This window comes from Scyliorhinus torazame, chromosome 9 (assembly GCF_047496885.1).
Source record: "Scyliorhinus torazame isolate Kashiwa2021f chromosome 9, sScyTor2.1, whole genome shotgun sequence".
Lineage (NCBI taxonomy): Eukaryota > Metazoa > Chordata > Chondrichthyes > Carcharhiniformes > Scyliorhinidae > Scyliorhinus > Scyliorhinus torazame.
The window spans coordinates 269,675,516-269,819,694 of record NC_092715.1 but is presented as its reverse complement, the minus strand read 5'-3'; the positions used below and the strand labels follow the sequence as shown (position 1 = coordinate 269,819,694).

The window sequence follows — 144,179 nt, the reverse complement described above, 5'->3', positions numbered from 1 at the left end:
GGATGGAGAGCAACCTCTCCACCCTGTGCCCTGGTGTGGCGAGGGACTTGCTGGAATTCTTGACTCTTGAGAAGGTTAAGTTTGAACTGAGGGGAAGGATGGAGGGATTCTACAATTCATGGGCATTATTCATCATGCACTTTCAAGAACTGGACAACATCGAACATTAGTTTGGGGGGCGGGGGCGGTGTGTGTTGATGGTGACTATGGGTGATCCCAAATTCCTTTATGTCATTTGTTTGTGTGAACATGCGGGCTAATGTTTGGGGTTTGGTGGGAGGATGGGATCGTTGTTATTGAAATGGGGATTGACATATTTGTTCCTGATTATTGTGTAAATTTGGGAGAAAATGTGAAAAAGGAGGAGAATAAAAAATATTTTTTTTTTAAGTTTCAGGTGAGGAAATACAAAGGGATCACTAAATTAACATTCATCCTGACAGCTGGTTTAAATATGTGGCACGTTTCAACAATTATCATATACAAATTTCTGTGGGGACGTTAATATGTTATCCACATTATTGTATTAATCGGTTGTGGCATAGCTGATGGCAAACAATATAAAGGATGCCAATTTTCCATGCTGTTCATTCCATCCTTCCGGTTTACAGATGTAAGTAATATAACTACATGACAGCTGGTATCAAAGAATTACAGCATCCCTCATGACTCTTGCAAATAATTGATAGACTTTCTGAAGGTAAAGAGGGAGAGTTTACATAACTCTCTGAGGTTAATAATTCAAAAATATTCCACACTGTCTTAACCCCAATGAGGACCACGGGAAAACCATTATCGACCTCCCCGTGGGACTCAGGTATGGGGTGGAGGCCACCCAATTGGAGCTCAATAGACCTACATATAAAGCCGGCCCAAGCAGGTCCAGAGCTATTGGTTGGCCCAATGGGGGCTGAATTGGGAGAGAGTTACTGCCATGGACAGAGTAGTGTACGCAGCTCAATAAATCCTTGTGTCACTACCGCTAGCTTTCTCAGTGACTAAACTGGCAATGAGGACAAAGGAGACTCCGGACTCGCTTGTGGAACCGCCCAGCCTCCCCGGACAATTACTATCCCGGAATGTGTGGACATAAAAGTTCAAGATGCCACTGTTCAGTAAGCTAGAAGCCTTCAATGCAGGGTTGGAGGACTGGAGCCAGTATGCTGAATGCATGAGGTATGTCTTCCAGGTATTATAGGGGAATCAGAAACTCATCCTCCTGACCGCCAGCGGGAATGCAACTTTTGGAATTATAAAGAGTCTCCCTTACCGGCCGCACCAGACTCCAAATTGTTTAACAAGCTGGTGGCACAAGTGGCTGAACATTATGACCCTAAAACTGCTGTGATCATGCAGCAGTACAGATTCAACATGGGGCTGCGGTCTCCAGCTAAATCAGTCACTGACTTCTTCACCCGCCTTTGTCGACTGGTGGAGCATTGCGAGTGTGGGCCGTCCCTCTCCGAACTGTTGAGGGATAGGCTGCTTTGTGGGATAAACAACACGGCCACTCAAAGGAAGCTATTGGCAGATCCCGCCTTAGATTTAAAATGGACCATTGAGGTATCACTGTCCCATGAGCACGCAGAGAAAGGGTGCAAAAGCTGAAGGTGTCCATTGGTTATGTCTTCCATTGTTTTGCCCACCCTCCATCTCAAACTCCCACTGCATCACAGGGCAATATCATGATATTTAGATCAGCATATCATGGTGCAATCACACACACACTGATGGACATGCAGTAGGACCAACCAACACACACACACAACATCGCAGCCAATCACCAGTGAGCTGCACACGCACTATAAAGACAGGGGACACTACAGTTCCTGCTCATTCCAGCAGCAGCCAGCTCAGAGCATCGAGCTCAGAGCCTGCCACTCAGACATTCACCATGTGCTGAGTGCCTCACCCAGATAGTGATAGGACAGAGTTCACTGATTAGCTGGTAATGCACGTACCCAAGTTAGCAGTGTGCTGTTACAGTTGAGTAGTTAATGAAATTGAGTTACACCATCTCCAGCCGTGTTGGATCGTTTGTACATCAGAACACCCAACACGACATGATACCAGAAGTGGACGCAAACCAGCGCCTGTGAGACCTACCTGCAACGTATCAGCAATCCGCCGTCCTGCACCATGGAGAACATCAACCCGCCGCCACCGCTCCGAATCGCTGGCAATCTCGGGGTCAATTGGAAACTGTTCAAGCAACGCTTCCAGCTCTTCCTCGAGGCCATAGACAGGGAGAATGCATCGGACACCAGGAAGATTGCCCTTCTCTCCACGGCGGGGCAACACGCCAGCCACATCTTTAACTCCCTTACATTTGCGGACGGCAAGGACAAAACCAAATACAAGATGGTGCTCCTGAAGTTCGACGAACACTTCAGCATTGAAGTAAACAAAAGCTTCGAAAGGTACCTGTTCCAGCAGCGCCTGCAGGGTAAGGATGAACCTTTCCAGTCTTATTTAACACACCTCCGCATCGTCGCGCAGTCCTGCGGCTATGGGACCACCTCTGACTCCATGATACACGACCAGATAGTTTTCGGAGTCATGTCGGACACCCTGCACCAGCAGCTCCTTCGGGTCAAGCAACTCACCCAGGCGACTGCCGTCGAGACCTGCGTCCTGCATGAGAACGCCACCAACCGGTACTCACACATCCAGGCGGCCGAAACGGCGCGGCACGGGCCCCAGTAGGCGGAGCGGGTCCAGACAATAGAGTACCTCCCGGGCCGCGGCCTGGAGGAGGCCGGCATTTTGCGCGCTTTCCGAGGCCTCCCGCGCTTGTATGCGCCAAAAGAGGGGACGCTGATGCAGAGGAACGCGATGCGCAGGCGCGCACTACGCAAGACCGCACTGCGCATGCGTGGTGGCGCAACGAATGCACTGACGTCACGACGTGCGGCAACTGTGGCTCTGCCCATTTAAAGCGGCAATGTCCTGCCAAAGTGTGACAATGCCTACGCTGTGGCAGGTTGGGCCACTATGCTGCCTGCTGTCGAGCAGCTCAGCCTGCCAACTCGTACCCATTTAACCAGCCTCGCAGAAATGTTCGGGCAATTCAACCCACGTTCACCGAGACCGATCCCAACATCACACAGACCAGTGGCACTGAGGACAGGGAGCCCTTCCGCGTTGCTGTCATCAACAAGAACAAGCTGTCCCCAAGTTGAAAGCACCAGCCGCCGTCAGTGCACAGCATTGGTCCGGACGACGAGTGGTGTGCCACCCTGACGGTCAACCGATCCCAGATCAGATTCTGCCTGGACACTGGTGCCTCCGCCAATCTCCTCGCATTGTCAGCATTCCAGACCCTGACCCTGAAGGTTAAACCCCCTATTCTGCCATCCAACTATCAACTTGTTGACTATAATGGCAACGTCATCCCCGCCACGGGGTCATGCCAGCTCGAAGTGACACACAACTCACGTAAAGCCATACTCCCATTTGAAATCGTGGGCTCCTCAAAGGACTCTCTGCTAGGCACACAGGCGTGCAAAATCCTCCACCTCGTTCGGCGTGTACACTCTCTCTCCAGAAGGCACGTCCGATTTCCCAGATGCAGACTTTAGGGCGCAGCTCAACTCAATCCTCACGCACAACCAGGATGTTTTCGAGGGCATGGGCACACTGCCCTACACATACAAAATCCGGCTTAAACAGGATGCCACCCCGGTATTTCATGCAGGACCCCTCAAGGACCGCCTCAAGGAGCAGCTGCAGGACCTTCAGGACCAAGGAGTGCTTTCCCGGGTAACGGAGCCGAGTCCATGGGTCAGCTCCATGGTGTGCGTCAAGAAGCCTTCCGGCGAGCTCCAGATCTGTACAGACCCGAAAGACTTAAATCGCAACATAATGAGGGAACACTACCCCATACCCAAACGTGAGGAGATCACGTGCGAGATGGCTCGGGCAAAAATATTCACCAAGCTTGATGCCTCAAAGGGCTTCTGGCAGATTCAATTGGATCAGTCCAGCAGGAAGCTGTGCACTTTCAACACTCCATTTGGCAGATACTGCACAATAGGATGCCATTTGGCATCATATCGATCTCTGAAGTGTTCCATCGCATCATGGAACAGATGATGGAGGGCATTGAAGGGGTGCGCGTCTATGTAGACGACATTATTATTTGGTCCACCACACCGCAGGAGCACATCAGTCGCCTCCAGCACGTCTTTAAACGGATATGGGACCAGGGACTACGTCATCATCATCGACTACTTTTCCAGCTATCCAGAGGTCATATGCCTGCACGACACCACGTCATCGGCTGTTATCCGGGCCTGCAAAGAGACCTTTGCTCGCCACGGCATTCCGCTCACCGGGATGTCAGACAATGGCCCCTGCTTTGCGAGTCAGGAATGGCCTTCATTCGCCAGCTCATACAACATCACACACGTGACATCCAGTCCTCTGCATCCTCAGTCGAATGGCAAAGTGGAAAAGGGCATCTACATCGTTAAAAGGCTCCTCTGCAAGGCTGCTGATGCAGGATCTGACTTCTGCCTCGCCTTGCTGGCCTATCGCTCGGCCCCACTGTCCACGGGCCTGTCGCCAGCCCAGCTGCTTATGGGTCACACCCTCAGGACCACTGTGCCATCCATTCACGTCCCAGACCTCGACCATGCTCCGGTACTTCGGCGGATACAGCAACTGCGTGAGCAACAAAAGGTGACACATGATGCCCGGGCGACTGATCTTCCTGCCCTGGCACCTGGAGATAATGTCCGCATACACCTTCCGGAGGGCAGCTGGTCGGCAACCGCTGAGGTTCTCCGACAGATAGCTCCCCGCTCGTTCCTGGTTCGTCTGCCTGATGGCTCCATTCGCCGCCGCAATCGGCATGCCCTTCGTCTGGTTCCGCGCTCGCTACGTGATCCTGCACCGGTGCCACGCCCTCCTGTTGTCCCTGCAATGGACTTTGTTGACCTTCCGGACACCCTGCATCCTCCTCACTCAACCGTGGCACGGCCCGTTCCTCAGCCGGTGGATCCTGACCCACCCTTGAGGCAGCCAACCCGGATTCGTCACCCACCTGAGAGACTTAATTTATGAACCTTTTCATATTGGACTCACTGACTTGTTCTGACATACTGTTTCAGACTTTTTGCCATATTGTTTAAGATTTTGTTATTGTTTGTTAATAACATTGGTTTCGTTCTTGGTGTAACATAGTTAGTTTCTGCACCTAGCACCTTCCTGTGTACATAGTATAGCCACATGTACATATTGTTGTAAATATTGCACACACATGATTAGATGCACTCACTACACTTTTTTATTTATTATCATGGAGGCACATATTCTTTGCGAAAAGGGGGGGATGTCATGATATTTAGATCAGCATATCATGGTGCAATCACACACACACTGATGGACATGCAGTATAACCAACCAACACACACACAACATCGCAGCCAATCACCAGTGAGAGCACACGCACTATAAAAACAGGGGACACCACAGTTCCCGCTCATTCCAGCAGCAGCCAGCTCAGAGCACCGAGCTCAGAGCCTCCCACTCAAGACATTCACCATGTGCTGAGTGCCTCACCCAGATAGTGATAGGACAGGGTCCACAGATTAGCTGGTAATGCACGTACCCAAGTTAGCAATGTGCTGTTACAGTTGAGTAGTGTGGTAATACCAGGTATTGCAGTACCTGAGAGGTGGATGACCATTGGCTAGACCTAGGAGTCTACCATTGGCTAACGTACATAGCTCCGCCCTGAGAGGCGGACTATAAGAACCAATGCCGTCCCAGCAGCCTTCACTTTCTGTATCGAAGCTGCTGGGTAAAGTTCTAGCTGATTAAAGCCTATTAGTTATGACTCACCTTGTCTCGAGAGTAATTGATTGTGCATCAATTTAATCAGCTAGTACTTCTGAAAGGATGGATCTCCGCATCAAGCCGGAGTGCCTTCAGCTCAGCCCCCACGCAGACAACTCCGCTGCTATTTTCAAGTATTGGCTAGCGTGTTTTAAGGGCTACCTCGACACGGCCGCCGACACCCCCACGGAAAGGCAGAAAATGCACCTTTTACGCTTGCGGGTCAGCCCTGGGATCTACCCTCTGATGGGGCCTCAGGCCCCCAGCACAGTCGACTACACGCTGCCCGACCAGAACTCCTCCTTACTGCAGCTGGCCTCCGTTACCCTGGACCAGAGTCGGCCCCGGACGCTAGCGAAAGCCACTACAATGATCGCCATCAACGGCCACGTGACGTCGTGCCTGATCGACTCCGGGAGCACGTAAAGCTTTGTCCACCCCGACACGGTAAGGCGCTGTTCTCTTGTCACCCATCCCGTAAACCAACGGATCTCCCTGGCCTCCGGGTCACATGCAGTGGAGATAAAGGGGTTCTGCCTAGCGAACCTCACTGTCCAAGGCAGGGAATTCCGCAATTTCCGCCTGTAAGTTCTGCCGCACCTCTGCGCAGCCACCCTTCTTGGGCTGGATTTCCAGTGCCACCTGCAAAGCCTGACCTTTAAATTTGGCGGCCCTATACCCCCCTTACTGTCTGCGGCCTCGCGACCCTTAAGGTCGACCCGCCTGTTTGCGAACCTTACCCCGGATTGCAAACCCGTCGCCACCAGGAGCAGACGGTACAGTGCCCAGGACCGGACCTTCATCAGGTCCGAGGTCCAAAGGCTGCTGAAGGAAGGGGTCATCGAAGCAAGCAACAGCCCCTGGAGGACTCAAGTAGTGGTGGTAAAGACCGGGGAGAAACATAGGATGGTCATCGACTATATCCAGACCATCAACAGGTTTACGCAACTGGACGCGTACCGTCTCCCCCGTATAGCCGACCTGGTAAACAGGATTGCGCAATACAAGGTTTCTCCACGGTGGATCTCAAGTCTGCCTACCACCAGCTACCCCTCCGTAATGGTGACCGCCACTACACTGCCTTCGAAGCAGATGGGCGGCTCTATCACTTTTTAAGGGTTCCCTTCGGTGTCACGAACGGGGTCTCGGTCTTCCAACGTGAGATGGACCGAATGGTTGACCGGTACGGCTTACGCGCAACGTTCCCGTATCTTGATAACGTCACCATCTGCGGCCATGACCAGCAGGACCACAACACCAACCTCCGAAAATTTCTCCAGATCGCAAATATCCTTAATCTGACCTATAATAAGGATAAATGCGTGTTTAGCACCGACCGTCAAGCCATCCTAGGCTACGTAGAGCGAAGTGGAGTCATAGGCCCCGACCCTGAACGCATGCGCCCCCTCATGGAGTTCCCCCTCCCTCACTGCCCCAAGGCCCTAAAGCGCTGCCTCGGCTTCTTCAGCTATTAAGCACAATGGGTCCCTAATTACGCCGAAAAGGCTTGACCCTTGATCCAGTCCACAACCTTCCCCCTGTCGACGGAGGCCCGCCAGGCCTGCCGCATCAAAGTGGACATCGCAAAAGCCACGACGCGCGGCATCGACGAGTCCCTCCCCTTCCAGGTCGAGAGCGATGCGTCCGACGTAGCTCTGGCGGCCACCCTCAACCAGGCGGGCAGGCCCGTGGCTTTCTTCTCCCGCACTCTCCATGCTTCCGAAATTCGCCACTCCTCGGTCGAAAAGGAGGCCCAGGCCATAGTAGAAGCTGTGCAACACTGGAGGCATTACCTGGCCGGCAGGAGATTCACTCTCCTCACGGACCAACCGTCGGTGGCCTTCATGTTCGATAATGCGCAGCGGGGCAAGATTAAGAACGACAAAGAACGACAAGATCTTGCGGTGGAGGATAGAACTCTCCACCTACAATTACGAGATCTTGTACCGTCCCGGGAAGCTGAACGAGCCTCCTGATGCTCTGTCCCGCGGCACTTGTGCCAACGCACAAGTGGACCATCTCGGAGCCCTCCACGAGGACCTCTGCCACCCAGGGTCACTCGTTTCTTTAATTTCATCAAGACCCGCAACCTGCCCTACTCCATCGAGAAGGTCAGGACAGTCTCCAGGGACTGCCAAATCTGCGCGGAGTGCAAACCGCACTTCTACCGGCCAGAGAGAGTGCATCTGATAAAGGCTTCCCGTCCCTTTGAACGCCCCAGCATGGATTTCAAAGGCCCCCTCCCCTCCACCGACTGCAACACGTACTTCCTGAACGTGATTGACGAGTACTCCCGGTTCCCATTCGCCATCCCCTGCCCGGACATGACCACAACCACTGTCATCAAGGCTCTCCAGGGTATTTTTACACTGTTCGGTTTCCCCGCATACATTCACAGTGATAGGGGGTCCTCCTTTATGAGCGACGAACTGCGTCAATTCCTGCTCAGCAAAGGCATCGCCTCCAACAGGACGACCAGTTACAACCCCCTGGGAAACGGGCAGGTAGAAAGGGAGAACGGAACGGTCTGGAAGACCATCCTGCTGGCCCTATGGTCCAGGAATCTCCCAGTCTCCCGCTGGCAAGAAGACCTCCCGGTGGCCCTTCACTCCATCCGGTCGCTGCTCTGTACTACCACAAACCAGACACCTCACGAACGTCTCCTTGTTTTCCCCAGGAAGTCCTCCTCCGGGACCTCGCTCCCAACCTGGCTAGCGACACCCGGACCTGTCCTGCTGCGGAAACATGTGAGGGTGCACAAGTTGGACCCGTTGGTCGAGAGGGTCCACCTGCTGCATGCCAACCCCCAGTACGCCTACGTAACGTTCCCCGATGGCCGCCAAGACACGGTCTCCCTTTGGGAACTGGCGCCCACCGGAGCCCCACGCGCACCCGCACCATTGCCCCCACCCCCACCCTCCCCGCAGCACCTGACCGGAGGGTCAGTACTGCCGCCACCCCTACCCAGCGCCGAACAGGCACCGACACCCCCTACAGGTGCCCCTCCCCCCTGCCCACTTTTCGCCCCAACAGCGCCGCCTAGGGATGACGAAGCTGCCTGGGAGGAAGACACCACGTTCCCGGAGTCGCAACCGGTGGGGCCCCCACCAGGATCATCGCCGAAGCCCAGACGCTCCAGAAGGACGACCAGGCCACCCGATCATCTGATTGCTGCACCATAAACACTTTTCCGTTACCCTTGACATCACGGTACCTCCACACCTGGTCCTACCATGCAAAAGGCGACAGTAACGCTGGCCACCACCCCACTGGGTTCCTAGACCTAGGAGTCTACCATTGGCTAACGTACATAGCTCCGCCCTGAGAGGCGGGGTATAAGAACCAATGCCATCCCAGCAGCCTTCACTTTCTGTGTCGAAGCTGCTGGGTACAGTTCTAGCTGATTAAAGCCTATTAGTTATGACTCACCTTGTATCGAGAGTAATTGATTGTGCATCAAGTAGTTAATAAAATTGAGTTACACCATCTCCAGCCGTGTTGGATCGTTTGTACATCAGAACACCCAACACGACAGGCAATGGCCGTCAGGCCAGATCACCTCCCAAACGGCAACCCCAGAGACAATTCCATAGACGGGCCAAGCACCCGGCAGCCGCCGCTGACCTGCGGGACACCTGCCCTGAAAACAAAGGGCAGAACCAACCACATTGCAAATGTGTGGTCAGGGGTACGTCGTGGCCAGAGCTGCTACATTCAGTGCAGAGAACGGCATCCAAAGCAGCCGCTGAGATCAGTACAAGCCAGGGCCTTGTACGTGCCCGCCCCCCATCCCCCATCCCTGGAAGATGCAGCTGAACCGTGTCACGGCGTCGAAGATAGCGCCGATTTGGGTCGTCCTGTATGATGGAAGTGAACACGAGCTGCCGTCTCCATTGTGGACCATCAGACGTTTTGACGACTTCGCACAGGGATCACTTCGCGTATGTTGCGCAACACCAAGGCGAGGTTGGTGATCTATACTGGTGAGCCATGAGCATCATGGGGATTACATTAACTCCGGATTGGTGTTGAAGGGTGTTTAAATGGCAATGAAGAGATAGTTCTTCAGGTCAAAGATAAAGCTTTGGATGATAAATTAGTCAGGAATTAGAGACTTCTGTAATGCTGTTAATCAGAAAGCATATCGTGGACTGTTTACATTATACTGGAAAAAAAGGAGGTAAGAATTCTAAAGGCTAGACAAGTAGACATAGTGTGGGATTCTCTGACCATCCGCGCCGAAATCACGCTTAGCGCGGGGGCGGAAAATTACCCAAAATAGCTCCCACGCTGGCACGCGATTATCCGGCGACCAGAGAATCGCTGCCAGTCGTGCGCACGATTGCCGCGGCGCCGGTCGGGGCGCAGTGAGTCTCCGCGCTCGACAGGCCGAGTTCCGCCGGCGTGGTTCACATTTCACATGTGGTCCCACCCAATGACGTTCTGGCTGCGGAGGCTGTCCTGGTGGGGGTCGGGGGGATCCGACTCCGGTGGGGGGGGGGGCGGGGGGGGGCATATGTTCCTCCGCGCCGGGCCTCTGTAGGGCGCCATGTTGGGGGGCACAAAGATGGCCGCCATGCACCTGCGTGGCCGCGCGGGTGTAACTGCAGGGCCCGCCGGCAGCTTTATAGCTTTATAGAACATACAGTGCAGAAGGAGGCCATTTGGCCCATCGCGTTTGCACCAACCCACTTAAGCTCTCACTTCCACCCAATCCCCGTAACCCAATACCCCTCCTAACCTTTATTGGTCACTAAGGGAAATTTATCATGGCCAATCCACCTAACTGCACGCCTTTGGACTGTGGGAGGAAACCGGAGCACCCAGAGGAAACCCACGCAGACACAGGGAGAACGTGCAGACTCCCCACAGACAGTGACCCAAGCCGGGAATATAACCTGGGACCCTGGCGCTGTGAGGCAGCAGTGCTAACCATTGTACTACCATGCTGGAGCTGCGGGATGCACGTCTAGGCCCTGCTAGCCCCCTTGAAGACGGAGAATCACTTCGGACTTTCTAGGAAAAGGTCCCGAGTAATTCCCGCCTGTTTTCCAGCGGGCGTGGGGACTTAGTCCCCAGAAGGGAGAATCCCGGCCCATAACTTGTGTTCCCAATGGTACTAAAATTGACAGCATATAATGGGCGCAATTCTCTCAAAATATTTCTCAGGGCCAGATTCTCCCAAAAAATTTCCAACATAATTTGTGGTTGGTTTCTCAGTGTGTTTCCCGCCAGTTCTGTTGGCATATTCCCCACCACTATTCAAAGACACTTAGTCACTTTTCTGGGCCTTGGGGGAGTTTCTCACCGGTTTAGGCCAGTTAGAATTTTTTTTAGCACTGGGGAGCTGAACTCAGAGATCAGGCCGTCATTTTGAAAAGGTGCCCCAATCTCGGAGTGAGCTTGTGGGTGCCCCACACCCCTCACCCAATGGCAATGTCACCCCCCACACACATGGACACTACTCCACATCTCCCAAGTGAGGACACCCCACAATGGGGTCTCTGGGGGTCCCCCCTCTTCAGGCCTCCCCTTAGGGCACCCCATTCCTTCTAGGACCCCCATTCATCACCCCCCCTCAACCTCCCAGAGGCTCCTACTTACCTGCCCTGCACTCCCCCACCCTTCAAACCCCCCTCCACCTTCATTTTATGGGCATGGTTTCCCTTGCCCTCTGGCCCTTGGCAGTGCCAGCCTGGCACCCTTGCACTGATACCCGTCCCTATTTACAGAAAGACAGCAGAACTGTACTGTTCGAGTGAAAAAATATATTTTGGCTGCATTCTCCGCTTCGCAATGCCGGAAACACGAATTGCGATCTGGTGGACAATTCTCCTGTTGCCTGTTGTCTTCAATACAAATCTGCAGTTTAAATGCTTGACCTTAATGGGCGTTCCCATAGCTTCTGCATCACAAGAGGGTGTGGCTACATTCAAACTGCGCCGTGCTGGATTCTGGCCCCACCAAAGTCCCGTGGCTGCTACGCCTTTTGAACGAAGGTAAATGCGCACTTTTCTCACTCAGTATCGGTGGGCCATAGCTTCACGCCAAAACTGAGAAGTTACGGACAAACGTTTCAGATCAATAGTTCATGAATTAGTGTGATCCCAGACCAGACAGACCCCAACAGTGGCTAGGATACTGAACCAAAGCCCCAACATATTAGTTTAATTTGTAAGACTGTGTGGAAAGAACACTTCACTTCAGAACTGATTGCACAAAGAAATAGGGATTTGGTATTTTAGAACAAAACTTAATTATTAACACAATATTAAACTCTTTAACATCACACCCAAAAAAGCTTACATTACCCCTTAAACAATACTAATCAATTCCCAATTAAACAACAAGAAAGGAAAACATACAGCTCTCAATCCATCCTACAACCCAATGGCACAGAGTAATACTTGCTTTCCAGAACAGATTTGGCTCTTGTTAGAACCCCTGTAGAGTCTGGCTGGATGTCTTCAAAAAGCTGTTTCAACTGGCTTGTTTCAGCTTCTTCCTTGTCCTCAGACAAGTCTGCACTGCTTTAAATACTATTAATCTTTGCTTTAACTATCGTACTGTGAGAGAAAAAGACTTTACTTGTGGTCTAAAAGGTAGCGAGATCCGAACACAACTCAAAAGCTTTCTCTGAATACCTTTGCTGCACCCAGCAATGACATCATCTTCCCACGCTGTAAACAAATGAACTCCCCAGGCTGAAAACACATCAACTCTCCAGGGACTATCCCTTGTCAAGGAACAGTGCGGCTTATTACTCTGGTCAATTTAACCTCTGACACCTAAAAGGTTATATTGCAACTGTATAAGGTGTTAGTGAGGCCACACCTGGTGTATTGTGTTCAGTTTTGGTCTCCTTACCTGAGAAAGGACGTACTGGTGCTGGAGGGTGTGCAGAGGAGATTCACTAGGTTAATCCCAGATCTGAGGGGGTTGGATTACGAGGAGAGGTTGGCTAGACTGGGACTGTACTCGTTGGAATTTAGAAGGATGCGGGGGGGATCTTATAGAAACATAAAATTATGAAGGGAATAGATAGGATAGATGCGGGCAGGTTGTTTCCACTGGCGGGTGAAAGCAGAACTAGGGGGCATAGCCTCAAAATAAGGGTAAGCAGATTTAGGACTGAGTTTAGGAGGAACTTCTTCACCCAAAGGGTTGTGAATCTAAGGAATTTGGTGCCCAGTGAAGCAGTTGAGGCTCCTTTATTAAATGTTTTCAAGATAAAGATAGTTTTTTGAAGAATAAAGGAATAAAGGGTTTTGGTGTTCAGGCGGGAAAGTGGAGCTGAGTCCACAAAAGATCAGCCATGATCTCATTGAATGGTGGGGCAGGCTCGAGGGGCCAGATGGCCGACTCCTGCTCCTAGTTCTTATGTTCTTTCTGGAATTGCAAAACACATGACCACTCAGTCAAACACTCTCTAACCCAGGCTCTTAGCCCTTTAATTTCCAAATGTTTATAATCCAATATATATAAACTCCTGCATGCTTCACAGAACATTAACTTAGTTTCCCTCTCCACAGAGGCTGCCTGACCTGATGAATATTTCCAAAAAATGTCTGCTTTCATTTCAGATTTCCAATCTGAAGCATTTGTGATAGTTAATTAGTGATTAGCTGAGTTGACTAGATGGCTACCACGTGATTCAGAATAATGGCAACATGTCAGGTTCCACTCCCATTCTGGCTGGGGTAGACTCGTGACAAGACTCCTTGCCCTGCCTCGGAGAGTAGAAGTAAACAACCACGGATAAAAACGGCCGAGAATATGGCTCAGATGAATCATCAGCAGATAATGAGCCAAGGATCTTCTTTTGAGCAGACTACAAAGGAATGAATGGTTAGTCTAATACAAAAGCAAAATACTGCGAACATTGTAAATCTGAAATGGTAACTGAAAATGCTTGAAAAACACAACAGGCCCGGCAGCATCTGTGGAGCGAGAAACAGACTGAACGTTTTGAGTCTGTTTAACTCTTCTCCAGAGCTGAGTGGTTGGTCTAGTTTCGCAACTCATTTCTGAGACGAAGAGTAGAATTCTTCAAAGTTGAACCAGCTGGATTTCTAGGAATGATAGACTCAGCGTCTTCATATGCCTTTTGACAGACTACTTCCAAAATAAAGCCACCAATGTAAACTTGCAAAGTAGACGATTGAAGGCGCTCTGTACCTCAGCACAGAGGTATATACTGAATAGTCAACATCTGTTTCAACACACTTGGCATAATATAGAAATAGTTTAAACTTTTTAAATGTGCATACAAGCCATAAATTTGTGTTGCAGATTTCCTGAGGGCTTTTTGCTGAATCCCCATGTTACTCCAGCTGCTTTTAAAACATCATCAGCCTCATCGCTTAGGAAGTTTTAACATCTGCAGATTAATTTAATCTCCCTTAAATTACCCTCTAGAAATCTAACGAGGCCATATGTCCACAGTACCCCCAGATGTTTTCGAAAGACTGTGGAATAGGATGATTCTAATATGCGAGCACTTTTCCTGAGAGGAAGATATTCCACCTTTCCTTCACAGCTTGTTGGATACTTGCACATCATTCATCAGGAAAGATCTGCTCAGTTAGTGAATGCAGTTGATCCATGTTGAATAGCACTCCACCGCAATTAAAAAGCTGGATATTAGCTAAAGTCTTCAATGCCATCTTGGCTTTTTGAGGGAGTAACAAAAGTTTTCATGTGGGGTCAGTTTTCAAACCATTGAAATTTCTTCAAATAGAATGTTGAATGAAAACTACTACTGTATATTTCTTCTTTGCAACTGTAACTTGGATGCGCCAAAGAGACTTGCAGAGTTATACTTGTATTTGCCTTACGACCATGAAGACCTCAGTTCCATACATGTTGGATAGGATTGAGTTACTGATCCGGGATTCTGATTTTTATTGCTGTAAACGATGCATCAGCTGCAGATAGGTATGATAAGAGATGTATTGTTTTTATAACTTTGGGGATTACGTTGGTATGCTGTGTAAGCAAAGAAAGCTGAGCGTGGGTGTGTGTCCAGTGTTAATTAAGGTTACTAAAGACAGGTTATCTGTGAGGTCTAAGAGATGAAAGGTTAAAGTTGTTAGGGTGATGATTTATTATGAGAGGCGACGATGAGTATGAGTTACAATCGGACTCCGCGTCGGGCGCAAAAACCTCATGCGAGTCACCTGACTAGCTCTGCCCGGCATGATCTGGATCTCATCCTTGCTGGGCGTGATCCAGACAATGATATTTAAATGAACCTTACCGGCTGAGCCAGGTAAATAAAATGATAGATCAATGAACATTTCAGGAATTGAGAGAAGGCAACGTTACCGCTAAAAACATCTGCTAATAAGGTCATTTAGGGGCTGTGGTGTCATTTAGTATTGGTCCGCACAAACATGGACAAGGTGTAAAGGCACCAGAGGGGGTGCCCCAAGCCATTGTAGACCCTTGGGTGGTCGGGGCAGAGAAGAGTGGCACCCTGGCACTACCCTGATACCCAGGCACTGCCATCCGGGCAGCACTGCTCGCGGATGGGCACAGGGGGTCCTTGCCAAGTAGAGGGAGGTACTCAAGGGACTTCCTGAAGTTTGGGGGGGGGGGGGGGTCAAAAAAGCATTGGGGCCTGAATGGGGAGGGATGATCGGGCCAACCTTCCAAAATGGTGCCCTGATCTTCGAGGAGCCTTTCCTGCTGACGTGTTGAAGCTTGTTAGCAGGAAATCCCTCTAAGTGATGCCTTGATGGAGATAGGTGGATTGGCCATGCTACATTGCCCTTAGTGTCCAAAAAGGTTACGGGAATAGGGTGGAAGTGAGGGCTTAAGTGGATCAGTGCAGACTCGATGGGCCGAATGTTCTATGTTCTAATAAGTGGCATGTGACCTGGGCACGTGGGGTTTTGCTTAATTTAAAGTTTAGTAGCAAGGAAATTAAGCTTAACGACATTTTTGTAAAAAATATTTAACTGTTACTTGCAAATCACTTGGATGTTAATGAAATGAATCCTGTGTTAATAATAGTTTGTTTTAATATAAAAAATCCCTAGTTGTCAGTTGAATCACCCGTGGAGCAAAGTATCCTTTCCTCGCAGTTTACATATTGAAAAATTGTTGGGAGTCTCGTTTCCGAATATAATTGACGTCTGGTTTGGGTACCGTAACAAAGAAATTACATTTTAGTGACCCAACATAGAGGTAAAATAGAAAACATCGAAGATTAAGTTTTTTTTATTCTTTTCAATAAATCTTTTAATTTTTACAGTTCTAGAGGTGTTTCTGAAATTCTATGCTTTGGGGTCAGTAGTTCTTCCTCCTCATTTTCGCAATTTAAAAAATGTTTACAATCAGCGAGACAGTCTTTGTTCTGGTTTGCTGAGCAATAACATTTGCTATGGTTGTAATATATATCAGTTAGCAGAGGTTGATGGTTTTCCCTTAATATTTTATGAGTGTTATAAAGATTTTATAGTCATATGTATGGCGTAATGTTCCAATTTAATATAAACTTTCAGTCAATGCTTTACATTGCTAAAAGCTGAACTGCAAAAAGATGGCTGCCTGAGGGACATCTGACTTCATTGTGGATTGAAAGCACTCCCCTGTTTCAAAAGGGAACAAAAGAAACATTATAGACTGTTGATGCATCAATGTCCTTTCCTGAAACTAATTCAGAAGAGTAACTTCAAATTGAATGGGTCATTCAAACACTAAGTCACTGGCTGCCTCATACATTCAAGGTGTTAAAACTCACAACAGAGGATGTGTACTCAGCATAACTGCCAACCTTTATTTGGGAAAAGGACTTTGAACTTGTGGAAGTCACATGATCATGAAAAGTATTTTGACTGTCTCCTCTTAAAAGCAGAGAAGCTGCTTGCAGAGAGCAAGAGAAAAATTCCACAGAAAGCCATCGAGCCGAAGCAGCCATGGTAATGGAAGAGCAATACCTTGAATGCAGGAGAAGGACACTCTCCAAATGTTCTATTTTTTATAAATTTAGAGTGCCCAATTCATTTTTTCCAATTAAGGGGCAATTTAGTATGGCCAATCCACCTACCCTGCACATTTTTGGGTTGTGGGGGCTGATATGTTGGGTGTTCTGGATCACATACAGGTCACCAACACTTGAAATAGTGCAACACTATTTTATGGATTCATTAACTGTTTAAACATACTAGACTGTGGGTCAATACGATACTAGCTTTAACTAAAGACCTTTGCCTTGTCCTAACCAGTCGATGCACTCAGCATATGGTGAATGTCTGTGTTGCAGGCTGTGAGCTCTGTCCTCCTAGCTAGCTGCAACTCCGAATGAGCGGGAACTCTGATGCCCCCTGTCTTTATAGTGCGTGTGCTCTCACTGGTGATTGGCTGCGGTGTTGTGTGTGTTGATTGGTCCCACTGTGTGTCCATCAGTGTGTGTCTGCACCATGATATACTGGTGTATATTATGACATCCCTTTTATAAAAAATGTACCTGCGTGGCAATAAATAGTGTATGGTGAATGTTCCTGACTAAGTGTGCGTGAAATATTTATAGGACTATGTACATAAAAACTAAGCTATTTACATGGGAAGGTGCCTGGTGCAGAAAAACAGTATGTCACAAGAATAACGAGATGAACACTATATACAAACCACTTGAACGATTAAACGGAAGAACAGAACAAATCAGAAAGTCCATAAGTCCACAAAGTTCACAAATTAAGTCTCTGAGGTGGGCGACGAATTCTGGTTGACCGCCTCGAGGGTGGGTCGGGAGCCGCCGGCTGAGGAGCGGGCTTGACTGCGTCAGAGTGAGGAGGATGCAGAGTGACCGGAATCTCTGCATAGTCCAGGTCAAGGTCAACAGGAGGGCGTGGCAATGGTGGAGGATCACGTAGCCAGCGCAGAACAAGACGAAGGGCACGTCGATTGCGGCGCAGAATGGAGCCATCCGGTAGACGAACCAGGAACGAGCGGGGAGCCACCTGCCGAAGAACCACAGCAGTTGCAGACCAGCCACCATCCAGAAGATGGATACAGATGTTGTCATCTGGTGCCACAGCAGGGAGATCAGCTGCACGGGAGTCATGAGCCGCCTTGTGCTATGCATGAGACAGTTGCATTCGTTGAAGCACCGGAATGTGGTCGAGGTCTGGGACATGAATGGACGGCACCGTCGTCCTCAGGGTGCGACCCATGAGCAGCTGGGCTGGCGACAGGCCAGTGGACAGTGGGGCCGACTGAGGGAGAGGTAAAAATCGGACCCAGCATCGGCAGCCTTGCAGAGGAGCCGTTTGACTATGTGGACGCCTTTCTCCGCTTTGCCGTTGGATTGGGGGTACAGGGGACTGGATGTCACGTGCACAAAGTTGTACCTCCTGGCAAAGTTGTACCATTCCTGGCTTGCGAAGCAGGGACCATTGTCCGACATCACAGTGAGTGGGATACCGTGTCGAGCAAAGGTGTCCTTGCAGACACGGATGACTGCAGACGATGTGATGTCGTGTAAAAAGTACCACCTCCGGGTAGTTGGAAAAGTAGTCTACAATCAAGACATAGTCCCTGCCCAGCGTGTGGAACACGTCGATGCCGACCTTGGACCAAGGGGACGTGACCAACTCATGGGGCTGTAGGGTCTCACATGGTTGGGCCGGCTGGAAGCGCTGACAAGTGGGGCAGTTGAGCACTGTGTTGGCGATGTCGTCATTGATGCTGGGCCAGTACACTGCCTCTCGGGCCCGTCGGCGGCACTTTTCCACGCCAAGATAGCCCTCGTGTAGCTGTTCCAAGACGAGCTGGCGCATGCTGTGCAGGATGACAATGCGGTCCAGTTTCAGGAGAACACCATCGACTACCACCAGATCATCTCTGATGTTGTAGAACTGCGGACATTGGCCCTTGAGCCACCCGTCTGTTAGGTGGCGCATGACACGCTGTAGCAAAGGGTCAGCCGCTGTCTCGTGGCAAATTTGGACGAGGCGTTCATCCGTGGCAGGTAGATTGGAGGCCACGAAGGCCAGATGGGTGTCAACCTGACAGACGAATCCCGCTGGGTCACACACGGAGGGTTGACTGCCCTGAAGAGAGCGTCGGCAATGGTTAGGTCTTTGCCCGGGGTGTATACCAGCTGGAAGTTGTATCGCCGGACCTTGAGCAGAATATGCTGGAGGCGAGGCGTCATGTCGTTCAAGTCTTTCTGTATTACATTGACCAGCGGGCGATGGTCGGTCTCGACGGCGAATTGGGGAAGGCCATACACACAGTCATGAAACTTGACGACACCGGTCAAAAGGCCCTGGTATGCACAAAAAGTCCCCAAATACTTTTATACTCCGCAGACATTTTAAATTCTACCTTTACTATGGATTATGTGATCATTTACTAACCCCTGAATTGTCTGTAGCTGTAGATTTTTACACATAGTAGAATATTGATTACTGATTATAACTTTGTACCAGTTAGTGTAGTTTAAAGTTTACTTGCCAGGAAAGTAACATTTAACTGAGTGTATTAAGTGTACTCACAGGTATTGTTCATTTCATTTTCAAGATGCGAGAAGTGACATCACAACTCTCGTGGATGCAGCCTCACTTGTCAAAAAGCACTGAACAAATTGAAAATTAACCCAAGTACAAGAGGTCTTAAAGCACATCACCCTGCCATTATCCAACATGTCGGGCTGAGAGTGAGGACATATTGTACCAAAAGCCACATCACCAATTCAAACTGGAACTAAAACAAAAGGATTAATTAAGTATGCGGTCAACTGTTGGGACACTTTGCAGACCATCCTGGCCCCATACAGTGATTTGCAATTTGTTTTCTGTGTGGATCACAATGTATTTACTGATTTCCCCATTGGTTAGGCTATATAATTAACATAAAATATTGATATATTTTTGCTAAGGAACATAATAATCACATCAAACAGAGTTCTGTAAGACACATACTGATTACTGTATGTTTATCACAAATGAACACCACATTATTCATACCATTTCCTGAATGTTATTCGCAGGGGATGAAACTGTTCACAGCAGGTGAGTCACAGATAGGAATACTAATAAGGAATTAATTTAAAATAAGTCTGCACAGGCCCCAACAGTTTAGCATTGCAGCCATACATGGAGAGATGAAGTGGCTATGGCATAAAAAAGTAAAGATTTTTTTCATGTGAAACTACCATCACAGAAATACCCAGAGTGTATAATCTAAAGTTTAGAGGTAAGGAGCTAGCCATAAATGGTATAATTTTAACCGAGTACTCTTTTGAGGGGGAAGTTAATGCTTCATCTCCACTCTTTTATAGACATAAAAAAGAATCAGTTGTCTACATTTTTGTGATCAGTGTGCTTTGGGGAGGGAGTAAACAATAAAATATTCTTGCGGGAAAAAAAAATGAAAATTATAGTTAGTCCTTAAGAGACAGTGATTTGCAGCATTTACATATATTAGATAAATCAGCATGTATTTCATGTCACTATATCTTCACAGTAGCAAGTTTCCACAATGAGATTTTGTTACACTCAGTAAAATGTCTTTCAAGCATATAAACATTTTAACGTACTCTTTTCGCCATGCAGGCGAACTTAAAGTCAGCTTGCATGATACTTCTGATGTACGGTGAGACTATGACCACTTTAAAATATTTGTCAGCTAACTTGTGTTGCAATGGACTTATCTTTGACTGTAGGCTTCATGTATGCAACCATACAAGAAAACTGACAAACTGTGCAAAACCCTACATTATACACAAACTAACATTCTGCATGGTTGGTTAAGAGCTTCACTCCAATTTCCTATTTAAATAATACCACTGCCAGATTCAAAGCAGCGTGAAAGAGTATTTGACTTTTAAAATGTCCCACTGCATTATGCCTTCCAATGCAGAGTAACCCTCAAAGTCTCCATTTACTAACTGTAGCTAGAATGCAATATCATTCTTGAATTGCAGGAGTACTTCAGCAACCAGCATTAGTTGTCTTATTTTAAATTAACTTTAAACTTTTTGGGGGGCGGCACGGTGGTTAACCCTGCTGCCTCACAGTGCTGAGGACTCGGGTTAGATCCCAGCCCGGGTCACTGTCCGTGTGGAGTTTGCACATTCTCCCCGTGTGACTACGTGGGTCTCACCCCCACAACCTAGAGATGTGCAGGGTAGGTGGATTGGCCACACTAAATTGCCCCTTAATTGCAAAAAAAAATTGGGCACTCTAAATTTATTTTAAAATGTTCACCATGTGAGACATGATCCTTGATTTTATCCATGTCTCCTCATCTGCTTTACATTGCTGGGCATTAGAAATTCACAACAAATAATTTTACAGGATTTTAAATGAGAAAAGCTTTCACTGGAAAAGGTCAGAAGGTTAATACAAAATAATTAAATTTTGAAATATATTAAAATATCAAAAGAAATTAGGAAAATTGAATTAAAAATATGAAGGGCCACATACCTTATTTTCTAAATGCTAGTATAACTTATCATTTTGGGATATGTTACTTTAATGGAACAAAATCCCTGAGCTTTAAGCAAAACAAAAGTGGGCAAGACCACATCTTTCTTCAGACTTTAAATGTGAAATTACATCATTAACATGTTACAACAAAGATTATCATTTATATAGTACTTCAACATTCTAAGGCACATCACAGGAGTGTAATAATAATATAATAATCTTTATTGTCACAAGTAGGCTTACATTAACACTGCAATGAAGTTACTGTGAAAATCCCCTGATCGCCACACTCCGGCACCTGTTCGGGTTCACAGAGGGAGGTATCAGAATTTCCACTTCACCTAACAGCACGTCTTTCGGGACTTGTGGGAGGAAACCCACAGAGACTAGGGGAGAACGTGCAGACTCCACACAGACAGTGACCCAAACCAAACCTGGGACCCTGGAGCAGTGAAGCAACAGTGGTACACTGTGCTACCCATTGTAAGTTGATACTATAACTAATAAATTTATATGAATTTGGTATGTCTGTGACACATATATGGATGCAATTTTTTACTCTTAATTTTAGTTCCAATGTTTCAACACCTTTAAAACTAATAAATAGTTTGCAGAATGACACATTTAATTGTCAATACCAAGAGATATGGATTGTGCATTCAATTAATGAGATTATTTATGAAGGCTCCGCCTTCTCAAGCTTGCTCCTTGCCTGAGGTGTGGCGATCCTCAGGTTAAATCACCACTAGTCAGCTCTCTGCCTCGATGGGGAAAGCAGCCCATGGTCATCTGGGACTATGGCTTCTTTACCTTTAATGAGGATATGCTGAGTGGAGACCAGGAGCCCCCTCATCAGGGTAGAGAGATTGAAAGTGCAGTAGACCTACTAGAACAGTCACCACTGAGACTTGCACGCCCCTGCCAGCTACAGTGGGAACATTGGAAATTAATCTTAAATTAAACATGATATTGCCCAGGGAATCCTAAAAAGAGAGGGAACTGGCAAAACTTGGAAAAATGAGAGCTGTGTATCCCATTTAGAGAAGAGGGTTTTTGAGCAAACGGTAGCTATAAGCTGAAGGAACAACAGACAGCCTAGAAGGTCTCAGCTAGTTAGGAAGGGATAGTCCCGGAACAAGATTGAGTCAGTTGCTTCAAGGTGGAAACTAAAGAGTCATTTCAGTGACATTTTTTATTTCAAATACATTTTTATTTTTCTATCACCAAATCACCTTCAGAACTTTCTTTTATTCCCAAATGTTTAAAAGATACTATCAAGTATTGATAGACTTGTTTTTAAAATATGTTTAATCTCAGTGTATCCACAATGGTAAGACCATTCCATAGTAAAAAAAACATACTCTTTGCATTAAAAAGCCCGGAGTGTAATATTTAGTTAAACAGATGATACATTTTTTTCTGCAAATTATTTTTTAGTTTTAGTTATGCTTCAGTTGTGCACAACCTTTGTCAGACATCCATCTGGACAAATGCATTCTGTTTGGGTACCTCGGGAAGTATATTGGTTTTGGAACGAGTACAGCACAGATTCACCAGACTGATACTGGGGCTAAAAGGGTTAAATCATAAGGCAATGTTGCCTAAATGTGACTTGGATTTCTTCAAGTTTAGGGGATGATCTGATCGGGTGTTTTAAATAACAACAATAATAATCTTTATTGTCACAAGTAGGCTTCCATTAACACTGCAATGAAGTTACTGTGAAAATCCCCTAGTCGCCACATTCCGGCGACTGTTCGGGTACACGGAGGGAGAATTCAGAATGTCCAATTCACCTCACAGCACGTCTTTCGGGACTTGTGGGAGGAAACCGGAGCACCCGGAGGAAACCCACGCAGACATGGGGAGAACGTGCAGACTCTGCACAGACAGTGACCCAAGCCGGAATCGAACCTGGGACCATGGAGCTGTGAAGCAACAGTGCTAACCACTGTGCTACCGTGCCACCTATCAACGATTGGATAGGGCAGATAGAATGTTTTGTTTTTGGCCGTGTAATTCAAAACAAGGGAGCACAACCTTCAATGTAAAGCTACGCCACTGACAGCTAATATCAGGAACCGCCTCTTCATGTAAAGGGAAATCCCAAACTTTCTTCCCTCTAAAGTTATGGATTGTGGATTAGCTGAAGCTTCCAAGAATGAGGTTGCTGGATTATGTTAGGTAGGAATAGTCAGGGATTTGCGACAAAGAAGGTAAATGGAGTTGAGGTACAATCAGCCATGAGCTAATTGAGTGGGGTCTCGAGGGATTGGAACCCACCACATGGAAAAAAAGAGAAAGAAAATGAAATGGGAAAATTAAAAGGAATGGCTTTCTTTTGAAAATGAAACATCAAAAGGAAAAGAAAAAATACAACAAATTAACATTGAAAACATTAAAATAGGCTGGAGGTACACAAGAAAAATTAAGAAAACTGGAACTATGACAACATCTGCTAACAGATTTAAAACTCACATAGAATTATAAAGACACGCTTGGTAAATACAGAATTAGGACACTAGTTGGGTAATACTGATAGAATTCCTCAAGGCAACAAACTTGGCTTCACGACTATTTTGGGTAGTGAACAATGCCTAAAATGTGTTCAAAGATAGCACCTGTGAGTATACTACTTAAGAAGAATGCAGACCAACTTGAAGTTTTCGCAGATGAAATGTCACTGAGATCAGCCATGTAAAAAACAAATCTCATTAATTTTAGATGTGGACAGTCTTGCTCTCTTTACGTTGGGAGACTTGGATGGAATACATCAATAATATTCACCGTAACTCATTTCTGTAAAGTAATCTTAGGATTTTTAAAGCAAAAAGCCCAGATATCTTATTCATGTACCAAACAGAATTCCCATTCATGACAGATCTGAGATCTAACCAGTTCCAGATCTTAAGACACTGCGATATTATATATTTTAAAATTAATTTTTAACTACCTCAACACTTTGGTGTTTTCTAAAAGATATTTCCAACTATTTCCTAGGGGAAGCTATTGTCCCTGTAGCTTGATGTGCAGTCAGGGATGAGAAGTGCCATATGCCTGGCTAGAATATAGATGTTGTTTCAAAGGGAGCTGTCTGACCTCTTTATGTGGCGTGTTTAACAAAAGCTGGAATAGAGTCCACCCACATCATAGGAGTGGTTAGTTTTTAGCCCCATTCTATCAATTGCTTATTCCCTGATTTTTGCAATGATTTTTACTACATTTATTCTTGGGATGTGGGCATTGCTGGCTTGGTCAGAATTTATTACCCATCCTGAATTGCCCCTGAGAAAGTAGCAATGGGATGCCTTTTGAACCTCTGCAATATATATTATCAATGTACTTCCACAGTGCTGTAGGTAAGAATTTTGACACAACACCAATGAAGAAGTGAAACATATGTCCAAGACAGGATGGCATGTCACTTGTTGTTCAACATGGAGGTGTACTGATTACATAGCTGAGGGAGAGCAATAGGTTTTAATCAGCAAGCTTCCTTGCCCATGTTTGACCTGGAATCATACTTCATGGTGTCTCAAATCAATGTTGAATACACCCAAGACCTCCCCCACTGTATAATCTGTCTTGTCTGTGGGCAGGGTGTACCCAGGGAAGGCGATGGAGGACTCTAGAATTCGACTTGATAGATATGACATGTGTGAATATATCACATAGGGTGGCACGGTAGCATAGTGGTTAGCACAGTTGCTTCACAGCGGCAGGGTTCCAGGTTCGATTCCCGGCTTGGGTCACTGTCTGTGCGGAGTCTGCATGTTCTCGCCGTGTGTGCGTGGGTTTCCTCCGGGTTCTCCGGTTTCCTCCCACAGTCCAAAGATGTGCAGTTTAGGTGGATTGGCCATGCTAAATTGCCCTTAAGTGTCCAAAAAGGTTAGGTGGAGGTTACTGGGTTAAGGGGATGGGGTGAAGGTGTGGGCTTAGGTAGGGTGCTCTTTCCAAGAGCTGATGCAGACTTGACGGGCCGAATGATCTCCTTCTGCACTGTAAATTCTATGATTCTATCAAACTGTTGCTTGACTGGCATATCAGGACAACTGATAATTTGACACCAGTCTCCAGGATTTAGTGAGGAGCTATTAAAATGTATTTATACAGTGCCTTTAATAAAATAAAATATCCCAAGGCACTTTACAGATACATTAGCGACCTTTAAGACTTATCTGGATATGCATATAAACAGATGGGGTATAGAAGGATACGGGCAGCACGGTAGCACAAGTGATTAGCACTGTGGCTTCACAGCGCCAGGGTCCCAGGTTCGATTCCCCGCTGGGTCACTGTCTGTGCGGAGTTTGCACGTTCTCCCCGTGTCCGCGTGGGTTTCCTCCGGGTGCTCCGGTTTCCTCCCACAGTCCAAAGACGTGCAGGTTAGGTGGATTGGCCATGCTAAATTACCCGTAGTGTCCATAAGGGTTGGGAGGGGTTATTGGGTTGCGGGGATAAGGTGGAAGTGAGGGATTAATTGGGTCGGTGCAGACTCGATGGGCCGAATGGCCTCCTTCTGCACTGTATGTTCTATGTAATCTATGTAATCTATGGGCGGTTGGTCTAGATAGGACACGTGATCGGCGCAGGCTTGGAGGGCCGAAGGGCCTGTTCCTGTGCTGTATTGTTCTTTGTTCTATGACACCAAGCCACATAAGGAGATATTAGGGCTTGGTCGAAGTTGTTAGTATCAGAATTTTAGATAGCTTCAAGATGATGAAGGATAGAATGGGGGAAACAGGCTAAAAGTGTGTTAGAATAGTCATGTCTGGAGGTAGCAAAGGTGTAGTATAAGGATCTGGCATAGAGAGGGTGAACATGGGACTGGGTACAGTTCCACCCACACTGGGATGTAAAGGCCAACATGACCCAAGTCGAAAGAATGGTCCTGTACTGGACACAGACACGTGCACAGGCAAGCATGGAGACGCTTAGCTTAGACCTTATACTGTATAGATGTACATAGCTATGAGTAGTTAATAAACACTTACTGTTAAACTTTACAAGACTCAGAACCTCTTTTTGAGACCTACCAAACCACACATATCTTACAACATGGTGGCAGTGATGAGAACAACCCAGAGCTCACAGGAGCCGGAGAAGAAATCTAAAAGATGGAAGATTGAAAAGAGCAGCATTCCAAGACGTAGCAAAGGTAGTTTTTAAAATGTATGTTCTTAGCTAGAACAAGTTTAAAAAAAGCTTTTAGGCCAGCAGTCTTAAAATGCATCATGAACAACTCGAATCAGAGCCTAATCACATGGTGGCTCAGCTATATTGGAATTTTTAAAACAAAAATGTAATCAGCAGTTTAAAAACCCAGCAAAAGTCAGGAATTGACAGTTTCACTACCTTGGACGCTGAGGACACAGAAATGTTGATCCACGTAATCGTTGCTGAAAATTTTCAAACACAGAAACTATGAACACTATTACTGCGGGAGCCTGCCAAAACCAATAAGCAAGAAGCCTTGTGAATAAGCATACTGCAGCACCCTCTTAGATTTCCTAACAGCATTCATAGCTAGACACATTTTTTATTTTAAATGGATCAAATATCTACCTTACGAGACCTGTTTGGACTCAGCCAAGCCCCAGACCATTCCCAAAATTGTGGATGTTGAAGAGATTCCTTAGATACATGATTGCTTCAGGTTTAGACAAAAAGATAGAAGCTGGACAGGTTAAAATGCTGCTTTATTTAGTAGGTCCAGTAGCCGATGATATAGTAACTAAATAAGGAATCCTCTGCCAAAGTTGATGAAGCCTTAAAATCATGAGACACATTTTAATTTATCAATAACATGTGTAGGTTACTGGCCAGGAGCCTGTTAATTAATAGTTCACCATAGCCAAGCTCGTGTGACAGATTAAACATGAAGATCAAAGCAAATTCCTGCGGATACTGGAATCTGAAACAAAAATAGAAAATACTGGAGAATCTCTGCAGGTCTTCGTGACGATGATGGGAAATTGGTCAACCCAATGAGATATGTGACGATAGAAAGAGGTAGTAGGGGGGAATAGCATAGAAGGTTCAAGCAGAAAAAAGACACAAAGGCGGTTGACGCAAGAGATATGATAAGGTTATAATGGGATCGACTAGTTGAGACAAGATTATAATAGAATCAATCAGTTGAGGCTAGTCTGAGGAGCATGCAGTTAGTCATGTAGGCAAAGGGTATAAAAATTGAGCTCTCCCGAGTGCTCGGTAATGAGAACTCGGGACCAATACCGAAAGCAGAGTCTTGAGTCATGGACCCAGAGAGAGCGCCTGTAGTCTAAGATTGATCAATTTGCTGGAGACAGGTAGTATATTGTGCAAATAGTGAGGTTTGTATGTTATATTGTTCGTAAAGTTTGTGTTTTATTGCCTTAAATAAACTCTCAGACATGCTTCAAGCTAAGGAAGATCTGACCCTTAAAAGGGCCATTCAGATTTTCAGGCAACTCAAAATCCATTTACAGCACAGGTCCATCTTAAGGGGCGAAGGCAAGCCATGGTACAGAGCAATCCCCACAGTCTAGCTACTGAAACAGCAGAAGAGCAGGGACACTCCAGGCCAAGGGAAGCAATACCCTAACCGACCACTATCGGGCGGGCAGCCATGCCAGCATTGTGGAGTCAAGCATCCCCACAGACGTGATCAATGTTCAGCAATCTCAGCACAATGTTTTAATAGTAACTGAGTCAGACACTTCAAAAAGTCATGCAAAGCTAACACAACCAGACGCACTGATGATCCCAGGATGATTTATGATGGCGAGGTACCACACCTCTCGGACAAGGAATCTATAGCTGAGAGACCTTTGGCTACAAATGGCAGGCACATCACTCTGTTTGGGCGGGGCCTGCACATTCTCCCCGTGTCTCCCTGGGTTTCCTCCGGCTGCTCCGGTTTCCTCCCTCAAGTCCAGAAAACGTGCTGTTAGGCGAATTGGACATTCTGAATTCTCCCTCTACTGGAACAGGCACCGGAATGTGGCGACATGGGGATTTTCACAGTAACTTCATTGCAGTGTTAATGTAAGTCTACTTGTGACAATAATATAGCTTATTATTATTAGGTCAATTAAGTGATTGGGAAACAGAGGTGGCAGGTGGAATATAATGTGGGGAAATGTGAAATTACCACTTTGGTAGGAAGACTGGAAAAGCACATTTTTTAAAAAGTGTAGCTAATAAATGTTGGGATTCAGAGGGATTTTGTGGGGGGTCGGCTCCTTCTACATAAATTACAAAGCTAACTTGCAGGTACAGCAAAGAATTAGGAAAACAAGTATATATTAGCATTTATTGCAAGGGGTTTGTAAAATAAGATAAAGGAAATCCTGCTGCAATATGCAGGGTTTTGGTGAGACCATGCCTGGAGTAATATTTTTGGTTTCCTTATTGAAGGAAGGATATACTGCCTTTACAGGTTATGCAACGATTCATGGGAAAAGAGGCTTATTCTATGAGGAGCTAATTGAGTACAGTGGGTCTATAGTAAATGGAGTTAGAAAAATGAGGGATGATCTAATTGAAACACAATTCTTCAGGGGCTTGTCAGGGTAGGTGCTGAGAGGCGGTCAAGAGAAATAGGGATAGGGCAAGATGTATCATTTCAGCCATGATGGTTTTGAACAGAGCAGACTCAATGGGCTGTGTAGCCTACTCCTCCTTTTTGTATGTTATGTTCTAAAAATATTGGAAAAATACATGTATAAAATGTCCAATAACTTCCTGGCGTTATATTATTAGATTGGGTTGGTGTTATACTGAGCTAGGTATAAATTCAAATAGCTGCAAGGTGGTGTTATAGATGGGATCGCATAGCTTTAATGTACTGGAGAGAAAGATCAGGACAAGTTATATTGCCAAATTGCACGTTGACATGTATCCAAATCATCTCATACAGATGTGGAAGTGACACCATAAAGGAGGTATTAAAATAAACAATGCCAACTGACCCCAAGGTCAGGCATCCTGTAACAAATTCGAACACAGACCCGTGTGTTGTGCTGAGAAGAAATACGACCCCTGAGTGAGTCACGATTCTTTGGACATTTATGACCTGTGAAAGATATTGATTGATTAGTGCTGCTCTGTGAGCACGTGACTAGAAGCATGAGATCTGTGCCAGCAAGATCTGTATAAGAAAGAGAGACAAAGAGATTTCATCAGCGTAACCTCAATGAACAACAGTGCAGAAGGAAGAAACCTCAAGCTCTGAGCTTGACGAAGTCTGATCATTCTCTACGCCCAGCCAACGAGAGTGGGTAATGACATCCCTACAGGTCCATTCAATAAGTATTAGCAGTTGAAATCTATGCTTGTAAATTTATAGTGGTAGACTTCGAAGTGAATAGAAGCATTTAGGTGTGTGATACAGTGTAAGAGAATCATTCTTGTAGCAGTCATAAATAATTACGTTTTCTTATATTTTCCGAACAAAGACGTGATTTGATTTAAAGATAACGTTGTTTTGTCTATCAATTGACTGGAGCAAAGGTCTCGGTCAACATAGGATTATTGCAGTTACATCCTCGACTTGCAATAAAAACCCTTTAAGTATGGTGGCTGCTTTGAGCCAAATGGATTTATTGAAGTGTTATTGAAAGCAAAACCTGAAAGAATGTTTTGTGAGAAAACAATCTTTGTGAAAAACAAGAACAACACCAACATTACAAGATGACAAGGTTCAATGGTAGTAGGTTTTATTTGTATTGTTAGCAATGAATCAACAAATCTATTTACTGACTTGCTTGTTCATGGTTGTGTGAAGTACAAATTGTGTACCCCATTTGCTGTTGCGACACGGATTTCAACACATGCACCTTCATGTTAATTAGCTATTTGCAATAAGCAAGCACACAATTATTCACATTAATGTAAAATACAATTCAAATAATTTGTTTCTAAAGTGACATTAATACATCACGTTCTTGTACGCTTGTGTAGAAAGATTTCCCAAAAATAAATGAATGGAGGCCAGGCTTCAATTTCTCAGCCATAGCCATGACAATACTCAAGTCACCTTCCACTGCAAGGTCAAGGTCAGTCTTCAGATTGCGTAAGGATTTGAAAAGCTTCTTTCCCTTCTGGCTAAAGAAAAGTAAACAAAACACACAGTTAGCATTAAAATTAACGCAATCAGATTTTTATAGGTGGCAATTCTATGCCCGTTAAATGTAAATTTTGTAAATATTTTTTACATTCTATTGTATAATTTATTATGCATTATGCCTTCACTAATGTTTCTGGAAGGACAATTCAAGTCCTAACAACCCACTTTAAAAATAAAATTTGGACCCAGCACCCCCTTCATTTTCTCAGCAACAACTGCAAATTTATACCTTCTGGTCACCAAGCGAAAATATATTTTGCCGAAATACCTTATCAAAACCCCAATAATTTCAAGCACTACTAACTGATCTACTTTTGACTATTACTTTAATGAAAACAAATGTAGCTTTAGTCTAATTAATTTGTTGCATTGGCGTAGAATTATTTGTTTTGTACTCTGTGCCTCTGTAAACCACAGTAATATGTTGGCTTTATCCACCAGCTTTCAAAGATCTGAATGTCTGACTTCTTAAGTATCTCTGCTCTTTTCCTGCTTTAAAAGTTTTACGATTTGGCATATATCTCCTCATTATTCTCTGTGTAACATCTTTGGAAGCTGCTGGATGAGATCAGAATGATCTCAGCATCTGTTTATTAACTTCCACAGCAAATGATACGATATACGTCACCTGTGATTGAAAGTTATTTATCTTCATCAAGGGCATTCTTAAAGAGTATCCAAACACTCTCTCAATATAAAAGCAAATGACTGCCTGCACAGTTAAGGTACCAGATACTCAATGGTACGATTTTAAATTCTTGATTTAAAAGTGGAACAGCAAAATTCAATTACACATGGGAATTTTAGTGATACTCAACATTATTTCAATCAGTATGCGCGTAGTCACTACAACCAACAGAAAAGTTGTTTTAATGGTAATAACCTGATGTACTTCTAATATCACTATCTGAGACAGTTCAAATTGTTTTATTATCTAATTATTCAAATATAGAAAATTCCAGGAAAGCACCAATAAGCCAAAGATGATTCAAGATAGCGATACAGAGATATAATCTCAAGAACATCAATAAACACATATCTGCTAAGTATACGTTTACTGATTTAAGATTTGATTTTTGGCAATGGTTGCTGAATGGGGACACCTGCTGGAGATAATTGTTACACAATACAACTGCAGTAAAATCAAATTTTATTGTCATCATTTAAATTGTGGACATTTATTTATTTATTCATAGATTTAGAGCACCCAATTCATCTTTTCCAATTAAGGGGCAATTTAGTGTGGCCAACCCACCTAGCCTGCACATCTTTTGGGTTGTGGGGGTGAAACCGACGCAAACACAGGGAGAATGTGCAAACTCCACACGGACAGTGACCCAGAGCCGGGATCGAACCTGGTACCTCGGCGCCTTAAGGCAGCAGGGCTAATCCACTGCACCAACGTGCTGCCCTAACTGTGGACATTTATAATAGACTAGTGTTCAACATATAGTCAATTAAAACCACTGTTCATCACTATTACTTATGGAACCAAAAAATTAACTTAACCATTTTAAGTTTAGAACAATGGAAAGAGCAAGCACATAAAGACTGCGATCCATCTGGCAAGCTCCAAAATCAAGCACCCCATTCACTCAAATATACAATTTTCTATTAACATTTTCCATGCTGTTTTCCTGATTAAACAATACAATAAGATATGCAAGTATTATTTATGCATAATTTTGAATTTACGTGATTTCTCACACCATTACAAAAATAAAACTATACCCCACCCCATGAACTGTATTTCAAGTTGGGCTACTCTCGCAGATTCCATCAGTGTGGTTCGTGACACTATCCCTGATCAAAACTTGCCTCTCCAAGAGGAGATTAATTTTCTCCAATAGCTGCCTTACCACTGATGTGAGACTCACTGGTCTGTAATTCCCTGGTTTCTCGCTATCACCCTTCTTGAAAAGTAGAACCACATTAGCTGTCCTCCAGCTATGGCCTGAGAGGAATTAAAAATTTGGGTTATTTCCTCCCTTGCCTCCGACAGCAGCCTGGGATACAACTCACCCGGACATGAGAATTTGTCCATTTTTAAGTCCACAAAAACCTCCATAACCTCCTCACTCCCTGGGCAAGATTCTCTGACCCCCCGCCGGGTCGGAGAATCGCCGGGGGCTGGCGTGAATTCCGCCCCCGCCGGTTGCCGAAGTCTCCGGGTCTCCGGCACCGGAGATTCGGCGGGGGCAAGAATCGCGCCGGTTGGCGGGCCCCCCGCGCTCGATTCTCCAGCCCGGATGGACCGAAGTCCCACCGCTAAAATGCCTGTCCAGCCGGCATAAATTAAACCACCTACCTTACCGGCGGGACAAGGTGGCGCGGGCGGGCTCCGGGGTCCTGGGAGGGGTTGGGGGGGGCGATCTGGCCCCGGGGGGTGCCCCCACGGTGGCCTGGCCCGCGATTGGGGCCCACCGATCCGCGGGCGGGTCTGTGCCGTGGGGGCAATCTTTTCCTTCCGCCTTCGCCACGGTCTCCACCATGGCGGAGGCGGAAGAGACTCCCTCCACTGCGCATGCGCGGGAATGCTGTCAGCGGCCGCTGACGCTCCCACGCATGCGCCGCCCGGCAATGCCATTTCCGCGCCAGCTGGCGGGGCACCAAAGGCCTTTTCCGCCAGCTGGCGGGGCGGAAATCCGTCCGGCGCCGACCTAGCCCCTCAATGTTGGGGCTCGGCCCCCAAAGATGCGGAGCATTCCGCACCTTTGGGGCGGCGCGATGCCCGTCTGATTTGCGCCGTTTTGGGCGCCAGTCGGTGGACATCGCGCCGTTTCCGGAGAATTTCGCCCCCTATGTCAAACTGTTCAAGAACCTCACGGTCACTATCCCTGAATTCTGTACCTACATCCTCCTTCTCCTTTGTTGGATTCTAAATTTCTTCCAACCCTTGGGTTCACCACTTTTCCTGACAACCTTATAAATCACTTCCTTTGATCTAATGCAATCTTGAACTTCTTTTGTTAACACGGTTGATTGACCTTTCCTATTGGGCTTTTGTGTCTGACAGGAATGTCTAGTTGTTGTGAACCATGTAATACTTCTTTAAATACTAGCCATTGCCTGTCTACTCTCAAATCTTTTTATTTCTTTTCCCAAATCACAATAGCCAACCTGCCCCTCACGTCGTTAGAATTTCTTTTATCCAGATTTAGGACCCTAACTTCAGAATGAACTATAACTCTTTCAAAATCTATCATATCATGGTCACAATAAAGTAATGATGTCGCAAATGAGATTAGAAAGTGGATGTATTTATATAAACCTGTAGGATACTGCAATTTTAAAATAACATTGAAAACAGAAAATAAATCCTGCGTACGTTTCATCCTCTATGTATTTTATCACGGTTTGGGCTTTTCTGTGGAGGAGGAGTAGAAACTGTGCTAGGAAAATGCTCCTGAGGGACAAACCAGATTGGAGTTGAAAAATCTGCAAAAGAGAAGTTTTCGTTCACAATTTTACTAAACTGTTAAATTTTACAGCAAGGTAGCAGATTTACATAAATGCTTTGAAAATGTTATTTCTACAAAGTTTATTCTTTTCCAGCAAATATTTCAAACTACATCATAAATCAAGATGCTGGAATCATAGAGCTTTTCAGCACAGAAAGAGACCTCATACTGTACCGATATAGTTCCATTATCAAATAGGAGAAGAAATTATCCACAAAAATACTGCTCACAACCGACATCTTAGCTCTAATATCTCATACCTGATCTAAAAACGACTTCACCAATGTGTCTCGATGCATCACATCCTGGAAGATATTCCTGAGAGAGTTGATTGAAATGTAATTTAATACAAACATAAACAAGTTAAGGAAACAAAATTACAGTAGAAAATTCTATTTATAAAAGCATCTGGTTCATGCAATGGGTTACAATATTGACTTTTCACTTCTGAAACTTGAATTGAATCTAACCTGGGATTAAATTACTTGAAGTTGCAGTATTCCACAAGTATGCCAAGAAATACACTGGGAAACCTTAAAATGTAATTTAGGAATGGAAAAGATTGTTGACATTTATATTCATCAAACAACCAGGAGAGTATGAGGTAGTGCATAGACTATAATAGAGCCCACCATGCTAGTCCGATCCATAAGGATGGCTGACTGATCAACAGTATGTTCCAACACTACTATATTTATATTACTCATGGGAAAAAACTGTGGAGTGAGAACTGTAGAAATGTGTGATGTTAAGTAGAATGTGTTGTAAAATCTCTAGCCAGGAACATTTCTGGGGTGCTGCAACATGTCTTCTTGCACTTAATTAAGAGGAGGGGGAAGTGTCAGTTCTTATCCAAGTCAGAATGATTGGAGAAGTATTTAATAATAAGCATTAAAAGGATGATGTGGAAGAACAACATGCTTTGACCCAGAATACAGCAAAATTCTAAACTAGTGAATTATGCCCACATTTCTCCACACATGTTCCTATATTGACCAATATGATAAGTGGGAGACAGCAAACAGAAGCAGGACTGCTTTTAAGAATTTTAAATAACCAGCTAAAGAGCAGCATTGACACGGAGCCATGGGCAGGCTGCGAAAGAAATCCTCAGACAAGGAAATTTTTTGTTTCAAACCTTCTTAAAAAGGACGTTGGTGACAGGTTTGAAATCTAAAGACTTTCTACAAACTGAGGTTTGACCCTCTTTGTTATACTTTAAAAAGTCGCAGCGTAAATCACTCCTAACTAGGCAAGTCTCCACAATAGGCTTCACTCACACTTTACAATACATCAGAAACTGTGGGTTATCAGTGCAGTCAGGTTGATGTGAAGGGGATTCTGCATCGTGCGTCAACTCGATGGACATAGAATCCTTGATTTCAGGAGCGGCATTGGCTCGTGTCAGCAGAATACAACCCAAAGACTCAATTTCTGTAATGTTGCAAGATCGCATTCCAGAAATTAAACCTTTTCACCCAGATTTGACGAGCAACTTGGAAAATGAACATTAAAAAAATGGGTTTCATTCCCAAACTGTACAGTAGAAATAAAACCAGAACATGCAAGTTTCAGTATTTGTATAAACCACAATATATTGAGAGTTCTAAAACAAGACCATTCAAAAATTATTGGAAATCTTTCTTTCCAAGGTGTCCAGATAATAGAATCTACTGTATCGGACCTCGAACTACTGTACCAGAATCTACTGTACCTGACCTCAAACTACTGTACCAGAATCTACTGTACCTGACCTAGGGCTCGATCTCATCAGGAAATGACAGAAGCAAATTTCTACTTTCCCTCATCATGAAGACCACAGAAAAAAGTAATGATAATGTAAGTTAAGGTCTCAACAAAAAATGTACAGCATAATATTTCCTGAACCAGCCCACAGCTACATGCCTTTTTGAACAGTGACAGAATCTTGCTTCACTCTCAGTATTTGATCTGACAAGGTGACATAAAGGCATGATTGAAGAGTGCAGATGGATTTTGCCTTTGATAACTATATTAACAATAATTACAATTTGCCTTCCCCTGAAATTACTTCCAAGTGGCATTTTAAAACGTTTACAAAAATGTTGAAATTTCAGACTAATATTGAGAAAACTAAATTGTTACATATCTTGGTAGAAAATACAATTTCTACATGTAATATATAACAAAAAATGCTTTATAAACTGCGCAGCAGACACGAGGTATGGCTCCAACACCTCGACCTGTTAGTATGTCTACAAGCTTATATATTTCACACAAGTGAACACAATGTGTGTGTCTCTATACTGTTAAAGAAATTAATTTTTAAAACCCTTTCTGAAAACAGATAAATGCGATCAAAGCTTTTCATCTTGTCGCCACCAGGATAACTCGGGGGGGGGGGGGGGGGGGGGGGGGAGAGGAGAGGCCGGGGGGGGGGGGGGGGAACAATTTATACTGCATGAGAGAGTGCTGATTGTTTGGCAAATGGCCTATGATTGACGGAGGTGTTGCCATGGAAAATGCAACATGGAACAGTTAACTGCCCAGGTTTGTTCAAGTTCAAACTGGGCATGCTGACTCTGGTTGATCAAGGCATTGCTCTGGGGAATGAACCAGGGAATGACTGTTCCCCAAGCTTCTATTTAGTTGAAAAGGTGCAATGTGTGGACATGTTCCTTTTGTCTGCAAAGGGCTGAGCCCCGTGTGTGTATATGTGCATAAGTGAGCCATATGCAAGCCTGACTAACAATTTTAAGTTTGTTTCCAGTCTAATTCTTAGCATAATCAGGATTATTTGTCAGATGTTGTCCACTCACAGAATCGCATCTACTTTTGTACACCAGATCTTGATTTTTACCAGTAGGGGCGGTTTGTGTATGGTCAGTACTTTGCCTGCAGCTGTATATATCATGGTGATCTAGACCTGCCACCATTGTGTGACGAAGTATTAATTCGACTTAGGAATTCAGCAACTCAAGCAGTGGAGTTCAGTTTTAACGACATCATGTACGCCCAAATAGATGCTGTTGCCATAGGATTCCCTCTAGGACAAGCTCTCTCAAGCCTATTTGTAGGTTTTGTAATGAATGCAAGAAATCAATATATATTATATTTCATATTTGTGGCAGTAATGTTATTAAAGACTCTGATTTAAATTACGCACAGGCAGTATTTCTGCTAAAGCTGTAATTGAAGAGTTGTAAAAGGTGAGGTAATCATTCATTCCAACCACTTGTTGCAGATGAAAGGCTAATGGAATATTAACAAAGAACAAAAAAATGTACAGCACAGGAACAGGCCTTTCGGCCCTCCAAGCCCTTGCCGACCATGCTGCCCGACTAAACTACAATCTTCTACACTTCCTGGGTCCGTATCCCTCTGTTCCCATCCTATTCATGTATTTGTCAAGATGCCCCTTAAATGTCACTATCGTCCCTGCTTCCACCACCTCCTCCGGTAGCGAGTTCCAGGCACCCACTACCCTCTGCGTAAAAAAACTTGCCTCGTACATCTACTCTAAACCTTGCCCCTCTCACCTTAAACCTATGCCCCCTAATAATTGACCCCTCTACCCCGGGGAAAAGCCTCTGACTATCCACTCTGTCTATGCCTCTCATAATTTTGTAGACCTCTATCAGGTCGCCCCTCACCCTCCTTCATTCCAGTGAAAACAAACCGAGTTTATTCAACCGCTCCTCATAGCTAATGCCCTCCATACCAGGCAACATTCTGGTAAATCTCTTCTGCACCCTCTCTAAAGCCTCCACATCCTTCTGGTAGTGTGGCGACCAGAATTGAACACTATACTCCAAGTGTGGCCTAACTAAGGTTCTATACAGCTGCAACATGACTTGCCAATTCTTATACTCAATGCCCCGGCCAATGAAGGCAAGCATGCCGTATGCTTTCTTGACTACCTTCTCCACCTGTGTTGCCCCTTTCAGTGACCTGTGGACCTGTACTCCTAGATCTCTTTGACTTTCAATACTCTTGAGGGTTCTACCATTCACTGTATATTCCCTACCTGCATTAGACCTTCCAAAATGCATTACCTCACATTTGTCCGGATTAAACTCCATCTGCCATCTCTCCGCCCAAGTCTCCAAACGGTCTAAATCCTGCTGTATCCTCTGACAGTCCTCATCGCTATCCGCAATTCCACCAACCTTTGTGTCGTCTGCAAACTTACTAATCAGACCAGTTACATTTTCCTCCAAATCATTTATATATACTACAAACAGCAAAGGTCCCAGCACTGATCCCTGTGGAACACCACTGGTCACAGCCCTCCAATTAGAAAAGCATCCTTCCATTGCTACTCTCTGCCTTCTATGACCTAGCCAGTTCTGAATCCACCTTGCCAGCTCACCCCTGATCCCGTGTGACGTCACCTTTTGTACTAGTCTACCATGAGGGACCTTGTCAAAGGCCTTACTGAAGTCCATATAGACAACATCCACTGCCCTATCTGCATCAATCATCTTAGTGACCTCCTCGAAAAACTCTATCAAGTTAGTGAGACACGACCTCCCCTTCACAAAACCATGCTGCCTCTCACTAATACGTCCATTTGCTTCCAAATGGGAGTAGATCCTGTCTCGAAGAATTCTCTCCAGTAATTTCCCTACCACTGAAATAAGGCTCACCGGCCTGTATTTCCGTGGATTATCCTTGCTACCCTTCTTAAACAGAGGAACAACATTGGCTATTCTCCAGTCCTCCGGGACATCCCCTGAAGACAGTGAGGATCCAAAGATTTCTGTCAAGGCCTCAGCAATTTCCTCTCCAGCCTCCTTCAGTATTCTGGGGTAGATCCCATCAGGCCCTGGGGACTTATCTACCTTAATATTTTTTAAGACACCCAACACCTCGTCTTTTTGGATCTCAATGTGACCCAGGCTATCTACACACCCTTCTCCAGACTCAACATCTACCAATTTCTTCTCTTTGGTGAATACTGATGCAAAGTATTAATTTAGTACCTCGCCCATTTCCTCTGGCTCCACACATAGATTCCCTTGCCTATCCTTCAGTGGGCCAACCCTTTCCCTGGCTACCCTCTTGCTTTTTATGTACGTGTAAAAAGCCTTGGGATTTTCCTTAACCCTATTTGCCAATGACTTTTCGTGGCCCCTTCTAGCCCTCCTGGAATGCTAATGGAATATTATTTTTATTTCAGATGGTTCCCTGGAGTGTAGATAATTTATGACGGGTTGCATTTATTCCTACCTGAACAGGTCATGGAACTTTGTGTATACAGATGATGTAATTAATGGGAGGAGCCAGGTCTGTCTGTAATTTTGCAGCCTGTTATAGGATTTTAAGTTGAACAGCAATTTTGCCAAATGTTGTTAGGGTGAGCAGAAGTATACTGGATCTGCAAGGACCGATACAGATAAGCAAGTAATCTGCTTGATTAACTGTATTTATAAGTGGCATTTAAACTGTATTGGGTTGCTTACTTGGAATTAGTGGCAGGTGTAGATAGTAAGTTCAAGTTTTTTCCTTTCTTTCCTTTTTATTTAAGAATTGTTTAACTTTTAATTGTAAAGCTATTTCTTTGATGTTAATGTGGTCAATTCTGTGTTTAAATTAAAGTTTGTTTTAACATAAAAGATTTCTATTGGTCAGCGTCATCACTCGTGGGGTGAAGTATCCTTTCCTCGCAGTTTTACAAATTGAACAATGTCAGGGATACGTGTCCGGTATCCACAGTTTCCATTAGAAATGTATTTTTTGCCCCTGAATTGGAAAAAAATAATAATTGGGTACTTTAAATTTATATTTAAAAAAAGAAATGTATTTTTGATGAAATCACACCTAACCTCCTATCCCTTGCATATTTCCGATATACAGATGATATGTTTGCTATTTGAATCTGCCACTGCATGGAAGAACTTCCTTACACACCTTAATGGGCTTGATCCTCCTCTCAAATTAACCTTCAAAATGGAGCAGTCAAAAGAGCTCTCTTTCCTCGAGCTGCTAGTTGAAAAATCTGCCAATGGGTTCTCTACACAAGTGTAGCCTACCTTCACTAGTTAATATATACGTTAGGATTCTTACAGTTCCATGCACTATAACACTGGCCTTATTGGCAACAGTGCAAATAGGGTCCAAGCCATTTGCTCACCGTGCAAGCTTGGTGCTGAAGTAGGGCACAAAGCTAGTATACAGTACAATGGCTACCCTGATCAGATCATCGCTCACTGCATATCATGCAACTCATGAATGGCCTTAAGGCTGCCACTTTCAGTTGTGAAGTGTCCAGTCTATCTCAGCTTACCATGGAAGGGTAAGATATCACAAAACTTTAAGCAATGGGTGAAGCTAACAGTTTCACTCTGCTAGTATGCAGTGGCAAGACGAGCGGTATTCTCCACTAACAGAATTCTACCATTCTCAGCCAAAAAGATGTTGTGCCGATCACACAATGAGCAATGTGATATCTGAATTTCAGTGCCGATGTGATGCCAGCCATCTAGGTCATACATCTCGATGATTGGTGGATCATATCAAACAGCACGTCTCTTTGACTGTTCGCAACGGGCAGAGAGCTGACTGTACCCAACCATCCTGTGCTTGCAAAACCCAAAACAGTGTCCAAGGTTAGATGTGATTTTGCAATTGGACAACATCTGCTAAATAATCCAGAGTTACACTGCCTCTTTTTTCAGCAATACTCTAGTTCTGTACTACCAAACAACTATTTGTTTTAAAATACTTACAGATCAGGGGTAAAACTTTCATCCATATGAATTACAGTCTCAGGAATCATATCTTCTTCTGATGCAGTCTTCTGAAGTGTGTAAAGTTCCTGGCTCATGTAACTCTGCTGGTTATAAATGTGTTCATGACATGGTGCCATCTGTTTCACTGTATTCACATCGACATCAATGTGTGTGGTTGGGTATGGAGCATACATAATCTGACGGAAAGGCAGCACAAAGCTACCAGTAGCATCCTAAGAAAGTAAAAATTCACATTGGTTGTAATCAGAAGCATCAATTCTAAATAATTACTTTCAGTAATGATTGAAGATACATTTTAAATTTACTGAGTTCTTAACTCCACAACTCCATTTAATCTTTGTCAAAATTGCAAACATAGGGCAGGGTTTTCCGTTTGGGAGACTATGTTCTCCCGCCGGAGCTGAATTGCACCTGATTTGCGCTCCCGATTCCCAATCCTTTGCCATACAAATTTTTTGCATGGTGAGCGCGCTATCGGGCCGCCAGTTTGAGCAGTGGCCTAATAGCGAGGTCCTGCGACTGCTCTTCCCACCCCCCCCTCTCCCTAGGATTTTCTGGGTGTAACCCCCCCCCCCCCCACCAGAGGCCCCCTAAATAAAGGGACCGCCCCACAGAGAGCTGTAAATAATGTTATGGACCAGGGTTTAGAGAACCCCAAAGTGCATCATGGAGTTCACCTGACCCACAACGTTTAATAGATTGTGGTATGGGGAACACACGGCCCACTCTACAGGTGTGGTACAGCAGAAATCGAGAAGTATTTTTTAAAGCAAAACAATGTTTATTCTATGAACTCAAGTTAACCTTTTTAAAACACAGTGAACATCTTAGCAACCATTAATTCAAATCTAACCCCCAAAGAATACAACACCAAGTAATCCTTAATAAATTCCCAAACAACATCCAGAAGACAAAAGAAACACCTTTTAACAGAAGCACATCCAGTTTAAATTCACGACTAAGAACATTTATAATTCTGAATTCACCAAATGATCAAGAGATAGTCTTTTCATGGCAGAGAGAACAGTACACCTGCTTTGTCTGGCTTCAGCTCCAACACTGAAACGAAACCAAAAAAAACACAGACATACCCAAGCTTTTTGCAAAGTGAAACTAAAAGCAGAGCCAGAGGGGAGTTCCACCCACACTCTGACATCACTGCAGTAACATGAGCAGCCAAACATTGTCATGACACCTCCCCTAAGAAAAAAAACCCCATCAACTTCAAGATGGTTTCATTTTTCACCTTCTCACTATCCTTTAAGAAATGCACACAGTAAATATACTTTATCGTTTCAAAAAACACACGCAAACAGGTATAATATTATAGTCCTTTTTTTTTGTTCTTTTCCTCCAACTGGAATCCTTCTCGATTGACAGATCTTTGGACAAGAAGGTCTCTGCACAATCCATCCATTTCTCTACGCCACGGCTTTTCTCTTTAAAGTCAAATACTTTCGTTCAATCTGATCACAGAGTCCCTTGTAATTCCCCAACGCATGAGCATTGGTTATCACAGCTTTCAGGCAGTCAAATGCCTTTTGAAACTCCGCTGTCCACTGAAATTATTGACGTGTCTTCAGCAAGTCCATCAGTGGAGTAACTACACTACAAACATTTTTCACAAATGTTCGATCAAATCCACTCATGCCCAGAAATTTCATTATTTCCCTTTGTGATGATGGTATTGGAAACTCCTGAATAACTGTTGTCTTCACATCCCGTGTGACCATTCAACCCTGTCCGTTTGTATGGCCAAGGAAAGTGACTTGGGTTTTTCCAAATTCACTTTTGGCTAGGTTTATCACCAAACCCGCCTCTTGAAGTCGATCGAATAATTCCATCAGATGTTTTAAATGACTTTGTTAGTTAACAACTGTGGCTGGGGCGTTTTTCATGCCAAATGGCATAACTTTGAATTGGTATATACCATCCGGAGTCACAAAAGCTGAAATCTCCTTCGCCCTTTCAGATAAAGGTACCTGCCAGTAACCTTTAAGTAAATCCAGTTTGGAAATAAAAGCTGATTGTCCCACTTTCTCAATGCAATCCGCCAAACGTGGGATAGGCTAAGAGTCCGTTCTTGTAACTGCATTAACCTTTCCATAGTCCACACACAACCGTTGGGTACCATCTGGTTTAGGTACCATCACTATGGGTGAGCACCCACTTCAATTATGCCATTTTTAAGCATATCTCGATCTCTTTGTTAACCTGTGCCAATTTTAAAGGGTTAAGTCTATATGGTTGTTGTTTGATTGGAACAGCATTTCTCACATCTACATCATGTATAGTCATTTTAGTACTTCCCAATTTATCTCCACAAACTTGCCCACGTGAGATCAATAACTCTTTCAGTGTCAGTCCGTTTTTCCTCTGGACGATAACTCAACAATTTATCCCAATTTTTAAGAACATTCTCATTTTCCAATTTAATTTGAGGTATGTCAAATGCAGTCATCTGGATCTGGTTCGTCACTTTGAGTTAGAATCATTAAAACCTCCTTTTTCTCTCCTTCCCTTTCAAAGTATCTTTTAAGCATATTCACATGACACACTCGGTAGTCTTCCTTCTATCTGGCGTTTTTAACCACATAATTCACCTCATTTAATTTCCTTTCAATCTGATATGGCCCACAAAATCTTGCTTTTAAAGGTTCACCTACCACTGGTAACAATACTAAAACTTTATCTCCACTGGCAAAACTACGAACTTTGAATTTCTTGTTCGCTACCTGTTTCATCACATTTTGTGAAACTTTTAAATTATGTCTTGCCAATTCACTTTGGGTAGGGTGCTCTTTCCAAGAGCCTGTGCAGACTCAATGGGCCGAATGGCCTCCTTCTGCACTGTAAATTCAATGATAATCTATGATTAATCTAGGACAAAGGTTCGGCACAACATCGTGGGCCGAAGGGCCTGTTCTGTGCTGTATTTTTCTATGTTTTTTTGTTCTATGTTCACCTGCTCTATTTAATCGTTCCCTAAAATTTGACACGTAATCCAATAATGTAATTTCCAATTTCTCACTCACCAATTTTTCCTGAATCAATTTAAGTGGTCCTCTTAGCTCATGACCAAAAATTAGTTCAAAAAGACTGAAGTTGGTAGACTCATTAGGTGCATCCCTAATTGCAAACAGTACGACTGGAATTCCTTTATCCCAATCCTCTGGATAATCGTGAAAATAAGCCCTCAACATTGTCTTTAATGTCTGATGCCACCTTTCTAACGCTCCCTGCAATTCTGGATGGTACGCAGTTGATTTAAATTGTTTCACTCCTAAGCTATCCATAACTTCTTTAAATAACCTTGAGGTAAAATTTGATCCTTGATCCGATTGTATTTCTGTGGGTCGTCCATATCTTGTAAAGAATTTAAGCAACTCCTCTACAATCTTTTGAGCTGTAATATTACGTACTGGAATGGCCTCTGGAAACCTAGTAGACACATCCATTACAGTCAAAAGATATTGATTCCCACTTTTCGTTTTAGGAAGCAGTCCTACGCAATCAATTGGAACCCTTGTAAAAGGTTCCTCAAATGCTGGAATGGGTATTAAGGCCGCTGGTTTTATCACTGCTTGAGGTTTCCCTATCACTTGACATGTGTGACATGATTGACAAAATTTAACTACATCTTTATGTAGTCCAGGCCAATAAAAATGTTTTTGTATTTCAGCTTGAGTTTTCCTTATTTCCAAATGACCTCCCACTGGTACCTCATGTGCAACTCGCAACACCTCCTTTCTATACCCTACCGGCAATACTACTTGATGAACTTCTGCCCACTTTTCATCCGCCTGCATATGTAAAGGTCTCCATTTTCTCATCAAGACATCACTTTTATGGTAATAACACTCTGATATACACTCAGATTCCTCTTCCGTGTATGATTTCTGATACATCCATTTTATTTCTACATCTTTCTGTTGTAACTCCGCCAATTTTCCTGAACTAAAAATATCCGCCTCATCCTCCACCTGTTCTTTTCCAACCATCTGATCAAAAAGCGTTTCTGATAATTGCACTTCAACCTTTATCTTCACTCTCTGATTTCTCCTCTTGTCTTAACCTGTGATTTTGCGACCTTGTTACTACACAATCCGGAAAAATCCTAGGATATTCGTCCTTCAACACTTCAGTTGTCTGATTTTCCACTGGCTTATCAACCACACTAGGCATCACTCCCACCTGCGATCCAGCTATATCATTACCCAAGATAAACTGTATTCCTGGACAAGATAGTTTATCTATTACTCCTACTACCACTTCACCACTCTTCACTGGACTTTCCAATCTTACCTTATATAATGGAACACTACTCCTCTCACCCTGAATTCCACATGTTACCACCTTTTGTGGCAATATTCTTCCCAAACTACATAATTCCTCATCTCTTACCATTAAAGATGGACTAGCTCCCGTATCTTTTACAATTGTGACTTCTTTACCTGCTCCTCCTGATACACATGAGTAAACTTTACCCACACAAGTAAGTTCTTTAAAGGCACCTTAATATCAATCACCTCTTGATCAGACTGTACAATCTTTTGCACCTCCTTCGCTTCACTTGGGCTTTCCTTTATCACTTTAACAAACCCCACTGTCTTTTCCTGTTTTACCACATCAGCCTTCCCAGTGCTTTTCTCCAACCACCAACACTGTGACTTTACATGGCCTAGTTTATTACAGTGAAAACATTTGAAACTTTTCATTTCTTTTCCACCCTCCTGGATTTCTTTTTTAGTCTGAGGTACAGTCCCCTTATTATCTCCCATCAGATCACCTTTGCCTTGAGTATTTCTCATGTCCCCAGTTTCTATCACTCACCAGCTGAAACTGATGTCGGAAACCAAGCTTTCATTTATGAACTAATTCCTAATCATCTGCCATTTCTGCTGCAAATCTCACAGTTTTAACCCTATGCTCTTCCACATGAGTTCTCACTACATCAGGAATTTAATTTTTAAACTCCTCCAAATGCATAATTTCACTGAGAGCTTCATACGTTTGGTCTATTTTCAAAGCCCTTATCCATCTATCAAAATTACTCTGTTTGATCCTTTCAAACTCCATGTATGTTTGACCAGGTTCTTTCCTTAAATTTCTAAACCTTTGTCTGTATGCTTCAAGCACTAGTTCATATGCACCTAAGATGGGGTTTTTTCAACTCCTCATACGTCCCAGATGCCTCCTCCGGTAGTGATGCAAACACTTCACTAGCTCTACCTATCAGCTTTGTTTGAATCAGTAATACGCACATGTCCGGTGGCCATTTCATTTGTTTAGCTACCTTCTCAAATGAAATGAAAAAGGCTTCCACCTCCTTCTCGTCAAACCTTGGCAATGCTTGGACATATTTTAATAGATCCCCACCAAGCCTTCCGACTATGACGCTCTTTCTCACTATCCTCATCACTATCATCCAACTGTACATTTCCCTTTACGTCTGCCAATTTTAACTGACTGTCATGTTTCATGGCCATTTTCTGAAGTTCAAACTCTCTCTCTTTATCTTTTTCCCTGATCTGATTCGCCCTTTCTCTTTCTTTTTGTTCTGCTAGGGCTATTCTTTCTTTTCTCCTTTTTCTCTCTCCTTTCCTTTTTCCTCTCTCTCTCTTTCATATTCAAGCTGCTTTAATTCTCTCTCATGTTCCATTTGTTTAAGTTGTAACTGAATTTTTGCCATTTCCAATGAGTCAAACTGTATCTCAGGCAACTTTAAATGCTTAAGCCAGCACCATAATTACCTCACCATTTCACATTTTGTCAGGTAATGTTAACTGCAATGTTTTTGCCAAATCTAACAGTCTGCTTTTAGTCGCTGTCCATAAGGTACTGCGCGTGTGACCGTCTCCACCCCCAAAAACTTCAGAGCCTCTGAAAGAGCCATTGCCCACAACACACTCCCCACTTAAACTGAAATACCACACCTGAAAATCAACCACAATATGCTCATCCCCTCACTCTCTTTAAGTTCACTAAGCCAATCCAACGGATAGACTTTTATCCCCCTCGAGCCCCCAATTTGTTATGGGCCAGGGTTTAGAGAACCCCAAAGTGTATCATGGAGTTCACCTGACCCACAACTTTTAATAGATTGTGGTATGGGGAGCACACGGCCCACTCTACAGGTGTGGTACAGCAGAAATCGAGAAGTATTTTAAAAGCAAAACAATGTTTATTCTATGAACTCAAGTTAATCTTTTTAAAACATAGTGAACATCTTAGCAACCATTAATTCAAATACAACCCCCAAAGAATACAACACCAAGTAATCCTTAATAAATTCGTAAACAACATCCAGAAGACAAAAGAAGCACCTTTTAACAGAGGCACATCAAGTTTAAATTCACTGAGAACATTTATAATTCTGAATTCACCAAATGATCAAGAGATAGTCTTTTCATGGCAGAGAGACCAACAGTACACTTGCTTTGTCTGGCTTCAGCTCCAACACTGAAACAAAACCAAAAAAACAAAAGACATACCGAAGCTTTTCTCAAAGTGAAACTAAAAGCAGAGCCTGAGCTCAGCTCCACCCACACTCTGACATCACTGCAGTAACATGAGCAGCCAAACATTGGCTAAATGAAGAGACCCTCTAAATAAAGAGACCCTCTAAATAAAGAGACACACCACAGATTCCCGAAGGCAAGCCCCCATCAGGAAGCCCCCCAGAAGAGAGGCCCCTGTTTGGAAGCCCCTGGACAATACACCTGTTGGTTCAGGCAGAGGAAGTATCACCTGTCAATTCCAACAGAATTAAGTGTTTTCCAATCATTTCCCTTCACAGTTGAGTGACTCTGGAATGATCAGCTGTGAAACTAACAGCACTTCACTCTGAAGTGGTACAGGAGCTGTCAATCAAAGCTTGACGTCTATAAACTCAGGGCTAATTACACAGCTGACTACTCCAAAGTTACTTACTTAACTCTAAAGTGGTCTAGAAGCTGTCAATCAAAGCTGGATGTCTAAAAACATTGCTTTTTCACAGCTGTCCACTTCAAAGTCACTCAACCGTTGAAAGGAGATGAATGGAGCAATGTTGAGAGCTGAGGGTGTGTTGAAGCTGTCAATCACAGCCTAGTAAAATCAATATCAAAGAGAAATGAATGAATGGCTTGCAGATTAAGGTGTGGGGGGTTTAAACTCAGCTGACTGGTTTTCTCTTTCCTGGAACTGACAGGTGCTGCTTCCTGTGTAGGAGCCAGCAGGCGTATTTTCCACGTGAGTGTTAAAGGAGTGGCTTTTTTCTCATTGCCTTTGTCTGGACTGCTTTCCAGCTTCCAGATAGGGGTCTCCCTTCTGGGGCGTTTCCTGACAGGGGTGTCTCTTTTGGGGGGTCTGTGGGGACATCTCTTTATTTGAGGGGTCTCGGAGGGGGTGGCGGGGTCGATTTGTTTAGGGGGTCACTGGGGGTTAATTTATTCAGCGGGTCTCTATTGGGGGGGTTCTATATTTGGGGGGCCTCTGTAATTAGGGTGTCTGGTGGAGGGGGTGGGTCTGGTAGTGGTAGTGTGGATAGGTCCTGCATTGGAGGGGGGGGGGTCCTCTGATGAACTTTGGAGGCAACTCCTTTAAAGAGTTACCCCCCTTGGCCCAGCATGGATTGGCCATGCTAAATTGCCCATAGTGTCCAAAATTGCCCTTAGTGTTGGGTGGGGTTACTGGGTTATGGGGATAGGGTGGGGGTGTTGACCTTGGGTAGGGTGCACTTTCCGAGAGCCGGTGCAGACTCGATGGGCCGAATGGCCTCCTTCTGCATTGTAAATTCTATGATTCTATGATTGGCCCTACCCGAGGCCCACTGCATCAGGGCCAGCACCAATTCTCACCTACATGATTCCCAGCCCAGAGGACTGCAGAATCACGTGGGCCCGGAGAATATGGCTCTCAGCCCGGTAATTCGGTGTAAATCGGTATTAATTATCCCGTTTTCTCCCCGCCGCTGAATTCTCCGCTGCATCGGGAACTCCACTACCCGCGGTGCAAGGCGGAGAATCCAGCCCATAATTATTGTACTGGAAAATATCTCAAAAATTGCAACAGGTTCAAAAGTTTGTTACTTATGTGATTCTAAAATCTTGCGAGATTTATTTGATACTAAAACAAATATGCTTCACAGCGCCAGGGTCCCAGGTTCGATTCCGGCTTGGGTCTCTGTCTGTGCGGAGTCTGCACATCCTCCCCGTGTGTGCGTGGCTTTCCTCCGGGTGCTCCGGTTTCCTCCCACAGTCCAAAGATGTGCAGGTTAGGTGGATTGGCCGTGATCAATTGCCCTTAGTGTCCAAAATTGCCCTTAGTGTTGGGTGGGGTTTACTGGGTTATGGGGATAGGGTGGAGGTGTTGGCTTGGGTGGGGTGCTCTTTCCAAGAGCCGGTGCAGACTCGATGGGCCGAATGGCCTCCTTCTGCACTGTAAATTCTATGAAAACTATTAAATTGTTTTAGCTGGTTTAATCCAGTGGACTAAGATCAAGAAAAATTATAACTGAACTACTGTAGGGGCGGGGGAGGGGCAGCTCCTGACCCGAAGCTTCCAAATATTCAGATTTTATCTATTAGTTCATTTTTCTCTTTTAATTAACTCTCATGCTACTTTTAAATATTTATACAGTGATCGTGATCGTGCCATTATCGTTTTAGGTAGCAAGCACTAACTTTCACAAATATAAGGAGTACCCAGATAAATGTTAATATTTTCAAGAGGCTCTCCCAAAAACCTTTGGTGTTCACAGATATATAACTTGCTCCATACAGCAAAATTATGTATTTTTATATTCACAGGATATATTCTGGGTAATTTCCATTATTGGCTATTAATGAATCCACTTACATGTGGAGTGATATCGAATTCTTACTTATTGTCTGACAATCACATCAATGATACAAGATCAAATACCAGATATGTGCAATAGAGAGCATTCTATCCGGCTGCATCACAGCCTGGGATGGGAACTGCTCAGCCCAAGATCGCAAGAAATTGCAGAGTGTGGTGAACTCAGCCCAACGCCTCACGCAATCTTGCCACCCTCCCATTGATTCGGTCTACACCTCCCGCTGCCTCAGGAAGGCAGACAGCATTATCAGAGACCACTCCCACCCAGGCATTGCCTTCTTCCAGACCCTTCCATCAGACAGAAGGTACAGAAGTCTGAAGACTCGCACATCCAGACATAGGAACAGCTTCTTCCCCACAGCTACAACACTCCTCAATGACTCCCCCTCGGACTGATCTGTTCCCTGTAAGAACACTATTCATGACGCTCTATGCTGCTCTTGCTCATGTATTTACTTTGCTTGGCCCCTTGTTCCGCACTGTAACCAATCACCGTTTGTCGATGTACATTTGTCAATATTCTCTGTTGATTATTCTTTTTTGTCTACTGTGTACGTACTGTGTACGTTCCCTTGGCCACAGAAAAATACTTTTCACTGTACTTCGGTACATGTGACAATAAACCAAATCAAATTAAAATCTCAATTTTATGGGCAGCGCGGTGGAACAATGGATATCACTGCTGTCTCACGGCACCAAGGTCCCAGGTTCGATCCCGGCTCTGGGTCACTGTCCGTGTGGAGTTTGCACATTCTCCCCGTGTTTGTGTGGGTTTTGCCCCCACAACCCAAAGATGTGCAGGTTAGGTGGATTGGCCACGGTAAATTACCCCTTAATTGGGAAAAATTAATTGGGCGCTCTAAATTTATAAACAAAGAAAAAAAATCTCAATTTTATTCAGAGAAACAGTAAAGATAAGCAACTTTGTAATGCATTCTCCATAACACAGACCATACTTTTTGACAACTGCTACAGTGATCAGTATACAAATAAAATGGTGTTGTTCCGTGCATTCACAGGAGACTGAAACTAAAAAAAAACTTCCAAGGTTAAAACTTTATGTACCTACATGGAGATTTGAAAATTATGACGCACAACAGCCAGTAAACATCAGCAATGACTACTGACTGAAGATTTTTATTCATGCGGATATAAAATATACATCATCCAATAAAATGTCTTCTGAAAGTTATAGAAAAGAAATTGCTTCACAAATTATCGATGAGAATGAACTCCGAATTCTTGACTCCCCTCCCAAATTAGCTCCTAATCCCTGGATTCCGCTCCCAATTTAGCTCCTTCTCACTGGCCTCTGTGTCTACAAATGATCGAGAACTGCATTTAGTCAGCGTAGAGATGAGAGAAAAGTGTGTGTAAACAACTTTTTATCCTCAATTATATCTATTCTCGGTATGGGGCTGTTTAGCACAGGGCTAAATCGCTGGCTTTGAAAGCAGACCAAGGCAGGCCAGCAGCACAGTTCGATTCCCGTAACAGCCTCCCCGAACAGGCGCCGGAATGTGGCGACTAGGGGCTTTTCACAGTAACTTCATTTGAAGCCTACTTGTGACAATAAGCGATTTTCATTTCATTTCATTTCAAGAACACAGAATAATACACATCCATTTTCTGTCCCCAGTGGAAAACAAGCTTCTATTGTAATTTATTAACAGCATAATGTTACAGATATAAAGTAGAAGAATCTAAAATGGTGCATTGACGCACCATGTTGATGGCAGCTGTCTGTCCCACACACCAATGGTTGGAACAGTGGTGGTCAATTCTCTGTTAAACATTGCCTGCTGTGGTTCAGCAGCCCCATTCTGTCGCATTTGCTGCAGAGGAAGGCAGTGGGCAGAGAAGGCACACAATTTACTGGCTGCTGTTTTCTCTGGGTTAGCTGAGTTTTTTTTGTTTTTTGCTCTCCTCTTCCAAGGCCCTTCCAAACAGTCAAACCCCAGAGGTCATGGCCATCAGTGACTATCTCCCATCTGCCAGTGTCAATGTCCACCATCTTCATATCATGGTTTGCAGGTATCCATGTAGTGGATGTACGAAAGCCCAGGCAATTGTGACCCAGTGGCCAATTCACCATATAGAAGGTCCATCATTAATGGGATAAACATGGTTGAGCCAGTGCAGATATCATTGGCTTAGCAATGAGGATATGCTGAAGGAATTAGAATGCTCCAGGATCTGAGTCGGTGACCTTGTCCTGCCAAGGATACATGCCAATGACTACTGGTTACAGCTCCGCCAGGATGGTTCTTGCCAATACAAGGAAGGTGATTAAAGAATGTAGCAGGGAGAAAAGCTTCAACTTAATTGCAGAAGTAAAGAAATACACTTTATTATTTAACATGGATATAATCTTACCTTTAAAAGACCTTGAACAAAGAGACCTGAATCATATTTGAAAGAATCACTGGCATTAGCAAGTCGTGAGCATTTTTGTTCGGTTGGAGTCAAGAAAAGGCAAAGAGTGTGAACCATCTATCAATGCAGAAAAATATTTTAACAGATCACATAATAAGTTACGCACAAGGCAATCTACATAAAGTCTAGAAATATACTGATGGGCCTGATTTTTGTTGCAGACATACTGGTGAAATGAAGAGCACTCATCGTTATTAGATGTAAATCAAACAACATCCAGTAACTGTATGTGCAGCCAAATGTGGAAACCTAGAAGCTGCTCGGAGTTGCCCTATTCTTCCAGACGTTTATTCACTGAAAAAATTAGCATTGAAATACATAGAATTTACAGTGCAGAAGGAGGCCTTTCGACCCATCGATTCTTTGCACCGGCCCTTGAAAAGAGCACCATCCACCCTATCCCCATAACCCAGTAACCCCACCTAACCCTTTTGGACACTAAGGGCAATTGATCACGGCCAATCCACCTAACCTGCACATCTTTGGACTGTGGGAGGAAACCGGAGCACCCGGAGGAAACCCACGCAGACACGGGGAGAACGTGCAGACTCCGCACAGACAGTGACCCAAGCCGGAATCGAACCTGGGACCCTGGCGCTGTAAAGCCACAGTGCTAACCACTGTGCTATCGTGCTGCCCCACATGAAGTTACTGGACTTGCATTATCTAAAATCTCTAAACTCACGAGGAAAAGTTAGGGATTGCTTATTCCAGTGAAAGTAACTTTTTTATCGCGTGATAAGTCGTAGATGCTGCCAAACTCTCTGACACTGAAAATTAACTTAAAAATATGCAGCCTCATTCTTCAGATTTTCATTATTGATGGAGATTTTTAAAAATGCAATTTCTAAATTTTTGGTTCTTTTATTTCTTTCTTTTAATCCCTCTCTTTATTTTGTTTTCTGTATATGGTTTAACATTGAATTAAATATTCTAACTTACATTTCCACTATTCATTAATGATTCTTCAGTCTGATTCATTAAGTGAGGATACAGTTGCTTGCCCTTTGCAGATGCTTGCAGATCCCAGTCTCTGCACCTAGTGGCTTTCTAGGTCAGTAAGCTACAGTGTAAAACCCCATAGCGTGTCTGTGGGCACCTATAATTGTAATGAACAGCTAGTGCAGCTTGTGAACTGCTGAGATCAAAATCCAGTCTATACTGCACTACAATGATTACATTCTTAAATCCTAGTCTCCTTTGTTATCACATATACTGTCCTGCAATCTTCCTACATTGCAAAACTAGTCACTGTTTTCTAGTGCTATGAAATTTCTACAACTATAGTATTGAACTCTGGCCATCAAAAGAAAATAATAGATGTGATGAAAACATTGAAATAAGAACTCAATGCAACGTACCATTTAAAGAAAAATATTCACCAGATTATGAACAATGAGGGTGGCACGGTGGCACAGTGCTTAGCGCTGCTGCCTCACAGTACCAGGGACCCGGGTTCAATTCCAGCTTTGGGTGACTGCCTGTGTAGAGTTTGTACTTTCCCCCCGTGTCTCCGTAGATTTCCTCCCACATGCGCAGGTTAGATGGTGATAGGTCGGGGAAGTGGGCCTCGATAGGGTGCTCTTTTAGAAGGTCGCTGCAGACTCAATGGGCTGAATGGCCTCCTTATGCACTGTAGGGATTCTATGAATTATATTTTATGGAATATACACATGCACATTGATTGCAAATGAACTATTATTCAAAGGGCTGTAGATATTGGATATTGTATGCTATATTGCATGAAGACAAAAATGATTGCACATTTTATATCATAATGCATAATGCAGCAAGCAAGCCAGCATTTTTAGTTATCCCCTGAATTCTAAGTTGCTTAACTCATGCCGATCATTGAAATCATGCAAGAAGGCTTCAATTATTAAAACTGCTTAATTCAATCTACAGGAAGATATTTTTCTTTAAAACTTTGAATAAATAAGTGTGTATTTCAATATACTCTATAACTTTATTTATTATAGACTTCCGGTGATGGCGGGCGGGAGGCGGCCGCACAATGGAGGGCTCCCGTTCGGGAACGGCATTTGAGGCTTTAAGCCCGGTCCCAGGGCCACGGAGGCGGCAAAAGCAGGAAGAAACAGTGAAGGCACAGTGAAGAAAAATGTCGAGGGTGAGCAAAAAATCGTCGGTAAAGAAAACAGCTGAAGGTCCGTCGGGGAGTGGAAAGGTCACCGCGGGGTCACCAAGGAAAATGGAGGCTGGCGCACCAGGGGAGGCCGCATTGCTTACGGCTGAAGAAATAACCAAGGTGGTGGCTGCGGAATTCGAAAGGCAGTTTACAAAATACATGGAGACAATGAGGAAGGAGATGAGGGAGGTTTTGAGTGTGCTGGTTTCCCCGGTGAGGACGGAGGTGGCGAGCGCAGTGGCGGAGGTGCGAGAGCAAGGGGAGGCGCTGAAGGAAGTGGAGGAGGCGTTATTGCAGCACGGTGATCAACTTGCCTCGATGGGGAAGGAGATGCGGAAGGTGATGGACATTAACAAGGATCTGCAAGGAAAAATGGAAGACCTGGAAAACAGATCCAGGCGACGGAATTTGAGAATTGTGGGGCTGCCCGAAGGAGTTGAAGGACCGAGGCCGATTGAGTATTTTGCCACGATGCTGGCGAAACTATTGGGGGAGGGGGAGGATCCCTCCCGATATGAACTGGATCGGGCTCATCAGTCGTGGAGGCCTGTACCAATGGCGAGTGAGCCGCCAAGGGTAGTGACTCTGTGCTTCCGTAGGTACAGGGTGAAGGAGAAGGTCCTGAGCTTGGCCAAGCAGAAGCGGGTGGTGCAGTGGGCTGGAGCTGGTATACGTGTATACCAGGACTTTATGGTGGAGCTGGCGAGCAGGCGGGCTGCCTTCAACCGGGTGAAGAGGGCACTGTACATTAGCAAGGTGCGGTGCGGCATTGTATATCCAGCGAAGCTGAGGGTGACTTACAAGCTCAGGGACTTTTATTTTGGAAGGGCGGAAGCAGCGGAGGAGTTTGTGAAGGCAGAAGGACTGTGGCAGAACTGACAAATTGAGGAATGGCCATGTGCCGATGTAACCTCATGACTGACTGTATTTTCTTCTTTTTTTGTTTCACTGTGTGCGGGTGTAGGGGCTAAAGGAGCCAATGTTGTATATATTTGGACAAGGGAAGGGACGGGACTTTCACTCGAAATGAGGGTTCTTTGGGGTGTAGGTGGATATGCGGGGTTTGTGTGCTAAAAGGGGATTTCTGGGCTTTCCTAGGGCTGGGCAAGGGGGAAAGGGACCCGGGCGGGGGCCTCCACGCTGGCCGGTTTAAGCCGGCCAGTGAACGGGAGTGAGGTGGGGGGAGGGGCTGCGGCCATCGGAGCCTGGCAGAACAGGGTCCGAGTGGTCTAGCCGGGGTGGAAAGTTGGGGGGAAGGAACCGAGGTTGGGGGGAGGAGTTTTACAAGAGGCAGTGGACGGGAGGAGTTGGAGACCGGGGGGGGGGGGGGGGGGGGGACAACTCTTGGGTATCATGTACGGTACTCTTTCAGAGGTTGGATGGCGTTTAGACTCTATAGGTCAATGGTGACCATGGGCGGTCCCGGACTCCTTTTTCTTCTTTGTTTTTTGTTGCCACCGTGGGAGGGTTTGTTTAATTGGATGCATATATTGACAGGTGGGCTGTTGTTTGGGGTGGTGGGAGGATGGTATTGTTGGTATTGTTAAGGGGATTGATTTTGTATTTGTTACCGTTTACTGTTTGTGGGTGGGGTGTAAATTTTGAAGGAAAATGTGAAAATGGAGAATAAAAACATTTTTTTTTAAAAACAAAACGTTATTATAAAAACTGCAAATATTTTTACCCCTCCAAGCTATGTTACGACCCCTGGCTTACGGTATTAATGGCCAAATCTTTATTTTATTACCCACTGATGTCACTCCTTACCTACTGATGTCACTCCTTAGCCATAAACATTAATAAGAAAACAACATTCCCAATGGGAATAACATTTTAGCATGGATAGAGGATTGGCTAACTAACAGGAAACAGAGGGTCAGGATAAATGGGTAATGTTCAGGTTGGCAAACTGGAACTAGTGGAGTGTCACATGGATCAATACCAGGGGCCTCAACTATTTATGATTTATATTAATGAGTGGATGAAGGGACCAAATGTAGCCAAATTTATTGATAATACAAAGATAGATAGAAAAGTAAGTTGCGAGAAGGAGATTGCAAAGGGATATAGACAGGTTAAGCGAGTGGGCAAAAAATTGGCAGATGCAGCCTAATGTGGGTAAAAGTGAGGTTGTCCACTTTGGCAAGAAGAATAGAAAAGCAGATTATTATTTAAATGGAGAGAGCCGAATGCTACAATTCAGAGGGATCGGAGTGTCCTTGCACATGGATCACAAAACATGAGCATGCAGGTACAGCAAGTAATTAGGACGGCAAATGGAATGCTGGCATTTATTGAAAGGGGTATGGAGCATAAAAGAGGGGAAGTCTTGCTAGGGACATACAGGTTATTGGTGAGACTACATCTAGAGTAAAGTACAGTTTCGGTCTCCTTACTTAAGGCAGGTGATGTGGGGAGTGAATTGATTTGATATTAAAACTCATATTTAGATGTGCATTTTGCGGCTTTGGAAATGGGCGATTGTAGTTTGAACACTAGTAATTTAAAGTGAGCTATGGGGCATTTCAGACATGGTGGGAAATCTAGCCAAAGGAAGGCATTAAGGAAATAGTAAAACAGAAGGGGGCTATCCCTGCTGTGAGTCAGGAAGGTCACAGTACAGTCCACTCTAGCTTACTGATGAACATGTGAGACCTCATGTTTTTCTAAAACCAAAAAGATATAAATAGGTTACACAGCCTTGGTACCAGTCAGACATTTTGTAGGAGCAGGGTTATTTCTCTCAAATATGTTTCTGAATGAAGTCTCAGTCACTGCAACTTACAGACTGGAGTGGTTTCGATTTTTGACCACAACAATTTGGTGTAGTCAGCAGGATCCTCACAATGGAACCGAATCGAATGCTGACAGCAGAGGACGGGTGCATCTGTTCATTTACCACCCATTAGATAGGGCAGTGAACATCTGAAACAGGAAGCCGGTGGACTGGTTTGTAGTAATAGACAGATAGAGCAGAGAAGTTAAGAGCTGAAAAAGCAATGGGTCTTTTGGAGCATATTACCATGCTCAGAAAGTTGACGAGATTTTGAAATATAAATAAATAACTTAGATGGACAATTTGAGAAAGTAATTCCAGCAGAAAGATAAGGTTTAGAGAGGTAGCTTCACACTTGTGGGTGAGGAGCTGAGCAGTCAGCTACAATATTGCAACAGCACCGTATATCCAGTGTGCATGCAAGAGCTGCCTTGGTTGAACTACAGGAACTCAGGCAGGAGGTCACAGAAAATAACAGGACAAATGGGAGGTGTTCACAGGAGCTGTGTGATGCCAGAGGAGCATTAAGGGGTGCAGTTAAGCAGCCTCACAGAGAAGCTAGTCACTCCATGTGCAAGTTTCAGACAGTGCAGTTAAAATAGCAGTCGTTGTTCACGGCAGTTACAGGAGGCCCGTTTAAGCGAGATGGCACACCACCTACTTGTGTGTCTGACCAAAACATAAAACGATCTGTTTCTCTAAATCCCACCTAGTCACAAGTAAGGTAAAGATAATTCAGAAAAAGCAAATTAACTCACAGCAGAGTATAGTTCAGATGCTGTGTGGAATGGCAACAAGAAAGAAAGAAATAACTTGTGAAGATCTGTGTATTATCTGAAGTATAAAGCCTTTTCCTGTCAGAATGCGATTCCTTGTGTGCCTGTAAGTGCAGTTTTTATGTCAGAGAACTAATGGCTTGTAAACCCCCTGTGGGGCTTTATTTCCTTGCTTGTTTAATGTGTGTATCTCCTATTTCTGGGAGTGCATGGAATTATGAAGGTATGAATGTGCTTACTGCGTGTGCCTAAATGGTTAGGAAGGGATTGCGAGTTTGCAGTAGTCTGTCTCTAAGAACCGATAGCTGTGAGATAATGCTTAGAATAAGCTGTTTGAAATTCATAAACTGAGAATCTGTCTGTTGCTTTTCTTTTACATGGATGTTCATAGGTTTGTTTTATTACTGGCTTGGGCTATATATGTTACAGTTTTATTAAGTTAACCTTGTTTCGAGTTTTAATTACAGACATTTCAAAAGTTTAAAGCAAGCAAATGCTGTGTTTTGCTACTTGTGTGGGTGATGTTTGTGTGCTTCAAGGTTCAATGTTTTTCTGTCTGGCATTGTGATTTTGTGACAGTAGGTTCAGTGATTTAAATAAAACCGCTAACAAAAGAGAAGTGTAATTAATAGTTTATTTTTCAGGTTATGAACCTGGATTCATGCTTACTAGTCAGAATCATAATTCCAGCATATTTTTGAAAATAATGTGGGAATTTTAATCTGGAAACAAATTCACGCATGTGAGAATAAGATAGTTTTCATTCTGTTCTCTATCAGAGAATGCATTGCTGCTGGTTGTGCATCACATGATGTGTAGTGATGTCAGCAGTGTTTGTCCGGGCTTGCGGCAGGTCACCATCTTGATTGTATGAGCAGCACCTCTAAATAAACCTCTCAACATGTTTTACAAGAATCCAGAGTGTGGGCACCTCCACACCTTTTCTCTTTGTGGCAACAAAAAAAAAAAAATGACGAGGACTGAGGCAGAAAAATTGCTGAAAAAATCTTTCATTGACTAACGGTCGGATGGTATCAGGAGCAACAGAAGATTCTCATATTGGACTCACACATACACAACGTCGGGCGGTGCACTGCCGCCAATGTGAAGCTTTAAACTAATTTTTCGACTGCTGTTGGTGCAAATTTTCTGCTGAGACAGTGAACTTTGGACTAGGAGTGACTCTAACAGACAATGGGTCAAGTGAGGACCAGTGCTCCACGGACTGCAGGAGCTGTTATTCTAGGCTGTGAAGACAGCTGCGAGAGGAAGAGTGACCTCTAAATCCACATCTCCGACTGGCAACTCATGACCTTATGACTGGCGACTAATGACCTTATGTAATCACGTGCGCAACATATTGATTGGACGAATGGAACATACCTTGTAAAGAATTGATAACTACGTATGGAAATTTACTGCGATACTAAGAGAATTGATTGGCTGTATGTAAATGAGAATGCAAACTAATTCTGCTTTTGAAAGTGTATATTAAGCCAGTTTAAGCCACAGCTCAGTGAGAAAGTGTGTGGTCAAGACTGCGGGCTTTAGGACCTTTCTCCCAGAGCTCTGCAACAATAAATTGCTTCTTTTGCTCAAGTTAAGGTCTACTTGTGAATATTTTCACCTAACAACTACAACTATGAGTAAGAAGACCGACAGTCGGGGAAAAGGTGCTTGCGTTGAAGTGAGAGGGGTCTAGGCTGCAGGGACGGCACACGTGGCGGCGCTAAATGGGCTGCAGGGAACTGAAGCCTGCCGGCTCCACACGTTCCACTACTTAGGGAAAAAGTTGAACCGCCGTCAGGAAAACAGAAAAATAGTTCCTGCTTGCTTGTGCAAGGGAATGTTTGTGCCATACTTTCCATTAAAAATCAGAAGGGAGGAAATGTAGATCCAAGGAGCCAGGATCCAAATATGGCAGGTAAACGGGTGCCATGGAAGCGTTGGATGAAGATTATGAGATATGGAATTCATATGAGGAAAGATTCAAATTTTTTCTTACAGCAAATCAGACACCCGAGGACCTAAAGGTCACAACATTTCTCAGCTCAGTTGGCCATAAAATATTTTTGCTGCGACACAATCTCGTTCACCTGGCAAAACCAGGAGACAAGTCCTTCAGTGAATCAATGAAAATCGTGGAGGGACATTTCTCTCCGAAATTGATTACAGAAAGGTTTCGGTTCCACCCCTGTAGTCAGGAAGGTGAAAGCATTTTACAGTTCATAGCAGCTTTAAGATGATCTAAATATTGTGAATTTGATGCAACACTTGATAATACTCTTCGAGACAGACTGGTTTGTGGACTCCACAGTGAAGCTATTCAGAAGAAGCTGCTTACTGTACCTGATTTAACTCTAAAGGCTGCTGAGGAAGTTGTCACATCTATGCAGCTAGCAACAAGAGATGCTTCACAGATAGAAACTGGAGCAAGGACCCACAAATGGATACCTCAAGGAACAAGTCTGCAAAGGCGCAACCATGTCACCATTGTACACAGGTTGGACACTCAGTGGGGGAATGAAATAGAATAAATGCAACAACTGTGGCGCGAAAGGCCACATTGCCAAGGTATATTTGGCTCAAGAAAACTTTTCCTACAACAAGATGATGCAAGAAGAAAAACACAGTGAAACAATCTAGCCATGTCTACCAATTCATGGATGAAGCTCAAGATCACTCAAAAGACAGTACAACCGAGCTACTCAATGAGCTAAAGCTATGTGCCTTCTCAATGCAGAGCAATCAACAACGTTTTTGGACATACCCAAAACTTGATGATCATAAAATTAAAATGGAGGTGGATACAGATTGCAGCAGTATTGTTAATACCGGAGACAATCCAGCATCAAAAGCTGAAGCCTTTAAAACCGTCAAATGTAATCCTGAGGACATACACTGAAGAGGTTATCCATTAAAAGGATTAATTATGGTGGAAGGAGAATCAAATGGACAGACGGCAAAGTTGCCTCTTCACGTTGTCCGTGGAAACTTTCCTGCTCTATTTGGAAGTGTATGGTTGGCTAAGAGTAGGCTTAATTGGGAAACGGTCAATCAATTAGTGATTCAAAGAGTAACTTGCAACAACTTCTGAAGAAGTACGAGAAGGTGTTCGAAGATTCACTAGGATCCATGACTGGAGTTGAGGTGCACCTAAAAATCAAGCCAGACAGCACACCCAAATATCCCAAAGCTAGAACTGTACCATATGCCATCAGACCCAATGTTGAAGAAGAACTAGAAAGATTAGAATGAACAGGAGTCTTAAACCTGTTGCTACAAGTGATTGGGCAACACCAATCATTCCTGTATTAAAACGGAATAGTTCAGTGAGAATTTGTGGAGATTTCAAACTATTATTAACAGAGTATTTTTTGCAGATCATTATCCATTGCCACTGATTGAAGATTTATTTGCTGGACTTTCTGGAGGTCAGAAATTCAATAAAATTGATCTTTTACAGGCATATCTGCAGATGATTCTGGATGCCAAAACGCAGCCACTGTTCATCATAGTGAAGAACAATGATCTGTTTCATTCCAGAAGACTTCCTTTTGGAATAACATCTGTGCATGCTCTTTTTCAGAAATCCATGAATCAAATTCTAAGGGGGTTGAATGGAGAGCAATGTTATTTTGATGGCATATTCCTCACCGGGTCAAGCAAACAGGAACACTTGGAGAATTTGGAAGCTACTCTGAAGCCACAATCCAAGAGTTAAAAGTGCAACTTTTTAAAGTCATAACCTTGGTTATATTATTGACAAAGATAGCTTACACAAGGAGCTGAAGAAAATGTCAGCAATCTTAGAAGCACCACACCTCAAAATGTGACACAATTAAAGCCGGTTTTAGGATTGATCAAATATTATGGTAAATTTGTGCCGAATTTAGCATTACGATTTAAGCCTTTACAGACTTTTCTATATGTCAGACAGGCATGGCACTGGTCAGGAGGATGTGAGAATGCAAACAATGAAGTGAAATAAGCTTTACAGAAGTCAGAACTGTTGGTTCATTATAATCCCACGGTGAAGTTACAATCTGCTTACGATACCTGACTATATGCCGTTGATGCAGACGTCTCGCACATTATGCCTTTAGGAGTGCTTCACAAACTCTTACTAGCAGGGAAATGAATTACACTCAGCTGGAATAAGAAACGCTGAGCATCATTTTCGGGTAAGAAGATTCCACTATTACCTTTATGGACGGCATTTTACTCTTTTGACGGATCATCGATCATGGATTACAATTTTTGGGTCGTATAAAAGCATACCTTCTTTGGCAGCTTGTAGATTTGGGCAGCACGGTAGCATAGTGGTTAGCATTGTTGCTTCACGGCGCCAGTGACCTGGGTTGGATTCCCGGCTTGGGTCACTGTCTGTGCGGAGTCTGCTCGTTCTCCCCGTGTCTGAGTGCATTTCCTCCGGGTGCTCCACTTTCCTCCCACAAAGTCCCGAAAGATGCTTAAATTCTGAATTCTCCCTCAGTGTATCCGAACAGGCGCCAGAATGTGGCGACTAGGGGATTTTCACAGTAACTTCATTGCAATGTTAATGTAAGTCTACTTGTGAAACTAATAAAGATTATTATTATTAGGTTGCAAAGACGGTCATTGATATTGTCGGCACACACTTATGATATCCGATATCACAAGTCATAGCAGCATGCAAATGCTGATCTTTATCACGACTGCCGTTACAAGTCAAGCATGGCCCTGAAGAACATTGAATCAATATTTTGTATTCCTCGCTCGTGGATGGTGCACCTGTGACTTCATCTCAAATTCAAGGATACACAAGAACCGATCCGGTGATGGGGAAGGTGATGGGCCTGGTCCAAAAAGGAACGCCGTCAGACATTCGTAGGACAAATTCACACCTCAAGCTCGAAATCACAGAAAGACTCGAGTTGACAATGCAGAATGGAGTTCTATTATGGGGAATTCATGTGATTATTCCTCCGTGCTTGCACAGTAGAGTCCTTGACCCATTGCATGAGGAACATCCTGGTGTGGTGGGGATGAAGGAATTGACAAGCAGGTATTTTTGGTGGCCGGGATTAGATGCTCAAATTGAAGAGAAAGCTGGGCAATGTCAATCTTGTGAAAAACTAAGGAATACTCCACATTACAACTATTACATCCGTGGGAATGGCCAACTCAGCCATGGCAGAGAATACACATTGATTATGCTGATCCATTGGAGGATGACAATTCTTAGTGATTGTGGACGCACACTTGAAATGGCCAGAAGTCACGATAATGAAGTCAATGGCGGCTGAGCAGACCATTGAGAAATTAGACAAAATATTCGCAAGATTTAATCGGCAAGTGAATTAAAAGTAGGGGTACCAGTTAAAGCTAAGAAGGCAGAGATAGATGATGCATTCTTTGAGTGTTTAAGTCTGTTAAAAACAGAGGAGGGCACACGAGTAAGTAGCCCAGGTAGTGTAGCATCAGAAGCACTTAACTGATCTGGAGACAATTCAGACAACGCAGAATGTTTATGCTTCCCTGTCAGATGGGATGTCTAAGGATTACAGCTAGGTAAAAAGGAATTTAAGGAAACAACCAGGACAGACTAATGCTGAATTTGAAAAGGTTAAGCAGAACAATTTTAATAGGTGGGTACACGCATTGTGAGTTGAAACTTCTCGGAGGCTCAGGGAGAAATCATTCTCTTGGAATAATTTAAGAATTCACGACCTTGTGTGATAAGAATCTACGTTTAAGACCAAAGGGTCATAACCCCTAGACAAGCAGCAATAATGGCTGATAATTATGAGCTGATTCATCGCACCATAATTTTGAACAGGATAGGAAGTGGGAGAGTGAAAGGAAGGCAGGTAGCCAAGATAAGGAATGGATAGCTGGGAATTCTCCAACATCTCCTCCTCAGACCAGGAAGGAAGGTAGTGAGAGTGGAGGTGTGACTCAAAGGCCTAGATATTACCATTGCGATAAAGTGGGACACGTTCGGTCAGCATGTTGGGAGTTGCAAGGAAAGCCCATGGGACTTTTTGAGTTCATAAGGAGGATTCGGAAAAGGGGATGAAGGTGGAAATATTACAGGGCAGACTGTAGCTCTAGGTGGAACTAGGAGACCTGAGGTAAACACTTCTGTGGGAGGTGTGGCAAATGAGGTAGATGGGAGGTATGCAAAGTTATTTTCCCCAAGGGAAGGTTCCCCTCATAGAATTTTGTAGAATTTACAGTGCAGAAGGAGGCCATTCGGCCCATCAAGTCTGCACCGGCTCTTGGAAAGAGCACCCTACTCAAGACCACACCTCCACCCTATCCCCATAACCCAGTAACCCCACCCAACACGAAGGGCAATTTTGGACACTAAGGGCAATTTATCATGGCCAATCCACCTAACCTGCACATCTTTGGACTGTGGGAGGAAACCGGAGCACCCGCAGGAAACCCACGCACACACGGGGAGAACGTGCAGACTCCGCACAGACAGTGACCCAAGCCGGGAATCGAACCTAGGACCCTGGAGCTGTGAAGCTGTGCGAAAAGGATTCGGAATATTAACTGGAACGGAAATACGGCCTGAATATATGGAGATATTGGGAGTGAATTGGTGAAGAGGCGTGCGGCCTTCAATAGGGCAAAGGCGGTGTTTTACAATAAGGGCGTGAGGTTTGAAGTGGTGTGCCCGGCACGTTTATGGGTTACAATGGAATAGAATGATCACTTTGACAGAACAAGCGGAAGCCTTCATCAAGTGAAGAAGTTGTGATCGCTGGGAAGCCACTTTGGCCGGGGCGGGGGGGGGGGGGGGAGGAGAAGAGAGAGAGAGAGAGAGAGAGAGATAGGGAGAAATGGCAGGGAGGTGTGGAGGGTTAACGGACAGTGACCAGGGGCTTTTCTTGGTCTCACCCGGTGGGTGGGGCTGGCAGCCATCTCAGATGGGCCTGGGATCCAGGAGTTTTGGGTAGGAATAATGCACGACAGTGCAAATGGCTGACACGCGGGGGGGGGGGGGGGGGGGGGGGGGGGGGGGGGGGGTGAGACGAGACAGCAATGAAGTTGATCACCTGGAACGTGTGGAGCTTGGGGTGGGGTTGGGGGGAGCTGTGAGGAGTGCAAGGGTTTTTTCCCCATTTAAAAGGGCTGGGGGCTAGTGTGACCTTCTACTGTACGTTAGGAATCCAGGGCCAGTTATGGGGGAGATAATGGGGATATTGAAGAGGTTCAGTTCCTTTTCAGGATATAAACTAAATGTTGGGAAGAATGAATGTTTTGTGGTTAGCCTTCTGAGTAGAGGTGCTGGGTTGGGGGGGATTGCCATTCCACATGGAGGGACCAGTTTTCACTTTTTGGGGGTTCACGTGGCCCGGGATTGGACGTAACTTCGCAAACAGAATTTTACGCAAGCAGGATTAGAGCGGACAGAGAGATGGGACAGCTTTCCACTGTCGCTGGCGGGCGGAGTTCAATCTATTAAGATGAACATTTTGCCGCGATATGTGTTCTTATTTAAATGCCAAATGTCTTTTGTGCCAAAGTAGTTTTTTTTTAGGAGATGGAGCGGTTCATAATAAGCTTTATGTGGGCGGCGGGAACACCTGAGATTCAGAGAGGGGTCCGACAGAGGGAAGGCAGGTGAAGGGGGATTGACGCTGCCAAACTTATTATACTATTACTGAGCGGCCAACGTGGAGAAGGTGTTGGGGTGGTTTGGGGATCAGGAAGTTAGTTGGGTACAGATGGAGTTGGGCTCATCTAGAGGGACGGGTCTGGAGGCCCTGGTGACGGCATCTCTGCCATTTTCGTCAGCGAAATATTCTGAATCCAGTAGTGATCAAGATACAAATATGGTGGCAACTCCTTCAGCATTTTAAGCTGGGGGCTGTGTCAAGATAGGCCCCAATCTGTAGGAACCACTTCTTTGAGCCAGCGAAATTGAATGTTACATTCAGGGGGTAGAAAGACAAGAGGCTGGAGAAGGTGAGGGGTTTATTTCTGGAGAGCGGTTTGCGAGCTGGGAGGAGTTGAAGAAGAAAGCAGGGCTAGATGGACTGGGTAGGTTCCAATATTACCAGGTGCGGGACTTTGTTTGGCAGCATTTCCGACTTTCCCGGAGGCACCGCCGTCTACATTGCTGGAAAGGATAATCTCGTGTGTGGGGTTGGATGTGGGCAGCACCTCTGGGATATATGGGTGGGTCATGGGGGAAAAGAGCAGGTTTCAATGGATGATGTGAAGGCCAGGTGGGAGAGGAGCTACGACCCATTCTGGAGGAGGTGGCGTGGAGTGAGTCCCTTCGTAGGGGAATGTTACACCATCCTGCACAAGGCTGAGCCTGATACAGCTAAAGGTGGGGTTCAGGGCCAGGATGAGTCGATTTTTTGAGGGGGTCGATCGATGGGTTCTATCGTAGATGGCGGCCGTTTATTTTGCACTTTAAAGATCTGGTCACTGTTAGTTGGGGGTGGAGGGGGGAGAAAGGTTAGTGGGGGGTGGGGGGGGGGGGAAGAAATAGTTCTGGCGGGTATTTCTGTTTTTGGGGTTCCTGTTGCTTGTATTTTTTCTGATATATGTGTTGCTACTGTTGTGTCTTGTAAACATTTTGATATAAAAAGTTAAAATTTCAATTAAAATATTGTTGAAAAGAAGTCTAATTTCACCGGTGTTACAGCTCCAGGTCATGAGGGGCTGGAATTGACCGCGCACTCGCCCAGGGTATCGGAGCAATAAGTGTTCATTTAAACAAAGGAACAAAAAAATTGACATTATCTAATATTAGAATGCCGGATCCTTTTTGATAATCTAATAACTCTAAAAATATAAACTGAAAATGCTATACAATCTCAGCAGGTCTGACAGCATCTGTCACAAAGCTAGCGTTCAAAGCTCAAGAGAACTGAAAATAGGATGAGGTTTATACTGTTGTGGCGAGGTGTGCCTAGAGCAGTGGGCCAGATTGATAAAGGTGTCGTGGACAAAAACGCAAAGGGAATGTAAATGGTGGTGGTAATGACTAAGACGGGTGCTGATAGGGGCACTTTAAGAGATCAGAATGTGTTAATGGCAGAATAGGAGTAAGCAGTGTGTGAAAGGACAACTTGGAACAGGGAACAGACTCCTTCATCACCACCAACGCCTCACCCTCTTCCCATGGAATCGCTGAAAGTGCAACACCTCCCTTTATCTCCTCCCTACTCGTCCCTTGAGAGGGTCACGCTGATTGGTGGTGTCTCCGAGGAATGTGTAAACACTTTAGAACAGGTCGTTAGTACGAGGGAGGAAGTGTTATACAAGTTAAATTAATATACAAGTTAATTTAAGGGTTAAGATATATCAGGAGAACACAGACCCATGCCGTGCTCCGCGTGTGCGATGTGGGAGTTCAGGGACACTTCTGGTACCCCTGACTCCTTCACTTGCAGGAAGTGTGTCCAGCTGTAGCTCGTGTTAGATCACTTGACAGCTCTGGAGCTGCGGGTGGACTCACTTTGGAGCATCCGCAATGCTGCGGACGTCGTAGATAGCACGTTCGCTGACTTGGTCACACCGCAGGTAAAAATTACTGAGGGAGATAGAAAATGGGTGACCAAAAGACAGAGCAAGAGTAGGAAGGCAGTGCAGGTGTCCCCTGCGGTCATCTCTCTGCAAAACAGATATACCGATTTGGATACTGTTGAGGGAGATGGCTCACCAGGGGAAGGCAGCAGCCAGGTTCATGTCACCGTGGCTGGCTCTGCTGCGCAGGAGGGCAGGAAGAAGAATGGCAGGGCAATAGCGATAGGGGACTCAATCGTAAAGGGAAATAGACAAGCGGTTCTGCGGACGCAATCGAGACTCCAGGATGGTATGTTGCCTCCCTGGTGCAAGGGTCAAGGATGTCTCAGAGAGGCTGCAGGACATTCTGGGTGGGGAGGGGGCGGGGGGGTGGGGAGGGGGGGGTGAACAGCCAGCTGTCGTGGTGCATATTGATGCCAACAATATAGGTAGAAAACAGGAGGAGGTCCTACAAGCTGAATTCCGGGAGTTAGGAGTTAAACTAAAAAGTAGGACCTCAAGGATAGTAATCTCAGGATTGCTACCAGTGCCACGAGCTAGTCAGAGTAGGAATGTCAGGATAGATAGTATAAATGCGTGGCTCGAGAGATGGTGCAAGAGGGAAGGATTTGAAATCCTGGGGCATTGGAAATGGTTCTGGGGGAGGTGGCACCAGTACAAACCGGACGGTCTGCACCTGGGCAGGACTGGAACCAATGTCCTGGGGCGGGGTGTTTGCTAGTGCTGTTGGGGAGGGTTTAAACTAATGTGGCAGGGGGATGGTAACCGATGCAGGAAGTCAGAGGGAAGTAAACCGGGGACAGAAACAAAAGGCAGTTAGGGAGAAAGTGTAAGGCAGAGAAGTCATAATCAAAAATCAAAAAGGGCCACTATAAAGGGTACAGTTACTGAGGAGAGCTCAGTGAATAGGCCCAGTAATACTAAAAGGAATAAAACGGAAGTAAAAACATAAATGGAAAGCGTACAGCAGGTTATTACATGAAGATACGGGGTCAACGATAAGGAGAAAAGTTAAAAGAAAAAATAACTTAGAAGAGGTTATTGATAGAGCTGTTAAGATTCAAAACGGAGGTATAAAAGCCAACATAAGTGTACTTTACCTGAATGCTTGCATTTGGAATAAGGTAAATGAGTTCATGGCGCAAATCATCGTGAATGACTATGATTTAGTGGCCATTACTGAAACATGGTTAAAGGATGGTCACGACTGGGAGTTAAATATCCAAGGGTATCAAACTATTCGGAAGGACAGAGTGGATGGTAAGGGAGGTGGTGTAGCTCTGTTATTTAAGGATGACATCCGGGCAGTATTGAGGGATGACATCGGTGCTATGGAGGATAAGGTTGAATCCATTTGGGTGGAAATCAGGAATAGTAAGGCGAAAAAGTCACTGACAGGAGTAGTCTATAGGCCACCAAATAGTAACATTACGGTGGGGCGGGCAATAAACAAAGAAATAACTGATGCATGTAGAAATGGTACAGCTGTTATCATGGGGGATTTTAATCTACATGTCAATTGGTTTAACCAGGTCGGTCAAGGCAGTCTTGAGGAGGAGTTTATAGAATGTATCCGCGATAGTTTCCTAGAACAGTATGTAATGGAACCTACGAGGGCCAAGCGATCCTAGACTGGTCCTGTGTATGAGACAGGATTGATTAATGATCTCATAGTTAGGAATCCTCTCGGAAGGAGCGATCACAATATGTGGAATTTAAAATACAGATGGAGGGTGAGCAGGTAAAATTAAATACTAGTGTTTTGTGCTTAAACAAAGGAGATTATAATGGGATGAGAGAAGAGCTGGCTAAGGTAGACTGGGAGCATAGACTTTATGGTGAAACTGTTGAGGAACAGTGGAGAACCTTCCAAGCGGTTTTTCACAGTGCTCAGCAAAAGGTTATATCAACAAAAAGGAAGGACAGTAGAAAGAGGGAAAATCGACCATGATATCTAAGGAAATAAGGGAGAGTATCAAATTGAAGGAAAAAGCATGCGAAGTGGCATAGATTAGTGAGAGACTAAAGGACTGGGAAATCTTTAGGGGGCAACAGAAAGCTACTAAAAAAGTTATAAAGAAGAGTAAGTTAGATTATGAGAGTAAACTTCCTCAGAATATAAAAACAGATATTAAAAGTTTCTACAAATATATAAAACAATAAAGAGTGGCTAAGGTAAATATCGGTCCTTTAGAGGATGAGAAGGGAGATTTAATAATGGGGGATGAGGAAATGGCTGAGGAACTGAACAGGTTTTTTGGGTCGGTCTTCACAGTGGAAGACACAAATAACATGCCAGTGACTGATGGAAATGAGGCGATGACAGGTGCGGACCTTGAGACAATTGTTATCACTAAGGAGGTAGTGATGGGCAAGCTAATGGGGCTAAAGGTAGACATGTCTCCTGGCCCTAATGAAATGCAACCCAGGGTACTAAAAGAGATGGCTCGGGAAATTGCAAATGCACTCGTGATAATTTATCAAAACGCACTAGACTCTGGGGTGGTCCCGGCGGATTGGAAATGAGCAAACGTGACACCACTGTTTAAAAAAGGAGGTAGGCAGAAAGCGGGTAATTATATGCCGTGAGCTTAACTTCGATAGGAGGGAAGATGCTGGAATCTATCATCAAGGAAGAAATAGCGAGGCATCTGGATGGAAATTGTCCCATTGGACAGACACAGCATGGGTTCATACAGGGCAGGTTATGCCGAACTAATTTAGTGGAATTTTTTGAGGACATTAACAGTGCGGTAGATAACGGGGAGCCAATAGATGTGGTATATCTGGATTTCCAGAAAGCCTTTGACAAGGTGCCACACAAAAGGTTGCTGCATAAGATAATGATGCATGGCGATAAGGGTAAAGTAATAGCATGGATAGAAGATTGGTTAATTAATAGAAAGCAGAGTGGGGATTATTGGGTGTTTCTCTGGTTGGCAATCAGTAGCTAGTGGTGTCCCTCAGGGATCAGTGTTGGGCCCGCAATTGTTCACAATTTACATGGGTGATTTGGAGCTGGGGACCAAGTGCAATGTGTCCAAATTTGCAGTCGACACTAAGATGAGTGGTAAAGCAAAAAGTGCAGAGGATACTGGAAGTCTGCAGAGGGATTTGGATAGTATAAGTGAATGGGTTAGGATCTGGCAGATGGAATACGATTTTGACAAATGTGGGGTTATCCATTTTGGAAGGAATAACAGCAAAAGGGATTATTTAAATGATAAAATATCAAAACATGCTGCTGTGCAGAGGGACCTGGGTGTCCTAGCACAAAAAGTTGGTTTACAGGTGCAACAGGTGATTAAGAAGGTGAATGGAGTTTTGTCCTTCATTGCTAGAGGGATGGAGTTTAAGACTAGGGAGGCTATGCTGCAACTGTATAAGGCGTTAGTGAGGCCACACCTGGAGTATTGTGTTCAGTTTTGGTCTCCTTACCTGAGAACGGACATACTGGCGCTGGAGGGTGTGCAGAGGAGATTCACTAGGTTAATCCCAGAGTTGAGGGGGTTGGATTACGAGGAGAGGTGGAGTAGACTGGGACTGTACTCGGAATGTAGAAGGATGCAGGGGTATCTTATAGAAACATGTAAAATTGTGAAGGGAATAGATAGGATAGATGTGGGATGGTTGTTTCCACAGGTGGGTGAAAGCAGAACTAGGGGGCATAGCCTCAAAATAAGGGGAAGTAGATTTCGGACTGAGTTTAGGAGGAACTTCTTCACCCCAAAGGGTTGTGAATCTATGGAATTCCTTGCCCAGTGAAGCAGTTGAGGCTCCTTCATTAAATGTTTTCAAGATAAAGATAGATAGTTTTTTGAAGAATAAAGGAATAAAGGGTTATGGTGTTCGGGCGGGAAAGTGATTCTGAGTCCATAAAAGATCAGCCACGATCTCATTGCATGGTGGAGCAGGCTCGAAGGGCCAGATGTTAAGTGTGTTAAAAAGCATTAAGGTAGACAAATCCCCAGGGCCAGGTGGCATCTGTCCCAGATTACTGAAGGAGACGAGAGATGAAATCGCTGGGCCTCCAACAGAAATCTTTGTGTCCTCGTTGGCCACAGGTGAGATCCCAGAGGATTGGAGGATAGCCAATGTTGCACTGTTATTTAAGAAGGGTTGCAAGGATAATCCGATACTTATAGGCCAGTGAGCTTGACTTCAGTGATGGTGAAATTGTTGGAAAAGAATCTCAGCGATAGAATCTATGCACATTTGGAAGTGAATGGTCTTATTAGCGATAGGCAGCATGGTTATGTACGAGGGAGGTCATGTCTCACTAATTTGATTGAATTATTTGAGGAGGTGACAAAAATGATTGACGAGGGAAGGGCGGTGGATGTTGTCTACATTTATATTCCCTTTGTCCACAACATCTTTGTCAATCTCCACCAATTGCTGGCCCTTCTATCCAGTCCCACTGCTCCCCGCCACCTCCACAATAATAACTTTGATCCTATTGCCAGCTTTGACAAAGATTAACAAACTTGAAATGTTAGCTCCGTTCTCTCCCCACCGATGCTGTCAAATGTGCTGAGATTGTCGAGCATTTTCTGTTTCAGATTCCAGCATCGATAGAAGTTTGCTTTCAACTCAAAATATACTGTCCATCAGGAGAAAAAAAAACAGACAAGAAAAAGTCTATTTTACAGCACAATAATCTATTAACTCAATAAAAGATTGTTAAACCAGATCTGCATTAGAGAAGAAAGAAATACCTTGTTTACTTTTTCTGGATTGCTTCCTACAACAACAGAACACCCACATGTCTGCAGGTGAGAACTAATAGCCCTGCAAATCAAACAGAATGTTCCCATTATTGGAAGGGAATATGTTTTCCACAGGATTCAATGCTGAGCTTAACATGAAAAGTGGGTTAGATATTTTAGAATTCATACTCCAACTTGGAAAATTCTTACTTTTAGAAAATCATATTCCAATTTAACACAAAGTATTCCAACAATTAAATTTGACATTTTAAAAAAATTTAGAGTACCCAATTCATGTTTTCCAATTAAGGGGCAATTTAGCGTGGCCAATCCACCTACTCTGTACATCTTTGGATTTTGGGGGGTGTTGCTCTTATTAGCCTTAGTTTTATTAGCTCTAATTCTGTCACCTTTGCTCACGAGTCGCCAGGTATCTTTCTGATACCGCCATGTGGTTCAAGTTATGATTAATAAGGCAGCACACCGCTTAGTAAGAGTTAAATCAACGATCATTTATTATATACAGCAATAAATACTTATACAATAATCCTACTTTCTAGACTACTACCTACCACTACAGGCCAATACTTAACTTTGGGAATGGCCCACCAGGTCAGGGAAACGAATGGTCTTTCGAATTGGTCTGAGCCTGCGGGAGTCAAAGGCCGATACAGGTCGATGGCTAGGAGGCTCTATCGGGTAGCGATCGCTGGAGTCAAACTTACGGTTTCTTGTCGATGGTTCTTGCAAAGGTTGCGAGCAGGAAGAGAAGGGTCGATCTGAACTTGGCCCCTTACTCTTATAGTTCCCAGGGGCTTCCCGCCTCTCGGGGCGGACCTTGACCCTGGTTCCAAGTGATTGGACTTGGTCCCAATCACTTGGTTCGATATGCTCCAATAATGGGGCGATTCCTTGATCGGGGGGTGGTCGTTCACCTTTCTTTGTCTCGGCCACTGCTGGCGCCGAGAGGTCTGGATCGGCTTTCAATTGCTAATTTGTTGCAATTGTTCCCGGGTATAGCCGATTAAACTGCAGATGGCTGGGTTGATGTGCTGCTCATGGTTGCAGGTATCGGTCTGGGCCGACTTTCCCAGAGCCGAATACACAGTTCTGTCTGCAGCTGTCCGTTTGTGCCCTGTTGGCTGATTTTCCCATCAGCCTTTTCAGTTCGCCATTTTACATCGGGGTTTGGCCAAATTAATCGGGAATCAGCCATTTTAGGTGGCTACATTCCCTCCTTGTGATCCTAACGTGAAGCATGAAGGATCACATAAATTTGTTCTTTCCGTTCCCTGACCGGGGGGGACACCTCCTACATGGCCACTACTCTGACCCTAGCTATGCACAAAAAATTTACCTAAAACTTCTAAGGGCACTATGTCAGGCAGGTGCATTCATTTACAAATTTAAAAACTTGGAACCTCTCATTTTACCTAAATATACTATACTCACTAAACATTGCATTATCCTATCTTCCTAAAACATACAACAACAATCATAACATTCAATATACTCTTTCCTGGCTTGGCAGTCAAGCGCAGGATCATACATTTTTTTGTTCATGGAAAATTTTGTACATCTTTTATTTACAGAAAAGACGCAAGTGCATGTTCTTTATTATTGTGTTATAGGTTATAACCGAATATAGGGGATCGGATCCGATATACCGGGGTTCGGGCACGGTAGGCTCTCCTTCGCCATTTTCGGAGGCGCATAGTCTGCACTATACAGCAGAGTATCGCCAACACTAACAGTGCTTCGATTACGTAAGACAGGGAGTACCAGGTTATGAACTTGGCACACCAGGATAATGCAGCGTGGCTGGTGACTGGGCCCTCGGTACTGCGGGGCAGTGAAACATTAACGGCTGGGGGGTTTGGAGTAATGGGGTCCGTGTTCCCGCGCAACCAAATGTCCAATAAAAAGATTTTGATCACGATGAAAGAAGTCCTCATGGCTGTCCTCTTTCTTTTTCTTTCCTTGTGTTCTCTGTTTTCTCCGGTCCTGGAGCTTCTGGAGTTCTGTAAAACAAGCATAGTATCTGTAACTACCTTGGTATAATATCCGGTATGTTAGTGTGTCTGTCCTTAGGGGCGAATTATTCCCTTATAATTGGTCACTATATGTGACTCCCTCATTTTTTTTTCTTCAAACAAATGTTAGGACACGGCACACTTCCCAATGACGGACCAGTGCTTATTTACCATCCAAATGTTCCAGGATGTAAATAGCAGATGGCAGCAACCTAAAGGTCACCGAAACAAAATAAAACTTTTGGAAATGAAAATGTCAAATGAGGTGCGTATGGGCCGCGACGGGTAAGATTTGGATGGAGTCTCCGGGTAGGACGGCTACCAATGCCGTCTCTCCTCTACCCGAGCGTTTTTGACCAACGGGGGGGGTCCCCAGGCAGGGCAGGTCTCACGCCATTTCTCCACTGCCTGAGCAACCGACAAGAACGGGCAAAAATGTAGTCATCGTGGTGGGGCTGCTACAGTGAATCTAACCTCGAATCACAAGAGCAGCTACGATCGGGCATCTGGTGAGCAGGTGTCTGCTGAAGTGTCTGCAGACAAGCTAGTTCCATTGAACAAGCATCTGGTCTGTTGACCAGGTATCTGTAGACAAGTTGGTACCGCTGAACAAGCGGCTGGAAAAATATACTGTAGGACGAACAACATAAAACAAACGTACGAACAACATAAAACATCCTGCAGGTTCCATCAGGAAGGACAACACTTCTCCCAAGCGTCTCCTTTAAATCATCATGTGGACACCCCAGTTCTCTGTTGCGAACAGGGTCGCAAAGGGGTTGGCGGCTTGGGAGTCAGACTCGAGGTCGTCACCTTCTCCCGGGTGCCTCTGGAGTGAATTAGGGCTGAAAGGGCTGCTTGGTGTGAGTTGGGGTCTCTCTCGTCGTTGCGGACGAGTCTGTAGCAGTTGTCGCAGTGCCAATGCGTAGTGTCGAGTTGGGTGGGGACAAAGTCGGGGTCGTCCGTGTGGTTCGGTGGTCGGTGGTGGGATTTGTTTAGAAAAGTGATCATGAAGAGATCACTGGAGTCGAAATCGGAGTCCCTGGGTGTGGGTCCGGTTGCATGGGGATAGTAGGGAGGCGTGCTGTGGCTATTGTCCGAGTCACAGTCGCTGTCTCTGCTGCTGCAGTATGTGGGCGTTCCGGGGCGGAGTGTAGATTTCGGGGGTGGAGTCGAGGTCGAGTCCGTGTCTGGGCTGGACGTGGTGGGGGTTGGTCTGGTTACATTGGCTGTGGGCAGGGTGTGGTCTGCTGCGTCAAGCATGACGTGGTGGGTGTGGTTTGACTGTGCTCCATAAACCTTTAACTGGTTAATATGAAACCAGGCAGTCTTACCATTTGGGTATTTTATTTTGTAGACTGATGGGCTTACTTTATCCATAATGGAGTACGGACCTGAGTATTTTGGGGACAGAAACGTGCTGGGATTGTATACAGACAACATCACTTGCTGTCCTATATCATACTCCGTTGCATGCACTGCCTTATCAAAACAGGCCTTGCTCTGTTTCCTTTTGGTGCCCAGTTTTACAGCGGCTGCTAACTGAGCCGTTTTTACATTAGCAACTAATTGCTCCACGGCTCTCGTGAGTGAGGGCCGTTACTTCAGGGCTGGTCAGGTCTAAACCTAACAAGTATTCTGTCCCCTTCATGGGGTGTCCGGTCATAAGGGTGTGTGGGGTGTAACCTGTGGAGGTGGAAACAGTGTTACGCAAAAACATCAGCGCAAAGGGGAGGACAGAATCCCAAGTGGTGTTGTTCTGCTGGACCATTTTTCTGAGGGTAGTTTTTAAGGGTCCGATTCATGCGCTCCACTATACCACTCGACTGTGGGTGGTACGCAATGTGAAATTTTTGGGTTATGCCAAATATCGTGAGGACGTTCTGCATGACCCGTCCCGTAAAGTGAGAACCTTGGTCCGACTCAATACTGCGGGGGAGTCCCCATCTTGTAAAGATGTGGTGGGTTAGGATTTTGGCTGTGGTTTTCGCGGTGTTGGTGCAGGCTGGAAATGCTTCCACCCACTTTGTAAAATTGTCTATGACCACCAGAACATATTTATAGCCATTCCTGCAAGTGGGCAATGGACCTATAAAATCGATCTGGAGGTTAGTCCAGGGGCCGTTAACGGGTCGGGTGTGGCTGAGATGTGCCTTTTTGGCATACCTATCTGGGTTGTTCTGAGCGCAGATAAGGCAATTCTCAATGTAATGGCTCACATCTTCCTTGAGATTTGGCCACCAACAAAGCTGTTTGAGGTGGGCTGTGGTGGGATCGATTCCCTGGTGTCCATGACTATCATGGAATAAACAGATTAATTGGTTCCTATCCTGCTCAGGAACTACATAAAGGGTGTCCTTTAGCACCACACCGTCATGTGTGGTTGTCGTATTTCTGTACCTCTCGTATGAGACTGGAAACTTCCCTTTCACGATCTCAGTGAGAGCGCTATCCTGCTTCTGGGCCTCTACTAGATCCTCGATCCCAGTCTGCGTGACCTGAACTGCACTCACTGGCGCACTCACTGGCGCGCTTTCGGGGGGTTTCCAAAAATACCCATGTCTGGATCCTGCCTTAGCCAGTGCGTCGGCTTTTACATTTCCAGGAGGGGAGGAGCGATGGTGGCTGCGGACTTTTATGATGCCAAAAGTCCTGTTCTTGGCTTTCTCTAGAATGTGGCGGAGTAATGGGGCTGAGGGGAGCGGTTTTCCATCCGCGGAAACAAATCCTCTTGTTTCCCAGAGGGGCAGAAATTCGGTGAGGCTGTTGCAGACGTATAGACTGTCTGAATATATGTCTGCTGGGCTGGGGAAGGAATCTGGGTGGTCTACGATGTAAGCGATGGCCGCAAGCTCTGCTGCCTGCGCGCCTAAGTGTCCGGGTAATTTTAATGCGATTTCCTCGAGGGCGCGTCCCTGCGCGTCCTCAACATAAATCCCGCAACCCGTTATGCGTTGCCCATCTAAGACCGTGGAAGATCCATCCACATAGATCCTAATGGGGTCACATGTGTCCGGGTGAGGGGGGCTCGGAGATGGAGTGGCTAATTTTCTGGGGGGTGTTTTAGCTATAAAGGGGCCTGTGTTGTGGTGGGGCGAGATGATTTCACACTCATGGGGGGTTCCGGGGTACTGTAAATTGTCCGCTAAGTATGTGTGAGTCTTGGTCCGTTTTACTGTGATGTCCCGTCCTTGCAAGAGAAGGGTCCACCTAGCAGCGCGTATTTGGCTGACGGTACTGTCTTTAAGTCGACAGTCCAGTAAAGGTTGGGTGGGGGTGTGCTCGGTCAGAATGGTGATGGGGTTCAGTCCGGTAATATAGCAAAAGTACTGGACTGCCCAGAAAACTGAGCAGGTGCCTCTCACAGGCTGAAAATCCCTGCTCCACAGCATCTAAAATTCGGGAGACATAAGCCACGGGTCGTAACTGGTCGTGCCGTTCCTGCAGGAGCACGGCTGAAAGGGTGCGGTCTGTGGTCGCTACCTCTATTGCGTAAGGGGAAAGCGGGTCTGGAATTTGTAGTGCGGGGGCGGCTATGAGCGCCTGTTTTAATGATTCCGTATGCTGCGGAAGCCATTCCCAGGGGGTTCCTTTCTTTAGGAGGTCTGAGAGGGGCGCTGCCTTGCTGGCGAAACCGTCAATGTGGTTTCGGCAGCAGCCAACCAGTCCTAAAAACGACCGGAGGGCTGAAACGTTTTGGGGAAGGAGCAATTTAGCGATCGAGTCAATTCTTTTGTGCTCGATCTCGCGTTTGCCGTGTGTGATAATAGTACCCAAATATACCACTTTTTCTTCCAATATCTGGGCCTTTTTGGGGTTGACTTTACATCCAATGGAATGTAGTAATTGCAGGAGTTCGGACAGAAGCTCAATGTGCTCTTCCTTTGTGTCTGTCTGCAGTAGTAGATCATCTACATACTGTACCAGACATTCGGGGCGAGGAAATTTAGCTAGTCCATTTGCCAGCTGTCGGTGGAAAATGGAGGGGGAGTTGTGGAAGCCTTGTGGCAGGCATGTCCACGTGTACTGCTGCGCTCTGAAAGTGAAGGCAAATTTATATTGGCGCGCCTTTGCCAATGGAATGGACCAGAATCCATTACTGATGTCCAAAACCGTGAAGTATCGGGAATTGAGTCCCTGTTTGAGCATGGTCTCAGGACTTGTTGCTACGGTGGGGGCGACTTTATTGAGTTCCCGATAATCAATGGTCAAGCGCCATGATCCGTCGGGCTTTCTTACTGGCCAAATCGGGGCATTATTAGTAGAGGCTACCGATCTTAGTACGCCCTGCTCTAATAAGCTCTCGATAACTTTTAGGATTTCTCCCTCTGCTTCCAGGGGAAATCCGTACTGTTTTGGGGGTCCAGGGACCGGGCCTGTAACTTGTACGGAGCCAGTCATCCGTCCACAGTCGTGCTTGTGGGTCGCGAATGCTGCCCTGTTCTTTTGCAGGACTGCCCTAACCTGTCTGTCCGTGCTGAGTGTGGTGGGGTTGAACCAAAACTCGCCTACTGCGCTAATTTTGTTCATGTAGTCCCCTATGGTGAGCGTTGCGGGGGCTCTAGCGGATTTCGCCATCTTCCAGACACACTGGTTGACTGGATCGAAGGATAGGTGGTGGGAATTCATAAAGTCGATTCCCAGAATGTGTTCTGCTGTTTGGGGCAGGTCTACTAAAACTACGGGGTGTTTTGTGCTAATGGTTCCGATTTGGATGGATACAGGGGCTGTAATGTGTCCCTGCTGTGAGTGGCCTGTAAAGCCGCTGAGGGTGATAGTGGCTGTAGTGGGTCACGTGTCCTGACAAAGGGTGGAGGAATTTATGGTGGTGCGGGACCCTCCTGTGTCCCAAAGAAACTCGATAGGCTGTCCCCGAATTTTCGCCGCGACTACGGGTCGTCCTGACCTATCCCAAAGTGTATCGCAGACCCAACTGGGGGAGCCTGTACACCGTCAGTCCGTTCCGGTCAAGTCTGTCTGATCCGACCGGGCGCTAACGCTATGTATGGGCTCTGCCTTTTTCTTACTGAGAGTGCCTGTCTGTTAGGCTCTCTGTGGCTTTTTAGGGGCATTGCACTCTTTGGCAAAATGTCCCAAATGTCCACAATTGTAACATTCTTGCGGTTTTGTTGGAGGGCTGTTCTTTCCCTCATTTACCCAGGCGGGGTTGTGAGGTGTGGCTTTTACTGCCTGCATGTCTGCGGCGGCTTGCTTTTCCTCTGTGGTTTTAGCGGCGGGTCGATTGTGAACAGACTGCTCCCAAATGCGGGACAATCTTTTAACCACCCACTTCTCGTTATGAGCCTCCTCCGAGGGATCATAACTACTACAGGCATTCTGTCCTGCCTCTGTGGCATGGGAGATAAGGGTGCGGGTCCATTTGGCCATATTGTCTGGGGACAAATAGGCACGGTCTACGTCTCCAAAAACGGCTTCAAAGTGAATCCACAAGCGTCCTGCAAACGCTGTGGGGTGTTCAGACTTCTTCTGCCTACACTTATTTAGGCCATCTACCAGTTATACCCGATCGCATTCAGGATCACGGTATGCATTTCTGCAAGGGTGCCTCCTCCTACATTCTGTGGGTCGGGAAGGGCTGCTGCTACCGATGGGTCTAAGCTTAGAACCATGAGCTTTACATGCTCTCTCTCATCCAGGCCGTACATGGTCGCCTGATGTTTGACGGTGGCAAAGAAATGGTGTGGGTCTGAAGCGGGGAGGAACGGTGTGATTTTTTTACTCGTCCCGTAATTGGGTCACTGTGAGGGGGGTGGAATATAGGAATTCCGCCTCGTCTGATGTGGCTGTGCGGTGGGTTGTTACAGGGTTCATCGGAGCCTGAACTACCTGCTGTGTGGGGGGTGGGGGTGCTTTTCTCCTTTGGGGCGTTCCCTGCGCACATGTTCCCTGAACATATCTCTGCGCTGTTTCCTGCAATTCTTCCCAATCATCTTCCTGTTCTAAACTTTCCCCAAAGGTTTCTTGGAATCCCTTTTGGACAGAAAGCAGTGATTGCAGGTCTGCAATTTGCTTCCGGCACTTTGCATGGTCTATGGTGCTCTGCCTTTGTTCCGTGGTTGCAGCGTGGAGCGCTCTCAAGGCTGCCTTGAGATCACTACATTGCTTCTGTAGCGTCTCCACCTGCTTCTCTGTTTCTTTCTTTGTCAGGACTGCTCGCTGCGTGTCCTGATAAGCCTTTTCGTACTGGGATTGGAAACTACTCAAATGCGCCAGACAAGACTGGTGACCCCGTTTGGCGTCAGCCACCTCTTCGTCCTTTGCTGCTAATTTCCTCCTTAGCTCTAAATTTTCTTTCTCCACCTCGCATACATCGACTTTACTCATACGATGCATGCCCTCTACTTCTTTGCGGAGCGTCCTGACGACCTCCTCTGTGCCTCGCAATTGTGCCAGACAGGACACAATTGCCATCGGCTTGCGCGCTTTTGCTAAGCTCTTTTTATGGATTTCACTCATGTTCTCCCACCAAGTATGCCCTATACCTCTGGGACCAGAGTCGTCATTACTGCAGAAATCATCCCACATGGGCCATCCTAATTTCCTACTCCCAAATGGGACACTGTCCCACTCTACTGCTGCTGGTCGCTGCGACCGCAAATTCCTCGGGATTCATGAGGCGTTGCATTGCCTGCATGGCTATCTCTCCTATCTGCTTCTTCGGTTAAACTTGGAACAGGGGGCTGAAGTGGTGTCGTAGATGCGGGTACGGCTTGTGCTAATTTCCGAAAATACAGACTTCCGACAGTTTTGATGCAACAAAAATCTATCAGTTTTACCATATAACCCTGTTAGTTTCACATGCATACACACACTTCCGAATTGTGAATTATTAATCAGAACCGCTTGAACACTTGGTGTTTTTTTTGTTTCCAATTGGATTCTATTCAAATTTCTTGGGTTCTCCCGGAGTGGTTTTCCACTTCTAGATCGGGTCCCGGCGGAGTCGCCAAAATGTTGCTCTTATTAGCTTTAGTTTTATTAGCTCTAATTCTGTCACCTTTGCTCACGAGTCGCCAGGTATCTTTCTGATACCGCCATGTGGTTCAAGTTATGATTAATAAGGCAGCACACCACTTAGTAAGAGTTAAATCAACGATTATTTATTATATACAGCAATAAATACTTATACAATAATCCTACATTCTAGACTACTACCTACCACTACAGGCCAATACTTAACTTTGGGAATGGCCAACCAGGTCAGGGAAACGAATGGTTTATCGAATTGGGTCTGGCCTGCGGGATTCATAGGCTGATATAGGTCGATGGCTAGGAGTCTCTATCGGGTAGCGATCGCTGGAGTCAAACTTACGGTTTCTTGTCGATGGTTCTTGCGAAGGTTGCGAGCAGGAAGAGAAGGGAGAGAAGGGTCGATCTGAACTTGGCCCCTTACTCTTATAGTTCCCAGGGGCTTCCCGCCTCTCGGGGCGGACCTTGACCCTGGTTCCAAGTGATTGGACTTGGTCCCAATCACTTGGTTCGATATGCTCCAATAATGGGGCGATTCCTTGATCGGGGGGTGGTCGTTCACCTTTCTTTGTCTCGGCCACTGCTGGCGCCGAGAGGTCTGGATCGGCTTTCAATTGCTAATTTGTTGCAATTGTTCCCGGGGATAGCCGATTAAACTGCAGATGGCTGGGTTGATGTGCTGCTAATGGTTGCAGGTATCGGTCTGGGCCGACTTCCCCAGAGCCGAATACACTGTTCTGTCTGCAGCTGTCCGTTTGTGCCCTGTTGGCTGATTTTCCCATCAGCCTTTTCAGTTCACCATTTTACATCGGGGTTTGGCCAAATTAATCGGGAATCAGCCATTTTAGGTGGCTACAGGGGGGCGAAACCCACGCAATCCCGGGGAGAATGTGCGAACTCCACACAGACAGTGACCCAGAGTCGGGATCGAACCTGGGACCCCGGCACCGAGGGCAGCCGTGCTATTAATTTGAAATTTATGCAACTGGATCACCATGCATCATTCATTACTCATGTGATCCCCATAAACGTTCCAAAAATCACAAAACAGGCTCCATCATAAGGGCCCTGCAATTCTGCAGTGTCTCATGACCAATTTACGTGGCAACATAAACCAAATCCTGTGACCTGAGAATGGAAAATCTGCCACAGGATTACCTAAAGCATTTCAATCACAGAATGATTATTTTTTAAATATAGTGTATAACACAATAGCAACTGCAGGTTTCTGTTTAGAGAAACTGACCACTGCAAACAATGGGTGGGATTTTCCAGCCATTCCCACCAGCCGGATCTTCCGGTCCCACCGATGGCAAACAACAGGAAACCCCGGAGTTGACAGTGACCAGAAAAGTCTGCCACCACCCAATAGCGGGTCACCGCCACCTTTGCAACACACGCCCAATTTATAAATTCACTGAGCTTAGCCCAAGTCCATGTGCTGCTTTGTTGTTTAAAATAATAGACATTTAACCTCTAGCTGTAACATTGAGCCACCAGTTAAAATAACTATGCTAAATGGCATCCAAATGGAAAACCATCAACGCACAATCTAACTCCGTTCTCTCTCCACAGCTGCTGTCAGCATGTTCTGTTTTTGCATCGACTCACTGAGTGCAGAATCACAGACACTGAGAAGGCAATGAAGCCGATTTTACACTCCAGACAGGGTCCATAATTTTTGGAGCAAGAGTTTGAGAGAACAGTCACACCAATGAAAGATATGAAGCATGTGGTGCAGTTCGATAACTATCCAAAAGGCAGGGAACAGAAAGAAGGAAAGTAAAGAACAGGAGCAATTTATGCTCTAAAACAGACTTAAAATTCTATTTTCCTAATGAAAAAGGATGGCTTTGGCAGGGCCAAAAATAAATAATAATGTTGCAATACCATCTTGTGTCAGATTAGCAATATAGCTAGAATGGGTTGGTTGGTCTTTTGGACTCCAGACCCAGATACTTTGATGCCTCCCAGGTGCTAGTTTAAGGAACATATCAAGTGGACTGGAAAAGATTGTCACCATGTACCTTTTCTCTAATGTGTACATTACTGAAATACAGCTCATCTTCACAAGATCAGCCTGGATATATTTTGAAATTTGTAGTACAGCAAATCAAATCCTGAGAAAGTGCATAAGCCTTACATAAATAGCAAAGAAAAACATACAAAAGACAAAACAAAAATAAGAACGGTGAGATCACTTCGATAGGGCTGTAGTATCAGCCCCCAAATAGTCAGCGGGAAATCGAGAAGCAAATACGCAAGGAGATTACAGATAGTTGCCAGAAAAATAGGATGGTAATAGTAGGGGACTTTAACTTTCCCAACATTAACTGGAAAAGCCTTAGCATAGGGGTTTGGATGGAGAGAAATTTGTCGAGTGTATTCAGGAAGAATTCCTCATTCAATATGTGGATGGCCCGGCTGGCGAGGGAGCAAAACCTGACCTCCTCTTGGGGAATAAGGAAGGGCAGGTGATGGAAGTGTTCGTGAGGGATCACTTTGGGACCAGTGGCCATAATTCCATTAGTTTTAAGATAGCTATGGAGAATGATAGTTCTGGCCCAAAAGTTAAAATTCTAAATTGGGGCAAGGCCAATTTCGAGGTTATTAGGTGGGAACTTTCAAAAGTTGATCGGGGGTGCCTATTTACAGGCAAGGGGACAGCTGGAAAGTGGGAATCTTTCAAAGGGTGTTAACTAGGGTTCAGGGTGAGCACATTCCTCTTAGAGTGAAGGGTAAGGCTGGTAGAAGTAGGGAACCCTGGATGACTCGGGATATTGACGCCATGGTCAAAACGAAGGAGGCGGCATATGATATGCATAGGCAGCTGGGATCAAGTGGATCCCTTGGAGAGTATAGGGCTGGTTGGAGTAGAGTTAAGAGAGAAATCAGGAGGGCAAAAAGGGGACATGAGATTGTCTTGGCAGATAAGGCAAAGGAAAAATCCAAAGAGCTTTTACAGACACATAAAGGGCAAAAGAATGATCAGGGAGAAGGTAGGGCCTCTTAAGGATAAACAAGGTCATCTATATGCAGATCCATAAGTGATGGGAGAGGTCCTAAATGAATATTTCTCATCAGTATTTACGAATGTTAGGGGGAAAAAAAGTGATGTCTTGAGGAGTGTACATATTACAGAGGAGGAGGTGCTGGAGGTATTAAAGCGCATCAAGATAGATAACCCGGGACCTGATGAAATGTATCCCAGGACGTTGTGGGAAGTTAGGGAGGAAATTACCGGCCCCCTTGCTGAGATATTTGAATCATCGACAGTCACAGGAGAGGTGCCTGAAGATTGGAGGGTAGTAAATGTTCTGCCCTTGTTTAAAAAGGGCTGGGAACTACAGACCGATGAGCCTTACATCTGTAGTGGATAAGTTGTTAGAAGGTATTCTGAGGGACAGGATCTACAGGCATTTAGACAGGCAAGGGCTAATTAGGGAAAGTCAGCATGGCTTTGTAAGGGGAAAGTCATGTCTCACAAATTAGATTGAGCTTTTTGAAAGGGTAACCAAGAAGGTAGATGAGGGCAGTGCAGTCGATGTTGTCTACATGGACTTTAGCAAGGCCTTTGACAAGGTACCGCATGGTAGGTTGTTGCAAAAAGTTAAATCTCACAGGATCCAGGGTGAGGTAACCAATTGGATACAAAATTGGCTTGGCGACCAAAGCCAAAGGGTGGTTGTCATAGATGTCATAGAATTTACAGTGCAGAAGGAGGCCATTCGGCCCATCGAGTCTGCACCGGCTCTTGGAAAGAGCAACCTACCCAAGGTCAACACCCCCACCCTATCCCCATAACCCAGTAACCCCACCCATCACGACGGGCAATTTTGGACACTAAGGGCAATTTATCATGGCCAATCCACCTAACCTGCACATCTTTGGACTGTGGGAGGAATCCGGAGCACCCGGAGGAAACCCACGCACACACGGGGAGGACGTGCAGACTCCGCACAGACAGTGACCCAAGCCGGAATCGAAACTGGGACCCTGGAGCAGTGAGGCAGCAGTGCTAACCACTATGCTACCGTTGTGGAGGGTCGTTTTTCAAACTGGAGGCCTGTGACCAGCAGTGTGCCTGAGGGATCGGTGCTGGGTCCACTGTTACTTGGTATATATACACACACACACACACGCGAGAGAGATTTGGATGAGAATGAAAGAGGCATGGTTCGCAAGTTTGCAAATGACACCAAGATTGGTGGCATAGTGGACAGTGAAGAAGGTTATACAAGATTGCAACAGGATCTTGACCAATTGGGCCAGTGGGCTGATGAATGGCAGATGGGAGTTTAATTTGGATAAATGTTTGTGATGCATTTTGGTTGATCAAATCAGGGCAGGACCTACTCAGTTAATGATAGAGTTGGGGAGAGTTACAGAACAAAGAGATCTAGGGGTACAGGTTCATAGCTCCTTGAAGGTGGAGTCACAGGTGGACAGGGTGGTGAAGAAGGCATTCAGCATGCTAGGTTTCATTGGTCAGAACACTGAATACAGGAGTTGGGACGTCTTGTTGAAATTGTACAAGACATTGGTAAGACCACACATAGAATACTGTGTTCAGTTCTGGTCACCCTATTATAGGAAGGATACTGTTACACTAAAAAGAGTGCAGAAGAGATTTACGAGGATGCGACCAGGACTTGATGGTCTGAGTTACAAGGAGAGGTTGGATAGGCTGGGACTTTTTCCCTGGAGCATAGGAGGCTTAGGGGTGATCTTATATAGAATCATAGATTTACAGTGCAGAAGGAGGCCATTCGGTCCATCGAGTCTGCACCAGCCCTTATAAAGAGCATCCCACTTAAGACTACACCTCCATACTATCCCCATAACCCAGTAGTCCCACCCAACCTTTTTGAAGTGGAGATGCCGGCGTTGGACTGGGGTGAGCACAGTACGAAGTCTTACGACACCAGGTTAAAGTCCAACAGGTTTGTTTCGATGTCACTAGCTTTCGGAGCGCTGCTCCTTCCTAACCTTTTTGAACACTAAGGGCAACCTGGAGGTCTATAAAATAATGAGGAGCTTATAGATAGTCGACATCTTTTCCTAAAGATAGAGGAGTCTGGAACTAGAGGGCAGAGGTTTACGGTGAGAAGAGAGAGATACAAAAGAGACCAGAGGGGAAATTTCTTCACACAGAGGGTGGCGAGCATCTGGAACGAGCTGCCAGAGGCAGTGGTAGAGGTGGGTACAATTTTGTCTTTTAAAAAGGTTAGACAGTTACATGAGCAGTGTGGGTATAGAAGGATATGGGCCAAATGCAGGAAGTGGGACTAGTTTCGTGATAGAAACTGGGCAGCATGGACAAGCTGGGCCGAAGGGCCTGTTTCCATGTTGTACACATCTATGACTCTATAAAGCAGTTATGAGAAAAATACAATTCAATATTAATAAAATGGTGGGCAATTATTGCACCCTCCTTGTTCTTGTGAGTTTCCAGTCTTAGTCAACCCTCTATGGGGTGGGGCTGAATACAGTTTGTAGCTTAGAGACAGGCATAGGAGAAGGGACAGAGCCAAAAGTATTATCTCCACTTCTTGCAACTGAACAAATAATAGTATTGAAGAGGGTTCACAGCAGGTCTGCACATACTTCCAACTGCAAGAACTATTGGGATTAATGGGATCCTTCTCAATTTTGATTCTAACTATAGAATTGTTTCAGCATCATTGACCATTCATGTTGCTGAACCGTTGCTCCTCACGTCCTAAAGTGTGTTTTTGCTGGCCTGGGTATCTAGGTAATTTGTAATGTGCCCAGGAATCCAACAAAGAACTTTTATTCTTCTATATTTTGGCACACTGGTTTTATCATGCACTGGTATGTGTCATAGAATTTTACAGCGCGGAGAGAGGCCCTTCGGTCCATCGTGTCCGTGCTGGCCATCAAACACCTATCTATTTTAATCCTATTTTCCAGCACTTGGTCCGCATTTCATCCAAATATTTCTGAAATGTTGAGGGTTCCCGCCTCGACCACCCTTTCAGGCAGTGAGTTTAAGATTCCTACCACCCTCTGGGTTTTACCTCAAATCCACTCGTAATCTCCTGCCCTTGACCTTAAATCTATGCCCCCTGGTTATTGACCACTCTACTAAGGGAAGAAGTTCCTTCCAATCAACCCCATCATACCCTCATAATTATGTACACCTCAATCACCTCAACTATAAGACCACATGACATAGGGCCAGAATTAGGCCATTCTGCCCATCGATTCTGCTCCACCATTCAATCATGGCTGATACGTTTCTCATTCCCATTCTCCTGCCATCTCTCTATAACCTATGACCCCCTTATTAAACAAGAACCTATTTCTGTCTTAAAGACACTCAGTGATTTGGCCTAAACAGTCTTTTGTGTCAAAAAGTGCCACAGGTTCACCACCCTGCAATTGAAGAAATTCCTCCTCATTTCAGTTTGAGGCTGTGCGCTCTGCTTCTAATTTTTCCTACAAGTGTAACATCCTCTCCACATCCACTCTATCCTGGCCTTTCAGTATCCTGCAAGTTTAAATAAGATCCCCCCATATCCTTCTAAACTGCAACGAGTACAGACCCAGAGTCCTCAACCGCTCCTCATATGACAAGCTCTTCATCCCAGGGATCAATTCTTGTGAATCTCCTCTAGACCCTTTCCAAGGCCAGCACATCCTTCCTTAGATACGGGTCCCAAAACTGCTCACAATACCCCAAATAGGGTCTGACCAGAGCCTTATACAGCCTCAGAAGTCCATCCCTGGTCTTGTATTCTAGCCCTCTCGACATGAATGCTAACATTGTATTTGTCTTCCTAACTGCCGACTGAAACTGCACGTTAACCTTGAGAATCTTGAACTAGGACCCCTAGGTCTCTTCATGCTTCTGATTTCTGAAGCCTTTCCCAATTAGAAAATAGTCTATGCCTCCATTCTTACCACCAAAGTGCATAACCTCAGTCGTTTCCACATTGTATTCCATCTGCCACTTCTTTGGCCACTCTCCTAGCCTGTCCAAGTTATTCCACAATACTACCTGTCCCTCTGCATATCTTTGTATCGTCTGCAAATTTAGCAAGTGTCCTCAGTTCCTTTTTTCAGATCGATAATGTATATAGTGAAAAGTTGTGGTCCCAACACCGACCTCTGAGGCACACCCCTAGTCACTGGCTGGCATCCTGAAAAGGGCCACTTTATCACCACTCTCTGCCCTCTGTCAGTCATCCAATCTTCTATCCATGCCAATATCTTACCCTTTTTACCATGGGCTCTTAACTTATTTAACAGCCTCCGTTACGGCACCTTGTTAAAGGCCTTCTGGAAATCTAAATAGAATCCACTGGTTCTCCTTTGTCGAACTTCCTTGGTACCTCCTGAAAGGAGGGTGGCACGGTAGCTTAGTGACTAGCACCGTTGCCTCACCGCGCCAGGGACCCGGGTTCAATTCCTGCCTTGGGTCACTGTCTGAGTGGAGTTTGTACATTCTCCCCATGTCGACGTGGATTTCCTCCGGGTGCTCCGGTTTCCTCCCACAGTCCAAAGATATGCGGGTTAAGTGAATTTGCCGTGCTAAATTGCCCCTTAGAGTTCAAGGATGTGCAGGTTAGGTTACGGGGATGGAGCAGGTTAGAAATGGGTAGAGTGCACATTCGAAGGGTCGGTGCAGGCTCGATGGGCCGAATTGCCTCCTTCTGCACTGTAGGGATTCTATGATAAGAATTCTAACAGATTTGTCAGACCTCCCCTTGACGAAGCCGTGCTGGCTCAATCCTATGTTATCATGCACTCTGCACTCTCATCTTTAATAATGGACTTTAAAATCTTACCAATGACCGAAGCCAGGTTAACTGGTCTAGAATTTCTGTCTTCCGCCTCCCCCTCTTCCTTCTTACACAAGGCTGTTACATTAACCATTTTCCAGTCCTCTGGGACCCTCCCTTCCTCTAGTGATTCCTGAAAGATCACCACCAATGACTCCACAATCTCCTCAGCTATTTGTTTTAAAGTAACTATTCTGTTCTTCCGTCATTCCTTTGTGTCCTATTACTACTTCTCCCGCCTCGTTTTACACACGCTCGCGTACCAACACACGTACCCACATAGGTTTTCTTTATTTCAGCAGTGAGACAGAAAGTTGTTTCTCTTCTTTCATTCTGCCCAGCTCTCTCAGAAGCATCACGCAAGAACCAATCACTGACTGTTGTCAGACAGAACACTGTCCCTGGCCAACACACTTGCCAGCCAGCCAATTGAACCAACTTTCTCCAAAGCTGGTTCGGCACCAACGAGTTTGTTTTCTCCTCCCCAAATACAAAAAACAACTCTGGAACACACTGTCCTGAAGAACAGGCTGCCTCAGATTAAGTTCACTGTTTAAAGGCACATTCCAATTATTGGTCCACAGACCAAAAATAATAAAATAAAATAAACAAATAATGGGGGTTTCTAAGAAAGTCACTGCAATTATCATGGGTGAATTTAATCATATAGATTAGACAAATCAGATCAGCAAAGGTAGCCTTAAACATTAGTTCATAGTGTGTTTTAGGGACAGTTTGTTAGAGCAACACGTTCTAGAGGCTATTCTAGACCTGGTAGTATGAAATGTGGCAGGATTAATTAATAATCTCACAGTAAAGGAGCCTTTAGATAGCAGTGATCATAACATGACTGAATTTTGCATTCAGTTTGAGGACGAGTAGGTCTAAGACTATTATTTAAAGGCAATGGCCCTTGATGGAGAATGAAGACAGGATATGAAGACAGAGCTAGCTAAAGTGAACTGGGAAAATAGGTTAAGGCATAGGTCAGTAGAAGTACGGAAACGGCAGAAGTGTTGAACAAAAATTGTGCCGGTCTTCACTACAGAAGACAACACCCCAGAAATATTTACCAGTCAAGAGGTGAAAGGGAGGGAGGGAGGAGCTTAAAACAATTACAACCACCAAGGAAAGAGTACTGAGAACTCTATTAGAACTGAAAGCTGACAAGTCACCAGGACCAGAGGGTTCATATAACTGAGCCCAGACTCGACATGCAATTTCTATCAAGATATACACTCACTTATGCAGAAAGTCTTCACGGCAGCTGTCACCAATGTCATCATCATTCAAAAGGGTATCCTTAATCTAAAACAAATTAAAATTCAACTTATTACATCCTTTCATCCTAAACACAAGAAAGCAGCAATACAATTATCATGACTCCAAACATCTAAATGCAAAAAAGGCTCAGAAAAGGGAAAACATGTAGAGATAACAAGAGAATTTCAATTACCAAAAGAATATAAATTCATGAGAAAGATGTTAATATGCAAATTACAACAGGAAAATTTTGAAATATGCACAAATAATAGTTGTTAGAAAAGCAAGCTGCAATGTATACAAGAAACCAAGCTGCAATGAGATTTGGGGAAAGCATTATAAGATTAGACTGTGCTCACATTGTTGAGCATGTAACGTGTCTTTACGATGGACCCTTTGAACACTGCAATGGTAAGTTTACATTATTTTCACTGCAAAATGCTTTAGGAGTGTTTTCTTACCAAAAAATGGAGAGGTAGGGTCTGCTTCAGAGCTTATATGAAAGAAAAGAGTGGTTAGTAGCAAAATGCTTTTGTAAAATACTATATGCAAGTAAACATAATGCAATAAGACCAAATGAAATAAAGTAGCTTGGGGGCAGGGGAGCATTATTTATAATTTGTTCCAATCATACTGTAGCCAAAATACCACTGTTCATCTATCACTGCAACACAGCAAAGTTACTGCAGCCGGATAGGAGGACCAACTCAAGACAGGTGACACCTCTGAGGAGCATTGAAGGAAAAGTACATACACCTAAATGTTCCAATTTGGAATATTCTAAATGCTGTACTGTACATATCTAGGTGACATAAAAGCTAGCATTTAGATTGAGAAATTTAATTAATGGGAAAAAAATGCTTTCCATCTTGGGTAATTGATTAGCAGATACAGGAGCATCAACATGCAATCCTATGCAATGGAATGTCTTTGACTTGACCTGCTGCTGTGGTAAATTTGAAATCAGACAGTAAGGTGTTAGGAGGCTGCTCTATTAGCAAAGGCCTTGAAACAGTTCACAAATCACATGGCAGACTAAACAATATTTCTAAAGCTGTTTCCTTGTCACTTTCTCCAACCTTATCTCCAGCTTCAAAGTTATTCAATTTTGTTTCTTCATAGAATCACTACAGTGCAGAAGGAATGTGGCCCACTGAGTCTGCACCGACCCTCCGAAAGAACACACTACCTTGGCCAATACCCCAGCCCACCCCGCCCTATCCTTGTTAGCTAACCTTCACATCTCTGGACAATTTAGGGCAATTCAGCATGGCCAATCTGCCTAACCTGCACATCTTTGAACTGTGGGAGTAAACCAGAGCACGCTGAGGAAACCAACGCTGACACAGGGAGGGCGTTCAAACTCCACACAGTCACCCGAGGCCGGAATTGAACTCGGATCCCTGGCACTGTCAAGTAGCAGTGCTACCGTGCCGTTTCTTTGTCCCTAACTCCCAAGTGATTCCTATCTGCTACTTTGAAAATGTTATACTTTTCACTCTGGGATCCACCTTAGTCCAGTGATAGCACTTACACATGAATCAGAAGCTTGTGGATTTCAAGGTCTACACCAGGTACTTGCGCATGTTATTTAGGCTGCACGGTTACGGGTGCATCTTTCACGTGCAATGTTAAACCAAGATCCAGTTTACCCTCATTAGTAAAAATAAGGGGCAGCACGGTTATGCAGTGGTTAGCACTGCCTCACAGCGCTGAGGACCAGGGTTCAATCCTGGCTCTGGGTCACTGTCCATGTAGAGTTTACACATTCTCCCGGTGTGTGCGTGGGTCTCACCCCCACAACCCAAAGGTGTGCAGGGTAGATGGATTGGCCATGCTAAATTGGCCCTTAATTGGGAAAAAAAATTGGGCACTTCAACTTAATTTTTTTTTAAAAGAGCATTAGTAAAAATAATTACTTCTGAATTCCGAGTACAATAACAATGCTACAGCCCCCACAACTCTCTACCCTTGATTCACTGCCAAGGTTGCAATACTTTCTGAACAAAATCAACTATTTCAGATAATTATAAACAGATAAAAAAGGTTTAACTCAACTGTGAACTCTAGAAGTCGAGCGATTAATAAAAAATATGTACCTTGTTTTTCATTTTATCTGACATGCAGTTTACTTTCCTGTAAACAGAGATCATTAAAATGCAAGGGTGTGAATCTCTGGCTTCTGGAGAAATAGGGAATTTGAGCTACATTTTTAAATGACCTTCCCTATATTAACAAGGTTGTTATGCAAAGATGCACCAATGCACAATTAAACTTTGAAAAAAATAATATAAGGACTGTAGGGATTTCATACTACATTGATAAGTGTTGTTGATGTATGTTTGTGATCCAACAAGATTCTGAAATGTGAATAATACATTTGAACAAACTGCATGTTTCAACACAAATTGCATTTTACTCCTCATGAGTTTCAACCACAAACTTACTTGAATTCCTTCTTTAACCCCATGGGTTTTCATAGATGAAAATAATTCCATGACAGGTGTGATTTCTGTTGTCAAGAAGGAAATAATGCTCTGTCCCTATGAGAGAGAACAGTACATCTAAATAGTAACTATCAGAACATAATGAAATATAATTTGTTAAGACTTGATGCTCTTAAGATACATTTCCAGAGTGATTGAGGATAGGGAGAAGAGGGAATGAGAATATGACTGAATCAAGTGCATACAAAGAGTAGTGCCAACAAATGTCTGTGGAAGTTCAATCATTGAGCTTTTTCAAGACAGATATTGATAGATTTCTAGATACCAATGACATTGAGGGATATGGAGATAGTATGGCAAAGTGGCACTGAGGTAGACGATTAGTCATGATCAAATTGAATGGCAGAGTAAGCCCGATGGGTCGAAAGGCCAACTCCTGTTCCTGTGTTCCTAAATGGCTCTTCATACAATTGAGGGAGCTCTCCTCAATTGATCCAAAGAGCAGCAGAGTTATACAGGTGCCGGAATGTGGCGACTAGGGGCTTTTCACAGTAACTTCATTGCAGTGTAAATGTAAGCCTACTTGCGACAATAATTATTATTCTTATAATTGGATAGGTTGCCAATTGAGCAGGCTTTAATCCTGCATGGTGTTGAGCTTTGGGGAGTCAGGAGATGAATTACTCTCCATACAATTACCAGCCTCTGAGCTACTCTTGTAGCCACAGTATGTATATGGCTATCACAGTTCAATTCTGGTCAATGGTAACCCTCAGGATGCGGACAGTGGGGATTCAGCAATGGTAATTCCACTGAATGTCAAAGGGAGATGGTTGGATTCTGTCATTGAAGAGAATCATTGCCTAGTAGCCGCAGAGTATAAATGTTACTTGCCCCTTATCAGCCCAAGCATCAACATTGTATAGCTCTTTCTGCAGATGGGCATGGACTGGCTCAGTATCGCGAATGGTGCTGAACATTGTGCAATCATAAGCAAACATCCCCACTTTTGACGTTATGATAGAGGGAAGGTCATTTGTGAAGCAGCTGAAGGTGGTTGGGCCTAGGACACTATCCTGATGAATTCCTTCACAGCCAAGTCAAAGGGCTGAGCTGATTTTTTTTTTTTGAGAAAATATTTTATTGAAGCATTTGTAATTTTCACAATTTAACATAGACATTTCTAAAACAACCCCACCGGTCGACGCACAAAATAACAATAAACCACGTACCCCACTTTTCCCGCCCTGTCCCCAATTACCCCTATACTAAATTCCCTGTCCTTATTTAACATTACCATGCCTCCTATTCCCCCCCCCCCTTTTCCCTTACCCCCCTTACAGCTGACGTTCAGTTTTTGTTAAACAAATCGATGAACGGCTGCCAACTCCGGGCGAATCCCTGTATTGATCCTCTTAGAGCAAACTTGATTTTCTCCAGACTGAGGAACTTTACCATATCGCTGACCCACACTCCTGATTTTGGGGGCTCCGAGTCCCTCCATCTCAGCAATTGCTAATGTTTGAAGCACTGATGCTCCCCAGTTTTGTTCACTTTCTTCTGGTCCAAATTGACCCTTTCTTTCACCCTGGCTAATAATGTTTCAGATCACTCCAAAAGGTTAATATTTTCAATTTGTGCTCATATAAAAATAAGCAGATGCTTATTTTTGCTTCCATTACCTTCAGAGTGCAGAGACTAAGTATAGATCTCGTACTGCACCCGTGTCATGATGAAATAACTCTGAACAGGTCAGGATCAAACCTAGAATCTTCTGATTTGCAAGGTTCAATGACCACATCAGCATTGAAGGATATGAACAGGAAAGAGTTCCACCTTGTGGGATGTCCTACTCAGAAGAGGCCTGTGTTTAATTAGGGGTCATCATCCTGTTGCTTCTGGGTACCCGAAAAATGTTAGAAACAAACACATAGTTCAGGAATGGCTCTGGGGGTGTTACGTTTTATAGAGTAACGAATAAAATGGCATGTCACCCCCTTTTCCTCCACAACTCCTAAATATCAGAGAAAGTGCACTCACTTAATAATAATCTTTATTAGGGTCACAAGTAGGCTTACATTAACACTGCAATGACGTTACTGTGAAAAGCCCCTAGTCGCCACACTCCGGCACCTGTTCGGGTACAGAGGGAGAACTCAGAATGTCCAATTCACCTAACAGCACGTCTTTCGGCGCTTGTGGAAGGAAACCGGGGCACCCGGAGGAAACCCATGTAGACACAGGGAGAACGTGCAGACTCCGCACAGACTGACCCAAGCAGGAATCGAACCTGGGACCCTGGTGCTGTGAAGCAACAGTGATACCACTGTGCTACTGTGCCACCCACATCTCAATCAGCTTGCAAATCAAAAAAAACCCTAGTTAGTTAAATTGGAACGTAAATCATTTACTGATGCAAGTTTTTTTAACAGACTCACCTTATACATCCATATCCGTCCTTTCCTAATAATATGAGTTAGTCTGTCCACACATAGTCTGTGCAGAGGTAAGTAGAAACTCAGTTCCGTTTGAGGCAGTATCACCGACAGAGCATAAGTGCTGCGGTCACCATTCATATTACCATCAAATATCAATGAGATGATGATTACCCCTTTTTCCGAAAGTACAAAAAATTTGACATCGATAGCCCCGCTTTTGGCACTCCGAAGAATCTCTCCATTTAAGGTGTGGTTTGCCAAAAATGTTATTTCTCCATCACTTAACAACAACTGTTCGCTTTTCGGAGCCCAGATGTGTCTCACTCTCGGACCAAGAATGTTGTCCCAGTAAGCAAAGGTAGCAGCCAGTAACGGTGATCCATTGTCCAAGGAAATTTCTGTTTTTGCAACAGCAGGAGATTGAGGTGGGCAGGCAGAAGACATTCTGCAGTTTAACTGCCACTGATAGAGACATCAATTCGGGAATATCTTCGATAAGCAGTCTCTAGTAAAGAAAGATAACAAAATACACAAATAATTTTCCTGTACAAATTAGTCAATAACGAGAATGCCAATCTCTCACCTGCCCAAAATATACACTTCATTCCCTCTGTCCAACCCAGTCACTTCATCTTGTCACTCTTCCCACATCCCTCTGTGGCTTCTCTGCTTCAACTTCCCCCACCAAATTCTCATTTACTCCCAACCCCCCGACATTGCTGACTCCCTCAATCTCTAACTTCTCGAGTCTCTCTTGCCCGCAGTCAATCTCGCACTGCACCCGTGTCATGATGAAATAACTCTGACCAGGTCAGGATCAAACCTAGAATCTTCTGATTTGCAAGGTTCAATGACCACATCAGCATTGATCCTTTCCTCTCGCTCCCTACCCCCAGACCTAATCGCTCGCACTCTACCCCCCCCAGGCTCCCTTCCACTCTCGCACTCTAACCCCTAGTCCCTCCTTCCTCTCGCTCACCTTCTACTCCCAAGTCTCCATTACTCTTGTTAATTCATATCTCGCCCTCCACCCGATATCATAGAATCATAGAATTTACAGAGCAGAAGGAGGCCATTCGGCCCATCGAGTCTGCACCGGCTCTTTGAAAGAGCACTCTACCTAAGCCCACACCTCCACCCTATCCCCATAACCCAGTAACCCCACCCAACACTAAGGGCAATTTTGGACACTAAGGGCAATTTATCATGGCCAATCCACCTAACCTGCACATCTTTGGACTGTGGGAGGAAACCGGAGCACCCGGAGGAAACCCACGCACACACGGGGAGAACGTGCAGACTCCACACAGACAGTGACCCAAGCCGGAATCGAACCTGGGACCCTGGAGCTGTGAAGCAATTGTGCTATCCACAATGCTACCGTGCTGCCCCTGATATCTCCCCCTCCCCTTCATATCTCCCCATCCTCCCCCTCCCATTTATCCCCACCCTCTCAGACCAGCCTCCCTCATATCTGCCCCCCCCCCATATCACCCGTCTCCCCTCCCACCTCCCCCTCCCCCACATCCACCCCTCATGTCTCCCCCTCCCCCCACATCCACCCCTCATGTCTCCCCCTCCCCCCACATCCACCCCTCATGTCTCCCCCTCCCCCACATCCACCCCTCATGTCTCCCCCTCCCCCCATATCTACCCCTCATGTCTCCCCCTCCCCCCATATCTACCCCTCATGTCTCCCCCGCCACTCATCTCCCCCGGGTTTATTCACTGGTTTTTTTTCTCCACTCCCGGCTGTAAACAGGGAACCTACCGGACGCTGACGTCACTTCCGCCGACTGTAAACAGGGAACCTACCGGACGCTGACGTCACTTCCGCCGACTGTAAACAGGGAACCTACCGGCCGCTGACGTCACTTCCGCCGACTGCAACCAGGGAACCTACCGGCCGCTGACGTCACTTCCGCCGACTGCAAACAGGGAACCTACCGGCCACAACGTCACTTCCGCCGGCTGTGGGCGGGCCTTTGAGTATTGAATGGAGGCGGTTTTACCGTCACCGCGCCGGCCCGCCCCCTCCCGCGTTCCGGCCCCGCCCCCTCCCGCGTTCCGGCCCCGCCCCCTCCTTGCCGGCCCCGCCCCCTCCTTGCCGGCCCCGCCCCCAGCTCCAAATGCCATCCCACCAATGTTTGCTCCAGTTCAGTTTTGGCCAATCCACCCAACCCGCACTTTGGACCCCATCCTGGGAGGAATTGTCCCCTCAGTGGGTGTGTCGGGACACAGCATCCCCTGGGTGGGGCTGTGGTGCCTGTGCTGGGATCAGTGGGGTGTGCTGTGGATGTGGTGCCTGTGCTGGGATCAGCGGGGTGTGCTGGGGGTGTGGTGCCTGTGCTGGGATCAGCGGGGTGTGCTGGGGTTGTGGTGTCTGTGCTGGGATCAGCGGGGTGTGCTGGGGTTGTGGTGTCTGTGCTGGGATCAGCAGGGTGTGCTGTGGCTGTGGTGCCTGTGCTGGGATCAGCGGGGTGTGCTGGGGGTGTGGTGCCTGTGCTGGGATCAGTGGGGTGTGCTGTGGATGTGGTGCCTGTGCTGGGATCAGCGGGGTGTGCTGGGGGTGTGGTGCCTGTGCTGGGATCAGCGGGGTGTGCTGGGGGTGTGGTGCCTGTGCTGGGATCAGCGGGGTGTGCTGGGGGTGTGGTGCCTGTGCTGGGATCAGCGGGGTGTGCTGGGGGTGTGGTGCCTGTGCTGGGATCAGCGGGGTGTGCTGGGGTTGTGGGGGCTGGTGCTGGGATCAGCGGGGTGTGCTGTGGCTGTGGTGCCTGTGCTGGGATCAGCGGGGTGTGCTGGGGGTGTGGTGCCTGTGCTGGGATCAGCGGGGTGTGCTGGGGGTGTGGTGCCTGTGCTGGGATCAGCGGGGTGTGCTGGGGGTGTGGTGCCTGTGCTGGGATCAGCGGGGTGTGCTGGGGGTGTGGTGCCTGTGCTGGGATCAGCGGGGTGTGCTGGGGGTGTGGTGCCTGTGCTGGGATCAGCGGGGTGTGCTGGGGTTGTGGGGGCTGGTGCTGGGATCAGCGGGGTGTGCTGTGGCTGTGGTGCCTGTGCTGGGATCAGCGGGGTGTGCTGGGGTTGAGGGGGCTGGTGCTGGGATCAGCGGGGTGTGCTGTGGCTGTGGTGCCTGTGCTGGGTTCAGCGGGGTGTGCTGGGGTTGTGGGGGCTGGTGCTGGGATCAGCGGGGTGTGCTGTGGCTGTGGTGCCAGTGCTGGGATCAGCGGGGTGTGCTGGGGTTGTGGTGCCTGTGCTGGGATCAGCGGGGTGTGCTGGGGTTGTGGGGGCTGGTGCTGGGATCAGCGGGGTGTGCTGTGGCTGTGGTGCCAGTGCTGGGATCAGCGGGGTGTGCTGGGGTTGTGGTGCCTGTGCTGGGATCAGCGGGGTGTGCTGGGGTTGTGGTGCCTGTGCTGGGATCAGCGGGGTGTGCTGGTGGTTTGTGCTGGGATCAGCGGGGTGTGCTGGGGGTTTGTGCTGGGATCAGCGGAGTGTTCTGGTGCTGTGGGGGCTGCTGCCGGGATCCGCCGGGTGTTCTGAGGCTGTGGGGGCTGCTGCTGGGATTACTGGGGTGTGCTGGGGTGTGGTGCCTGTGCTGGGATCAGCGGGGTGTGCTGGGGCTGTGGGGGCTGCTGCTGGGATCAGCTGGGGTTTGTGCTAGGATCAGCGGGGTGTGCTGGGGGTTTGTGCTGGGATCAGCGAGGTGTTCTGGGGCTGTGGGGGCTGCTGCTGGGATCAGCAGGGTGTGCTGGGGGTTTGTGCTGGGATCAACGGGGTGTGCTGGGGTTTGTGCTGGGATCAGCGGGGTGTGCTGGTGCTGTGGGGGCTGCTGCCGGGATCAGCCGGGTGTTCTGGGGCTGTGGGGGCTGCTGCTGGGATCAGTGGGGTGTGCTGGGCGTTTGTTCTGGGATCAGCGGGATGTGCTGGGGGTGTGGTGCCTGTGCTGGGATCAACAGGGTGTTCTGGTGCTATGGGGGCTGCTGCTGGGATCAGCGGGGTGTGCTGTGGCTGTGGTGCCTGTGCTGGGATCAGCGGGGTGTGCTGGGGTTGTGGTGCCTGTGCTAGGATCAGCGGGGTGTACTGGGGGTGTGGTGCCTGTGCTGGGATCAGCGGGGTGTGCTGGGGGTGTGGTGCCTGTGCTGGGATCAACGGGGTGTGCTGGGGTTGTGGGGGCTGGTGCTGGGATCAGCGGGGTGTGCTGGGGTTATGGGGGCTGCTGCTGGGATCAGCGGGGTGTGCTGGGGCTTTGGTGCCTGTGCTGGGATCAGCGGGGTGTGCTGGGGTTGTGGTGCCTGTGCTGGGATCAGAGGGGTGTGCTGGGGTTGTGGTGCCTGTGCTGGGATCAGCGGGGTGTGCTGGGGTTGTGGTGCCTGTGCTGGGATCAGCGGGGTGTGCTGGGGTGTGGTGCCTGTGCTGGGATCAGCGGGGTGTGCTGGGGTTGTGGGTGCTGGTACTGGGATCAGCGGGTGTGCTGGCGTTGTGGTGCCTGTGCTGGGATCAGCGGGGTGTGCTCTGGCTGTGGTGCCTGTGCTGGGTTCAGCGGGTGTGCTGGCGTTGTGGTGCCTGTGCTGGGATCAGTGGGGTGTGCTGGGGTTGTGGTGCCTGTGCTGGGATCAGCGAGATGTGCTGGGGGTGTGGTGCCTGTGCTGGGATCAGCGGGGTGTGCTGGGGGTGTGGTGCCGGTGCTGGGATCAGCGGGATGTGCTGGGGGTGTGGTGCCTGTGCTGGGATCAACGGGGTGTGCTGGCGTTGTGGGGGCTGGTGCTAGGATCAGCGGGGTGTGCTGGGGTTATGGGGGCTGCTGCTGGGATCAGCGGGGTGAGCTGGGGCTGTGGGGGCTGCTGCTGGGATCAGCGGGGTGTTATGGGGCTGGTGGTGGGATCAGCGGGGTGTGCTGGGGTTGTGGGGGCTGCTGCTGGGATCAGCGGGGTGTGCTGGGGTTATGGGGCTGCTGCTGGGATCAGCGGGGTGTGCTGGGGCTGTGGGGGCTGCTGCTGGGATCAGTGGGGTGTGCTGGGGTTATGGGGCTGCTGCTGGGATCAGCGGGGTGTGCTGGGGTTGTGGGGGCTGGTGCTGGGATCAGCGGGGTGTGCTGGTGTTTGTGCTAGGATCAGCGGGGTGTGCTGGTGTTATGGGGGCTGGTGCTGGGATCAGCGGGGTGTGCTGGGGTTGTGGGGGCTGGTGCTGGGATCAGCGGGGTGTGCTGGGGTTTGTGCTAGGATCAGCGGGGTGTGCTGTGGGTTTGTGCTGTGATCAGCGGGGTGTTCTGGGGCTGTGGGTGCTGGTGCTGGGATCAGCGGGGTGTGCTGGGGTTATGGGGCTGCTGCTGGGATCAGCGGGGTGTGCTGGGGCTGTGGGGGCTGCTGCTGGGATCAGTGGGGTGTGCTGGGGTTGTGGTGCCTGTGCTGGAATCAGCGGTGTGTGCTGGGGTTGTGGTGCCTGTGCTGGGATCAGCGGGGTGTGCTGGGGGTGTGGTGCCTGTGCTGGGATCAACGGGGTGTGCTGGGGTTGTGGGGGCTGGTGCTGGGATCAGCGGGGTGTGCTGGGGTTATGGGGGCTGCTGCTAGGATCAACGGGGTGAGCTGGGGCTGTGGGGGCTGCTGCTGGGATCAGCGGGGTGTGCTGGGGTTATGGGGCTGGTGCTGGAATCAGCGGGGTGTGCTGGGGTTGTAGGGGCTGGTGCTGGGATCAGCGGGGTGTGCTGGGGTTATGGGGCTGCTGCTGGGATCAGCGGGATGTGCTGGGGCTGTGGGGGCTGCTGCTGGGATCAGTGGGGTGTGCTCGGGTTATGGCGCTGCTGCTGGGATCAGCGGGGTGTGCTGGGGTTGTGGGGGCTGGTGCTGGGATCAGCGGGGTGTGCTGGGGTTTGTGCTAGGATCAGCGGGGTGTGCTGGGGTTGTGGGGGCTGGTGCTGGGATCAGCGGGGTGTGCTGGGGTTGTGGGGGCTGGTGCTGGGATCAGCGGGGTCTGCTGGGGTTTGTGCTAGGATCAGCGGGGTGTGCTGGGTGTTTGTGCTGGGATCAGCGGGGTGTTCTGGGGCTGTGGGGGCTGCTGTTGGGATCAGCAGGGTGTGCTGGGGGTTTGTGCTGGGATCAGCGGGGTGTGCTGGGGGTTTGTGCTGGGATCAGCAGAGTGTTCTGGTGCTGTGGGGGCTGCTGCCGGGATCAGCCGGGTGTTCTGAGGCTGTAGGGGCTGCTGCTGGGATTAGCGGGATGTGCTGGGGGTGTGGTGCCTGTGCTGGGATCAGCGGGGTGTGCTGGGGCTGTGGGGGCTGCTGCCGGGATCAGCGGGGTGTGCTGGGGTTGTGGGGGCTGCTGCTGGGATCAGCGGAGTGTTCTGGGGTTGTGGAGGCTGGTGCTGGGATCAGCGGGGTGTGCTGGGGTTGTGGGGCTGGTGCTGGGAACAGCGGGGCGTGCTGGGGGTTTGTTCTGGGATCAGCGGGGTGTGCTGGGGGTTTGGTGCCTGTGCTGGGATCAGCGGGGCGTGCTAGGCTGTGGGGGCTTCTGCCGGGATCAGCGGGGTGTGCTGGGGGTGTGGTGCCTGTGCTGGGATCAGCGGGGTGTGCTGGGGCTGTGGGGGCTGCTGCCGGGATCAGCGGGGTGTGCTGGGGTTGTGGGGGCTGCTGCTGGGATCAGCGGAGTGTTCTGGGGTTGTGGAGGCTGGTGCTGGGATCAGCGGGGTGTGCTGGGGTTGTGGGGCTGGTGCTGGGAACAGCGGGGCGTGCTGGGGGTTTGTTCTGGGATCAGCGGGGTGTGCTGGGGGTTTGGTGCCTGTGCTGGGATCAGCGGGGCGTGCTAGGCTGTGGGGGCTTCTGCCGGGATCAGCGGGGTGTGCTGGGGTTGTGGGGGCTGGTGCTGGGATCAGCGGGGTGTGCTGGGATTGTGGGGGCTGGTGCTGGGATCAGCGGGGTGTGCTGGGCTGTGGGGGCTGCTGCCGGGATCAGCGGGGTGTGCTGGGGTTGTGGGGGCTGGTGCTGGGATCAGCGGGGTATTCTGGGGCTGTGGGGGCTGCTGTTGGGATCAGCAGGGTGTACTGGGGGTTTGTGCTGGGATCAGCGGGGTGTGCTGGGGGTTTGTGCTGGGATCAGCGGGGTGTGCTGGGGTTGTGGGGGCTGTTGCTGGGATCAGCGGGGTGTGCTGGGGTTGTGGGGGCTGCTGCTGGGATCAGCGGCGTGTTCTGGGGTTGTGGGGGCTGCTGCTGGGATCAGTGCGGTGTGCTGGGGTTGTGGGGGCTGGTGCTAGGATCAGCGGGGTGTGCTGGGGCTGTGGGGGCTGCTGCTGGGGTCAGCGGGGTGTGCTGGGGCTGTGGGGACTGCTGCTGCGATCAGCGGGGTGTGCTGGGGTTTGTGCTAGGATCAGCGGGGTGTGCTGGGGGTTTGTGCTGGGATCAGCAAGGTGTTCTGGTGCTGCGGGGCTGCTGCCGGGATCAGCCGGGTGTGCTGGGGGTTTGTTCTGGGATCATCGGGATGTGCTGGGGGTGTGGTGCCTGTGCTGGGATCAACAGGGTGTGCTGGGGTTGTGGGGGCTGCTGCTGGGATCAGCAGGGTGTGCTGGGGTTGTGGGGGCTGCTGCTGGTATCAGCGGGGTGTGCTGGGGTTGTGGGGGCTGGTGCTAGGATCAGCGGGGTGTGCTGGGGCTGTGGGGGCTGCTGCTGGGATCAGCGGGGTGTGCTGGGGTTATGGGGGCTGGTGCTGCGATCAGCGGGGTGTGCTGGGGTTTGTGCTAGGATCAGCGGGGTGTACTGGGGGTTTGTGCTGGGATCAGCGAGGTGTTCTGGGGCTGTGGGGGCTGCTGCTGGGATCAGCAGGGTGTGCTGGGGGTTTGTGCTGGGATCAACGGGGTGTGCTGGGGTTTAGAGCTGGGATCAGCGGGGTGTTCTGGTGCTGTGGGGGCTGCTGCCGGGATCAGCCGGGTGTTCTGGGGCTGTGGGGGCTGCTGCTGGGATCAGTGGGGTGTGCTGGGGGTTTGTTCTGGGATCAATAGGGTGTGCTGGGGCTGTGAGGGCTGCTGCTGGGATCAGCTGGGTGTTCTGGTGCTGTGGGGGCTGCTGCTGGGATCAGCGGGGTGTTCTGGGGCTGTGGGGGCTGCTGCTGGGATCAGCGGGGTGTGCTGGGGTTGTGGAGGCTGCTACTGGGATCAGCGGGGTGTGCTGGGGTTGTGGGGGCTGGTGCTGGAATCAGCGGGGTGTGCTGGGGTTGTGGGGGCTGGTGCTGGAATCAGCGGGGTGTGCTGGGGTTGTGGGGGCTGGTGCTGGGATCAGCGGGGTGTGCTGGGGTGTGGCGATTGGCACTGGGATCAGCGGGGTGTACTGGGGGTGTGCGGCTGCTGCTGGGATCAGCGGGGTGTGCTGGTGGTGTGCGGCTGCTGCTGGGATCAGCGGGGTGTGCTGGGGGTGTGCGGCTGCTGCTGGGATCAGCGGGGTGTGCTGGGGGTATGTGGGCCTGTGCTGGGCTCTGCCAGACCCAGTGCTGTGACTCACCCTGTTGGCCCCCAGAGGCTGGGAATGTTTCTCTTTGAGGCTGCTGTGGGGGGGGCATCGTGGAAAGGCTGGGGTTTCCTTCTCTGGTATACAGGCGCCTGGGGATGGGCTGAGTTGTGCCTTGGTGGATATCGGGTTTTCCCCCTGGGGGTACGGGACATCTTGTTCATTGAGTGGCCTGTTCTCCTCTTCATTGGTGGGAGGCATGGGATCTGGGTTGTGTCCTGGTCCTTTGTTGTCAGATAGGTTTATTCTGGTTCCGTTAGATATTTGTTCCTCCTTTTCACTCTTGGGGGGCCCTGAAGGCTTGACCATAATTGACCATGTTGTTGTTGGCGGTCCTCTCCACAATTAGAACATATAGAACAGGACAGGCCCTTTGGCCCACGATGTTGTGCTGACCATTTATCTTAATCTAAGATCAACCTAACCTCCACCCCTTCAATTTACTGCTGTCCATGTGCCTGTCCAAGAGTCGCTTAAATGTCCCGAATGACTCTGACTCCACCACCTCTGCTGGCAGTGCATTCCACACACCCACCACTCTCTGTGTAAAGAACCTACCTCTGACATCTCCCCTATACCTTCCTCCAATCACCTTAAAATTATGTCCCCTCGTGACAGCCATTTCCGCCCTGGGGAAAAGTCTGGCTATCCACTCTATCCATGTCTCTCATCACCTTGTACACCTCTATCACGTCACCTCTCTGCCTTCTTCTCTCCAGTGAGAAAAGCCCTAGCTCCCTCAGCCTTTCTTCATGAGACATGCCCTCCAGTCCAGGCAGCATCCTGGTAAATCTCCTCTGCACCCTCTCCAAAGCATCCACATCCTTCCTATAATGAGGCGACCAGAACTGGACACAATATTCCAAGTGTGGTCTAACCGGGGTTTTATAAAGCTGCAGCAAAACCTCGCGGCTCTTAAACTCAGTTCCCCTGTTAATGAAAGCCAACACACCATGTGCCTTCTTAACAACCTGGGTGGCAACTTTGAGAGATCTATGTACATGGACTCCTAGATCCCTCTGTCCTCCACACTTCCAAGCATCCTGCCTTTAACCCTTGATGTGATCATCAATTCACACGAAACCAGGAGTAGAAGTAAACTATGGCTTTAATCAACTAGAACAGTGCCTGCCTGCGACTGATCTGTTAGTGGGAGCCGCCTACAGGGCGACTGCTCTTTCTGCCTCCTCTCAAGGGGTGGAGCCAGGGGCGGAGCCCACACAGGCCCCAACATGCTACATCATAGGTAATACTTTACAATGGTCCATAGGTGGAGCCCACATGGGCAACAGCGTAATACAGATATGCACATGGTGAATTGTTGCAGCAATACATTCACCACATTCACCCCCTGTTGAAAAAATGAAGTCCGGAGAGGGGGAAGTGTTCATAAGTTCAGCCTGTCCGGCATTGTGCGCTGGGATCGCCGAAGCTCTAGTATCGCAGCTGGCCCGGGTGTCGAACTCAGTCGTGCTGGCATCGGTAGTGAAGTCGCCGGTGCGGGCACAGACGTGGGCTCCGGGAGCGTGTCTTCTGGGGCTTCATGCCTGTGGGTGGGTGAAGGGGGAATGGCGGGCGGGAGGGCGTGTGGGTGCCATGTAGGGGCGGCGGCCCAGGTCAGCGTAGGTTGGGCGGGGTAAATGCGGTGGCGGTGGTAGTGGAACCTGCGGGTGCCAGGTCCCGGAGGGAGACCGTATCCTGTCGGCCGCCGGGGTGTTCGATGTATGCGTCCTGGGGGCTGGAGTGTAGGAGCTGGACCCTCTCGACCAGGGGGTTGGACTTTTGGCTCTTGACGTGTTTGCGGAGCAGGACGAGCCCCGGTGTCTTCAGCCAGGTCGGAAGCAAGGCCCCCGAGGTGGATTTCCTGGGGAAAATAAATAGGCAGTCATGAGGGGTCTCATTTGTGGCCGTGCAAAGGAGAGACCTAATGGAGTGGAGCGCGTCGGGGAGGACCTGCTGCCAGTGGGGAACTGGGAGATTCCTAGACCGTAGGGCCAGGAGGACGGTCTTCCAGACCGTCGCGTTCTCCCTCTCCCCCTGCCCGTTTCCCCTGGGGTTATAACTGGTAGTCCTGCTCGAGGCGATACCCTTACTGAGCAGGTACTGTCGCTCATGAACGACGAGCCCTGGTCACTGTGAGCGTACATGGGGAAACCAAACAGGGTGAAGACACTATGTAGGGCTTTAATGACGGTGGCCGCGGTCATGTCGGGGCAAGGGACTGCAAAGGGGAAGCGGGAGAACTCGTTGATGATGTTGAGGAAATATGTGTTGCGGTTGTTGGAGGGGGGGGGGCCTTTGAAATCGATACTGAGGCGCTCAAAGGGCCGGGCTGCCTTTATCAGGTGGGTCTTTTCCGGTCGATAGAAGTGCGGTTTACACTCCGCACAGATCGGGCAGTCCCTGGTCATGGCTCTGACCTCCTCGGTGGAGTAGGGCAGGTTGCTGGCCTTGATGTAGTGGAGAAGCAGGGTGACCCCGGGTGGCAGAGGTCATCGTGGATAGCCCGTAGTCGGTCATCTTGCGCGCTGGCGCATGTGCCGTGGGACAGGGCATCTGGAGGTTCGTTGAGCTTCCCAGGACGATATACTATATCGTAATTATAGGTGGAGAGTTCGATCCTCCACTTCAAGATCTTATCATTCTTGATCTTGCCCCGCAGAGTATTATCGAACATGAAGGCTACCGATCGTTGGTCGGTGACGAGGGTAAACCTCCTACCAGCGAGGTAGTACCTCCAGTGCCGCAGGGCTTCCACGGTGGCTTGGGCTTCCTTTTTGACTGAGGAGTGTCGAATTTCAGAGGTGGTGAGGGTTCGTGAAAAAAACGCTACTGGCCTGCCTGCCTGGTTGAGGGTAGCGGCGAGGGCGACCTCCGATCCGTTGCTCTCCACCTGGAAGGGGACGGACTTGTTCACCGCACGCATCGCGGCTTTGGCGATGTCCGCCTTGATGCAGCTGAAGGCCTGGCGGGCCTCAGCCGCCAGTGGGAAGATGGTGGCCTTGATTAGTGGGCGGGCTTTGTCCGCAAAGTTGGGGACCCACTAGGTGTAATGTGAAGAGAGCCCGAGGCACCTTTTCAGGGCCTTGGGGCAGTGGGGAAGGGGGAATTGCAGGAGGGGGCGCATACGGTCAGGGTCGGGTTCTAGAACCCCGTTTTCCACGACGTAGCCGAGGATGGCTAGTCTGGTTGTGCGGAAAACGCATTTCTCCTGGTTGTAAGTGAGGTTAAGGGTTCGGGCGGTTTGGAGAAATCTCTGGAGGTTGGCATCGTGGTCCTGCTGATCATGGCCGCAGATGGTGACATTGTCCAAGTACGGAAACGTGGCCCGCAGCCCCTACTGGTCCACCATTCGGTCCATCATTCTTTGGAAGACCGAGACCCCGTTTGTGACGCCAAAGCGGACCCGGAGGAAGTGGAAGAGGCGGCCGTCTGCCTTAAAAGCCGTGTAGTGGCGGTCCCCCGGGCGGATTGGGAGCTGGTGGTACGCAGACTTCAGATCCACCGTGGAGAACACCCGGTAGTGCGCGATCTGGTTAACCATGTCTGCGATCCGGGGAAGGGGGTACGCATCAAGGTGCGTGTACCAGTTTATGTTTTGGCTGTAATCTACAACCATCATGTTCTTTTCCCCAGTCCTGACGACCCCACCTGGGCTCTCCAGGGGCTATTGCTGCCTCGATGATTCCCTCCCGCAAGAGTCGCTGGACCTCGGACCTGATAAAAGTCCTGTCCTGGATGCTGTACCGCCTGCTTCTGGTGGCGACGGGTTTGCAGTCGGCGGTGAGGTTTGCGAAGAGCAGGGGAGGGTCGACTTTTAGTGTCGCGAGGCTACATACGGTGAGTGGGGGTAGGGGCCCGCCGAACCTCAGGGTTAGGCTCCTGAGGTTACATTGGAAATCCAGTCCCAACAAGAGAGGAGCGCAGAGGTCGGGGAGTACATATAATTTAAAGTTGGCGTACCCGACGCCCTGTATTGCGAGGGTTGCGGTAGTGCACCCCCGGACCTGCACCGAGTGCGACCCGGAGGCGAGGGAGATGGTTTGATGCGCCAGGAAGATTGGGAGCGAGCATCGTCTGGATGAATGAAGCTCTCTGTGCTCCCGGAGTCGAAGAGACAGGGCATTTTGTGTTTGTTTACCCGGACCGTCATCATAGAGCTCCGGAGGTGTTTGGGTCACGACTGGTCAAGGGTGACCGCGCTGAGTTGCGGGTAGCCGGCGTGGTCGGAGGTGCTGGGGCGGTTCCACCCCTGTTGGTCGCACGTGTCGGTCGGCGTTGCAGATGGCGGCCAAGATGGCGGCCCCCGTCGGTCGCACATGTCGGGCGGTGAGGAAGATGGCTTCCAAGATGGCGGCCCCCATGAATCGCACGTGGCGGGCCGCGTGGGCGAGGATGGCCAAGATGGCGGCCACCGTTTGTCGCACACGCTGTGTGGGCTGGAAGATGGCTGGCCCCACGGACAACACAAGGCTGATGACGCGTCCGGGGGGGCGGAGCCGGCAGACACGCTGCCACACTGCGGGATCTGCGGGCCTATGAGTCTCAGGGTCGGGCCTGCAATTTAGAGTTTTTGGACCTGGCCAAGAAACTTTAGCAAAATGTCCTTTTCTCCCGCAGTCGCTGCAGCTCGCGTTCCGGGCCGGGCAGCGCTGCCGGGGGTGTTGAGGCTGGCCGCAGAAATAACAGGGTAGCCCCCATGGTGGGCGGGCAGCCGTGCGGCACAGGCCTGGGGTATTCTTTGGTCGGGGGTCCACGAGGGGGTCGCGTGATCGGACGGGAACGCGTTAAGGCTTTGGAACGCTACTTCCATAGAGGAGGCTAATTTTACCGTCTCTTCCAGGTCTAGGGCACCTTTTTCGAGTAGGCGCTGTCTCACGTAGTTGGACCGGACTCCAGCCACGTAGGCGTCCCGAACGGTGAGGTCCGTATGTTGAGTGGCTGTAACGGCCTGGTAATTGCAGCTTCGTGCAAGGACTTTGAGGTCGCGTAGGTACTCTTCCAGCGATTCCCCGGGATACTGGCGGCGAGTGGTGAGGAGATGTGCGCGTATGCCTCGTTCACGGGCCTTACGTAGAGGCGCTCTAGCATCGCGAGGGCATCTGCGTAGGTGGAGGCTTCCTCGAGATGAACAGAGATTCGATGGCTCACCCGTGCGTGGAGGAGACTCAGCTTCTGTTCGCCGGTGACAAAAGGTGAGGAGGAGGCGGCGAAGTAGGCCTTGAAACAGCGGAGCCAGTGCGAAAAGTTTCTTTTGCCTCCGCGGCCTGCGGACCGAGTTCCAGTCAGTCAGGTTTGAGGGCCAATTCCATAGTGACGTATTAGTTGATTAAATGATGCGACCATCAATTCACACAAACCAGGAGTAGAAGTAAACTGTGGCTTTAATCAACTAGAACAGTGTCTGCCTGCGACGGATCTGTTAGTGGGAGCCGCCTACAGGGCAACTGCTCTTTATACCTCCCCTCAAGGGGTGGAGCCAGGGGCAGAGCCCACACAGGCCCCAACAAGCTACATCATAGGTAATACCTTACAATGGTCCATAGGTGGAGCCCACATGGGCATCAGCGTGGTACAGATATGCACATGGTGAATTGTTACAGCAATACATTCACCACAACCCTGTATTCAGCATTCAAATTTGACCTTCCAAAATGAATCACTTCACATTTATCGAGGTTGAACTCCATCTGTCACTTCTTAGCCCAGCTCTGCATCCTGTCAATGTCCTGTTGTAACCTGCAACAACCCTCAACACTATCTACAACTCCACCAACCTTCGTGTCATCGGCAAACTTACTAACCCACCCTTCCACTTCCTCATCCAAGTCATTTATAAAAACCACAAAGAGCAGAGGTCCCCTGCGGGACACCACTGGTCACTGACCGCCAGGCGGAATACTTTCCATCCACTTCCACTCGCTGACTTCTTTCGGCCAGCCAATTCTGTACCAGACAGCCAGATTTCCCTGTATCCAATGCCCCCTAACTTTCTGAATGAGCCTACCATGGGGAACCTTATCAAATGCCTTGCTGAAATCCGTATACACCACATCCACTGCCTGACCTTCATCAATGTGTCTCGTCACATCCTCAAAGAATTCAATGAGGCTTGTGAGGCAAGACCTGCCCCTCACAAAGCCATGCTGACTATCTTTAATCAAACTATATTTTTCTAAATAATCATGAATGAGGGGCGGGATTCTCTAATCCCACGTAAACGCCGTCGCGTTTTACGACAGCGTGAACGGGCCGACCCAATGGCTAATTCTGGCCCCTCCAGGGGGCCAGCACGGCACTGGAGCAGTTCACGCTGCTCCAGCTGCTGACCCCGGCGCGAACTGGGCGCCGCGGGATCCACGCATGCGCAAGTGGCGCCGGCGGCAACGGTGCATGCTCTGGCTTTCTTCAACGCGCCGGCCCCGACGCAACATGGCGCAGGACTACAGGGGCTGGCGCCCAGCCAGAGAGGCCGGCTCACCAATCGGTGGGCCACGATCGCGGGCCAGGCCACATCGGAGGCCCCGCCGGGGTCGGATACCACCCCCCCCACAGGCCGCCGTCCACAGGCCGCTGTCCCCGGCCCTTCCACGCCGAGGTCCCGCCGGCTGAGAGCAGGTGTGGACAGCGCCGGCGGGACTCGCCGTTTTTGCGACGGCCCATCCCGGGCCGAGAATCAGCAGGCCGGCCACGTAGAGCGGCCCGCGACCGGCGCCGCGCCAACAATACCAGTGCCAATGGCGCCGATTCTCCGCTCTGCAGAGAATCGCGTCGGGGCGGCGTAGCGCGATTCGTGACGGTCGCGGAGATTCTCCGGCCCGGCCCCGGGCTGAGAGAATCCCCCCCCCATCTCTCAGAATCCTTTCCAGTATTTTGCTCAGCACAGCCATAAGACAGACTGGTCATTAATTCCCAGGGATTTCCCTATTCCCTTTCTTGAACAGGGGAACAACATTCGCCTCGCTTCAATCATCCGGTACTACTCCAGTGGAGAGTGAGGACGCAAGGATCATCGTCAACTATGCAACAATTTCCTCCCTTGCTTCGTGTAGTAACCTTGGGTATACCCCATCTGGCCCAGGGGACTTATCTATCCTAATACTATTCAAAATTCCCAGCACATCCTCATTCTTAATATCAACCTGTTCAAGCCTATTAACCTGGTTCACACTGTTCCCATGAGCAACAAGGTCCCTCTCTCTAGTGAATACTGAGGCCCTCCTCTCCCTCCTCAGACTCTAGGCACAAGTTTCCTCCACTGTCCCTGATCGGCCCTACTCTCACTCTGATCATCCTCTTATTTCTCACATAAGTGTCGAACGCCTTGGGGTTTTCCCTAATCCTTCCTGCCAGGGCTTTTTCATGCCCCCTCCTTGCTCTCCTAAGTCCATTTTTGAGTTCCTTCCTGGCTACCTTGTAACCCTATTGGAGCCGTGCCAGATCCTTGCTTCCTCAACCTTACGTAAGCTTCCTTCTTCCTCTTGACTAGAAGCTCCACTTCTCTTGTCATCCAAAGCTCCTTCACCTTACCATTCCATCCTCGTCTCAGTGGCACAAAACTATCCAGCACTCACAGCAAGTGCTCCTTAAACAACCCCCACATTACTGTTGTACATTTCTCTGAGAACAACTGTTCCCAATTTATGCTCCTCAGCTCCTGTTTAATAGCAGTATAATTCCCACTCCCCCAATTAAATAGCTTCCCCTACTGTCTGTTCCTATCCCTCTCCATGACTAAAGGTCAAGGAGTTGTGGTCAGTGTCACCGAAATGCTCCCCCACCGAGACATCTGACACCTGGCCTGGTTCGTTGCCGAGCACCAAGTCCAATATGGCCTCCCCTCTAGTTGGCCTATCTACATATTGAGTAGGATTCCTTCCTGTACACATCTGACAAAATCTGCTCCATCCAAACCATTTGCACTAAGGAGGTTCCAGTCAATATTCGGGAAGTTGAAGTCACCCATGACAACAACTCTGTTACTTCTGCATCTTTCCAAGATCTGCCGCCCAATCTGTTCGTCCATCTCTCTGCTGCTACTGGGGGGTCTATAGAAAACTCCCAATAAAGTGACTGCTCCTTTCTTGTTTCTGACTTCCCCCCCATACTGACTCAGTAGACAAACCCCCTGGAATTGTCTGGAATGATTTTGTTCTGCCCTTGTGCTGTATTGGGGTTTAGTTGTGTGTGGTGTGCATATAACTCTCTTTAGAAGTGAGGTTTCTCGGCATTTTTGTTTTTGTAAGGGTGGGTATGACAAATCCACACTTGGCTCCTTTGTGGGTGCAGATGGTTCTGATATCCAGATAGGGATATGGTACATAAAAACAAACTTTATTACTAACACAGGATTAAAATCCTGAGGGGCTGGTTTAGCACAGGGCTAAAGAGCTGGCTTTTAAAGCAGACCAAGGCAGGCCAGCAGCACGATTCAATTCCCATACCAACCTCCCCGAACAGGCGCTGGAATGTGGCGACTAGGGGCTTTTCACAGTAACTTCTTTTGAAGCCTACTTGTGACAATAACCGATCTTCATTTCATTTCATTTTTCAAAATAACTTTAACATCATATGAGAAAATAGCTGACAATGCTTAACAATGACAATGAAACACTTACTCCTAACTGCTATCTTTTATCTCCTCTCAAGCAAAACCCACCTCAGGTCAAAATCCACTTTTAAATACAGTTAGCCAACCTAGGAATACTTGCTGCAAAGAGATGGCTTGGATAAACTGCTATGAAAGAGAGAGACCCTTCAGGAACCAGCTTGTAGATTCTTGTCTGTGTCAGACCACTGTTTATTTTGACAGCCATTTCAGAAGCTACTGTTCTGTTCACAGGCAAAATATAAACTCAGTTGTTTCCAGAAACTGCTGGTCTAATTACAGACAGGTCAAAAACTCAACTAAACTGTGTTGAGAGAAGCTATTGGTCTGTTCACATCCCAATCTAAAACATCAACCTGAATCCTAACACCTGACTGCTTCTGACCCTGGCTCCTCCCATTAACTATATCACCTGACTGAGGCTAAACACATTGGTGGGATTCTCCCTTTCTGTTGATGCCAACGGAGAATCCGTGGACTTTCACGGCAGAAAGATCGGTACCGCACCTCCACCGATTTTGCTACTATTAAGGGAATAACACCAGTGCCACGTAGAACACAATCAATTATAATGAAAAAAGGTGCGGGATTCGCCGTGTTCATGATTGACACTCGGGAGGCTGACAAGCCACAGCCTCACACACACATTACACTCCCCATACACACTCATCCCAGCCACACACACACATTACACTCCACACACACACTCATCCCAGCCTCACACACACATTACACTCCCCACACACACTCATCCCAGCCGCACACACACATTACACTCCCCACACACACTCATCCCAGCCGCACACACACATTACACTCCCCACACACACTCATCCCAGCCGCACACACACATTACACTCCACACACACACTCATCCCAGCCGCACACACGCATTACACTCCCCACACACACTCATCCCAGCCGCACACACACATTACACTCCCCACACACACTCATCCCAGCCGCACACTCACATGACACTCCCCACACACACTCATTCCAGCCAACAAGATGGCATTGGTTGTGCTGGAGCCCACACAGCCGATGGGCCGGCTGGGGCCAGAGGGCACCTAGGGAAGGTGCCGTGGAGGGGGGGGGGGGACACATACACGACCCGTGGCACCAGGTTCAAAGTGGGCTGTTAGCGGTGTGCGCAGCTGCATGGCTGCGGCAATGGTGCTCCGTGCCCGTCCGCCCTGACCCCACAGGTACCTGGCCACTCGCCAGCCCTGGCTGAAGCCCCCCCCAGCGCAAATGTCAGCAAACTATGGCGATGTTGGACGCCTCCCGTCCCCCCTTTTTCTCCCTTATCAGCCGCCACGCCGGTTCCACAATTTTTAAAAGCACAGGTGACCCGCGCCGGCGGGAACATTGGAGGTGGAGAATCGCAGAGGCCCCAGACGACACCAGGTCAGGCCCACTAATGATACGCAAGCAGTGTCTTCGGTGCGCGCGGAGTGAAACGCGTTGACACCGTTTTCGGGGCGACGGAGAATCGCCATTTGACTTCAAAGCGGCACCTGCCGTAATTTTGCCGTCAGAAGCTATTCTCCACCCAATCACATTTGACGATTTCGACGTTGGCTAATGGACAATCCCAGCCAATGTCTCTAATTATCTTGTCCCCAGGGAACATACTTTACACTCCCCACACACACTCACCCCAGCCTCATACTTTATATGATCAAAATTCCATTAGCCTAACCTTCCATTAGGTAAACAATATATCTGGTTGGAAAAAATGGTGTTTGTTTTTATGATGCTTTAATTGTCCCTTTTGTAGCCACAAATTGGCTGTCCAAACAACATAAGACATAGGAGCAGAATTGGGCCCTTCGGCCCATCGAGTCTGCTCCGCCATCCAATCATGGCTGAGATGTTTCTCATCCCCATTCTCCTGCCTGCTCCCCATTATTCAAATCAGGATTTTTAAAAACATTGCTGCAACAGCCGCACACACACGGACCCTTCCTGCACCAAATACATCTAATACAATATATCTGAAATTCTGACATTCATCACAGCTGTGGTGGTTATTGGTGCCGTTGGTGCTGCTGGAGTTGAGAAGGATGTACGTTGGTGCGCGCCCGATCATGACGCTTGAAGTGTATCCTGATTTCTCGTGATTGCGCCCTGTGCAGCGTGGGACGGTGTCCACCAGTGTATCATGTTTTCACGATCTTATCCTGTTTCTCCCTCAGTGTCTCTAATGGGGCTATATGAGTATCCAGTTTTGTCTAACGATTGTATCAAGCCAGTTGTGATATTGCTCCTCTGTTCCATGCTGTACTCACGTATATTAAGCTGTTCTTTTTTTCTCCAGGGTTATGGGCCAGGGTTTAGAGAACCCCAAAGTGTAGCATGGAGTTCACCTGGCCCACAACCTTTAATAGATTGTGGTATGGGGAGCACACGGCCCACTCTACAGGTGTGGTACAGCAGAAATGGAAAACGTATTTTTTAAAGCAAAACAATGTTTATTCTATGAACTCAAGTTAACCTTTTTAAAACAGTGAGCATCTTAGCAACCATTAATTCAAATACAACCCCCAAAGAATACAACACTTTAAGCTTTCCTTTTAGCATCCATAAGACTTAAAAACAAAACCTTGATCAGAAGCACATCAGGTTAAAGTCACTACTGAAAACATTTATAATTCTGAATTCACCAAATGATCAAGAGATAGTCTTTTGATGGCAGAGAGATCAACAGTACACCTGCTTGGTCTGGCTTCAGCTCCAACACTGAAAACTAAACTAAAACACACCCTGCAGCCTGCTCAAAAACGAAAGTAAAAAGCTGACAGACAGCCCAGCCCCACCCACTCTCTGACATCACTGCAGTAGTAAACACCCATTTCTTAAAGGTACTCTCACTACAGATATTTATATACACACCCATTTATAAACACCCATTTCTTAAAGGTACTCTCACATGACACTTGCTTATGGCAATGTGTTATCTTGTAACTTTGTGGCGTTATTCTGTAAAATGTAAAGAATATACTTTCAAAAAAAGGAGCCGCAAGCGTAACAGATACAGAGGTTATTCCCTTGTTAAGTTTCACATAGTTTTTGTTATTACAATACCCAGAGTCACTCTAGACCAGACAAAGAAAGGAGCAGCAGATCTGGTAGAAGTAGGAGTGCATTATGGCAGTAGAAAGTTTTACCCTACTCCTGGGTAACTTCAAGATTCAAGTGCGCTGGCAGAAAATCTGCGTTAAAGTCTTTTCAAGTGTTTTATCCCACATTTAATGAAAACTCTATACTGATGGGCGCGATTCTCCGGGAAGATTTCCAAGTGTTGTAACGAGCGGGAATTGCTGCGAGCTTCCTGGCTCTCGTCCCAGTGAGGCCGGCAACGCTAATTGGTCCACTTAACAATGCCTCACGGGCTTCTCGCCGCAAATAAAGGCTCTGCGGCTGATTCGCCAGGACAGCGCCCGCCAACAAGCACTGAGGCTGCACTTGCTCAGCCAACCCCAGCCAGCTCGTAACAATGGCGCCCAGGAGACCAGCCCCAAGATTCGGGGATGCAGATCTGGGTAGGCTGCTAGACGCGGTGGGAGGCCAGGAGGGATGTCCTGTTCCCCCCGAGGGTCCCAGAGGGTCAGCCACAGGGCAGCCAGTGCCGCCTGGGATAAGGCGGCAGCAGCCGTGAGTGCCGGCAATGTGACAAGTGTAATGATATGTCGACAGGCATGTAACTAAGGGGTTAATCACAACACCCAGCTGTGGCATAACCACTAGAGGGCATAACACGACCCACTATGTAACCGGAGCTCCCAGAAACTCTCGCTCTCACTCCCAGCAGGAGTTACAGGAAGAACATTAGTGCGGCAGAGAGATCCCAGTCCAGCCACCACGTGTAGCTTAGATACAGTTTGTATAGTTAGTCATTCTTAATTTGTTGTTAGAGTTAGATCAGTAGAGTGTCAAACTCATTCATTAGTTTTATCGTTACTTAATAAATTCTTTCAGTTTACTTCGAAGACTCGAGTGTTCTTCAACATCGTCTACAGTTAGTAACGACATATATTACTGAAACCAAGTAATATAATAACCAGGAGGACAGACACCCAGTGCAGGGAGAAGGTCAATGACCTACACTGGGCAGCATGAGTGAGTAGACACCAACCCCCCCCCCCCCCCCCCCCAGGGGTGCAGCCACCCCTCCTACTCCCGATGTGACCCCCAACCCTCCCTCCACCCCCTCCCCCTTCAAACCACTCCCAATCCTCACTTCACCACCCCCCCCCCCACTCCCACCCACCACCGTGAACCACGCATGTGGCTAATAATGCCCTCTCTGTGTCTCCTCAGGAAAAGCTCTCCCATAATCAGCAGGAGAGGGCCCAGACTGGCGGTTGGGTGCCAGACTTAAGAATCCTCTGCTCCTTCGAGGAGCGGGCCCTGGAGGTGAACGGGGTGGCCGAGGACAGAGCGGTCACCAACGCGGAGACTGACCGATGCTTCAGAGGTGGTTCCTCACCCGGAGGATCTGTTGTCGCAATATACACCAGTATATCATGGTGCAGACGCACACTGAAGGACACACAGTGGGACCAATCAGCATACACAACACCGCAGCCAATCACCAGTGAGAGCACACGCACTATAAAGACAGGGGGCATCAGAGTTCCCGCTCATTCGAGTAACAGCTAGCTGGGAGGACAGAGCTCACAGCCTGTAACACAGACATTCACCATGTGCTGAGTGCATCGACTGGTTAGGACAAGGCAAAGGTCTTTAGTTAAAGCTAGTATCGTATTTACCCACAGTTCAAGTATGTTTAAATAGTTAACCTTTTAATAAAATAGTGTTGCACTACTTCAAGCATTGTCGAGATTTTGCGGGGCATTGCCGCTTTAAATGGGTGGAGCCACAGTTGCCGCATGTCGTGACGTCAGCACGTTCGCTGCGCCACCGCGCATGCGCGGTGTGGTCCTGCATGGTGCGCGCCTGCGCATTACGTTCCTCCATGTCGCCGTCCCCTCGTTTGGTGTGTACAAGTGCGGGAGTCCGCAAAAAGCACGCAAAATGGCCACCCTCATCCAGGCTGAGGCCCTGGAGGTGTTCAATCACTTGGACCCGTTCCGCCTCATGGGGACCTTGCCGCGCCGTTTCAGCCACGTGTATATGGGAATACCGACTCGTGGCATCTTCATGTAGGACACAGGTCTCGATGGCGGTCGCGAGGGTGAGTTGCTTTACTTTGAGGAGCTGCTGACGTAGGGTGTCCGACTGAACATCGAAAACGATCTGGTCGCGTATCATGGAGTCGGAGGTGGGTCCATAGCTGCAAGATTGTGCAAGGATGCGGAGGTGCGTTAAAAAGGATTGGAAAGGTTCGTCCTTACCCTGCAAACGCTGCTGGAACACGTAGCGTTCAAAACTTTCATTCACCTCTACGCTGCTGTGAGTGTCGAATTTGAGGAGAACCGTCTTGAACTTCGTCTTGTCTTCATCATCTGCAAAGGTGAGAGAGTTGAAAATATGGATGGCATGGTCCCCGGCCGTGGAGAGGAGAAGAGCAATCTTTCTGGTGTCCAAGGCATCCTCCCTGTCTGTGGCCTCAAGGTAGAGCTGGAAGCGCTGTTTGAAAATCTTCCAGTTGGCCCCGAGGTTGCCGGCGATGCGGAGCGACGGCGGCGGGCTGATGTTGTCCATGTTGCAGGATGACGGAATGCTGGCGGAAGGTAGATCACTTGCAGGTAGGTCTAAGAAGTGCTAGTATGCAACCACTCCTGGTATCATGATGTGTTGGGTGTTCTGGATCACATACAGGTCGCAAACACTTGAAGTAGTGCAACACTATTTTATTGAAAGGTTAACTATTCAAACATACTCTCACTGTGGGTTAACACGATACCAGCTTTAACTAAAGACCTTTGCCTTGTCCTAACCAGGTGATGCACTCAGCACATGGTGAATGTCTGTGTTGCAGGCTGTGAGCTCTGTGCTCCTAGCTAGCTGTTACTCGAATGAGCGGGAACTCTGATGCCCCCTGTCTTTACAGTGCGTGTGCTCTCACTGGTGATTGGCTGCGGTGTTGTGTATGTTGATTGGTCCCACTGTGTGTCCATCAGTGTGTGTCTGCACCATGGTATACTGGTGTATATTATGACACAGGTGAGACAACAGTCAGAGGTCTGCTGGATCCCAGGACCCAGCTGATGCTGAGCCTATGATACAGAGTTACTCGGAGCTGATGGGGATGATAGGGAGCAGCCGGGACATTAAGAGGGAGATGTCAGCTTCTCTCCAGCAGATTCATAGCTGATTGGAGGAGTCCCAGAGGCTACGGACACAGGAGATGTCGTCAGCAATGATGGCACCGAGGCCAACTCTGCTAGGGTGGCAACAGCAGGGGAGAGCCTGGTGCGCGATGTCGGCACCATTAGTGAAGATGTCCAAGGCGTCGCACAGTCGGCGATGGCCATGGCTGAGTGTCTTGGCAGAATGGCCGACTCGCTGGGGGTTGGTAAGGGTCGGGAGGGTGTGGTTGGCACCTTCGGGGGAGTGGGGAATTGTATAAAACATTAAACACCCTTGTGCACAACCAGTATGATGCCTCTGTCACTTTGTTCCACAATGCGGGTCCACCTCGGAACCCTTGGCCCATCTCTCAAGGCACCCCCCCCCCCCAAGCACCCCCCTCTCCCCACGACCCCCGGGCACACCGCGTGCAGGTGATGGGTGTGAGCGAGCACGCTGCAGAGAGGCAGGGATCAGGCTGGCATAGATTGAGGAGCACCAGCGCCCAGCTCTCCGCGGGTTATCATCACCCCCCCCCCCCCTTCCCCCTGCCGTGACCCGCTGACAGTGATGAGAGTCCCAGTACCCTGGGATGATGTGGGACATATCCTGGGACGGTGGGAGATGGAGGTTGGGGGGGTTTGGGTAAGGTGTCGACGATGGACCAGGCCACGTCCTGTGTGAATCGGGCGGGTATGAGAGCCGCCCTGACCCTCCGGGCGTGCCAGACCCTCACCGCTGCCGCCTGTCCTGCAGCGTCCAGCTGGTCCTCCGGTTCCTCCCTGGGATCGGAGTCCAGCCCCTGCTGGTCCGGCGCCTCCTCCTCATCCTCGTCCTCATCCTCCTCCTCCGAGGTGGCCACATGTTCCTCATCTCCAACCTCCATCTCGTTGCCCTGCTGCTGTGCCAGGTTGTAGAGGACACAGCAGACCACCACAAAGCGGGTGACCCTCGGGAGGGTGTACAGCAGGGCACCACTGGAGCGGTCGAGGCATCGGAACTACATCTTGGCGAGTCCGATGCATCGTTCATACACAGCCCTGGTGGCTACATGGACCTCGTTGTGTCGGGTCTCCGCTTCGGTCTCCGGCCTCCACACTGCCGTCATTAGCCAGGTCCTCAGCGGGTACCCCTTATCCCCCAAGAGCCAACCACCCATCCTGGGGGGTCCTCGAAGAGGGCGGGTGACTGACTGCCCCAGGATGGTGCTGTTGTGGACGCTCCCCGGGAGGCGGGCACACACGTACATTATCTTCATCTGGTGGTCGCACACCAGCTGTATGTTGAGGGAGTGGAACCCCTTCCTGTTAATGTTGGGCACCCCCAGATGGCCAGTGACCGCAGGGCAACATGCGCGGCATCTATGACCCCCTGGACCTGGGGCATCCCGGCGGAGGCGGAGAATCCTGCTGCCCGGGCATCTCGCTGGGGTTGGTTTACGTTAAAGCTGATATAGTTTTCCACCCGGGCAAACAGGGCATCCGTGACCTGCCGGATGAATCCGTGGGCTGTGGGCCATGGGCCATGAGCTGCCACACAGGTCCCCGCTCAAGCCCTGGGGGCGGGGTCCGGCACATGGGCCGACACCTCGAGCATCTGCAGGCGCTGCTGCCGCCGTCTCTGGCGTCTGGCTGCCCGGCCTGGCAGCAGCACCACGAGGGCCGGTTCTGCATCCAACATCCCTGCCATAACGTTCTGTGAGGCATTGGGAGAGGGCGTGAGACTGACAAACAGCGGTGGCTCCCCCCCCCGGGATCCTCCATTCTCCCACTGATCCCCTCCACTCCCCCCACCCGGACCGCCCTCCCTAGGTACTCCAGACCGCAGCGGCATCCCCCTCACCAGACCCCAGACCCTGTATCCTGGACACCCTCTCACAACGTCAGCCGGACCGGGCGCTGGCCCCCTCCCCGTGACACTCACCCACCCTCCGGCCGTGGACGTGTCCCCGGAGCTGTGCCCCATCCCCTGGGTGTTGGGATGTTGGTTGCTGAGTGTGTGGTGTTGCTTTCCGCAGTGTCCAGGGATCAAGGTGTGACTGGGATGCTGGGCAATGACTCCCACATGCTACAGGGCCCACACACCCACGGGAATACACTTGGCATGCATGAGGTGCTCACCTAACCACAATTGCCAATCCCCTATTAGCGATAGCCTTCAGCCGCATGGCCAGAGGCCTCGGCAGCCGGTGAGGTTATGGGTGGTTGGTGGGGCAGACGGACAGGGACAAGGGTTGCCCCCGGAATGAGTACACATGATCCATGGGTTTGTTTTTATGATGCCGGTTGTCCCCCCCACCCCCCCTCCCATGCCGGCCCGCCCTGCAGGGGGTCCCCTGCCCCCCGCTGAGCACAGGAGCAGCAAGGAGAATAAACATGCAGTATTTTAATGCCTGTGCTTGGACACTGCAACTGGAGCCAGTCAGGGTCATGGCAATGCTTGTTCAGTGAGGTGTTGGTCATTAGAGACTGAACAGTAAAAAAGCCTTTATTTATTTATTTTTTTAATATATTTTATTGAAAATTTTTTCTAAACAACATTTTTCCCTCTTACAAAACAATCGGAACGATAACAAAATAGAAATTTTTAACAATACCCAAGTAACAAAACCCCATTATCTATTGACCTATATTAAACTAACCCCCCTCCCCCCCCTTCCCCCTGGGTTGCTGCTGCTGGTCATCTGTCTTCCCTCTAACGTTCCCCTAGGTAGTCGAGAAATGGCTGCCACCGCCTGGTGAACCCTTGAGCCGATCCTCTCAGGGCAAACTTTATTTGCTCCAGTTTAATAAACCCCGCCATATCATTTACCCAGGCCTCCAGTCCGGGGGGTTTCGCCTCCTTCCACATGAGTCGGATCCTGCGCCGGGCTACTAGGGACGCAAAGGCCACAACGTCGGCCTCTTTCGCCTCCTGCACTCCCGGCTCTTCCGCAACTCCAAATAGAGCTAACCCCCAGCCTGGTTTGACCCGGGCCTTCACCACCCGCGACACCCGTCACTCCCTTCCAATACCCTTCCAGTGCCGGGCATGCCCAAAACATATGTGCGTGGTTTGCCGGGCTCCCGCCACACCTCCCACATCTGTCCTCCACTCCAAAGAACCTGCTCAATCTTGCCCCCGTTATGTGTGCTCTATGTAGCACCTTAAATTGAATCAGGCTAAGCCTGGCGCATGAGGAAGAGGAATTTACCCTGCTTAGGGCATCAGCCCACATACCCTCTTCTATCTCCTCCCCTAATTCTTCTTCCCACTTTCCCTTTAGTTCTCCCACCGACTCCTCTCCCTCTTCCCTCATCTCTCTGTAAATCTCTGACACCTTGCCCTCTCCGACCCACACCCCTGAAAGCACCCTGTCCTGTATCCCCTGTGTCGGGAGCAACGGAAATTCCCTCACCTGTTGTCTAGTAAAGGCCCTCACCTGCATATATCTCAAGAAATTTCCCCGGGGTAACTTATACTTTTCCTCCAATGCTCCCAAGCTCGCAAAAGTCCCATCTATAAATAAATCTCCCACCTTCCTAATTCCCAACTGGTACCAGCTCTGAAATCCTCCATCCATTCTTCCTGGGGCGAACCTATGGTTGTTCCTGATAGGGGACCCCACCAGGGCTGCCTGCACCCCTCTCTGTCGCCTCCACTGTCCCCATATGTTCAGTGTTGCCGCCACCACCGGGTTCGTGGTATAATTTTTAGGTGAGAACGGTAGCGGTGCCGTCACCAGCGCCTCTAAACTCGTCCCTTTACAGGACTTTCTCTCCAGTCTTTTCCACGCCGCTTCCTCACCCTCCATCATCCATCTACGTATCATTGCCACATTGGCGGCCCAATAGTAATCACCCAAGTTCGGTAGTGCCAGTCCTCCTCTATCCCTACTACGCTGAAGGAACCCCCTCCTTACTCTCGGAACTTTCCCTGCCCACACGAAGCTCGTGATGCTCCTATCTATTTTATTAAAAAAGGTCCTGGTGCATTGAAAAACAAATAAGAACCTCGGGAGGACCATCATCTTAATTGCTTGCACCCTGCCCGCCAGCGATAGAGGCTGCATGTCCCACCTCTTGAAGTCCTCCTCCATTTGTTCTACCAGCCGTGTCAAATTAAGTCTGTGCAATGTTCCCCAGCTCCTAGCGATCTGAATCCCCAGGTATCGGAAGTTTCTTTCCACTTTACTTAGCGGTAAGCCTTCTATCTCTCTACTCTGGTCCCCTGGATGTATCACAAATAATTCACTCTTCCCCATGTTTAGCCTATACCCCGAGAATTCCCCGAACCTCCTCAAAATTCGCATAACCTCTATCATCCCCCCCGCTGGGTCCGACACGTATAATAGGTCATCCGCGTATAACGAGACTCGATGTTCTTCTCCCCCTCTAATCACCCCTCTCCATTTCCTGGAGTCTCTCAACGCCATGGCCAGAGGTTCAATTGCCAACGCAAACAACAATGGAGACAGCGGGCATCCCTGTCTTGTTCCCCTATATAATCGGAAATACTCCGATCTATGTCAACCTGTAACTACGCTTGCCGCTGGTGCCCCATAAAGAAGTCTAACCCAGCGAATAAACCCGTTCCCAAACCCAAACCTCCTTAACACTTCCCATAAATACTCCCACTCCACCCTATCAAATGCCTTCTCTGCGTCCATTGCCGCCACTATCTCTGCCTCCCCCTCCACTGGGGGCATCATTATCACCCCTAATAGTCGTCGCACGTTAACATTCAGTTGTCTCCCTTTTACGAACCCTGTCTGGTCTTCGTGCACCACCCCCGGGACACAGTCCTCTATCCTCGATGCCAGTACCTTTGCCAGCAACTTGGCGTCCACGTTCAATAGTGATATAGGTCTATAGGACCCGCACTGCAACGGATCTTTGTCTCTCTTCAAAATTAGCGATATCATCGCCTCCGACATCGTCGGGGGTAGAGTCCCCCCTTCCCTGGCCTCATTGAACGTCCTCGCCATCAACGGGGCCAACAAGTCCACATATTTTCTGTAGTATTCCACCGGGAACCCGTCCGGCCCCGGAGCCTTCCCTGCTTGCATGCTTCCCAGTCCCTTAATAACCTCGTCCACCTCAATCGGCGCCCCCAGGCCTGCCACCTCCTGCTCCTCCACTTTCGGGAACCTCAACTGGTCCAGGAACTGCCACATCCCCTCCTCTCCCTCTGGGGGTTGAGACCTATACAGTTCCTCATAAAAGGTCTTAAACACCTCATTTATCTTTCCTGGCCTTCGCACAGTGTCTCCCCTTTCATCCCTAATTCCTCCTATCTCCCTCGCTGCTGCCCTCTTTCGCAGTTGGTGCGCCAACAGGCGACTAGCCTTTTCCCCATATTCGTACCTCCTCCCCTGTGCCTTCCTCCACAGTACCTCCGCCTTTCTGGTGGTCAGAAGGTCAAACTCGGTCTGGAGTCGCCTCCTCTCCCTGTACAGCTCCTCCTCCGGGGTCTCTGCAAATTCCCTGTCCACCCTTAAAATTTCCCCCAGTAATCTATCCCTTTCCTTGGCCTCTGTTTTCCTTTTGTGGGCCCCAATAGAGATCAGCTCTCCTCTGACCACCGCTTTTAGTGCTTCCCAGACCACTCCCACTGGGACCTCGCCGTCGTCATTGACCTCCAGGTATCTCTCAATACACCCCCTCACTCTTGCACACACTCCCTCATCCGCCATCAGTCCCACGTCTAATCGCCAGAGTGTTCTCTGCTCCCTGCCCTCTCCTACTTCCAGGTCCACCCAATGTGGGGCATGATCCGAAACCGCTATGGCTGAGTACTCAGCTTCTTCCACCCTAGAGATCAACGACCTTCCTAAAACAAAAAAATCTATCCGGGAGTACACTTTATGGACATGGGAGAAGAAGGAATACTCCCTCGCCCTAGGTCTAAGAAATCGCCATGGATCCACTCCTCCCATTTGGTCCATAAACCTCTTAAGTACCTTGGCCGCTGCCGGCCTTCTTCCGGTCCTTGAGCTGGATCTATCTAGCCCCGGGTCCAGCACCGTATTGAAGTCCCCTCCTAAAATCAAATTTCCTGCCTCCAGGTCCGGTATACGCCCCAGCATCCGTCTCATGAATCCCGCATCGTCCCAATTTGGGGCATGCACATTAACCAACACGACCTCCATTCCCTCCAGCCTACCACTCACCATTACATATCTACCTCCGCTGTCTGCTACGATGTTCTTTGCTTCAAATGCTACCCGTTTCCCCACCAAAATGGCCACCCCTCTGTTCTTTGCGTCCAGTCCTGAGTGGAACACCTGTCCCACCCATCCTTTCCTTAGCCTAACTTGGTCTGCCACCTTTAGGTGCGTCTCTTGGAGCATAGCCACGTCTGCCCTTAGTCCTTTCAAATGCGCGAGCGCTCGGGCCCTTTTTATCGGTCCATTCAGGCCTCTCACGTTCCACGTGATCAGCCTCAGTAGGGGGCTACCTGCCCCCCTCCCGTGTCGACTAGCCATTACCTTCTCTAGGCCAGTCCCATATCCCGCCTCCGCGCTCCCGCTCGCTCCCCCAGCGTCGCATTCCGCCCCCGACCACCCTCTCTTTAGCCATTTCCTTTTGGATTTCCGCAGCAGCAACCCAGTTGTGCCCCCCCCCCCTATCTCGCTTGATTGCTCCCCCATATCACTTCCGTAAGTCAGCTGACTTCAACTGACCCCGGCTACTCCTGCTCACTCCTCGACCCCCCCGGTGTGAGGGAACTCCCATCCGCCTTGCGCCTGTCTTCCCGCCTTATTCTTTCTGGCGCGGGAACATCCCTTTACCTGACCCGCCTCTTATGGCGCAGCTCCCTTTCCCCTCCCCCTCCCCTTCCCCATTCTCCGACTATGTCCCGTCTTTCCCCCCTCACCGGCGCCCACATTTCCCCAGTGTCTCCCCCCTTCTCTGTTTACTTCTCGATTAACTTTCACCATAACATTAACAAAAACAATAACAATAACAATTCCCTGCAGCATCAGTCCCTCAGTTCCGGTCCAGTTTCTCTTCATTAATAAAGGTCCATGCTTCCTCCGCCGTCTCGAGGTAATAGTGTCTCTCCTGATACGTGACCCATAGTCTTGCCGGCTGCAGCATCCCGAACTTCACCTTCTTTTTGTGCAAAACCTCTTTGGCTCGGTTGAAGCTCGCCCTCCTTCTCGCCACCTCCGCACTCCAATCCTGGTATATCCGTACCACCGCATTCTCCCATCTGCTACTCCGCACCTTTTTAGCCCATCTCAGGACCTCTTCTCTGTCCTTAAGGCGGTAGAATCGCACGATTATCGCCCTCGGTGGTTCTCCCGCTTTTGGTCTTCTCGCCGGGATCCGACCTGCCCACTCCACCTCCATGGGGCCTGCAGGGGCCTCAGCACCCATCAGTGAGCTCAGCATCTTACTTGCGTACGCTCCACAGTCCACTCCTTCCACACCCTCAGGGAGACCTAGTATCCTAAGGTTCTTCCTTCGCGCTCCGTTTTCAAGGGCCTCGATCCTTTCAGCACACTTTTTATGAAGTGCCTCGTGCGCCTGAGTCTTGACCGCCAGGCCCAGGACCTCGTCCTCCATATCTGACACCTTCTGCTCCACCACGCGGAGCTCAGTCTCCTGGGTCTTTAATGTCTCCTTGAGCCCCTCAATTGCCTGTAGCATCGGGGTCAGTACCTCCTCCTTCAGCAGCTCCACGCACCGTCTCACGACCTCGTCCTGCTCAGGCCCCCATGTCGCCTGCGATTTCTCCGCCGCCATTTTGTTTTCCTCTCCCTCTGACCTTATAGTCGAAGATTCTTCAGGCTGCAGCCGCCGCCGCCGGTTTTTTCTTCCGTCGTTCGAGGGGGACTCCCTTCCCACACACCCCACAACGGGTTACTCGGCCGAAAAAATCCCCGTTGGGGCTCTTAAAAGAGCCCGAAGGTCCGACGGAGCTGGAGCCGCCGAAACGTGCGGCTAGCTCGGCATCACCGCAACCGGAAGTCGTAAAAAAGCCTTTAATTGGCAAAGCTATACCAACAACTATCAAGATTGCCATGGGATGTAAGGGGAGAAAATATGTTATGTATATATATATATTTTTTTAATGTATTTTATTACAAACATGTATCAAAACAGGTGACAACACAAACACCCCGGGAAACATACTTCCCAGCAATCAACTATACAGTCTGTACAAATTTTTCCCCTTTCTCACCCTCCCAAAGGGTCCGCGTCCACCTCCTCCTCCACTATCCTGGCTAAGACCGTGAACACTCCCGCCCAGAATCTTCCCAATTCTTCGCAACCCCAAAACATGTGCCTGTGATTCGCTGGCCCCCCGCCCACACCTCTCACACTCATCTGCTACCCCTGAAAGAACCCACTCATTCTCACCCGAGTCATATGCACCCTGTGCACCACCTTAAACTGTATCAGGCTCATCCTTGCACAAGAGGAGGTCCCGTTTACCCTACGCAGTGCCTCACTCCATCCTTCCCAATTGATTTCCCCTCCCAACTCCCCTTCCCATTTCTCTTGATCTTCACCACCCGCTCGCATGTATATATATTTTTTTAATTCCCTGATTATTTTTGTAACCTTTGGTCTTCAGATACACAACTTTACTGGGTTTAATTCTCTCTTTCTGTGCTATATAGTTATTGCCTGGCTTAAATAATACTTGCTGCTTATAAAATGATGCATTAAGATGAACAGTTAGATGACTAATTCCAAGGTTTAGCAAGTTACATGAGTGCTTATAATCTGTTTTATCAGTTAATGCTAACTCATCCTCCTTACACTGTCAATCAGTAACCTCCAATTATTCCATTAGTACATACATTTTATTAAGTCAAAACAATTGCAGGAATAGACAGGGAAACAATCATGTTATTAATTTATTACTATTTTCCATAATGCCATAATAAGGAACTCAGAGCTCATGAAAAGACTTTCTCTTTAAGAAGTATTTATATTTAAGTCAGAGATGTATAGTTTGACTATTGACACAAGGTGGAACTACTGTGCAACATAACAGATATGTTATACTTTGCTGTAGTAGATGATTCCTCCCACTAAGTGGCCTTTTGCAAAATCTAAACCAAACTATACAGAAGCAGCAACATGAGTAACCAGAAAAGGGGTAAGGCTCAAGTGACTCAGCTATACGCAAGATCAAGTGTGCTGAACCTATTTCACTTGAATTGTTTTTCCGAGAGCCAGCAAATGATGGTCAAGACAATGGATATTTATCTTGAAATATAGACTGTGAAACTATGAATTTAATACAGAAATTATACCAGTATCAGTGAAAATTCATTATCAAGTTTGTAATACAATCGTGCTGAATTGTGGTCTACTTATATTGCTGCTGGAAGAATCCACAGAAATGGATTCCCCACAATATCCAGAGATTTCACCAAGGTTTTCTGAAGCCAGTATACTTATTGGCATGGGTACTTGGCTCAGCAAATTCAAGTTAGTGGATAGATTTCAGTTAATGGGTCTGGGTGAAACAGACAACATTCACTCGACACTATTCAGCTGCCTCTCCGTCTGCATTTACAATCGTTTCTTGAGTTTGGTAGGGAATGGAAGCAGTACTGCTGAGACCATGGCCTGAATTTTCAGCCTGGTGTGTGAGCACCATTAGCGGAAATGGAAGCAACGTGAAATCCGCTCCCGAACGCGGTTTCACCCTGGCCTGGCCAATTAGCTGGCGGGCAGGATGAAAAGTGTGCTGAGAGAGGCTCAGCGCTGCGGACGGGCGGGAAGAGGGCATGTGTCAGGAACAGGAAGGGTGCAGGCGGGGGATCGGAATACCGCTCCCTGAAGTCTGGAAGTCAGCGCTCAGAGTCCCGGGGAGCTGGTTGGGAATTCAAAGTTCATTGGTCACTTGTGTCTGGGCTGTCATCGTCGGCTGGAGCCCATTCGCGGTGGGAAGGGATCCAGTCTGCACTCTGTTTCTCAGATGAGTGCCTTAGGGTCTTTCTGCAGACAGTAAGTGACCGTCATGTTATCATGGTGCCAAGGGACTGCAAGAGAAAGCCACTTCACATGACGAAGAAGGCCTGGAGGGAGGTGGCAGGTCTGGTCCTGACGCATTTCGCAGAACCTGGATCCAGTGTTGGATGCTGCGCTCTGCCAGGGTGAGTTTTGATTCCAGTTAGAACCTTGGGTAGGTGTCTTTGTGCGTGGCAGCATATGTTGGTGCTCACGGATGTGAAATGCAGAGCACCATGTGACACAAAATCGTGTGCCTTGATAGACCATGGCTGGCATGTATGTCAGGGTGACGTGCGATAATGTGACAGGAAACTGTACCTGATTCTTCGGAGTAGGGAAGACTGCAATGTCACCAGATTTTGACAGGAACGGATGAAAGCAGTTTTTGTATTACAAGAGAAGAAGGGTCACAATGTGCTGAAGCGAGGACGGACAAGTGGAGCGATCTCAGATCATCTTATCCTTCGTCGGGCGGAGAAGCAGGTATTGGAAATGGCCTGCAAACATGGAACCATGTCCACAGATCGCACAGAGACTGGGGTGTTAGATGATGGTAAGAGTCCAATTGAAAGAGAAGAGATTAGTGTCGGGTATGAGAGATGTAGGGCAGTGGATTTAAGACAGATATGTGAAAAACAGTTATTCACGTTGCCCTGTTTATGTATCAGCAATTGCATCCTTTGACAATGACACGTTGAAGACAGGTGATAAGCATCGGCTCACCTATAAATGATTTGGAGATGCCGGCATTGGCCTGGGGTGAGCACAGTAAGAAGTCTTACAACACCAGGTTAAAGTCCAACAGGTTTGTTTCGAATCACTAGCTTTCGGAGCGCTGCTCCTTCCTCAGACAGGTGAATGAAGAGGTGGTTCCAGAATCATATATAGACAAAGTCAATGATGCAAGACGAATCTTACTGTGCTCACCTATAAATGGACACAGCTGGAACAGTTGGTGTGAAGGGAACAGAAAAAGTCTTTCACTCTGCTCAGCTCTTTTGAGAATAAACTTGTTTAAGGTAGAAAACAAGCTTCAGACTTATTCTTTCATGGTATCCTATTAATGGATTTAACATGAAGGCCGAGGAGCTTTGCGTTACACTGTGGGACGAGACGGGTGCCCGCTCTCCCCGTTGCTTTTTGCCCTGGCGATAGAGCCGTTAGGAATGGCGCTTAGGGCGTCAAGGGATTGGAAAGGGATCAAGCGGGGAGGGGCTGCTGAGCATAGAGTTTTGTTATATGCAGATGATTTGTTCTTATATACCTCGGATCAGGTGGGCAGCATTGGAGGGATTATAGAGATTTTGGGGGAATTTGGCTGGTTTTCAGGGTAAAGGTTGAACATGGGAAAGAGCAAGGTGTTCCTGATCAATGCTAGAGGGCACGAGAGGAGGTCGGGGAGTTGCCATTCAGGGTGGTGGGGGCGAGTTTTAGGTATTTAGGAATTCAGGGGGCGCAGAGATGGGCCCAGCTAAACAAACTGAACTTGGCACGATTGGTGGAGGGAATGAGGAAATGGATTTTAGGAGGTGGGATGTTTTGCCGCTGTCGCTGGCTGGGTGCGTGCAGACGGTTAAAATGACGGTGCTGCCCAGGTTTCTGTTTGTCTTCCAGAACCTCCCTATCTTTGTCCGCATGTCCTTTTTCAGGAAGGTTAATGGGATAATTTTGGGGTTTATGTGGTTGGGGAAGGCCCCACAGGTGAGGCGGGTGTTCCTGGGGCGAGGTTGGGGGGGGGCTGGCATTGCCGAATCTCATAAATTACTATTGGGCGGTGAATATGGCGATGGTGGGGAAATGGGCTGTGGAGGAGAGGTCAGTCTGGAGGCGGGGGGAGATGGCGTCTTGAGGGATCTGTTGTTGGCACATCTTCCGTTCTCACCGGTCCAGTACTCTGTGAGCCCAGTGAAGGTGTGCAGCCAGTGCAGGCAACATTTTGGGCTGGAGGGCATGTCGATATGTGATAACCACAGGTTTGTGCCGGGGGGGCTGGGTGCGAGGGTCCGGGGGTGGTGGCAGGTGGGGATTGAGTTAAGTTACAGAGTTAAAGGGGGTAAGTTCCCATAACAGCCTCCCTGAACAGGCGCCGGAATGTGGCGACTAGGGGCTTTTCACAGTAACTTCATTTGAAGCCTACTTGTGACAATAAGCGATTTTCATTTTCATTTCAATTCACGGGGTTGGAGCAGTTGGAGGAATTGTAGGAGCTGCCCAAGGAGAATGGCTTTAGGTACCTGCAGGTTCGGGATTTCATGAGGAGACAGGAGCCGTCCTTCCCAGGGCTGCCGCCCCTGGTGTTTCAGGACACGCTGTCGTTGTCGGAGGATGAAGTAGGGGAGGGGAAAGTGTTGGATGTGCAAGGAATCGATGGAATCGATGGAGAGGGAGGGCACTCCGGTGGAGGAAATTAAGTGCAAGTGGGAGGAGGAGTTGGGTGGAGAGGTGAGGGCTGGGACGTGGGCGGAGGCCTTACGGAGGATGAATGCGTCCTCATCCAGTTTAAAGTGGTGCATAGTGCCACATGACGGTGGCGAGGATGGGGAGGTTTTTTGCGGGGGTGGAGGATAGGTGTGGGCGGTGTGCGGGGGGGGGGGGGGGGGGGGGACCCGTGAATCACGTCCACATGTTCTGGGCGTGGCCAAGGCTGAGGGGGTTCTGACAGGGTTCTCGGGCGTGATGTCTGAGGTTCTGGGTGTGGGGGTGGCACTGAGTCCGGAGGTGGCGATATTTGGGATGTCGGAAGATCCGGGAGTCCAGAGGGGGGAGAGAGGCCGAAGTATTGGCCTTTGTCTCCCTCATAGCCTGGAGACATTGTATCGGCGAGACTCAGAACCACCGAAGAAGAGGGTGTGAGTGAGGGACCTGGCAGAATTCCTGAGGTTGGAGAAAGTCAAGTTTGCTTAGCGGGGGGTCGTTGAGGGGTTCACCTGGAGGTGGAAACCATTTATTGATTTCTTCAAGGAGGATTGAGTGGGCAGGAAGCAGTGAGGTTGTGGTGGTGGTTAGGGGGGGTATATAAGATTGGGGAAATGTAGTAACAGTGAGGGTAATCGCTGCAGGATTTGGGGGGGGGGGGGTGCAGGGAGATTGGTGAAAAGTTGCAGTCAGTGAGGAGGTAATATCTGAACTTGGGAAGCAAGAGTGTACAGGAGTATTAAAGATGGCAGAACAAGCATTAGATTGTTTAAAAATTCCTGCAAGATATTTTATTTTGTCAACAAATACAAAGAAAGTAGAAGCAAGAAAGTCATACTTTAATTTTCTAAATCACTGCTGGACCCTCGGTTGCAGTGGCGAGTCTAATTCTGGGAACTGCGCCTAAGGAAGGATGTCAGGGCCATTGGAGAAGGAATTGAGGAGATTTACTAGGATGGGAACAGGGAGTCACATTGAGGGACTGCAGAAGCTGGCATTGTTTTCCTGAGAGCAGATCAGGCAAAGGGGAGGTTTGGCGGAAGCATTTAAAATCAGAATCGGAGGAGAAGCTGGTTACACAGAAGTTCGGTGAGCAGCAGAAACAGTTTTAAGGTGAGTGACAATGAACCAGAGAGAAGATGAGGAGATGGTCCATTTACACAGCGAGTCGTTAGAATCTGCAATGCACTGCCTGACAGACAGTGCGAAACAGATTATAACTTTCAAAATGGCATTGGACTAATACTGGTGGGAAGGATTTACAGAGCTCATGGAAGAGAGCAGGGGTGAGGGACGAGTTGGATAGTTTGTTCAAAGAGCCAGCATAAGCCTGATGGGCCACATTACCTCTTCTGCTGCTGGCTGGTTCTATGATTCACTGTTAACAGAAGCCGTTGAATCTGCATCCTATGTCCCTGGATTTGGCGAACCGCTGCAATTAGAGCAAAGACTCTGCCTTAGCCTGGCTGGCTTTGTCAGTCCTGAAGTGAATGAAAATACCGACCTTTCGGAATAGTGCATCAGTGACCAGCTTAATGCAGCTGTGAGCAGCCAATTGGGCAACACCGCATGAATCTCCCACTGACCCATGGAGCATAAAAGGTCAGGGCAACTATAACCTTCTGACCAACTGGCATCGGGTGGTCATCTACACTGTTGGGCAATTGCAGAACTGGTCATTTCAAATCTGCAGGTGAGTCTCCCTGAAGCGGCCAAGCTTTCTTCGCCAATGACCTCCAGACTTGTCCAGGAAGCATGATCGATGGCTGTAGATTCTGCCTGCTGGATAACGGCTCCTTCTTCACCTTGCACTTCCTGCTGGCCCTTAAACCACCTGGCTCCGCCTCTCATTCCACAGGTCACACTCGGGGCCGTTGCCTGCAGGCAGCTGGCCTTCTTTCCATTCTGGTCCCCCCCTCCTCTTCTGAGGAGGTCCATCCAGCAGAGTATACAGTCCCCAATATGCTGCCGATGGCTGCACAGGTTTCTGCTCTGCAGCGGCTTATTGGCAGAAGGCTTGTGCAAACGCTAAGAAATCAGAGAGTTCTGCAGAACCACACAAATGCCAGAAGCTACCTTAAAACCAGGTCTAAACCAGACCTCCACCCAGCCCGCTGGATAGGCAGCAAAAGAAGTTGTTGTTAATAGTTGAGTTACCTCCTTTGAACACCATACTTGCCACACACGTTCGAGACATCCATTAAAGCAGACATCCATATAGTTTAGGTCATTAACAAATATCATGAACAGGAGCAGATCAGGAAAGATTCCCAGGAGACCTTTTGGTCACAGCTATCTAATTACAGCTTTTACAATTAGTAACTAGATTCCAGTTTCCTATTACCTTGGCAATTAATAATTCAATTTGCAACTTCATTTTGGATTCCATCTGCCTTCACGCTGGACAATTCTCTTGCAAGCAACCATCACAGATGTTTCCGAACATTGCTGATCCACCTTAGTTTGCCAAGAGGCATCGGTGCCCGTGCCTGGCTTGAGTTTTCAGTGCTTTACGTGGGCCAAAGTTTTGGGCTGGCTGAGTGGGCACAGGGTGGACACGATTGGCTGCAAAGTGGGGCGCCATGACATCAGGAGGGCATTCTGACATCATCGCGCGGCTTGCGAAATTTCAGTCGGCAGGCGCGGGCGGAACTCAGATTCGCCCGGCGACAGTCAAATGGTCAATTAAGCTCATTTCTGCGTTCTGCTGTCCGGAGGCTAGCACACGGTTTTGTTTTGGTAACTTTTGAGTTCCTCACTTCCGCTGCTCGACTTAAAGGTCCATTCAGCATCCATCGATCAACATAAAGAAAATTAAAGAAACGAGCAGAAATAAAGAAAAGGAAAATAAGGGAATCAACAGGAAGGAACCTACAGGCCATATGTTTGACACCCTCCCTCCCTTCGCTAGGACCACCCGAATCAAGTAGGGTGTCAATGAAACATTGCAACCAGAAAGCACAATGACTTCTTCCAGGAGGAAATCACTGTGAAGGAGTGACAGGCTCGGTGTCTCAATCTTGAAACAAAGCACAAGTATTGAGGAGAAGTAATGTGTTCAAATCAAACTGAGAACATTCACAACCGATATTGCAAAGAAAACTCTGTGCTACCTCCCACGTGGCTGCCTGCTTTCTCAGCTGATGAGTCAGAAGGCGGCTGGCTTTGTCTCCGTGTTCGGAGAAGGTCCCCCGCGCCTGGCAGAGTTCTTGCACTGCCTTCCTTGTGGAGAGCAGGTCAAAGTCCATTTGTAGCTTCTTCCTCTCTGCCAGAAACTCTACATTCGGGGCCTCGAAGTATTGCCGGTCCTCCTCCAGAATGGATTCAAACAGTTGTTGCCGAGCCACCCTCTCCTTCCTCGGCATGTTTCACAGGCGATAATCTCGACCCTGATCACAACCTTCAGCGCCTCCCAGAATGTGGCGGGTGAGCTCTCCCTGCTCTGGTTATTGGTAATATACCCGCCTACGGCCTGTGATATTTTCTTGCAAAAGGCCTTGTCGGCCAGAGGAACTGTGTCCAACCTCCAGGGGGGGCTCAGGGCCTGGCCCGTCTCCACCCTCACACCTATGTAATGTGGGGCATGGTAGGAGATTATGATCACTGAGTATTCCGTCCTTACTCTCCCTGGAAGCTCCGCTTTCCCCACCACAAAGCATGTAGTGCGTACCTGAGAGAAGAAGAACACCTTCTCCCGTGGGTATGTGAACCTCCATGGGTCCACTGCCCCCACCTGCTCCATAAATGTGCTGAGTTCATTCGCCATATTTAAGGTGTTTCCCGATTTGGGGTTTGATCTGTCCGACAATGGTTCTTGTTCACAGGTTTTTAAAATAAATTTAGCGTACCCAATTCATTTTTTCCAATTAAGGGGCAATTTAGCGTGGCCAATCCACCTACCCTGAACATCTTTGGGTTGTGGGGGTGAAACCCACGCAGACACGGGGAGAATGTGCAAACTCCACATGGACAGTGACCCAGAGCCGGGATCGAACCTGGGACCTCGGCGCCGTGAGGCAGCAGGGCTAACCACTGCGCCACCGTGCTGCACTCTCTTGCTCATAGTTAAAGTCCTCCCCACGATCAGTCGGTGAGTATCTATGTCAGGGATTTCCGCCATGGTCTTCCTTATAAACGCCGTGTCTTCCCAGTTGGGAGCGTATGCGTTAACAAGGACCACTGGTGCCCCATCAGGACACCGCTGACCATGACGTACGTCCCCTGGGTCCGTTACCGTCCTCGTCTCTGTAAACACCATCCTCTTATTTAGGTGCGTCTCTTGGAGGAAGACTATGTCGGCTTTCATACGTAGCAGGTGGGCAAAGACTCTGGATCATTTCACTGGGCCATTAAGTCCCCTGACGCTCCAGGTGACTATTCTGATGGGGGTGTTTTGGTGTTTGCCCCCCCCACCCCCAACCCTCACCAACCCCGTCCTGTGGGATCAACTATACTCAGATTGTTGGTGCGCCCCTGCACTCCGGGGTTTCCCTCTGTTAGGGAGCCATCCAAAATGGCCATGGTCGCCGTACTCGCCATGAGGCCGTCCCATGCGCTCCGGGATTCACCTTTGTTAGGGGACCACCCATGATGGCCGCCAACATTGTGTCCACCACGTGGGTGAGTCCCTGCACTCCGGGGTTTCCCTTATTTGCGGACCCACCAAAGTGGCTGTCTGAGGTGCCATTTTGTTTCTTGTTGCCATGTTCGGCCTGTTGTAGCCAGCCTGGAGCCCTTCCCCCCCTTGTCCCTTTGTTCCCACTGTTCCTACTGTGGTTCAGCTTCTCCAACACTCTCCTCCACCCCCTTTGTACTGTTGTCCCCCCTCTGCTCTTTTCCCCTGGTTTACCCCCCTAACTGTCCCCCTGTTGATGGTGTACACCCCTCCCCCCAGTCATCAGGCACTCTCTCCCCGGCAAGAGATGCGCGGTGGCCCCCCCTCACTCGTACCTCCTGGCGCTAGCGTTCTCACTAGTGTGGGGGCCCCCTCCTGGGGTCGGTCTAAACCTACCCTTCATCCACTATATATCTTCCCACTCTTCCTCGTCCTCGCCCTTTCCTGCTCTCCACTGCCCTCGCCCCCTTCCTTCCTGCGTGTTGGCTCCCAGGTTCAGGGCAAGGTGGTACAGTCCCCCTCAAATTGTCTCTTGGTGCTTTAGTCTATTCATCGCTGCCTTGTTGCTGCCTTCTCAGCCCGTTCTCCTGGATGAATTTGTCCGTGTCTACAGGGGCCGTGAAGTAATGCTCCCTGCTCCGGAAAGTTAGTGATAGTTTGGCTGTGTACAGAACCCCAAACTTCACCTCACGTTTGTGCAGAGCCGTCTTTGCGCCGTTGAACTCTGCCCGGCGCTTTGTCAGGTCTGCCCCAATGTCCTGAGATATCCGGATCTGGTGTCCTTCCCGGTTGCAGGTCTTTGTTTGCCCGGCCCAGCTCGGATTTTTACCGGTCCTGGTACCAGTGCATCTTTGCGATTGTAGTCTTCGGCTGCTCCCTGGCCTTGGGGTTCGGCAGGAGCGGCCGGTGGGCTCTGTCTATCTCTGACGGGTTGGGGAGCTAAACCTTCTCATCAGGTTTCCCAGCACCTGGGCCACGTAGTCTGTGGGGGTCCCTGCCTTTGGTTCTCCTGGTCCTCTATCTCCCCCTTGAGGCTTCCCTATGTTACCACCAACCTCGCTATTTTGGATAAAAGAGGCTAATTTTGAGTCCTTAGGAGAGAGCCACCTTTCGTGGGTCCACTCAACACATCCCCATCGACGGAAGTCCATCTAATTGAAACTTACGGAATACTATGAGGCCTGGATACAGTCAACGTGGAGAGGATGTTGCCACTAGTAGGAGATACTAGAACCAGAGGACATAGCCACCCCCCCGGTGATTCTCCAGCCCGGAGGGGGGATCGGACAATCCCGCCCAAGGTCTCTGTACAATACAGTAAGAAGTCTTACAACACCAGGTTAAAGTCCAACAGGTTTGTTTCAAATGCTATCTTTCGGAGCACAGGACCTGAGGAAGGAGCAGCGCTCCGAAAGCTAGTGATTTGAAACAAACCTGTTGGACTTTAACCTGGTGTTGTCAGACTTCTGACTGTAGCAATTATGAAAGTAATATTAATGTCCTCAATTACAACATTGCTGGCCTGTGTTGAGCTTGTCGGGATGGTAAAAAAAGGATAGCTCAATGTGACATTACAAAGATTAAGAATCCTTAATATAGGAGGAAAACGTGGAACTGAACAGAGGAAAAATCAGGACAATACGATGTTTCTAAACGCGTCCCCGCAGGTTTTATGAACGGAAATAATTGTATTCATGGGACCTGAAACTCTCGAGTAAAGTGGAAGAAAGACACTTTCCTGCTTTTGATGTGGTCAGGAGCTGTCAATCATAGCTAGATGTTTATAAACATTGTGGTTAGTTTCACAGCTGGCTATATGAGATCCATTCAAGGCTGAAAGGAAATGAAATTAAACAATCCAGACATCTGGTTGTCTCTTTGCTGCCAATAACAGCCTAGTCACTGGGGTCTCTGTTATGGGGGGGGGGTCGCTAGTGGGGGGAGGGGGGCTCTGTTATAGGGGGTTTCTGGTGAGGCTCTGTTATGGGGGTCTCTGGTGGGGGGGGTTTGTTGGGGTGGTCAGGTCACCTTCGGACTGTGGAGGACGGGAGGGGTAAAGCCGCCGGAGCTCGGTATCGGGCTATCCACTCAGAATGGCGGCCTGATAACGGGATTGACGGGGGGCTCCCGTCCAATCCGTGCCATGCATAGATTTCCATGGCAAGGGAGAGTGAATTACCTCTGGTCATCACTCCCAGCACCAGCGTAATTCAGAGGCGAATTCTCCGGCGGGATTCTCCGTTTGCCGATGCCGAACTGGCAAAACGCGATTGGCTGGAGAATAGGCCCTGACACCAAAATCCCGGCGGGCGCCAATTTGATGCCAAATTGCGATTTTCCGTCACCTCGACAGCGACGTCAATGCGTACCGGAACGCACGTACAGTAAACACCATTGGCGAGGGCAGTGCCAGCCGAAATACCTCTGGAAGCAGGGCCGGAAGCGCCCCTGGTGCCAGCCACGACGGGGCCACGGGTGCGGCGATGGAGGGACACATGGAGGCAGAGCCCGCGGTGCCAACCGGGACCACCATGTAGCTTGTTGGACCTGGTTGGGCACTGGGGTATGCACCATGCCCGCTGCCCATCATATGCACCAGGCGGCTGGTATGGGTGCCGACATGTGGTGCAGGGTGGGGGATAGACCGCCCTCCGGGTGGTAGGGGCATGTGGGGTTATGGATGTATGGGAGGGGTGCTGGTGTCAGGGGCACAGTGCTTCCTGCTCACTCTGGCCGCCCTGAGGAGGTTGTGCAGTTTCTTCCTGCACTGCTGACCAGCCCAGGCGGTGTTGCCCAGGGTGCTGACAGCCTCTGGCACATGCGCCCAGGCACGGTGAACAGTGGTGGCTGGCAGCCCCCTTCCCAGGCCACGAGACAGGGTCAGCCGCCTCTCCTCCACCGCGTCCAGGGGGGTCTCCAGCTCGGCATCAGTAAACCTTGTGTCTGCTCTCCTCGCCACCATCTTGTTGGCTGGGATGGTGTGTGTGGGGAGTGAAGCGTGTATATGGGGCTGCAGCTTGTCAGCCTCCCGAGTGTGTCATGTGAGAGTACCTTTAAGAAATGGGTGTTTATTACTGCAGCAATGTCAGAGAGTGGAGCTGGGCTGTCTGTCAGCTTTTTACTTTTGTTTTAAGCTGTTTGCTGCAGGGTGTGTTTTAATTTCTTTTTCAGAGCTGGATAGCTGCAGTCACAGCCAGAAGGGGTATTAGTCTCTCTCTCTGATCTAAAAACTGCAAATCGATCCTTTGATGATTTAGAACTAATAACTGCCCTCAGTAGTGACTATAACCTGATGTGCTTCTGTTAAAAGTTCTTTTTTAAGTCTTATGGATGTTAAAAGGAAAGCTTAAAAGGATTAGTTAGTGTTGTATTCTTTGGGGGTTGTATTTGAATTAATGGTTGCTAAGATGTTCACTGTGTTTTAAAAAGGTTAACTTGAGTTCATAGAATAAACATTGTTTTGTGTTAAAGAAGTTTTCCATTTCTGCTGTACCACACCTGTAGAGTGGGCCGTGTGCTCCCCATACCACAATCTAGTAAAAGTTGTGGGTCAGGTGAACTCCATGATACACTTTGGGGTTCTCTAAACCCTGGCCCATAACAAGTGTCAATCGCGGACCAGCGAATCCGGCACCTTTTCTCATTGTGTCCCATCTGGCACCGGTGCTGGTCCCTTAACAGCAGCGGAATCGGTCCAGGTGCAGCGCCAATTCCTCTGTCGTGAAAGTCCACGAATTCTGTGTTGGCGACAACATTTGTCTCAAAATCAGGGACTGGTTTAGCACAGTGGGCTAAACAGCTGGCTTGTAATGCAGAACAATGCCAGCAGCGCGGGTTCAATTCCCGTAGCGGCCTCCCCGAACAGGTGCCGGAATGTGGCGACTAGGGGCTTTTTACAGTAACTTCATTGAAGCCTACTTGTGACAATAGGCGATTATTATTATTATTAAAATCTGAGAATCCCGCCCATTATTTCCAGGACTCAAGTAATAATATCCAGCTCAGCGTCATTTTGTGAAAAGCAAAATGACCCAGGTTGTTAGTTATCATGCCCTAAACCTATCTTAGTCTTTTATGGGACGACACACTCCAAATGATTTATTAATCTCTATATTAACTGGTCTTTTAATAAACTCCAGTACATAATTATCCAGAACAGTGCTTTTGTTTTGTTCCCTTGTGGTACATATTTTTCTCACAGAGGAGTTGCACATAATTGGGCCACAGTGGAAGCTGTGTGTAATTGTTAGTATTAATTAAATTATTCATCAGCTATTTTCAATTGGGCAATGAAGTTCAGCCCCAAGAATTATTTCTCCACAATTTGAAAACCGACTTGTCCTGCACTGTTGCTGAATCCGATTTTATTCCAATAGTAACATCTTCAGTTCAGAATACTTTGTGAATACTGCTTGGCTCTGCAGATATCACTGAACAAAACTTTTTCTGTGTGATGATGTTATAATGCCCAGTTCTCACTCTGACCCTGTCCCTCACTACGTCATGGAATCACTTATCCCAGAATCGAAGTAGCTTATCAGGATTTCTCATTGCATTACAAAGCTGACAGTGGTAAGCCCTATCACCATTTTTCTAAAAGTCTATGTACTCTTACAACAGTGTTACAACTTTTAAATATACCTTCCCCATTTAAATTGCATTGAGCAGGTTGCAGAACTGATATTCTAGGACTATCTGTTGCTATATCAGATTGCGGTCAGGTCACCTCCACCCTAGAGGGTCCAATCCGAAGCTTGGGTTCTGATGAAGAACCATCAAGACTAAAACATTAACTCTGCTCTCGCTCCACAGACGCTGCCAGGCCAGCTGAGCGTTTCCAGCATTATCCGGTTTTATTTCCAGCATCCAAGGTCTTTTTGTATTGCTGGGGTTGAAATGTACAGGCTGGGTTTTGTTTCTTCATTTATGTTCCAACAACTACTGAAAACTGGTCTGACTGGTGACTGGTGACAGTCCTGTAACGGAGTCAAAGCCGTTGGTGCAGCTGATGAACTGTGACATCCCACCGACACATTCACCTAATTTCTCTCAAATGCTGATTGATGGGCTTTGCATTTCCAGCACTTCCTTCGTACATTGCATACATTTACAATACAACAATGCTCTTTATTTTAAACACTGCCAGCCATAGAGCTAGAATTGGGAGTTATTACACCTGTATGTAAAAATGTGCGGGTAAGGTGGATTGGTCACGTTAAATTGCCCCGTAGTGTCCAGACGTTAGGTGGGTTACGGGGATTGGGTGGAGGTATGGGCTTAGGTTGGGTGCTCTTTCAGGGGCTGGTGTAGACTCGATGGGCCAAGAGGCCTCCTTCTGCACTGTAAATTCTATAAAATAATGGGGAATGTTATGATGAATGATGTGAGCTGCTGTCGTAAAGGGGATAAGGATTTAACCTGAATTGCCCTCTGAATGGTATTGTCGTGAAACCCATCAATCACACTTGATGCCCATTTGCATATTCCTTTTGGCCAGGTGGCTATTTGTATTTAAAGAGCCTGTCAGCGTGCTCAGCGAGGCGCTGAGACCCCCCTCCCCCCGGGGGGATTAAAATGACAGTCACGACAGCTTGGTTAAGTGCCATCAAACAATCCATCCAGATTGCTCATCGTCAGAGAGTTAACTTCAGTCTCCCCTATACAGCAGCATTCTGACATTGTCGTCTCATTACCAGTGATCGTGTGCTGTCATTAAGCCTTGTCAAGGTGATACATGGCTCCCGTGTGAATTCTAAAGATCTTCAGAGCCAAGAAGGCTCTGCAAGCCCCCTCTGGTGCATTGTCTGCCTGTTTTATACCAGTTCCCAATGTCGAGCCTTTTATAGAACTGCTCAAATCTCACTCACACAATGGGAAAGGGGAAACAGATTAATTATCGCCTTACCCTGGGTTTAAAAAGAGTGGGAATCAAGGGAAGACAGGGAGTAAAAGAATGAAAGATGGAAGAGAAGGGAATTTGAAATAATTAGGTAATTGCAAAAGAAATTAGAAAAAACGTAAAATGAAGAATGAAATGAAAAAGACACCTTTAAATGGAAAATGTTGAGAGGTAAATCTAGGATCAGTAGCACCACTGAAGCCTATCATCCATGTTATGCTGGCTGGTTTAGCACACTGGGCTAAATCGCTGGCTTTTAAAGCAGACCAAGGCGGGCCAGCAGCACGGTTCGATCCCCGAACAGGCGCCGGAATGTGGCGACAAGGGGCTTTTCACAGTAACTTCATTGAAGCCTACTTGTGACAATAAGTGATTTTCATTTTTCATTGCATAGTTACCAGTAACGTCTAAAAAGGTCTTTGAATTCCCACTGACCCAGAAGGGAAAATGGAGGTATGAATACAGAATTCCTTCAGTGGTGCAGTGGTAATGTCATTGGACTAGTAATCCAGAGAGCCATGGTAAGGCTCTGGGGACAGGGTTCAAATCCCACCAAGGCAGATGATGAACAAATCTGGAATTAAAAGTCTAATGATGACCATGAGACCATTGTCGATTGCTGTAAAAACCCATCTGGTTCACTAATGTTCTTTAGGAGATTTTATCTGCCATCCTTACCCGGTCTGGCCGACATGTGACTCCATATCCACAGCAATGTGGTTGACTCGTAAATGCCCTCGGGGAGGGGCAGTAAATGATCATGAGTGAATAAATAAAATAGAGGGAGGTGGTTTTGGGTCCATTTTTATAAATCACCTTGACTCAGATGTTGGTTTGTGGATGATACTAAACTTGTCAATGGAATGGATTGGGATAAGATAGTTGTAGACTTCAGGATGACAGGATAGTGAAATGGATGGAAGGGTAACAGATGAAGTTCAATGTGGATCAGTGTTACACTTGAGGAGAACTAGCTATGGAGTGAGAGTGTCCTATAAATGACACAACTAGAAACGTGTGGCTGAGACAGAGGTGTCTGTATACACAAATCCTTAAAGGGGGCAGAAAAAGTTGACAAGCTGACTAAAAAAGCATGTAGGCTTATTAATAGAGAGTTATAGAGTGCAATGGGATATAAACGGGCAGCGCGATAGCATAGTGGTTAGCACAATTGCTTTGCAGCTCCAGGGTCCCAGGTTCGATTCCCCGTTAGGTCACTGTCTGTGCGGAGCCTGCACGTTCTCCCCGTGTCTGCGTGGGTTTCCTCCGGGTGCTCCGGTTTCCTCCCACAGTCCAAAGATGTGCGGGTTAGGTGAATTGGCCATGATAAATTGCCCTTAGTGTCCTAAAAAGGTTAAATGGGGGTCGCGGGGTTCCAGGGATAGGGTAGATACGTGGGCTTGAGTAGGGTGATCTTTGGAAGGGCCGGTGCAGACACGATGGACCGAATGGCCTCCTTCTGCACTGTAGATTGTATGATAAAAGAGATCATTCTAGAAGTTCATAAATCACTGATTAGACTGCAGTTGGAATATTGCGCAAAATTCTGGTCACCACACTTCAGGAAAGATGTAAAGGCCTTCGAAGGGGAACATAGGAGGTTCACCAAGGGCGAGGAACTTCAGTTATGAGGAAAGGTTAGGGCTGAGTCAGGGAAGGTTAAGGGGTTTTCGAGATGATGAAGAGATTTTGATAGAGGAAAGAGTTAAAAGTAAACCTTGCTGGTGAGGGGGGCAATAACCAGAGTTCAGAGATTTAAAATCAGCAACAGAAAGATTTAGAGGGGAGGGGAAAAGAAATGTATTTCACTCCGAGAGTAGTTGGGATGAGGAACAATGTAGACAATCTGTGTCATGACAACCTGGGCTGGTACGTGATCAATTCCAGCCCCACTTGACATGGAATCGCAACACCGGTAAAATAAGATTTTATTTAAAATGAGCGAATAAACTGCAGTCCCCAGGTTTGTAACTTTAACACAATTAACCTTTTATTATGTACAGTATTATAATTAAACTGACTGAGGAATATAACTATCTAATACCCCTTTCCCAACCCCTCCCTTCCTAACCACCCCCACTCTCTGCACGCACACACAGACAAACAACACAGAGGGAAAGGGGTGGTGGTAAGGGAAAGAACGTATTAATAAAATAAAAGGATAAAGAACTTTGATACATGGGGATGATCTCCGCTTCATGTCTCTCCGAAGTTCAGCTTTCATTTAGTTATTTCTTCCTTCTCGGCTTGAGATGGTTTTCTCTGACAAGGTCGTCTACCTTCTCTACGGACTCAGCATCATTTCCGGTTCACAGTAAAGGGTGTGCCAGACACTCACTGCTTCCAGAACAATAGAGCAGTTCTTTCATTTCAGCAAGGAGGAGAGGGAGAGAGAGAGACTGTTCCTTTCACTTCCAAGATCTAAACACTTCTGCTAAACTCGCTCAGAAAGCATCACGCAGGAACCAATCATTGACTATTTGCAGTCAGAACACTGTCCCTGGCTAACCTACCGGTTGCCAGTTAACCAGTCAAACCGACTCCCCCCAAATCTGATTCCTAAGATCCACTCAGTGCCAAGGAGTCTGGTCCTTCCTCTCCAAAATACCAAACCTGGGAGCACAGTGTCCTGGTGAGCAGGTTGCCCGAACAGAGTCCCCTGCTCAATGGAAAACCCCGATTATGGGTCCACGGACCAAAAAATAATAAAGTAAATGGGAACAAACAAAATAACAGGACTTTTACAACTGAAAATAGCACCCCCAAAATTTATTTTTAATTTACCCACTTTGGAGAGAAGGGGAGAGGAATTTGGAAAATAAAAACAAAACAAGTTCACGATTTCCTTGTCTAAATGTTGCTTCAGATTTAAATGCAAATCATGATCCTGGAACCAATAATTAAAATTTATTTCAACCTACTCAGGTGTAAAATCAAAAGCAGTTGGTTGGTTGGAGATGATGATGCGATTGATGAAAATAAAACCACTGATCTGAGAGAAGTGTTATCAGAATCAACGCCCTCAGTCTGTAGAAACATCAAGGTGACCTTTACATGCAAATTGAATGAGACACATAACACCAGAGGCCACCAGCACAATTGGAGTTTTGTCTGTTTCCTTTCTCAAAGAAATGTAAAGTAAATGTG

General features: G+C 47.7%; 1 protein-coding gene across 4 annotated transcripts; it reads right to left on the bottom strand.

The window, feature by feature from the left end:
• Nucleotides 1–29,961: 29,961 nt before the first annotated feature.
• Nucleotides 29,962–96,629, bottom strand: c9orf72 (C9orf72-SMCR8 complex subunit). Of its 4 annotated transcripts, none has more exons than XM_072517490.1 (10): nucleotides 96,566–96,629; nucleotides 94,795–95,299; nucleotides 92,357–92,452; nucleotides 89,890–89,954; nucleotides 71,825–71,897; nucleotides 51,809–51,925; nucleotides 40,565–40,800; nucleotides 34,115–34,172; nucleotides 33,722–33,831; nucleotides 29,962–30,371 (listed from the first exon to the last, which is right to left on the bottom strand). In XM_072517490.1, the coding sequence occupies exons 2-10, from the start codon at nucleotides 95,236–95,238 to the stop codon at nucleotides 30,185–30,187; spliced, it is 1,386 nt and encodes a 461-aa protein (XP_072373591.1). In that variant the 5' UTR covers nucleotides 95,239–95,299; nucleotides 96,566–96,629; the 3' UTR covers nucleotides 29,962–30,184. The 4 variants fall into 4 exon arrangements, with proteins under 4 accessions (XP_072373591.1, XP_072373594.1, XP_072373592.1 ...); XM_072517493.1 differs by having other exon boundaries at nucleotides 29,962–30,367; XM_072517491.1 differs by lacking the exon at nucleotides 96,566–96,629 and adding an exon at nucleotides 96,524–96,554.
• Between the last annotated feature and the right edge of the window lie 47,550 nt (nucleotides 96,630–144,179).

Excerpts from the sequence above, each read along its gene's own strand:
- c9orf72 (XM_072517490.1), bottom strand. The coding sequence starts at position 95,238 with ATGTCTTCTGCCTGCCCACCTCAATCTCCTGCTGTTGCAAAAACAGAA. Across the intron at positions 71,898-89,889 it reads CGTGAAGACTTTCTGCATAA|GGCTATTAGTTCTCACCTGC; the intron begins GTGAGTGTATAT and ends TTTGATTTGCAG. Across the intron at positions 34,173-40,564 it reads GAAAGTTTTACCCCTGATCT|GAATATCTTCCAGGATGTGA; the intron begins GTAAGTATTTTA and ends CAACTCTCTCAG.